The following is a 141,029-nucleotide window of genomic DNA, read 5'->3' as shown; positions in this document are numbered from 1 at the left end:
AATAGGGATGCCATCTCCTTTCATTGGAGTTCCCCCAGAATCGAGATCTAGTCAGGTTCTTCAGCTTCAACCCCGGCCATTGACGGTAATTTTCACAAGTTTGTCTTGTTCTGCTGCCCCTGCGGCAAACAGATGTCTCAGTAAGGCACTGTCTCTGCTAACTATCCCCTTCTCTTTGTTTTCCTTCTCCTGCCGTTCCTTTTCTCTTGGCTTCAGCATATGTACTACTCAGAAACATGTGTCATAGCTTTAGGTCAGAGTCCTACTAAAACAGGATTTTGACAGCAGCCTAAGTAGGTGGTGAGTGATTAGCTGATGCCAGATGTTCACACTGTTCCCCGCATGAAATGAGTTTGCAGGTCTTGGTCTGGACAGAAAAAATCCACAGTATGTAGCTGCAGCTACATTGGGAGTGTCAGGGGAGAGAGAGGTGCTTTACTCTCCTGGTGCTGCTTGCTAGAATGGAAGAGGTTATCTATTTTTTCAGTGCTTAGCAGAGGGAGTGTAAACTGGTTGGAGCTCCGAAACAATGCTTCAGTATGAATGTTAGGTAATAAGAACAAGGTTGGCAGGGAGTGCTGGGAAGGAAGCATTCCCTACTGCTGTCTTTTCTCTCGGTTCAGTGAATAAACAAACCTCAAGTCCCCGCAGTTGTCAGTCCGGCACTTTTTACCAGAACTGGCATCTTAAGCAATACAGATGATGTTGGGTCAATAAAGTCTCTGCTAAGAATAGCTGTACAAACATCACTGTGGGCTTTCTATAACATTTACCTATGAGCTTCTCACATCCTATCTACAGAGGTTACTCAAACAGGCGCATTGTTTAGTACAACCACTTTTTTGTCTAGCCATGAATACAAAACTTGAATTCGAGTCGGACTTTGGATGCCTCAGAAAAATGTATCAGATGAACTCTGACTGTGAAACCTTTCTGGCTGTTTCTGAGGTTGGAGAAAACCATGATGCAGTTTGATCGGGTTTTGTTTTCCACTCTGAACTTTTACTGTATGCACAGGTATCTCAGTTTAGTTTCTAGCACAGAGATGTTACTGCTGGCAAACTGAATGGTACTGAGATTTGGAAAGCCACCTATGACAGAAAATAAAAAATCAGATTTCAATAGTTTTCAACCACAGGCTAATGGTTTCACAGAGAAGTTTCTGGGTTGTTCAAGTTTGGGTGCTGGTCTCTTCTGTCAGGTGGCTGGTGGTGGGACAAGAGGAAATGGCCTCAGGTTATGTCAGGGGAGGTTTAGATTGGATATTGGGAAAAATTTCTTTACTGAAAGGGTTGTCAGGCATTGGAACAGGCTGTCCAGGGAAGTGGTTGAGTCACCATCCCTGGAGGTATTCAAAAAGCGCGTAGACAAGGCACTTCAGAACATGGTTTAGTGGGCATGGTTGACAGTTGGACTCGATGCTCTTAAAGGTCTTTTCCAACCTAAACGATTCTATGATTCTGTGATTCTGTAAGTTTGGGACTGCTTGGCACAAAGGGTTCTTTCATCACGCCCATGAAGTGGATCAGGAGGAGGAGTCTCCAGTTCATAACGTCTCTTGAGTCAAAACTAGCCCAGAAGGTCACCCAAAGGAAAGGTCAGAGATTTAGGCAGGCCTATCGCTTACCTCCTTGCGAGGGTTTTCAGGGAGGGTGGAAGTTACACCAACATGGGCCAGAGCATGGGGGAGATGCAGGTATTACTACTTCTTGGGTCCATCCATGCTCGCCAGGTAAAATGAGTTCTAATTTTCAGGTTATTCAGCTTTATACCTTTAAATGTTGGACAAATAAATGCATGCTTCCTTGAACTTCTCACCATGCACCCAAGAGCTCTGCTCGAGCAACCACCACATCCTTCCCTCTCATTGCAAATGGGACTGGACAGTGCCATGCTCACTTCTTCATGGTGAACTTGCAGACACTTTCACATTTAATTCTTCCTTCAAAGGAAAGGACTTGGAAAGGAGAGAGAGCCCGGGGTTGCTAGCCCTCACAATGACTGTCAGACTGGTCTGCATTTAGTCTGGTGAGAAAGCAAACTGAAAATGTTTGGCAGGGCATCCATGGTCACAGGAAAATCCAAGACTGAAGCAAAGCAGCTTTTTTGTGAGATGCGTGAGTGGTCTGCATCTTATTTTCCATTGGAAAAAATACCTGAGTGATGGAGCCTTGTCCAAGTCCATTTAAAACCCAGAGATCAGCTGCTAACTGAGGTCTGCTGGGGACACCCTGGCTCAGCCACTTAATCTCTAGAAAAGAGCTGGAATGATGCATAATACCCAGCAGGCATAAATTCAGGATTTGATCACAGATATGAAGGACAAGACTAACACCCATATATTTTCTTAGGCTTGAGCAATCACAGCTTCTGAGAATGAAAACTTAGAAACTCTGGGAGCTTCGAAACACCTGAACTGGAGAATGCACAGTGACCTCTTTGGATCTGCACAAGCTTGACCTGAGTCAAGGCTGGCACAGCAGCTTGCCATCGTAATTCACTACCTTCTCAGCCTGTTCCTTCCTGTTCCCATTTGAGAAAGGCTGGTTGATCTCAATCCACCTACCTCAGATGGCTCAACATAGCTGGAAAGTTCCACCACACAACCTGCTAACCCAAACAAAACTGCCTGACATACTGAGATTACTTGTGAGACTGCTTTTGGCGACTAAATGGCAAACCCCTTCCTGCCCAACAGAAAGATGGTACCTTACCTTCCCCAGGGAAGGGTTCTTTCTTTTATAAACACTGAATGGCTCTTGATGATCCTTCAAAGATTTGCCTAGCAGGAGAGAAAATAAAAGGCCATGAAGGGATGCGTTAGAAATGGAGAAAACCTTACTAAAGATACCATGAGAGGGTTCAAAGAGGGGCACTAGTGCAGCTCCTGTCATTGTGTATTCAAGAATAGGAACTGGATTATTGTCACGTTAGACCAAATTTTCTCCTTGAAACTGTCTTGACTGGAGGTTTTCTATCCCCATCCCAGGCTGAGCTGTTGTAGGGAGTGCTGAAGTTCGTCTCTACGATATCATGCCTAGAAGAGCTGGGCATAGGCTCCATGGATGTAAAAGATTTACGCTCTTGCCAGCAAATATCTGGTAAGGGGGGTTAGTCATGAAGCCTAAAGCAGCTAATGTCTCTCTTCAAGGAGCTTTTCTTCATTGATTATAGAGAAACCAGCTTTCTTATCCTACCTGTAGCGTCCATGCTGTCATGATTTTAGTGATTCAAGCACTCATCCTCCACCGGAGTGATGCCTTCCCCCTTGCTGCACAGACAGAAAATCATTATCTGAGCAGACCCACTTTGTCACATCTCGTCAAGACTGGAAATGGCAACCCAGCTATGAAAGAGTTTATTGCTTGTGCCCAGCAGTGCTACTTTCATTCCTGGTGTGTGCCCAACAGCGCAGGTGAACAGGGGAGGCTGGAGCAGAGAGGCTCAGTGAAAATACTGCAGTATCTCTATGACGGCATTTTCCTCTGAAAAGAGTTAATTCCCTACCGTGGCATTCCTGATGCGTTTATCTATTTCCTACAAATATTGAAAGAAAACACATAGAGAGAACCTTGTCTAGAGAAAATGTCATGCATCTACTTGTGCAGGGCACATTCTCACAGCTATTCCAAAAACCTTGGAGGAGGGTGAGTGATGTGGGTACCATGCTTGCCTGGGAAGAAAAACAATAGCACTCCCACATTCCCACAGTGCAAGTATTTGAAAGTCATTAATCGGCACAGTTAGAGACTGTCCGTGTTTAGAGTGTCCACGCTGATGTGTTTGCAGGACCCATTTGGCAAGCATTTCAAAACAGGGGGGAAAAAAAAGGATTTAATTTTTTGGCATTTCACAAATCCAAAGGGAAACTAAATCCTGCCAATAAATGGATCTTAGAAATTAGCTCGGGCTTCTCTAAGTCCGTTCAGCTTTCTAAACTTATTACGCCAGGGGGTTAGGAAAATGCCTATGAATTTCCCCATTTTGGAGATAACTTAAAAGAGGTGGATTTGGCAGAAAGGGCTCAATACAGTCATCCTGAAAGTGAAGTCCAGTGAAGCTGTGTCTGCTAGGAGCCCCCACATTGCGGGTCCCTCTAAAAGCGTGCCCTCTCCTTGCACCCCCAGCTTTGGCCCTCCACACTGAACAAGGGCAGCAGCACCTCCACGGCATCGCCGTCAGAGCAAGCCCCGGCCCTGCCTCTCCAGCGAGCGAGAAATGAAACCCCACGGCTCCGAGGAGCTGCCGTGCCAGGGACTCGCACCTGGGGAGCAAAGCCCCTGCTCGGAAACTCCCTCCACCCACTCTCCCCTCTTCAAGTTACCTTTTCACAGGTTTTTTTCCTTTGCCCTGGCACCAATGCTGGCGATTGATCACATCCCGTGTCTCACATCTTGGCCCTTTGTTTAATTTTAACTTTTTCAGTAGGCCTAAAAGCAGTCAAAATTTGCCCCGTACTATAGAGGAAAATGTTTATAAGCGCTAGAAATGGAACATTATATGACTATGAGTACTGGCTTAGCATGAATGCGTAACTATAACAGGCATCTTACATCACCCTTGCTTTAGTTAAGCTAAGTGGAATTTAGGTGATGGACAAATACTGGAGGTGAGAGACAGAGATGAGTCAGGACTTTCCGTGAGGAAAAGGTCAGAAGAGCCAGCTTGCTGGCAAGTACCAACACACATACTCTTCACCTTATTTAGAACACGGCAAGATGGTGTGAAGATACTTAATCTGCTCATCTGGAGTCCGATATTTTGTATTATTGATTAACAGCTTAAAAAAGTGGTCTCGCATTGAGGCTGAGTTCCTCTGACCGCCGTCCCTGCAGAGGTTCTCATCTGCAGCAGCTGAGCCCTTCCTAAAACCTAATCTGAGTTTGACTGAGGTAAGACTTTCTTCCTTAGCAAGAGTTACCTTTTACGTCTCTGAATTAATCCTTACTCTTGATTATTTCTACATTTCTTTCTTATTTTCATCATACAGCCCCATAGTCTCCATTTGCATCGATTCCCAACGTGAACTTGCTGCGTCACATCCGCAGCGCATCGCCCTTCGCTCCTCAGCGCGCTGTGTGACCGGACCGTTAGCTAATCTTCTACTCACCTGTTTCCATGAAAGCCAGTTCTCTTTGAGGTGGCTTACTCGAGCTTTTGTGGCTTTCCAGCTAACGTCTGGGGGTTAACACATCTCTCCTCTTGAATGCCAGCTTCCTTGAGGCAGGAGACAGTCTTTACACGCCGGAGTCTGAGATGAGCACGCAGCTGCGTGTTTCTATTCATAAAGACATGGCTGTCTGTCAAACACAGATAATTGGATATTTATCCATACATTTGCATGATGAATCAGAGGAACTGTCTACCAAAGCAGAGACCCTGCATTTCAGGGGCTAGCTTGGATCCCTTCTTCTGTTAAAATGTCAGCCTCCAGTAGCTTCCCAGAGGGTGACTGTACCCACAGCAGTTATGGCTGCAGATTCGAGTGAAAAGTTAATTATGAAAAACAAAGAGAACGGAGGAAAGAACTCTGTGCTCTGTCCTTTTGGCATTAGGCAATTACTGCCCATCCCGTTTCAGAGGTTTATGCTTTTTTTCATTTAGCAGTGCCTGGCTGATTTCTCCTCGCGTGGAACTTGAGAGCATCGTACACCACAAGTATTTACCTTTTAGCTCAGGAGTCCTCTTTTAAACCTGGTGCTTTGCGACTGCCTCTGGTAGATATGTTTAATAAATATTTAAATTCTGGAAGAACTTTAAACTCTGTGCACTTTATTTTTTTAAATCATGTTGCTGTCAGAATGCCCCTCCCATGAAGTGCTGGTGGCAAAGTGCCTTATCTCCTCTGAAAGCTTTTTTGACTCCCAGCTGTACTCTCTCTTGTTTTTTAGCCAGGCTTTCAAAATGACATACACAAACAACCAGCTGCTAGATATTTATGTGGAACATTAGCCTTGCAATTAAAGGGAGAGAAAAAGAAGCTCTACTTTGGGGTCCTTCAGAGTTTCATTACTGCCTGTTCTGCTCCATTACTGCATTTCTTTGAAAAGTGAACTGCATTAGGGGGCCCAGCTGCAAGCAGGTCCCATTGATCACCAGCTGCCTAAGGAATTATCCATGCTAAGCCAAACGACTAAAGTCATGCTGAAGGTTATGAGTGACTCCCCGGTCCTACCCAGAGCTTCTTCCTTCTGGTCAAATGAGCATGGTGAAAAAAATATCCCAGGCTGCGGGTGGAGCCCATCTACAGACACAGAACCTACACCGTCGTCGTTGTCACGCTAGCGGGTTGCTTCCCATGTCCTAGGCAGGGAAAGGCTGCAGTGTTGGTGCCTCCTGCTTGGCTCGGACTGATCCATATTCCCAGTCCTGCCCTTTCAGCCTGTATCTTTTCTGGACAGGATTTAGCCTGCTAAATTTCAGCTCATGCTGTTGGAAGTACTTTTTAAGCATTTATCTCTCAATCCTAACCAAGTTCTTGTGGGCCCGCAAGCAGAGACGGAAGGAAGGAACTTGGAGGACCGATGACTAGCAATGAAGTGCAGAGCACAGAGAATCCTGTAATCCTGAACCATATGCCAAGCAACTAGGGAAGGCTTTAAAAAAAAAAAAAATAAAGACTTGCAAGGATTAGGATATTTTTCAACAAATTTGTGGTAACCATGTTTGTTGTGATGCTGTGGCCGAGGGATCAAGAGTGAACACATCTCCAGGCAGTGGTGTATATTCTGATTTCAGAGAAAGCTACTGGGAGAAGGAGTGCCACTGCCTTGCTCAATACACTGTCTCCAGTTGGTGAGCAACCGCAGCCAGGGAGGAAAGGGATCACCAAGTCAGCAGAAGAGCCCGGCCTGCTGTTGTGCATCTGGCAGGCAGAACAGATTCTCCCATCTCCCACCCAAAGGATGCTTGAAAGGCTCATTAAGCCTTGCGGCTGGCGGGAGTTCATGGCACCCAGCAAGAGTCAGAAATGCAAATGACTCATTTCCCTAGGACAAGAAACTTGAGGGTCCATCACCGTTCACTGTGGTCAGCGGCGAAGAGGAGCCAACACAGAGCTGAGCGTGGGGAAGGAAATGTTTCCCTTCCAGCCTCCCAAGCATTTCACCACCAAAAACTCACAGGGCTCCCATGATAATTTTATTATTTCCATTTCACATATGGGGAGAATGAAGGACACTGTGGCACACAGAGTGAAAAATCAGTTTCCTGGTTTCTATTTCTAGCTCTGTGTCTAGCTATTTGTCCGATCTCCAAACCAGGTACTTACCCTGACCAACAGCACTTCATTTTATCTCTCTGCAAAATAGGAGTGAAAAAGAGCTGCCCTGTAGGGGGACTGTGAATATTCCCTTCGCTGCTTTTAAAGCAGTTCTTGATCAGTTTTGAACAATGATGTGTATATGAAGGTAATTTAATTGTTATTAATTTATACTTTGTAAAGAGAGAGCTCACACGGCAAGTAAATGCAGTCAGGAACCCCCACACCCGCGCTCGAAATCTCACACCCTTCGGTGGGCTGCTCTCTGCCTAGACAGAGAGGCAGCTGGCGTTTGGACTTCAAGAGTTTTGCCATCTGACAGGATTTAATTAAAATCTGCTTCTACACATCAGGGTGGCTTTCCCCACCCCTCCGGCATCAGCCCCGGCCACAGTGCTGGTGGGAGAACTCGCTGTGCATGGCCGTGCTGGGGCCAGGTCTTTGGCTTCCCTTTCTCCCTTGGTCCGGGGCCAAGACGTCTCCCAAAACGCTTGACAACCTCTGAGGAGGTTCCTCGCTTGCAGCAAGGCTGGCAGCGCTAGTCGGGCTTCCCTCTGAGCTGTGGACGGACAAACAGTGTTGACAGCACGGCGTCAGAAACTGCTGCCTCACGAAAACGGAGATATCTCGCGGGAATACTTTGTGTCAGTTTTAAGAAAAATGTTGGCCGAAAGGGTTTCAGAAGGACCTTTCTGATTTCATTTTGGTTTGATTTTTGTGAACTACTTTGCTCTCTTTTCAAAGTTTTCAGCTATTAATTGATTTTAATTGTGTGCACATATAACAACACATATGGAAGTTTACTAAGAATGACGTGTTACGTTTTTATCTATACTATGGTATGTCTTTACATTATGGAAACAAAGTATTTTAAAATTTTAAAACGTTACTGTCAATTAAAGGTATTTCTGTGGTTAGACAATGGAACAGCTGGTGTTTGCCTTTCCACAATAAATTTTGAAAATACATTTTGCTCCAACTCAGAAGTCCGGATCTCCAGCTATAGAAGCTTCCTCTGTTCCAGGCAGGTCTGTGTTCAACCCTTTGTCATCAACAGCTGGGGCTTTCAAAAGTGATCTGTGATTATGAGGGTGTGACAAACACAGATCAGGCATCCAAATTCCCACAGGTTTTACTTCTACGTACCTGAGCTACCTTCTTGGCTACAAAACCTTTAGTAACGCTTTGTGATGCTTCCACATCCCTGGCCCACTAGTCATTTAGCTGGAGCATGAAGAGTGCACACTCTCCAGATTTGACTTCGGTGAAAAGCTGAAGGAGTTTTTAGCAAGTGAGTTTCGGGACACAAATTGTTCTGTTTGGATTCCCTTCACTTTCTTTCAGAGTCATTATCTCCAATTTGTTTGTGGAAGGCAAAGCTTCTAATTATACACTGCAACGAGTGCATTTTTTATAAATAGCACCAATTGTTCTGCTGGGATGTTCTCATCTGAATCAGCTCCTATTCAGCTTCGCAGTCTCTATCGTCACTGTGCAAGGAGAATATCTTTTACTAACGAAACCCAAGTGGATCGCATGTGACACAAAGGCTGAGGCACTAGAATAGGATTTGGGAAATCTGGATTCTGCTGCCGGCCAACAATGGTTTCACCTGCTGTGTTGCCCTGAAGTCACTTTGCTTCCCTGTAATTTGGGCCCTTTGTCACTCTCGAGTCCCTGGCACAAAACCTTCTGGATTAGGGTTGTTGCTACCGTGGCCGGTCTCACTGCACATGGAAGCGTTGCTGTAATACAAAAAAATAACAATTTCAGAGCACTCTTTGGTGCGCTCCCCAGCTCTGTCGTCCCCCAGCAGGTGTTCACATCAGGGTCGGTAAGCATTGGCCCTGAAGGATTTGAGTTGTGGGGTGCTTTGCTTCTCCCCCCGCAGGAGGGAACGGTCTGTGTGACCCCTTGCCAATTCTGACTGAAGGGAGAGGGATGCTGCTGAGCTGGCAGGAAGCCTTGACGGTGTGCGGGAGAGGTGGCGACTTTCAAATGGAGGGGTAGAAGGATGTGAGAAAGAGGGTCTAACCACGACTAATCTGGGAGATAATTCGAGACAAGACGACAGAGGTATTCATATTTGTATTTTTGTATTAACATCTTCCCTGCCTACAACCTTCTTCTGATTTAACTAGCTGCATCCTCAGCTGTCAGCTTTCTGCAGAAAAGCCTCACGGCTCCATGCAGGGAAGAGGGGCTCTGGAAACCCACCCGGCTACACACAGGTTGTTACCAGAGGGCAGATCCATGGATCGCCCGTCTCACCCCCGCAGGTCCCCGGGGCGACTCTGGAGAGCCCCAGCTCTGCTTGAAAGCCAAACCGTCCCTGATGCAGCCCAGCGTCGGAGGCTGTGTTTGTGTGGCAGTGAATATGTCAGAGAGATGAAATCTCAAGCGCGCTTGGGGCGAGTGATTCACGGGCTGCTCATTTATGAATACAGCTCAGCCAGGAGCGTGTGTTTAATTGCTCAATGTACTGTAACACCCGTCGCTTCCTACATTATCCACTTGCTCCAGCACTAGAGCTGCCACCTTCTCAAAACAGTCATTTCATGAAGTGAATTGCCTTTCTGTGATTATCTTTTAATGCAATTAATATTTTCTCAGCAAATCACAGATCACTCTGCCTCCTCAATATCTAAAGAAATTAATGAGCCCCAGCTGGCAGCCATGGCTGAATGAGTCACTCTGCTGGAGAAAAAGATATCACCGTCGCAAATTCTCCCCTTGTGCTGTCATTTGCCAGTTGATATTTTGGACTGAGGGTACTTGTCTGGCATTCCCGTGATGGAGCTGGACCAGCCCTCCGAACCTTCCAGGTCAGGAGGCTGCGTGTTCAGAGGACTTGGTCCCTTCTCCCGGCCATCACCTCTGCCCCAGCCGTGGCTGGCAAGAAAACAATGCTGCAGGCTCACTCCTGGCCAAGAAATAGGCGGGGAAGGCGCCTGCTATAAAATCAGAGCCCACTTGACTTCTCTAATAGGGTTTATGAAGTTCAGAGAGCTAATTCATGCTCTGTACTTTACGAAATGAAAGCACTTTTATGGCCGCCTTCAAAGAAAACAAACTGGGACATCCCTGGGGCAAATTCTGGGTCATTTTTGAAACCTGTATAAGTCAGCCCTGTATGCCTTTCAGCATGTATGTGACAGGCATGTTTCAGTACATTCCGCCATCCCATTCGTCTTACAGCCTGCCACAGTTGGCTTTGCTGTCCGACGTCTAAAAGGTTTTTTTGAACTGTCTGCGATGACGCCTTGGTATCTTCCCTATCTGACAGAGATAATGTGGAAACTTTTACAGTGTACAAACAGTTGAAGTGCCTTCCTGCACTGAGCATTTAAAGAAAAAAAAAAAAACAACTGAATTTCTTTTGTTGCCATTCACCCATCTGATTCTACATGAAGTTGCTTTGAGTCCCCTTTCATCTCTATTGTCTGAAGACATGGCTTTGTCATCAGCATGGTTTTGGGTCTTTCTGTTCACTTACTGTCTTTCCAAACAGCAAGCAATGTGATTTGTAGGGGGGCATCTGAAGGAGATGAAGGCTCCTGGCTTAGCTCAGGAAAGCAGTTGTGTACGCATCTCAAGAGAGCTGGAAACCTTTGTATATCTGCAAGAAGCAGACAAGCAAAGTGTTTAAGCCAGCATCAGCAGCAAAGAGGACAGACAGCCCCGTATGTTACGGTTGCTGATGAGTGGGATAAACAGAAGCATCAGAATCCCTGGAGGTAGGGGTCAGAATTGGGAATTTGAAACGACACCAAACGGGGCCGTGGCAGGGAGGAGGCAGCAGGGGCAGGACAGGAGAGGAGACCAAGTGTGGCTGGAGAGTTTGGAGAGAGCATCACGCAGGCATTAATAAAGCCTGAGAAGGAAATCCAGCCAGAAGAGGCACGGGTTGCTTGCATGGCAATTTAGCTGGCAAGCAGAGGAAAATCCAGAACTAGAAAAAATTAACAATGGAAAAAACAAAAATCCAAGTGCTGATGGTTCAAATTCCCTTCCTGACTCAGTTTTGTATAATTTTTCTCCTAAAACTGTAGTGCCACCTCTCCAAAGTAAAAATGGAAGAAATGCAAATAAAAAGGAGGTGGCAGTGAGTAAGGGGCCCTCAAAATCTACTGAATCACACTGTTTGTGTGTTGAAGCTTTGGTTTCAGTCACGAGAACACTCCAGGTCTGCCAAATTGTTGTGTGGCTTTTAGTCTGAAGCTGTTAGCTATCATTTTAGGCAGTAGGCAAAGAAATCCCTCTGGGTGGTTTGTAGATCGTGTTCGTAGATGGGATTAGTGGTGAGTCCAGCTATATTACGGTTTCTCCCACTCAGGAAGCTATCCTACAGACCGTCTCCCTGCCCCGTACAAAGCGGAGCTCGGGAGGCCTCGTGATGCTGTTCCCTGGGTGCCTTTATTGCTGCCTATTGAACCAAAGACGTGTAAGAAAGGAGCAGACCGTGCATTAGCCTCCTCCTTTCCCCAGCATTGAACAAGATCCAGCGGAACAATACAGACTATACTTTCCACGTGGCCCTTCCAGTTAATGTTTCTTTGGGGAGGGGAGAAAATCAGCCCACCATTATTATTTATTAACATCTATTGCATGCTAGATCTGAATTTCTGACCTACATTGTGCCTGAGCAAAGAGCTCCTTAAAGGAGACTTTTGCCTAGAGTAAGGACTTCAAGTTTAAGTCTATTCATTATTAATTGCTCTATTTATTTATTCAAAAGCCCCGGTGAAATGGGAATATTAGCTGTTTTCCTTCCTCATGAACTCATTCTCTTGCCTGGTCTCATCTGGCTTTGCACATGTTCTTCCCCAAAGAAACAAGTCAAAAATTGTGTGTGTTTGTGGAAGGAGAGGGTCAGATTTTTTGCCAGGCAGGTCAGGGTACATTCATTTATTCTTCTCACACGCTGCTTTGTAGAACAACAAGCTGACAGATAGAATGAAATATTAGCTTCATTTCCTGCAGATCTGAATTTAAAAAAAAAGCCATGGATGGAAGAGACCGAATTTAGAGCAACAAACACCAAAGCTATAGAGACTCTGCCAGTCAAAGAAAATCTTTCACTGTCGTGATTTATTAATTTGGAAGATGCTGTAGAAGATCCTTTTCCATCAAGACTGTTCACCTATAAGCCCATTTGGTTGTTCAAGGTTTGGAGGATGTATCTGTGCCGATCAGTGACACTCTTAGGTCTTCCCAGCATGTTGTGCTTCCATTGTGTTTTCAGTTTCCTGATAACCCAAAAGAACAGAAGTCCATAACCTTCCCTTTCGTGCTTTCCTTCACATCATCTGCACCAGACTGGTGTGTCCTACAGCCAAGCCAAGGAGGCAAGGGTAGCAGGGGAAAATGACCCTGCTCTGTGCTGCGGAAAACAGCCATAGCGAAAGAGCCTCCCAGCTCTGGTGGGACTGGGAGCAAACACCGGGCGGACATCTCTGTGAGTCCAACGCTCCTGCAGAAAGAGCCCCCACTGTGCTGCCTGCAAGCTGGAGAGAAGAAACGGCTGCTTCTGAGCCAAGGCTTCGGGGACTACTCTGAACGCACATCACAAAATAAAACCCAAAGACCCCGTAAAACCCAAAGACCCCATAAAACCCAAAGACCCCATAAAAACAAAAGCCTCTGGGTGCTTTCAGGGAAGAGGGGCAAAACCACGTACTTGATAGAGCTGTATTCAGACCTGCCAGGCACTCAGGTGTGAGTGTTCAGATGGAACATATTGACGTTTGCTATTTTAGACCCTTGACATCCACAGACATTTCCTGGGACACAAGAACACTGTATTCTTGTACTGCTTAGCATCACCTACAAATCCAGGAAGAGTAAAGAAGCCTTCTTGTGTCTCTGCTTGAGTGGAACTTAATTTCTTTTCGAGGCAGACAACCCAGTTGCATGCTGCTGGCCTTCTGACACTTGTGAGGTTGCAGGCATCAATGTCAATAATCCTCATCTCTCTCCCACAAATGGCTCCTGAAACTTCATCCAGCATTTCAGCCCAGCATCACATATGCTTCTTTATTTTGTGTTCAGGAGTGTACAGCTGAGGGTATAGACTTTTATTTGAGTGCACTATATTTCCCCTCCTGTGAAGGTCTAGATATTGCTGCTGCATAATCGCTGCCCCAGGGGGTCTCCCAAGCAGCTCCTGGGACAAAGTTATTTTCTTCCTCACAGGGGTTCCCATACTGAGGAAATAAACATGAGGTTTCTGTCCAGAGTCCTTTGCTTTTCTTTTTGGGTGTGTTCTGGCAGCTCAGATGAGAGGAGATAAGAAAGTGGTCCTCTCCTCACCGTGCTGCTGACAGCCTGAACTTCTCTCTTTCCTCTCCCTGCCAGGTCCTGCAATGTTCATTGACCCCAAACCCCACCAACTGCTCCATCAATAAGCTGTTTTGCTGCCTGTGGCTCAGTGTGTCACCATGTTGTTAGGAAAAAAAGGCAGCCACACATCCCTTCAGCAGGCTGCTTGTTTCAGTGTTTTAATTGCGCGCAGCCTAATCCCTGATTAGGTTAAAGGATTATATCCATCACCCAGCGAGAGTGCGGATAAAGATATAATGGCAGGTAATGGCAGTGTAAAGAGGTGCGGACAGGGCAATAGATAGGAACTCTATTCTCTGAAAGCAAAGCAGGGGAATAATCTTTCGGGGCTAGATCACAGGTCCAAACATTTGCCTTTTTTGGAGGTAGTTAAGGCAAATGATGTGGTGGGAGCAGGTCCGGCAGGAATTGCAGCAAAATGCCTCCAGGAGAAGCAGGTTTTGGAGGGCTGGCAGCCTGCACGCTACCCACCTGGGCAGGACCAGAAGCACTGTGTGTGGCCTTCTCCACGGTGGGAAACAAGAAGGAGCAGCAATCTCCTCTTCTTGCGGGGTTTCCAGTCTTGTTTTGCAGATGTGTCAGTTTGAGCCAATTTAGGGAGATCCGGAGAGGTCTCAGAAGCAGATCCTGGCTTGTTTGGTGTCTAGGCATGGGGCTGGTTCCCTTCCTAAGCTCCAGGCTTCCTGCCCCAAGCCAGCAAGGCTGCCGTGCCTGGGTGTCAGCTCCTGAAAGCTTGCTGAGATACAGCGGGGGACTGTGGAAAGACCAGCTACCAGCCAGCCAACACCCCAGCGGCTGGAGCATCACCTTCACAGAGTCTTCTCGGGAAGGATTCAGAGCACCTCACAAACCTTCACCCATCCCATTGGCCCCACCGCTCTGCAGTGCTGGAGGTAAAAATAACCAGTGCTGACACAGACTGGAAACAGAAATGCAAAGAGAGAAAGAGGCTTGGTAAAGGTCAAAGTAGTGACAAGTAGCAGCAAACTCCACACCGCTTCCTTATGGTCTTCAAGGAAGACCCGCGCGGCAAGCTCCCTGCCTCTCTGCTGAAGCTCCTTTTCCTCCCACCCACCTCCTCCTCACCCCTGCACACTCACACCTTCTCTCACTTCTGCAAACTCAGGTTATCTCTTGGTCAGTGCGATCTCTCCCTCCACCCAGAAATCCCAGTTGGACCCAGAATGCCATTACCAGCACGAGGGTACAGGCACTCCCCCAGCCACAGAGCACGCAAGCTGTAATAAACTGCAAACAGATAAATACAAGAGGTATCATCCATCAGAGCAGACAAGCGCCTAATGTCTGCTGCAGGTCTGTGCTTCTATGCTTTTACCCAAACGCAGATGGTTAAAACATGTGAAAGTTGGATATGGCACTTCTTCCAATTCAGACCTATTCTCATTTCTGAGAATAACAGCACTCTGCATAAGTGTTTGGCTGAACGATTTCCAGCCCATCATTTCTTTTCAGATTGTTTTGCTTCCATACATCACTGTTCGTGACTGCGGATGTGTAACTGGTCAGTAGGCGTTTTTTCCTCTCGCTGATTGTATGCTTGAAATGTTTAAACTGGAGAATAATGACTAGCAGAAGGTGAATATTGGATCTCATGCCTCTGGTATCAACTTCCAGGCAAGTAATAACTCATGCTAGATATAGCAGATCTCCAAGAGTTTCTCTATATTTTCATCACATTATGTTCAAAGATAGAATTCTCGGGCTTTGGGGGTTTTGGTGGGGTTTTTTAGGGTTTTTTTCTGAAGAGTCCGCGTTTGACTCAGTGGGTTTCGGGTAGAAAGCAGGGGTTTGGAGTTTTCCTCACCACCACTACTGCACGGACGTGTTTGCACCTTCTGCAAACTAAGTCTAGGAAATTTCCAGCTGAAAGTAAATTTCTTTCACGGGGCTTTGAAGAGAAATTTATGAGCTGCTCTCTGTGTGCGTGCGTGTGTGCGTGTGTGTGAACAGGCAGGGAAGAAGCCAGTGAGCCGTAGGAGCCGTGGCCCATGTATACATGCAGTGGTCCATGTGCAGTATAGGAAATTTCTGTGTAGGAAAGCAGACGTGATGGGGGCAGGGGAGCTGAGTTTGCTACACCTCAAATGTCATTTTTCAGCAGTCAGGGGTTTTCAGGACTCGGTGTAGGCTACAGGGAGGTGGGAACCAGGGAGAGGGGTGGTCTGCCCCCGGGGAACATCAGCAGCCCATGGGGATCTGGACCCTGCTGGGGGGAGCAGGGGGGAGGAAGGCCCCTGGAGCAGAATGGGGTTTCGTCCTGTATGGCATTAGCTCCCAGCTCTGCTTCAGCAGCTTTGCCTCTAAGGAGAGGCCGCAGAATTTCCCATAGCAACATTTTTTTAACAACAGGCAAAAAGAGCATCGGCTACCCCTGAAGACACCAAAAGAAGGCCAAGCTGCAGGAAGAGTCTTCACGCTTCACCCACCTCGCCTGTAACTTACTTCTGTTCTCACAACGACCCGTGGCCCAGCTCTGTTCTCTTGTCCCAGTTCCCAGCTCACCCCCTTACACCGCAGCCTGTCAGTGCCGCTGTGGGGGGGAGCGAGCCTGGCTCCCCCGAGGGAGGAGAGCCTCTCGCAGCGATCTTCTGCAGCCCCAGCGGGCCAGGAGGAGCGGTCCTGCAGCACAAGCATTGCTGCACGCCCCTCCTCTAGGGATGGGGATGCGGAGGAACCGTTCACCGTCCCACCTCAAAGCACCGGGCGGTGGGACACCTCCTTTCGCACCTCCTCCACCTCCTACGTCTCTTGGGCATCCTCCATTTCTTCCACTGTGGATGCTCACCCTTCTTTCAAAGGGAAACAAGGGCCGAGCTCAGTGCTGAGATGTCCAGCGCTACCCTTCCAGCCAAGGGCTTGAACTCAAGGGTTTGCTCACCCTCTTTTGGGGGATGCCACCGCTGGCTGGCTTTGCTGAGTTACAGCCCCGTGGCCCTTTAGGGACCGGGAAAGAAGACACCAGGCTATCGATGCCCACGGGGCAAAACCCCTGTTCCCTCTAGCCTGTTTCCTACAGCTGTTCCTGCAGGCAACAGTGGCAGGATGCTGGGTTAAGGGCCAGAATAGCGTGTTAGGTCTGGCCGGCACCGGGAGGAAAATTAGCAGGGTGATTATAACTGCTCGGAGTGAAACGGAGCAGAATATAAATCTCTTTTTGTTCTTCCCTTCTCCTCACATATGTACTTTGCATTTTTACTAAAGAGTCACTTATTTTTTAATTGTCTTCTATTTGTTTACTAAGCCTAAAACCCTACAGAAAAAAAAAAATGTGTCATCCAGACAAGACTGCCAAGTGCTGCTGGCTGTATTTATAGCCCCCCCACCCTTCGGTGAGATGTTGCTTTGGAACAGTGCTGGCTCTGAAGAAGCTGTTACCTTGCCCAACAGCTATAAAGGCAAGCTTTATTTCGTCTCTGCCCAGAGGTGCTGGCACTTGCAGAGGGAGGACAACTGGCATCCCTGAAGAAGGGTGCTTGCCCCAACCCCCTTCTGTCACCCACACACCCATGCCGCCTTCTTTTTCCCCAGGGAGACATTGTGCAGACACTGAAGGTGCTGGAGCGGCTGCAAGAGCACACGGAAGAGAGCGAGGCTCGAGCAGACAGTTGTTAGATACAAAGACGCATCTTGCGGTGGCTATTAAGTGCTGCTAGATGAATATATAATGACAAACTTGTCAGAGCTTGATTTATTTTGGTTATCTGCCTGATGCTAAAAACATATACATCTGTTTCTGAAATCACCGCATGGTAAAATGCCGCTGCCCCCACCCGTGATCTTAGGGGAAAACTGATTGACTTCAAAAAGGAAACTCGAGGCAGGGCAGAGACCGCGTCTCGCAAATTCTCTCCCCTCTGAGCTGCAGCGGGAGGCGAGGGGTGCAAGGGCACTGGCGAGCAGTCCCTAAGTGTACCCAAGGCTGATGAGATTGTGAGCGTGGGTTGGAGGATATGTTCTTTCCGAAGTCCTAGCCTGTCCGGGGGCCTCCTCTGCATTCAGGTCCTGATGGTAGGGCAGTCAGGGGCTGCCTGGGACCCCTGAGGTTTGGAGGACTAACATCCATTATGTTTTATGTGTTGGCTGGGATTGGAAAAACTTCCGTCTATCTTCCCCAGAGGAAACCTACTGCATCAGCATACAATCTCCCTTTGTCAGGGAGTGAAAATGAAACAGCCCTAGTAGGTCCCTTCTGGGCCATTTCCCTGAGAAAAGCCGGGGGGAGATTATCTCTTCCAGCTCATTTTTTCTGATGCTTTTTCAGTCTTACTCGAAATTTGGCTTCCCACCTTATCCCTGTGATACTGTCTCACAACCACACATCCAGCATCCATATGTTCCTAAACCTTCCCTGTACTTCCCTGCTTTAGTGCTGTCGTTTCCAGATGGAGGTTCCTCTTCAAGTCAGCTAGCTGCTCCCCCTCCTCCCCTGCTGTCCCGTAGGCTGATGGATGCCGTACCGGTGCTCAGCCGTAGCTTACCCAAGTGTTGTAAGTTGGCCTCTCTTCATCTCACCTCCTATATCCATCCCTGAAATGCTTTGCAGCTGCTCTCTAGGCTGAGTCTAGGTTGCCAGCATCCTTCTGGTGCCACATGTCTTGGTATTGAGGCAGCAGCCCTCATTCTCCCTTCCCTCCCATCAGCGTGGCCTCTGTCCAGAGGGTTTAATGTGGGCAAGTCCGAGGAGGAGGCTCTGAACAGACACCTCTCAGCCCTTCCCACGCTGGGACCGAGGCAACGGGACTGCTGTTGGCTGCTGGATCGATGTGACACGTAACTGATAAACCCAGTGATTGAAGAGTTTATGAGCAAAGGGCGTTAGCCGGGAAAGAAATCCTTTGTGGACCAGAGGTTGCCTGTGTGTGATCTGTTCAATACCATGAGATCCTGCAGATATGTAACTCCTCTGCCACCGTCTTAACACTCACAACACACACAGGTAGTTGCTGCTTTGGGCAGAAGGAGCCCAGAGCCTCCCTGCAGCTTGAGGAAGGTGTGCGTTGCTCCCCATGAAGCACTGCCTCTTAATTACCTCTGTTAAAATGACTTAAATGAACCCTGCGGCTTGTAGAGTCTAGAGGCTCCTAAGGATGCTGCGATGCAGACATGATCAGGGAAATATTAAGACAGCAGCAAGGAAAAATGGCACATTCCTGCTGGAAGGGAGAGAAAAAACCAAAGAAACGGAGCTCTTGGAGGCATCTGAGATGCAGAGGAGAGGCCACCGGCACACACACACACGCACCCCCGGGGACAGGGTCCGTCGCCCATCCGAGGGCACAGCATCTTCGCTCCTGTCCACCCTGCAGGGACAAGGCGGGAGGTGCTGACACCCGGCCGCACCTCTCCGCCGCTGGCACCGACACCGCACTTTGCTCTCAGATGCTACCCCGCGCAGAGCCGGCCACGTCTCGCCGGCGCAGCGGAGGGAGGTGGAATTGGTGTTTTGACGAGTTGCCCCCAAGCGCGGCCAGGAGCGCTGCCGGCAGCCATCCTCCTGCAGCACCCCCTCGCTGCCCGCTGCCCAACCAGGGAGTTTTATTTTTTGGATGAATCAAGGCCTGAAAGCTTCAAAGCAACCTGGGAACGCGGTCGTGTCTCATGCAGCGGTTTTAATGGTAGCTGTGTGGGTGAATCCCCTGGACCACTTTGAATATCACAAGAAAGATCTGGAACAGCGAATCATCAAAGGGCTTGTTATATTTCCCGCAAGAATTAATTGTCGGCCGAGAATTCCAGATCAAGAAACCACATTTTGCTTCCACTTCTCCTGTCAGCCACGTGCGAGATCTAACTCATGCTCCGCTCTGAATCTCTGTCGGGTATTGTTAGCCAGCCTCTGTGATGTGCTCCAGCTGCAGAGGATGAAATAGCGCTGGTGTGTCTCTTACTTTCCCTTCGGGACGCCGAGGCTTTGTTCTGGCAGCCTCCCCCCCGCTGATGAGCGGTCCCGCTGAAGTCAGTCCGACCGCCTGACCGTGGCAGCGGTGCTCTTGCAGCTCAGCCCAGCTCAGCAAATGACTCTGAGTTTCTTCAGGCTGAAAACTGCTCAGGACGGGGGTAAAATGCATTGCTGTTACTGCTGTGGGTATTTTTATGAGTTGCTCCCTGCTAGAGCCCCATCCTCCTCTATTAGTCTCCAGGCCACCGGCAGCAATAAATGCCTCCCCTTTCTTCCACCTTCTGCAAGAGTTTCGCTCAGTAGGAGCAGGGCAAAACTGCTTCTAAATCCCTTTACTGTTCATGAAAGTGGATCACATCAAAGATAACCTTCCCCTCCGTTCCCGAGAAGGAAACGGTCCCTCCCTGCAGACTGGCTCCACCTTACGGTTCTTTAAATCCTCAAAGAAAGGACCATTTTTTCAGTGCTTTCCACACAGTGTTTCGTGCTTTTCCAGCACTCCTGATCTGTGGACCCTAAATATCTTCAGTTGCCAGGGCAGAGAGCTGCACAGAGAATTTAGGCGCTGCCTTGATTTAGTTTTCCTTTGCTTCTTTTCAAGGGTCCCACAGGAGCAGACCATGGACTTCCACGTGCCTGCAGACTACAGGCAGGAAGCTAAACCATCCTTGAGTATAACAAATGCTAGTTTGGGTCCTATATTAGGAAGCTCCTTCACACAGCATATCCATGCCTCTGTTTCTCAAAGAACAGGGAACTGTAAAGGCCAAAATTTATTTCCATTTTAATCTCGTCGTAATTCCAGTAGGTGACTGCGGAGCAGAAAAAGAATGGCTCTCTTTCCATTATAGAAAGCTGAATAATTCAGACACCTTCTTTAGGCCTCCTCCTCTCTTCCCAAGATAATAATCGTCCCACATTTTAGTGCTGCAACACAACCAGCCACTCAGGACTTCATCGTATTCACTAGGCTTCGTAGTGACAGGAGGAGAAAGCACAGATCCTTTTGCCATTGGAGCGAAAGAGAATTTTACATAATTGCTGGAACGTGAGGCTTGCGATGTAGTTGCGCATTTCTGGCTCCCTTGGAGTATGGGCAGTGGTGGGTACACGCTTGTACGGATATGTGCTCACACGTGCCACATTAGGGAGGATGTTTATGCAGCCCAAGACTGGGGACTCAGCTGAAATGGGAAAAAAATCTTGCTGCAGATTTCCTCTGTGATTTTGGCCACATCACTTTGTCTGTGACTCATTCCTCCACCTGCAAAGAGAGCAGTAAAAGCGCTGCCTGCCCGCAGCTGGCGACTACAAGAGGCAGCGTATGCAATGAGAGTCAAGGACTCGACCATCCCCGTGACGCCAAGTGTTAAAGAGTTACTCCTCACCTTGCGTCACTTGTCCCCAAACCTCCAAGCAGCATCGCTTCCCTCCTCCGGGATGCTCCGGCGGTGCCGAGGGACTGGCCGAGCCCTGCCCGCAGCCCGTACGGCGTGGATGGGGCTAGGTGGGCTCTGCCGCGGCTGCCCTTGCTCCCGCGTCAGGCTTTAAACCTGCACTAGAGCCCTTTCCCAATAATTTAAAAACAGGTGATGCCTCCAAGATAAAGTAATTGTGATGAATGAATTATGAGGAAGGGAAAAGTGTCGGTTCGAGAAAAGAGCACAGCTTCCCTAGATATTACAAAAGTTAACATAGCTTTACAGCAACTAAAAAATATTTGTTCCCTTAAGAAAATCCTGACTGAGGGGAGCTCTACAGACAGACAATTTCAGTAATATGTATATGGGGAGTCCGCGAGTACCTGTGCAAATGCATAAAAACCAGAAGACGAGGCTCTAAAGGGAGCTGGAAAAGGCAGTCAAAAATCTGTGACTCAACACTATCGAGACAGATAATGTAGATAAAAATGTTCTGAGAATGAAAGAAATCCTAAAATTGTTATCAATCTTTTATGAGATTAAGTTAATGATATATCTAATATTCCTACAGAAAAAAAAACCAGGAGTAGCTAACAAATATTAATCTTCTGCATTCTGAAATAAACTAGGTGGCATATTAGTATCCCTTGAGATTAATGCATTATTCTTTTCTATTCTACATTAACAATAAAAGTTATTGAATATCCTTTTCTAGAGATAAATATTTCTAAATCAGGACATCTAGATAATGCTCAAAAGGTTTCTAAAAGTTCTCTGAAGATCTCTCTGGATAGTTAATGTCAATTTTTAACAAAATTTGGGAAAACGGGGAATTGCCTGCAAACTGTAAGGGAGCAGTTGTTCCATTAGCACTTTTAAAGTATAAATGGGACAGCAAGGGCAGAGGGAGAGGAAGAGGGAGAGGGAGGGGGAGAAGGACACTGTCCCCAAGCCCATCCCCTAAGCCACTAGCCCAGTGCTGGGGAGAGGGATATGAGGAGGAGGCAGAGGCGCACAGGGCTGGGCTGTTATTGCACAGCGGAGGGTACAGAAGAGAGATTACAGATACCATGATGTTGTCTTTGTGTCTGAAGCCATCTGGAGGAGGGAGGATCGTAAATGCACTTTTGTCCTGGAAGAGTGCCCATCGCTAAACTGGCTAAATTATACCGAATCACTGGGGCTGATATTTCCTGCGTTGCAAACTAACTGATAGACCTCAAAGCGTTTTCACCAACCAGGAATGGTCAACGTGAAATCCACTATCTCAAGAGGTTTTGTAGAGGTGCATTCCTGACCTGCTGCTCTCCCTTACTCCAGCAGCAATCCAGAAGGGAACCTAAATTTCGTGCCCGCAAACTTCTCAGCTCCCACTGCCTGGAGGCTGGCAAATAATGAAGTTGTCTGCATATTTACAGAGGTAAGTTTTGGTTACACTGACAGAGAAAAGACTGCACTCTGGAAAACAATATTTCTGATCAGCACAGTGGGAGCATGAACACAGACAGTGCAACAACGATGGGCTGCCAGAGCGCTGGTACCACCAGACGGAAAGTGTGGTCCTTGATACACAACCAGGTGCCCTTGCTGGGTAATTCTGCATGTGTTTGTGCAAGATACTGGCCAGACCCACAATACTGGGAAAGGTGGGCAGCTGAAAAGCTGGCAATTTTTCTGCCGGAGCGGTCTTCAAAAAAGCTCTCCTTGTTTCAAGAGGTTCCTGAGGTGAATCTGAAGAAGGCGGATCTTTTTAGGCATTGTATGGTCTGAGCCAGTGGGAGAAGCACTCTGTGTCCTGGGAAGGACATGGACACGGTGACAAGTTGGGATTTTGGTTCTCTATTACCAAGCAAAGTCCAAGCAGCCCACATCAATGTGCAGAGTCGGTGCTGGCTGGAGAGCAGCCCATCCATGCACAAGAACCTCTGGGGACTGGCAGAAATTTGGTGTCACATCTTTTTTTAGTATTAAGACTTCCTCTGGTTTTTGAGACTGGCCACTTCTCAAGCCCAGGCGGGGGTCTTTACCCTTCCATGTGACCCTTTTCTTCTCCCAGCCACCCTTCTCACGGGTATCTGACCTTGCACATTCCCCCATAAACCAGAATGTCTGGACCTGGGCCCACTGGTTAAACCAGAGATAAATACAGGTAAGTAGGTTACCCTTGGTTTCACTCCCTAGCCTGAAACTCCAAACAGGTGAGATTAACCCTTGCCTGCCTCTACCCCACTGTTTGCGTTGAATCCATAGTGACCATCCCCTCTCCTTGCTCAATGTTTCGTAGGTAGCATATGGCTACTACAGATTCTGCCACGGAAGAGGCAGAGGTTGTCCGCTGAGACGTGGGAAAGAAGATGGTACTTTCCTCATTTTTCCATGATGCCGTGAGTACCTTTTGCTAATGGAGGAAGACCCGGACACTTGAAAAGGCTGCATGTAGAGGTATGCTAATGCACTTGCACAGAAAAGAGAAAACCTCAAGTTTCCTAAGCACTGGGAAGGGTGCAAGGAAATCATGTGTGTCTGTGTCTGTGTCTGTGTCTGTGTCTGTGTCTGTGCGGCACTGCCTGAGAAGATGCGTTGCTCTCTTTCATGTACGTGAACACTTCCTATTTCTTTTGATACTTGCTCTTGTCAAGCTCCAAATATAGTTTTTTTCCTTTGAATGCAGTTTCCCTGCTCCCTCCTGGGTATGAGGGCTGACTTATCTACCCATTACATCAGCTTCTCCAGGCGGAGAGATAAACAGGCCTAGGGAAAAAGCTTTCTCAGCTTTTGATGGAAAGATTAAATGCAAGCAGTTACTGAACCTAAGGCAGCGCCGGTGCCCAACACGTGAATCTCAGTAAACAATACAAATCCCTCCATTTCAGAGGCTCCAGTAGAGTGAGAAATGTGTCCCACTTAACTGTGGCAATCGGTCTGACCCCTGGGGAGCCGAAGCTCAGTCAGTCGCAATGCTCCTTATTCTCTTGCCATAAGTATTGCTTGCGCGGTCTCTCCTCTCTCAGCAGTTGCTCAGAAAGTTGCCCTTTCTGGGACCACAGAGGAGCAGCCAGTTGGTCCAAGTTATCTCACAGTGTGGCTGTGATGGGAGACAGTAGTATAAAGCCAGAGAGGATCAAGGCATTGCAAAGAGCGGGTTCAGCTTCTCCATCCAGTGACAGGTGAAGCCAAGTTCAAATAGGGTAAATGAAAAAGCATCAGAACAGGAACTCTCCCCCCATCCTAGAAAAGGGCTGGTGAGATTTACGCTGGGAACTGTTAAGTGATAGCACCAGCCACAGCCGCAGACCTGCCAGCTCTGCCGTTGGCTGAATCCTTCTGCTTTCCCCTGCACAGACTCTTACATGGTACTGTGGATCAGAATTTGGGTGATTACACCATGTCTTGGATACCACAGCTGACAGCAGAAATGCAGAAGTTTAGCAGCCTGGCTCTGGTTTATCCTGCAGGTCCTGGGTGAGCCCTCACTCAGCAATGCCAACTCCATACCAACAAACTCATTACAGCGGCTGAGGCTGTACCTTCCTCTGCCACCCAACCCAGTGCTTCTAACCGCATGGTAGAGAGATGCTTGGCCCTTTTGCAGTTCCCCCATCACCCCTGCAACGTCATCCAGATTTGAGGGATACACGCTATACTCTGTTGACAGTGCACGTGAAGGCAACCAGCAAGCAGGTAACACATGCCTGTGTCCTTGGATTTGGTGATGGTGTTTTCCAGCACAAGTGCGTCACTGGGGAGCTGGAAGGACCTGAAGAAAGGAAAACCTGAAACAAACCTCCCTTGAAATGTTGCTCGGAGTGGGAACGTCCAAGGCTTTCACAGTATTCACTGACACGGCTTTGAGAGGGATTGCCGCTGCTTTGAGGCTACGGAGGTTGGCTTGCTGCTCAGAAAGTGAGAGGAAAGATATCATCCTTCAGTACCAGCATCTGTGAAATTGTGCTTTAAGATACACACTTACAAAATGGGATGCGTTATGCCACCGCAAGTACCCAGGAAGCCTGTAAATGCATAAACAGTAATGGAATTGGAGTACTTTATTTTCACATCTACTCCAAATCTGCCAGTCTTTGACCCAAACTGGTGTAAACGATAGCATGGGGGTAGCGTCAGAGAGCAGCCTGCCAACGTCTCTTGATCATTCGTTTGATTCAGTCCTTCTAGGTGGCTCAGAAACGCACAGAAACGTGCACTCTCTGGACTTCAAGAAATAGCTTTGCCAAGAACCCAGCAAGCCACGATGAAGTGGCTTCAGGCTTCAGCTGAAGATCTCCTATGCCCCTTGCTGGAGAAACAGTGCAATAACAGAGCTCTGGACAACAAACTTTGTGAAAACAGTAAAGCCAAGTACTTGATGGCTCGATATCCCCACGGATAAAGGCGTTGCCCAAAGCTCATTTCCAGCAGTAAAAACTAACAAAGAAAACCGTACAACTTAAAATGTAAAATAGGACAGGCCTGCCATATTTGGGCACTATATGTCTGCTAAAGTACAGTGCATATTCTCCTGTTTTTAAAACCAGAAGGAGCACTATGGTATGATATGATATGATATGATATGATATGATATGATATGATGTGATGTGATATACCACTAACCTGTGGTACGAAGGAAATCATATCAGATGCTCGTAGGGAAGATGGCATAGAAATGACTGTGTTATAGTATAAAGATGCTGAAATTAGCTTCAAAATAACAAGCTGGTGTCCTGATAGCCATTTAGCTGACAGGTATCTTATCAGCCCATGCTGGGCTCTGCATTGCCACAGGCTGTTCCTATTGCTCGAGTTAGCAAGCTCCAGGCCAGCTCAGGAGTCTCCGCTTGGCACCGTGTGTAATTCTGTGACTGCAGCACGTAGATATCCAAACCTTCTGAGCAGCTCTTGCACAGAGCCGACTAATGTCAGAAGAAGGGTAGAGAACTTAGAAAAGTGATTTTGATTTGCTGCCGTTTACATGGAAAAAAGTAAATGGTACATCAACACGAGCCAGCTTCCCACGTAGGCAGCTGCAGCTCTGCGACCACCATCCAGAAGGCAGCTGCGGCTTGATGTTGGCTGAAGGATCAGCGGTGCTGGGTGGAAAGGGGCTTTGCAGGGTTCAGCATTCCCATGCGATGGGATACTTGTATTTCCACACCCTGCCCTCTCCTCTCAGTGTTTTTTCCCCCCTCTCCTCCACTCCACGTTGATCTCTCACCAGTACGGGCTGTCCCAGTCCCAAAATCCCTTCCTGACAATTCCCTCTTGCTTTGGCTTGGTTTCCATCCTCAGGTGGGCGTCTTGCTTGGAAATGAGCTTGAGCAGGAAAAATAGGGAAAACCCCATATTTAGAGACACAACTTTGTTCACGAATCAATTTCCACCTGCTGATTCACCAAAGGTAAGGAGAAACAACTCCATCCTCTGCGGGAGGAATACTACACTTGCTGTCCTTCAGGTTAAGGAGGAGCTCCAGGGAAAGCCTTGCAAGGTCCCACTCTAAAGCTACTATTCTGCCTGTATAGTCTTCAGGAAGCCTGAAGAAAGCCCAGTTTTGTTTAAAATATCTTTTTTTTTTTTTTTTAAATTATTTGGCAAACATGAGGGTTGCTGTTTGTCATTTAATGTGTTTCTAATGGAGCATAAAGTGAGTGGACTCATCTTTTAACGTTCCATTTCCTCCTTTATGCTTTGTCTATTGGTAGTGATGGCAACTGAGTGGCCCAGAGAGAACTGGTAATGAAATTTCTATAGCAGCCCAAAACAAAATTGGTTTTAATCTAGGTCCTGCATAAACAAATAGCTAATTTTCTGACATCCTTTGTTTTAATTCTTGATTTTCCAAAGTAAAAAGCAGCAGCCGCCACACATTTCTGACAACTGCAAGGCCAAAAAAAAGATTTTTACTCTCAAAAGAGATTTCTGCATTCTATGAGAAATTAACAAATTTTCTAGTTTTATCAAATAATAAAAAACTTAAATAATGAAATAATAAATAATAAAAACTTGCCTCTGGAATAAGCATGTCAAGTAAGAAATTGTAAAGGAGAAAACATGTTTTAAAACGGCACTGAAAACCAGCTAGATACAAAGGAAATAACCCCAAAGGAGATGCTTAGAAACTGCCAGAGATGCCTCCTGCATAAATTGTTTTAAATCAGCACGCGTTGATCATGAGAGAGGGACACTTCCAGGATGGGGTGTCCACAACTCCTTTGGGCAACCTGTTCCAGTGTCTCATCACCCTCATAGTAAAGAATTTTTTTCCCTATATCTAATCTAAAGATTAGACGGGAGAGGCGTCTGGAGACAGGGAGAGCAACCGGCACCGGTGGTCCGGCCCTGCCGACGACATGGGCTTTGCTAGGAAGGATCCAGCCCGCATCCCCGTCCGGCGGAGCGGGAAAGAGCAAGAGGCTGGGATGGAGCATCCTCGCGGGCGGCCCGTTGGCAACGCCTCCACGTGAAAAAGTCGCGGTGAGTGAAGCCAACAGGTATATCAGGATCTTCCCAGGAGCCCTGGCTCCGTGGTGGGGATGGAGTTGGATTTCTGGTCCAAGTGGGCAGTCTTCAGTTCAGTGACATTGGGGAGCCGACACAGCATGGAACGCAGGTCCACGAGAGGAGCGCTCAAAACCTTTGGCACCGGCCAGTTTGAAAAAGTGATTCGAAGCCAATGGAGGCTTATACCTGCAAGGATTTGTGGGTCAGCTTGGGCATTTTCTCAATTCTTCTTTAAAGTATGAAAGACCGACACAAACAGGGGAAGTTGCCTAAATGCCCATACTGGGGAAACAATGAAAGGGAATATACAGAATGTACTATCATATTCACAAAGTAAATTGGGGAAAAAAAAAAACCCTCCAACTTATTTTTTCCTCCTACTGGAAGGGCTAGTTATAAAAACATGAGACAAATGATTTTCAGACGAATCTGGATGAAACTGATAGTGGAAATTTAAAATAAAATAAAAACATTCTTAGTAGGAAAATCCACTGAATCTACCCCATACTTTTAAGGCATTTCTTTGCCCACATGTTCTTACAACTGATCAAACCATGAAAATCCATTTGGGTGAAATTTTTTAAAGTGTTGAAGCTGTTCTAATTTTGAAATGGTAAAAAAAAAAAAAAATTCCAAAGCTTTTACTGATTTCATCTTCAGTTTGTATCTATTTTTATTGAAATAGTTATTAAAACCACTTTTGACACTTTCTATTAGCCAAACAGGCTCTTCTTTGATAAGCAAGGCATTAACAATGTTACTAGCTAAAGGAAAATAGCATTCAGCCTTTGGGGGAAACTAAAGCTTTCACTGGGCAAAACCATATTTTAGCCCCACCTAAAAACGAAGCTCATGTAGTAAGAAAGAGAAGGTAAAGAAAATGAGAAAAGAACCTTTTCTGATTTTTCTAAAAAGGTACTTTTTGAAACACCTTATCCATGCAAGTCTTACCCATGGAAACATTGTTTTCAGCTCAGTGGGACTTTTTTGATGGAGTTCTTCACTTTGAACACTTTTAGTGTTTGTGCTTCCGATAAAGTAGTTTCTTTTGCTTTAAAAATACCCTGCATCATAGTCATTGTTATTACTTGTTTTATTTGTTATGATTACTGGTATTCATGGGAGACGTAGAGACTGTAAGATGACCCAGGTGCTGCACAAACGCAGAACACAAAAAGGTGGTTCTTGACTTACACACACTGCCATTAGGCAGGAGCGCTGGCAGCCTGCGGAGTTCAGAAAAAAAAGCCAGCCACTGAGCAGCCAGAATTAGCTTTAAAATCATGACATTTAAAGTAATAATAAAAAGGTGGGTGCCTTTTATTTACTTCTAGCTTAGGAATCTTTAAATATTTCGTACATAAGCTCAAGCTTTCTGCAACCTCTTAGCCAGAGGACAAGAAAGCACTATTTTTAAAATGAAAGCTGAGAAACCCATGTACTCAGAAGCTTTAAGGAAAATACCAAGTGTCATGAGAGTTGGCAACACTGTAGTTCCCTACCACTGTTTTTCTTCAGATCCTGTTTTTAATGCAAAATTAAAGGCTGTTTTCCCCTTACGTTCTTCAATACTACAGTTAAGTGCAATGTGTTGCCCTTTAAGTGAATGCTCTTTTTACAAAGCAATTTGATTGTCTTCAATTATGCTATTATCAACAGCCGAGATTAGTAAAAAACTCAAAGGCTTGTAATTATATCCAATATTCTTCTCATTACAGACAATAAGGACTGGACAGTCATTCTGCTTTTTGTTTATTATTAGCTTCCAGTCACAATCATTTTCAGACACTGATGCATTAGAACAACATGAAATGGTTTGGACTGCAAAAAAACCAGGTGAAATATTACTTGCTACAAAAGTCTTTTTTTTCTCTAAGACTTCAACACCACGCGGAAGTAATTATTTGAAGTAGATGAATTTGGTTACTTTAAGTAAAACTTTAATTCAGAGCTAATTTTCATCTACACGTCTCTAACTTGGAAGAGAGAATCCTGAGATTTATAGATCATATTCTCATGATGTAGTGCCCGTAACATAATACGCTGGTGCAGCAGAGAATGGCAGCGGCTCCGCCTGTGAAAATCTGCTGGAACTGTTTGCTTTGCTGCTCTCTGCTCCGGTTGTGCAGTTGAATTAACTTATTTTAATAAAACAGCCTGTTAAGGATAACATCAGCTAGTAGATAACTGTAGCACAGACTGTCTGTAACATACTGTGTAAGCATTTCTGGAAGTGCAGCACTCCTGCCCCCCACCCCCCCAGTAAAATGAAATATTAATAAATGATGTGTGCAGGAGGCATTGCGTCTGGCTGTCTTGAAGTCAAACTGTAAAAGCTGCCTGACAAGGGCCATCCTCCCGCGATGAAGCAACGGCAAAGGCGGTCCCCCGGCTTTCCCAAAAGCAGAAGGGAGTAGCTGCAACTCCCTGGTAAGAAGAGTGGGTAGCGGGTTCAGCAAAGGTTGGTGAGAAACAAAACTACAACATGTGCTGCAAGACTTGAGCTGGGGTGACGACAGCCTCTCCCAAATTGTGTTCCCCTGCTCAGGAGCTCAGCCTCAAAGGTACTGCAGTAGATAAACAACTGGTAACGGACTGATAAATATCCCCAGGAGAGGATCTGCAGCCGAGGCACAGCAGCATCTGGAGCTCCCCGTCATCATCCACAGACGATGCCGTGGACCCTGGGAGGGAGCTGAAAGCGTTCCCAGCTCTCTTCTCAGCAATGTGCTGGTCCCATGGGACACAGGACCAGAGGGTACCGGGGTCCTACCGCTTGGGGTGCAGCTGGAGGGAAGCAAACGTCGGCGCAGCGGGCTGTCGAACGGCACCCAGCACCGAGCTGGACCCGCGGTCGCGCACGGGGACCGAGCCCGGGCAGTCGGCGGCCGAGCGGGTCAGGCAGGGTCCCGCTATGCCAGCTGCATGGAAGGACCCGCCTTTGGGGTGCTCACTCAAATTTGGCGTATCCTGAACAGGCGAAACCCATGTAGCTGTGTATAAGAGAAGAATCCTTTTCTCTCCAGTTTAGAAGCCAATGCAAGGATTTTGTACCCCTGGGGTAGGAATTAATTGTGTATTATCAGCATTACAGAAACCCGGTAACTTGGTACTGATGACATTTTAATCAATCCAGAATAGCATGGTTTATATTAATAACGCACCCATTAACTAGATTAAGAACTGGCTCCTTTCAGATCTCAAATCTAAATTGTTGGTGGAGAATCCCCAGCAAACAAAAACGGTGATGTGGCAGGACTTTCTAAGAAGGAGTATTTACGTCTAACCTATTCAGTATTTTAATCAGTGGCCAGAAAGTTAAATATAAAACTACTACTGATAAAATTCACAGGTGACACCAAGATTAGCAAACTAGGGAAGAGGAGGTGTTACGCTATCCGATCTGAGAGTGTTTGATGTCAGGAGCATGGGCCTGTTCCCAGAAAGGGGTTTTGCGGGCAGTGCCATGCACGGCGGTGCAGGCACAGGGCATTCCCACGGAGTGACAGAACATCCCCTGGGTAACGGCAGCTTTGGAAAGGGTAAAAGGACAAACAGTTCACGGGGAACTTGCAGTGTCATGACATGACGAAATACTAGGGTGATCCTGAAATCATAGCTGTAAAGAAGAAATTTGTATATATGTGTGTGTTTCTGCTTAGGTGGACCCTAGATTGCCAGGGGCAGTTCAGGCAACCCTATTTTAAAAGAGGTGTTGAAAAACTGAGCAGGATTCACAGGAAAGCCAGGAAAACGATATAAGGACTGGCGAAAATGTCTTTTGTTGAGAGGTTTAAAGAGATCAATTTGTTAACTTATCCAGAAAGAAATATTTTGAGTCGACTAGACTACAGCGTAGCTAGTATCTTCCCAAGAAGAAAATATCAAGAATGTATCGAAGTATAAAGAAAAGCAGAAAAAGAACCAGTGGCTAGAAGGCGGATGCAGCCAAATTCATACAGAGAATCCAAGTCCATGTTCATAATGAGGAGGGTAAGGACAAAGGGAAAGATAAACTCTTCATCTCTTGATTTCTTCAGATGAGAATTCAGCGTCTTTCTTAAAGACAGCTTTATAGTTACACACAAGTTATTTGGCTCCAGACAGGGTAGCTGCTTGTGATATACAGAAGTGCACATTCCTATGGACTGCCAAAACATGTGACGGATGCCTAGAAACAAACCACCAAGTTTTGAAGTGCTTGTGAGCAGAGACATTCCTTGCTTTCCAGTCTTTCGGCCAGCTACAGAGAGGCCATTTCATATGGAAAAGCAGTTCTGATTATTCATTAAAAACACACCAGCGCAAATTCTCAAACCCCAGTGTTTGAAAAAGGCACTATTTGTATGCGCCTCGTCTGGTCCAAAAGATTTCAGGACTGGTCTTGGGCAGGTGATCTAATCTCTGGGTTTCTGGCTACGGTTTGAGTGCTCATTCCCGCTGCTGTCCCCGCAGCCCGAGATACGGGCACCGATCTGGGTAAAAGGCAATCCACATGCATGCACCAATGCTACAATAATTAAGCAGCTTGGATCTTTTTTTGGTGGGTTATTTTTAACCCAGTTAAAAGCTCTCTGCTCCAGTTCATGGCCTGCAAACAGCCTTGTCGGCACAGACGGTGCTGGGCAGCCGTGGCAGCACCGACCCGCCGCAGAGCAGGGAACCCTAAAGCCAGCACTGCCTCGGAGGCACGGATGCTGAGGCTGATCCAGTGGTTCATTTTTGCCACGGGAGAGGTCTGGCTTTCCTCCTCTCCCCTGACAGCACGGTCCCACCAACTCCTTTTGCTGGTGTTGGCAATTGCCTGGCTAAATCTCTGCAGGGTTAGCCAGCTAGCTCAGAGAGGGCAGCGGTACCAGCCTAAGGGACCGTACCTGCTGGACCTACCTGCTGCATCACGGCACCTATAGCATCAGACCATGCCCTCAAATTCCCGTATAGCTCTACAGCGTTCCCAGGGAGGGCTCCCTGGCTCCGTACGCTGATCCAAACCCCAGGCAGGATCTTTCCACCCTCCCCGCTGTCCCCAACAGTGCCTTTTCCTCCTCTCTTTTTAGCACCAGAGCTGCTGTGGCCAGGGGCTGAGCAGCCTCGGGTTAGCTCTCGAGACAGGCTCAGCAGATGGTGGCACGACTGCCACAGCCTGGAGAAGAGAGAAAAAGGTTGCACCCAGAAGTTTCTTGCTTTCCAGTGGAACTCAGCAATGTTTATCTGCCTCCCTGGGGGATGGTTCATCAGGCTTAATACAGTGACATCCATAAAATTCATGCAGAGCACTGCACTGCTAAAGCATTCATATTCTTCCACCGATAACAGTGAAAGACTCATGCAGCACAGTGAGGAAAAAGACACAGCGCTGCTGGGTAAAGGTCATTGCCGCTTCTATTGTACAGCAGAAATAAACACAAGCTGCAGATCTGCGCAGTTACACGCTCTTCAAAGAGCTCTTCCCCCGCGCCTCTTTCGGGGCCTGTCCCACCCTGCTACAGTCATTTGTAACTATGGGTTTCTGGCCGAGTTTCCTCCTCGGTCATGTAATTTCCTTTTTCTTTTCTTCTGTGGGACATTTTCAGATTTTCAAAGGGAAGAATCTGTATTCCAATCCACCATCCAACAACCCATCAGTGTGGAAGAGAAATGTCCCTAATTTTGGTGTGGCTTCTTCCCAGTGTTTTTAATGCTAAAAGCTGGTTAACAGACTTAACAGCCAGCTAACTTCCCACTAATTGAGAGCATCAGCACGATGGTCCTGCAGATTTGAATCTTCTCTGTGTGCAGGAAAGGTGTTGCCTGGGTAATGGCAGTAGGATTTTCCTTTCAGCTTGCAACCAAGCGACCTTTCCTGGAGGAAGAAGCAGTCTGGCCCCAAGCAACTCGTTCCTCGAAGCCTGGGAAGCAGACGCCAGCCTCTTGGTATTGATGTGGTTACGTAGGATGCCGACAATCTTAAACGAGAGAATATTCAGTAACGTGACGTCTGCTGTGCACATTGGCTCGCAGAAGAACCTGGCGGCTTTTCTACCTTTCCTTGGGCACCCTGTCTTAAACAGCCAGGCATCCCCAGGGGAGGCAGCCCCCCACCACACCACCTCCAGCACAGGTCCTGACTTCCCCCCCTCTTTGCAGCGTTGCGCCCGAGCCACAGGGCATTTTTAGGGAATGACATGCTCATTGCGCAAAATACATCCAGCCGCTTCTGCTGCGGGGGTCGGACTTTGCAGCTGACGGAGGTACCTGCCGATTCCCAGCATCTTGAGCTCTGAAGACCATTTCAGCGTCGTTGTTGACAAGCTGGATTCTGTTCTATCCACTTTAGCACGCATTATTTTTTATACCGCTGGCTAAAAGCTCAGCGTCAGTAGAAGAACCCTTTTGCCTTTCCAGGAGAATATTCAGCGTTTCATGCAGGAACAGATTTGACAATCTAATACTGGAAAGTCGACACTTAATTACCTCATTCCTAACTGATGTTGCCGTTTGTAAAGTTTTTTCTGAAAGCCCAGCAGACAGAGGGGAATTGCTGTGGGTGATGGAGTGGGAGTTGAACGCAAGAAAAAAGTGCTGAAGCACTCATTAAAAAAAAATTAATCCGATGTCTTCTTAATAAGTGAAGAGTCGCTTTGCTGAGGAAGGAGGAGCCCTTCCAAGCCCAAAGGTAAGATTTTAGGAGAGAGAGTATACGTTTGCACTGTGTTCCTTCTGTAATTAGTTTCTAGAGAGAAAAGACACAAAATCTTCTTCACAGGGATTTTATTGCCTGATGTGGTGGGTTGACCCTGTCTGGACACCAGGTGCCCACCAAAGCCGCTCTACCACTCTGCCTCCTCAGCTGGACAGGGCAGAGAAAATATAACAAAAGGCTCGTGGGTCAAGATAAGGACAGGGAGAGATCACTCACCAATTACCATCACGGTCAAAACAGACGTGACTTGGGAAATTAGTTTAATTTATTACCAATCAAATCAGAGTAGGATAATGAGAAATAAAAACCAAATCTTAAAACTCCTTCCCTCCACCCCTCCCTTCTTCCTGGGCTTAACTTTACTCCCAATTTTTTCTAGCTCCTCCCCCCAGCAGCACAGGGGGATGGGGAATGGGGGTTGGGGTCAGTTCATCACACGTTGTCTCTGCCGCTCCTTCCTCCTCAGGGGGAGGAGGACTCCTCACTCTTCCCCTGCTCCAGCATGGGGTCCCTCCCATGGGAGACAGTTCTCCACGAACTTCTCCAACGTGGGTCCTTCCCGTGGGCTGCAGTTCTTCACGAACTGCTCCAGCGTGGGTCCCTTCCACGGGCTGCAGTCCTTCAGGCACAGACTGCTCCAGCATGGGACCCCTGTGGGGTCACAAGTCCTGCCAGAAAACCTGCCCCAGCGTGGGCTTCCCACGGGGTCACAGCCTCCTTCGGGCATCCCCCTGCTCCGGCGTGGGGTCCTCCCCGGGCTGCAGGTGGAGATCTGCTCCACCGTGGACCTCCCTGGGCTGCAGGGGGACAGCCTGCCTCACCGTGGTCTTCCCCACGGGCTGCAGGGGAATCTCTGCTCCGGCGCCTGGAGCATCTCCTCCCCTCCTTCTGCACTGACCTGGGGGTCTGCAGGGCTGTTTCTCTCACCTATTCTCACTCCTCTCTTCTGCCTGCTCTTGCACAGTTGTTTTTTCCCCCTTCTTAAATACATTGTCCCAGAGGCGCTACCACCATCGCTGATGGGCTCAGCCTTGGCCAGCAGGAGGTCCCTCTTACAGCTGGGTGGCATTGGCTCTATCAGACACAGGGGAAGCTTCTGGCAGCTTCTCACAGAAACCACCCCTTTAGCCCCCCCCGCTACCAAAACCTTGCCACGCAAACCCAATACACCTGAGTAATAAATGTATAGAGACAATGGGCACCCATTAAGACAAGGCAACTCCCTCCCAATAAATTAGCATGCCCATGTTTGCAAGGAAACATAATAGCTGTTATTTATATTGTACTTACATATTTAATTTTCATTATAAATAAAAGCTTTATGCCTCCCTTTGAGCCTGCCCTTACAGCCTTAGACTACAACAGCTACAACAAAACTATTACTCCAAATTAGCATGGCATTCAGTGTGCATTTGTATTACTTCCATGATTTTTATTGTTTTTTTAATTATTATTTTTTCTCCCAGTTCATTCATCAATCATATTTACAAGCCCATTGTCGTATTTGCTGCCAGTTTAGCGTTCTCACACATTTCAGCACACAGAGAGAAACTGCAAACTAGGGCAGCTCTATTAGGATCTCTAATATTTCTAAGGAGTCTGAAGGTGCTGACAGCTTATGGTATGTCTTTCCCAGGCAAGTGCAAGTGCCTCAAAGTCCATCTATCTGTGATTACTGGAACGGGTAAAATTACACAGCACGCTTACCCTCGGAGTAGGAATCCTCTCCCCAGAGGTTAGAAATGGGGAACAACAAGCATACCACAGCTGGAGATCTGACGAATGATACTCGTTTGAACTTCCGAATAATCATCTGTGCCACACTGGCTGCCTTTGCAAAGTGAGCTTGTTTTGAACCTGAGTTGATTACCTTCCTTGTTGTCTTGCCAGGCAAATTATCTTTTGCCAACTTAAGTGATACACCAAGACCTGATCCTGAAGTCCTGCCGCCCCCCCAAACTCTCGGCGACGGCAGCGGAAGCGGCTCAAGGATGGCAGAAGTGGGCCTCTATCTTGCTTGGGCTACGTCCTTTTTTACTTTGTGCAGTCACCGATTTTTCTCGGCTCCACACCATCCTTTTATAGTAGGCACCTCAGGGTGGAGGACGTTAGGAAAGAATTTTATTTCTTGGGACTGCAGAAAAGGGTATTTCTCAGGGCTGCAGAAAAAGGGAAGCAGTTCCAAGTATCCAAGCATGCACATTGTCACCACAGCCCTGTTCGCATACAAGCCCATTGTCGACCAAAGGAACTGGAAAATTATGGCTATTTATCCATCCCTCTCTTTACCCCCTGCTGCGCCTCTTTTGGCAAAGCAGCTAAACAGTTTGCATTGTTTCAAATTTAATGCTTGCAGATGGTTTTATTTAGAATTTGTTTTATTGGTGAGACAGGCTTCCTCTGTTTATTAAATTGTGCCTACTTTTGTCATCCGTCATGTTGCCCGTAATTTCTGCACAGCGCTGGAGGGTAGGGTTTGTTGTTGTTGCTGTTGGGTGGGTTGTTTGGTTTTGCTTTTTTTTTTTTGGGGGGGGGGGGGGGCTGTTGTAATCTGAAATACGATCGAGCTCCGAGCTCTAGGGAAACCCCGCGTCTTCACATTCCCTTTTTTTTTTTTTTTTTTTCCGCTCGCAGAAGGGGCATGAGGCTCCGAACGGGCGATAAGAGGCGCGCACCGGCGGGCAGAGGGGGGCCCCCCCCCCGGGGCCGCTCAGACTCGTCCCCCGGCCGCTGAAGGAGCCCCGGGGGGGCACGGCCCCGGGCCGGGGGGGGGGGGTGTGTGTGTGGACGTCTCACCCCGCTGTCCCCGTTCCCCCCCCCCCAAAGAGGCGGGCGGCCCCGAGGGGCGCGGGCGGTGCGGTCCCCGCTCCACCGAGGCGGCTGCCCGGGCGGCGGCGGCGGCAGGTGGTGGCCGCGGCATTGACCGGGGGGGGGGGGGGTGAGAGCCCGGTGGCTCCGCCGGGCCGGACCGGGCCCCCTCGGCCGGCGGCTCCCCCCGCGGGCCGCCCGTTTTTTTGTCCTTAAGAGCCCCCCCACCCCCCCCCCCCCACCCCGAGCCCCTGGCCGGCCGCGGGCGCAGATCGCCGGCGGCTCCGCGCAGAACTCGCAGGCTCCGGAGCAGGAGGTGGGAACCCGGGGGTGGTTTGGGTTTGCTCGGCTTTTTCTGTTGCGTTTTGGGTTGTTGTGGTTTTTTTTTTTTTTTTTTTTTTTTTTTTTTTTTTTTTCCCCTCCCTGCTTTGTGCAGCTTTGGGGGTTTGTTTTTCTATTATTATTTTTTATTTCCCCCCCCCCCCCCCTTCCTCTCTTTCCACCTCGGGTATTTGGAGGGAAGGCGGGAGCACCGCAGCCCCGGGAGAGCCCTAGCGGGCCGGGCCGGGCCGGGCCGGGCGGGCCGGCGGCGCCTCCCCCCCCCGGTTCGGGGGGTCCCCGGGCTCGGCCCCCGAACGCCCCTCTCTTCCGTTCTCCATGTCATTTCCTGTGCTAATAAGATGGTGGTCACGGCCGGGAGGGAGGGAGCCGCCGCCGCCTCCGCCGAGCCCGGCCCGGCCCCGGGACCCGTCCTCGCCTGGGACTAGCCAGCGGGGCTCGGCGGGGAGGGAGGGCGCAGCCAGCCGGGCTCTTCCCCCCCCCCTCCCTCCCTTCCCTTCCCTCCCTTCCCCTCCCCTCCCTCCCCGGGCTGAGCGGGGCCCCCCGACGCCGAGGCGGGCCCCTCCGCGCCCGCAGCGCCGAGGTGAGTCAGCCCCGCTGGTAGCCAAGGTGGCCACGAAAATGGCTGCGGACCGCGGTGGGGAGAGAGGGAGGGGGGGGGAAAGGGGAGGGCGAGGTGGGGGGGGGGGGACGGCGGGACCCGGCCCTGCCAGAGAGCGTGGAGGGAGGTCCGGGTGAGGGGTGCCCCGCTGAGGGGCGGCGGGCGGGGCGGCGGTGACGACCCGCGGGCACAGGTAGGGGCCCCCCCCTCCCTTTACCCTCCCGCTTTCCCCTACGGGGCGGGCGAAGCGCTGGGCCCGGCCCGTCCTCCTCCTCCTCCTCCTCCTCCTCCTCCTCCTCAGCCGCCGCGCCCGTTCCGCGGCTGCGCCCGCCCTCCCCCTCATCTTCCCCCCCCCCCCTCCTCCTCCTCCTTCTTCTTCCTCCTCCTCTTCTTCCTCCCTCCCTCCACCGCGGCCGTTAGCGGGGCCGGCGAGTGACGCGGCCGGCGGCCAATGGGCGGCGGGCGCGCGCCGCCTCGGAGCGCGCGGGCGGGGCGGCGCGGGGCGCTCCCCGGGGATGGCGGCGGTGGCGGTGGTGGGTCGCGGTGTTGCGAACCGGGGGCTTAAGGTTCGGCGGGACCGGGCGATCTCGTTGGCGGGGTTCCCGGCGCTCCCGGGCTTCGCCGCGCCCCGCTCCGCCGCTTTTAGCGGCGGAGCGGGGCGCGGCGAAGCCCGGGAGCGCCGGGAACCCCGCGGTAGCTGCACCCTGCTTGCGGTCCCGGTGCCTGCAACGTCTCCCGGGGCCGTTTCGTGCAACGGAGGAATTGCCCTTGCAGCGCTTAGCCGGGATACTTTGTTGACTCGCGTGGAAAAACTTCACCAAATGCGTATTTCGGGGCCTTTCCCCCCCCCCCCCCCCCCTTCTTTTTTAACTTACTGAATCTTTCTGGCTTCTTTGCAAATGCTCCAGAAGAGCATGGTTGTTTTTTTTTTTTTTCTATAAACCCAATTCCTATATCCCTTAGCGTATTCCAAAGGGAAAACGCCTCCAGTGTCCCTTTCTGCATCCCTGAGAGAAAAAAAAAAAAAAAAACCAAAAAAGCTGGCCTGTGGGCAAAACTGCTGGCTCGGTGCTGCTTCCTCTTTTTCCAGTGATTAATGCTGCTCATTAATGGGAGGAGAACCGGCAGAACCAGCTTAAAAAAAAAAAAAAAAAACAAACAAAATACCGACTTGACCGTAAGAAAGGGTTGTTTTCCAGCACTGCAGGTGCGCGCCGCGTTTTGTTAAGCGGCGAAGGAGCCCCGGCTCCAAATATCCAGCAGCCCCTGGATCCGGTCCTGCCGGCGAGGTTTGATTCCCTGTGAGACGGGTGGAGCGCGAGCACGCTGCCTGGGTTGGGCTTCGTGTCCCCTAAATTTCCGCTTGTGCAATCACCGAGATTATAAGCGATGAAAGTGGAAAGGGAAATGACTCTTCCAACTTTCTAATAACCCCGCATATAACCCGTGTATAAACCCCGCAACAGGCGCGCATCGCTGATGAGGACGGCGCGTTTTTTTGTTTTCACGTGCAAGCTGCAGTCGGAAACAAAAGCGTTCAGATGATGCCGCGGTCCGCTTCTTGCGAGGGGTGCTTCCACCGAAGGTGCTCCTGCTCTAAAAAGAACAGTTTAGCGCGAGGCTGAGCGACGCAGGGCTCTCGAATCACGTGCGGTCCCCAAAGAGTTCCGAGCGTCGGGGTTGTTGGCGTGGCCGGCGGAAGGACTGCGGTAGCGAAGGAAAGGCGGGTTAGCTGGCGCTGCTCACCGGGGAAGATTTGAGGTAGCCACGGGAGATGCTGAAGGTTGCCCTGACTCTTGGCTAGATGCTGAGGTGACCGGTCCCGCTGCCGTGTGGAGGAGCAGGACCTGGAGAAGCTGCGGTTCCCTCCCGCCCGGGAGTCGCGTCAAAAGCTGCTGCTCCTTCTGGCTGCCCGCGGGGCGTGCGGGAGGTCCCGCGGCTCCCAGCTCAGCGACGGCTTTGGCGCGGAGCTTGCTGGTTTCAGGAGAGCGGCCTGTTGCTCCTCTAGCATCTTTGCGGACCGTGCGTGAAGCACGGTGCTTTCTGGGCCAGTTTATGCGGGGCTCTCTCACTGTGAGCCTTACTGGTCCCTGGTAGCGATTACTTGGGCTTTTTTGACAATTTAAGGGGGAGGATTATTGTGAGGGTAACACCTGGTTTTAAATAATAAGGACAAAAGCAAGGACTTGTCTGAAACCTTATTTTCGATGTACTGAAGCGAGGTCGGTCTTACTGGGATGGGGTGGGGGCAGATTGTTTGCTCGTATTCCTAACTGGAAAGCGAGGGACCTGCTCGAAATGGGTAGGAGCAGGGTAGGATTGTGTCCATGAACACTGCAAGAGGAGCCTGAAGCGGGAGGGCTGCTCCGCTGCAGCAGGCTGGCTTTGCAGTCGGGGGGCCACAAGCATTGCGGTGAGTGGAAGTTGCCGCCCTGAGTCAGGAATCGGAGAAAAGTATGTATATTGAGAAAAATGACAAGCCCAGGCAAGAGAGGTCTTTGGTCTTCTTATAAAGAGTACCACGTACACTTTATCCTTCTGTTTGTTTTTTTTTTAATGTTCTTTTTTGCTTTCATAACTTCTGTCTCATGCTGGTTAATTCCCAAGCGAAGCTGTGGTTTTTTGATCCCCCCCCCCCGCATGTCCATTTATGCAAGAGAAGTATGTGCTTTTACCTATCTCTTTATTCTTGAAGTTGCTGTTAGCAGGGCCTCTCTCTTGCTGGTTTGACTATAAGCGCTACTAACCATTTCCAGAGCTCTTAAAATACTGCCTAATATTCATGACTTTTCGGAGTAGCGTATTTAAGATTGTTATTGCCAATCCGGGGCTGTTGGCATGTGTGTGAAAATTTGCACGGAGAAACTAAACATAGTCCCAAAGACAAAATGTTTTTGGTTTTTTTTGATTGACACTCAAGTAATAATACTGTAGATTAACTGGGGGACCTCCAGAAGGAAGAAATAAGCTGCTAAAACTTGATCTGAAGGTACAAGGCCGGGTAGCTGTAAGAAGTAATGACTCTTGTTCCCAGTGGCGTGCGTGCAGGTGGGAACTTTTGATGCCTACTTTGCATTGGGAACATGTGTGTCCGGGACGTATGAACAACCGTTTCTCCTAAGAAAGCCAAAACAAGCAAACATCGCTTTTATTCCTCAGTTTGGATTGCAGCTTTCTGGCATTTTAAGAAATCTGGAGTCAGTCGGACGTGTATCCGGGTGTGCGTGACATGTCTTCTCGCATCAGCGTTGAGTTCTCTGATCCAGGCTCTCACCTGAGCGCAGGCCCTTCGGACCCCAGGGCTGAGAGCCGCTTCAGGCACAGGCGTAGCCGGTGAGGGGGGGTCTACACGTGCAACATCTACAGGCACGGAGCAAGAGGCAGAATTCCTCCCGGCCTGCCGCGGGATGCTAGCTTTGCTGCTCCACGTCTTGCCCCTCGTTGTCGTGTTTGTGGCGTATCGCAAGCGGTTCTGTACAGCGCTCCTGCCTGAAGCTCGGTTGTAGAGGGTGAAGTTTCTTGGACCGGAGCTCCTGTGCAGCTGCAGAGAGCTTTAGTGCCTCCTCTTGCACTGACCTCTCTGCAGTAGTGGACTAAAGAAGGCTTAAATTTCACAGGCTCTTCTGTTCTCCCTGTGACCTCTTCTCTGCTACTGAAGGTGTTTTTAAGTAAAGCCTCTAGAGCAGTGGTCCTTTTAAAGCTGCGGAGTGAAATGTTGCTTTTTAGGAATCCCTGCTAGCTCAGCTTGGCCATGCAAGTGGATTCCAGTAGCAAGTCCAGCCTCCCAGAGAAAAAGCAGAGAGGACAAGGTGAGAGGCAGGAAGGTTCATGTCGCCCTGCCTGGCATCTTCAGAAAGAATGTGAGGGAGAAGTGGTTCGGAAAGGGAAGAAGTTTGCAGGTAAAAGAGGCCAAACAAAGAGCGATGGAAAATACAGAGCAGTCCTGTGGCTTCTTTGGAAGGTGGGAGCAGCCAGGGTGGATGGAGAAGAAACCTGGTGAGGAGAGCAACACAAGCATCCCATGTTAGAGAAGTTTTTCTTTAAAATGCCCACCGTGTGATAGGCACTACACTGCTAATAGAAAAGACCGGGAGGATTGAGAGCAAGGAGGGAAAAAAGCAGAGGTGAAGGGGGTCGATTTTGACTTGGCATCTAGAATCGTGTTTACAGTGTGGGGTTTTAGTGGTCTAGTCACTGTCCTCACCACGTAGGCTTCGGACTTCGGCTAGAGTCAGTGAAGGTGGTACTAGCACTGGCGATTTTCCTCCTTCTGTCCCAAACTCTGCACATAATTGCAAGAACCTACATTTCTGCTGAGAGACAGTCAAGCGATTAAAAATACTGACACTTTAAGCTTTGCTATTGTGCTTCCTGATCATTGGTCCATTTGTGTGAGCAGGATAGCTCGTATCCTCGAGAGCTGTTGTTCAAAGGCCTCCTCTCTCTGCAAGGCAGGGAGGCAGCGCCCTGGCGTTTCAGACTCGAAACGGTTTCTCTGCAGTCAGAAGGTAAAAACATTATACATATAATTTAAGGTTTAAGCTGCAGAAACTGGCAGCCTCCAGAGAGAGATCAGTAATGCGTACTGCAGAAGACCGTTTCAGCGCAGTCCCTCGGTCACGGACAGCCATCAATAAGGGGCCCATCAGAAGGGTATCATAAGCAAAGTCGTCCAATTTGAGCACGCTCTGATAAATGGCTTCATTTCTCTGCCCCCTTTTTTCTCTCCTCCTTAGGCTTTGGCTTTTCAGCAAGGCTAGTGTAACTTCGACAGCAGCGACTTGTCCCGGAGGAGGGACTGCTGTTCCAAAATAAGTGTCGGCGTCAAGCCCTGCCGGGTCCGGCACTCCTGGCGGCTCAACCACGCTGCCTGTGCCACCGTCGGCTGGGGGCTTGGCTTTTGACCGTGGGTACTGGGGGTGATGTATGAGGACAGAGTGGTGAAAGTGCATGGGAGGTGATGGGAGGGGATTATCTCATGCAGCAGCTCTAGAATTGCTTTAATTAGCTACCCCTACGAGCCAGTGGTGCTCCTGCCTTGCACCGTGGCGAGCCGATGCACTGAGCGTCCTTTGCCGGTCCCCAAGCCAGGTCATCCCCGCGTACTGGGGAGCGTGGGCTCCAGGCTCCTGAGTGCAGCCCCCGTGGCCCCCCGTGAACACTTTGAGAGTGTTGAAGGCCAGTAATTGGAGCTGAAGTTGGTCAGGGACATCAGCTGTTTCTAGGCTGATAACCACCATGAAATATTGTCCAGTACATTCCTTTTTGGTACAATGAAGCTTTATTTTGAAAATGTATCATATAAACTGTATCATAATATGCTGAGTGGAGTTAAATGTGGTCCTTCAACTGCGGACTCAAACAGGCGAGCAGACTAAGTGTACATAGCATCTTCCTAGAAAGACGTTGTAAGTTCGGTTGGGATTACCTTTCCACTCCTAGCATGTTCCTCTTTACACCTTTCATCTGGATAAACCTTGACTTCTCATGTCTGTTTATATTGCGGGGCTTTGCTGTTGTAGGTTTCTTTTTTACATTTCTTTTGTTCTGGGGCTGCTGGAGTACTTCATGTGGGCTGCTGCTTTCTTTAAGTTGTAGACCTCTTGCTTGGAAAGGCTAATGTGAATGGTAAATAGGCCACAGTTTGCAGAGTCCAGTCCTTTTATCCCTTCAGAGTAAATTAATGAAAACACTTGGAAACTGACTGAAGGAAAAATCAATACTGATCACACATGAACATACTTTTGTGAATGATAAAATACGTTCTAGAGTTGTCATGTGTACACACCTAAGCATGCAGATGATCTTTTTTGAGCTCAAATGAGATCAATTAGCTTTTGAAGAATAGAAGCTTTTTAATTACTGAATTTCTCTTCCCTTGGTGATTGGGAAGAGAACTTTCTTATGTATGGTATGTGCGTAAGTTGCTTTGTTCCTTGAGAGTTTTCTCCTAAATCGTGTAGTGAAGGACCGCTGGATGGGTGCAGCGGTACCTGACCCTCAGTGCAGGATGCCACCAGCTAACGCCGTGTTGCTGTTGCAAAGGCAGTACCTCCAGAAAGCAGATCCACTTACTGAGTCTCCCAGACGTGTTGAGAGCTAGCACCAAGTAAATCAGATGCTAACATATCCTCTTTAGGTCTGATGGACTTGTGGTTGGTTGGGTTCTTTTTAACTAGGTCTCATTCTGTAGTCAGGTGGTGAAATGTTGCTTTTGAATTCTCTTGGGGTAGTGGGTGAACTTTTGTAGTCCCTCAGTCACTTGCATACGTGAAGTCACTGTGATGTGCTCCCTCTTCTTTTTGGACTGGAACTGAACGAATTCTTGGGCTCTTTCCATGCTTCTGCTAATCAGTGTTTTAAAACTGTCCGTAGTGTAGAGGACCAGGTATTTCTGTGCAACCCAATACCTTCATGGAGAAGACACACTTGAGGAGTGGGGTTTGAAGGAATGGCCCAGAAGTGCTTGGCCCCTGCTGGAAATTTTTTTTGTAGTTAGCTGCCTTAGGATATACAGGGTCTGAACACCTCTCTCCCTGTATGGAAGGGAATGTGCAGATCAAATGGTGGTGGTGGTGAATTCAGCACACGGATATCTGATTTCTTGGCAGATCCGACACTGGGAGTACCTGGACTTCTGCCTGCCCCAAGGAAGAGGGGGTCGGTGTGACCCATGCTCAGCCAGCACTCATCCAAGTCGTGTAACGTGAGCCCCTAACCTGTAGACAGATTTACCAGCCCTGAATAATGTCTGTTGTACTGTGAGATCTTATCTCCCTAATGGCCTGCAAGAGGGTACAAATGAGGAGAAATAAATATGGCTCTTGCTTTTGCTTCCACTGCATTTTGTGGAACAGTTGATTTGTTCTCGTTCTGCCTGGTGTGTTCCTTAGTGCTTTTAAAGGACTGAGCTAGTTTGTTAGAATTTGAGGAACAAATGAAAATATGATTTGCTCCTACCTTCTCGTTTTCCCACCAAATATTCTTTCCTTTTTTGCTGAACAAGTAAAGCTGTGTCCTGAAGCCCAAGTAGAGTGAAACCACTCTAACAAACATAGAGGAACTGTCATGTAACATCCTTCAACAGAAATGAACAGGCGCCAACTGGACAAATGGTACCAAAGCAGGATTTTATCTTTGTTTTGCATCTGTACCCACAGGTCCCAATTGAATGGGGATCCCCCTGCCGCTGAGACTGCCTGCCTAGAGCTATTGGTCCTGCAGAGGCTTTACAATTTGATGTTTGATTCCTGAAGCTTTTGAGTTGGGTGATGGGAAGGGGCATCAATAACCAGGTGCCTGCTGGAAGTCTAGAGGTTTCTTGGAGGGGTGGGGGTTTCTCATCTGCCTTTGGGATAAAGAGCTTTGGGGTTGTGATTTGTAAGTCATGCTGTCTGCTCAAGAAACTTTCTGTCATGTGGCTGTATCAAGGGTGAAATTGTCTTTTGTGGTTCGTGCTTTTTATGTGGCGGAATTTAAGGGCAGTCTTATAGAAAACCACCAGTGTGTATAAAGGCAGACCAGCACACAGTTGCCACTGTTGAGCGCGTTGTTGGCTTTGTGCAGGAAAAGGGTGCTCTGGTGAAACGCGCTGAGCTTTCTGACTTGGTGGGGCACTTTGAATTTTGTGCGTAGCTTGGCCGTGGCTTACAGATGTGTGCGCAAGCCTGTCGGTCCTGTCAGTCTGTCCTATCCTGTCCTCTAACACCACTAAACATTCAGCAGTGGAAGAGAAAGACAAGAGTACTGCAGGTAATCTTTTTTTTAAAAAAAAGAAAAAAGCTGTAACTTCTAGAAAAGTGTTGAGTGAAATGCCGTCTCGTTAAAAGATGGATGTGCTCTCCAGAGGGGCTAATTTAGACACTAAGGAAATATATGTGGAGCTGATTGCTGGCCGGGTGCCAGTCACTGAAGGGCACCGGAGGCTGAAATGCCAGGCAGCGCTGGTAGTGCTGGCACTTCAGCCCATGACGGTTGGGTTGCATGAATTATCTCTTTGCCTTCCGGCTAATTTTATCCTGTTGATTTTTCATGAATCATTTCCCATCTCTGTGGGTTAGAAATTAAAGTGGAAGTTTGCTAGCCAGAATAGCCACATCTGCTATTTAGAAAGCAGTGTCTGGGGTTTGCTTCCTGCCCACCCCCACGCCTTCCCTTCCCCTTTCCCTTTTTACCTCTGTCAGTGTTCAAATATGTGAATCACTGGTGTTGCTCACCCACGGAAATTTTTAGGCTGGCCAGCCTGCACAAGCGCAGGGGTCCTCGGGATGCGCGTGAGCTCGTGGTGGGCGGCCGGGCGATGCTGGTGGCGGGCAGCAGGCGGGTGCTGAGTGCTATGTGGCAGGGTCCCAGGCGCGCGGTGAGGCTGGCAGGACCCGACTGGGGCATCTTGAATTTCCTACGTGTGCCTTATAAAACATTAAAGGCGCTCCAGTGTGTTTTCCCTCTCCCAGCACAGCAGAGCAGGAGCGCTGCAGTGGCCCAGCCTGCTGCGTGCCTACCAAGTGCTTCCTCACTCCAGCCTTTTTGTCTGTCCACAGATGAGAGTAGGGCATTTGGGCAGTAAATTCACATCTCTGCTTTCTATAAAAGCACCTGCATGATGAAAAACTTGAACTTTTGCAGACCCAAACCTAACTTCCCTTTGTTGAGCTGTGTGTGCTTGATTGCCGTCAAGGCTGCCATCTGGGCCAGCAGCAAGGAAAGGATAAGTTGATTATCTAAAAGTAGAGCCCCGTAAGTAGGAATCCAGGGACCCGCATGGGTCTTGCGGGTAAGCGAAGTTTTGCTGGCAGCTGTGCTTAGGAAAAAGCATGTTCCCGTAAAACAAAGGGAGCACTGGATAAATGAGAGGATGTCTCTAGCTTGCTGATGTTCATTTTTAATCAGTCTTGGTGGATTGCAGTAAATTTGGGAGACTGGAAGAGTGATTGTGTTGGGACGGTTCTGAAAATCACCGAGTGGATGGTCCAGGAAATGATAGGTTGTGTAGCGTGACACCAATCCTGGGTAAATATAAAGTAATTCATGCTTGAAATTTGATGTTACGGAAGGTGTCTTGCACTTCTCATACAGGTCTGATTTTGGTTTTTGAGAAGCTTACCATTGGCTTAAAGAAACATCCGTGGATGTGATATACTTAGGTACATAAGGCAGTTAACTCAGTGATGAGAACCCCATTAATATCTAATGCCAAAGAAGATCCATAAAGTACAAGTGGCTTAGGAAGTGAAGGTAGTGATTGATAGAGAGTCAGCATCCAATAAATAAACTGAAGTGGCAGTATAAACAGTAAGGAGGATGAAGGATACTCTAAGCTAAAGGACAGTATTAGCACACTAATAAATCAACTGTTTGTGGATTAACTTTAAGATGAATGTAGAAAATGGTTTTTCAGCGTCAAAAGATCAAGGCTCTGGCATTGCCTCCTTAGATCAGAGGAGCAAATAATCCAGCTATTTTAAGCTAGAGCTTGATCATTTTACAGAAGAGTCTCTGCAACATGATCTGTGGAGACTGCGTTTGCAAAGTAGACTCGATGACCCTTCCCTTCAAATGAGGGTAAGGGAGAAGCCAATTCTGCCTGACACTTGCTCAATGATGCAGAAGAAAGCATGACTCACCACTGGCAAAATGTGTAGAGGAAACAAGTTTCGTGAATTGTAGTTATTGATAGGGGCAGGACGGAGTAATGCAGTTTGTTTGGTAAATGGAGCCATTGAAACAAAACAATTTTTATGCAGACAAATGGAGAGTTATGAATCTGGAAAGGCATGTCCTGAACGTGATCTGCAAATGGGGGCTGTGTCCCGAGCAGTCCCATGTGAGAACGTGGGGATGGAATGGGCAGGCGGCTCTGGGGAGCTTTCTGTGCCAGGTCCTAGCTGGAAAAGACGACCATGATTTTGGACACACAGATGGGGAGGTAATGAATCAGGGTGAGGAGGTAGTCTTATGTCTGTAACCCTTATATTTACTACAGACTCAGTCTTATATCAGCGTAGCTTTCTGGTGCCAGCATCTTGAAGTAATGTAGAGAAAATTGGAAAAGTTACATAGAAGAATGACGAAAATTGTTGGAAAGCTGAGAAGATCCTGCACGGGTACATATCCAGGGCTCTGCTAGGTATGTGTTTTTATTCAGTGCTTATCACTATTGCTATCCAAACCCCTTTTAGTAGTACCTTAAGGAACAAGGCTTACATCTGCCACTTGGTTGTACTCTTATTCTGTCCTGGGGGAGAAAAATGTTGGTGGAATAGCATCTTGTTTCAGTACTGGGGTTTTGTGTCTGTTTGTTTTAACTTTATAAATGTAGGTATATATTTATGTTGAGGAAGCCAAAGGCAAAGAAGTGCAACTGGCAGTCCTGACCAAAGATGGTGAGGTTTGTTACAGCCATTAACCTGGGAAGCAATTCTTTCCATTTGCTCAAAGCAGCGTCCCAACATGCCAGGTATTTCAGCCTTCCCCACTGGGTTGCAGGGCCCTTTGAAAGAAGTGCTGACTGGTGCTCAGAACTAGAGGGATTCACATATAACTTGTCTGTGATGAGGATTAACAATTGAAATGAACTTCTGATGAAGCGTTGGCTTCTCTTCTTCTTGCTAGACTTGGATTCTGTCCTGTTCGTAGGCTAAAGGTAAGAAGAGCATGTGATGTACAGGGGATTGGTCAGGTTGACCTAATTCTCTTTTCTGCCCTTAAACTGTGAATCTGTGACATCAATGCAGGGAGCCAAATACAGCAAAAATGAGAAGTTTCCAGTTTAAAGGAATTATTTTTAATATATTTTAAAAATGCAAGTCACTTATTTATTCTTTCAGCTGCAATAAGTAGCTGCCTTGGCTCTGTGGCATGCCGCGCTGTTTCAGAGGCTTTTAGGCTGCATGGGAGCTTTACATTGTCAGCATCCCGCTGTGGTGAGTCCTTACTCAACACTTAATGTAGAGAATTTGTGCCAGATAAAACCTGGTTTGCAGAGGATTGTGCTGATGCATGCCACTAGCTTACTACCCTGAGATCAACAAAGGGAAAATGCTCCCAACTGACCATAATACAGAATTTTGTGTCAAATCCTGTAAAGGCAGCAGCATTTTCTATCTTCACTAGAAGTCACCATAAGACAAACTCAAGACTAGTTCAGGGATTATTTCAGAAGTTCTTTTCTGTCTTCCCCCTCTGAAACGCGTCTGTCATGATGTAGATCATGGCAGGTTTTGATGATGCAGTTTGCCAGTGGACCACGTAAGAGTGACAGTGTGAACGCATCTCGCATCCACTTGAAATGGCAGGAGGAGTTCCAGGCTGGCAAACGGGAATGTCCCTGTACCCAGCCTGTCTGCAGTCGGGATGACACTGGGAAACTTGGTCTCGTGGCACCCCGATGCTGTTTGTCATGTCAGTTGCTGGTCTTGAGCAAGTCATTGAAACCACTGGGAACTCTCAGCCCTCCCTGCTGTAAAATGGGTTTAAGTCTTGTGGTTTTGAAGCTTGCTCTCCAAGCTTCTTCGGAAAGCTGCAGCAAAACTGGGGGTGCTTTCCAGGTGCCTTTCTAGTAGACCTGACCTTCTTCGGTATTTTCAGAATTCAGAACTCAAACTGTTTCATACTTCTCTTCTGGTGAATTCATGGCTTCCGACTGCAGTGGAGTAATTGGCAATGATTTAAACAAGTCCTAGTCACAGCCCGTGCTGCTCAAATCCTACATCATCCATGCCCTGTAATTTTCACTAATTAAGTTCGAATTTGTGACTGCCCCAGCTTGTCTCCAGCTGTGCAGGCTGCCTTCAGCCCTGCTCTGCAGCTGTCAGGGAAGAGCCCCGGCTTCACGTCAAGCTGGGAGCCAGGTCATCGGCTCTTGCCCTGCCACCAGCCTTCACCGTGCCGGGATGCCGCTCTGCTGCGCTGCCGGGTGGAAGACAGCTTCGCCCACAGGAGCGTTGTACTTTGGGGTAGGGGAAACGTTAAGCCAGCGCTGTGGCAACTCTCAAGGCGAAAGCGATTTTCCCGGCGGAGCGTGGGTTTAGCGTCTGTCTGTGGACAGTGGTCCTCCTCTGAGCAAACTGGTCCTCCCTCTTATTTTGCGGGGTCTCTTGGTGTTTGCATTGGCTGCGAGCGTGAGCTGCGTAGCCAGCTGGTACTTCATAAAGTGACCCGAAATGGTTGGCATGGCCAAGGACCTTGGTAAGTGAATTCACCTCGGGGAAGACGGTCAGCCTGGGTCTTCCATGGCTGTTTGCGGGGGAGCTCGGAGCCTTGAATGCTGTGCTTTATTTCCCCCTTCTCGGCTCGTCAGTAGCTGACTGTTCTGGATTACTATTTCTGGTAATAATATGCAACTGTAGAAAAAGCATATGAATTCAAGTCCATCTTTCACCATGGGCCTGCACTTTAAAACGTGGTACGAGCTACGCAAGATCTTTCTTAAAAGAAGAGGGGTTGACCTCCAGAAGGCCAGCGGGGAGAAACTGAGTGAAGGAGCTGTGTGCTGAGGAGGGGATGGATTCCTACATGCCTGTTTCACATGCAAGAATGTCCCAATCTGGGAAACGTGCCAGTAAAATGTAAAATTAAAGCTCTGTTTTGGAGGCTGATCCACGCAGATAAGAGTCTGTGGCTGTTAACTAATAACTACAAGAGGGGCAGTGATAAAGGCGGCATACTTGAGGATAGGAATTCACAGGTTTGTTCATGCTTAACCCCATTTGGACGTTTTTTCCCGCATTAGAGATTAACAGCTCAGATGTTCTTGTGTTTTGTACTTCCCTGATGGCGAGCAGTATGGTAAAGCCACCGGGCATCTTAAGATGTGTCATGCGGAAACGTGACAGGTCCTTGCCTACTTTGTAAAGAAAACGGCAGAGGTTATGTGGCACTGCCGGTGAACCTGGGGATGCCTCTTCGGGTTCGTAGCAGTCACACTGGTGTCCTGGGCCTGCCGAGGGGCATTGTGCCTTGTACTGTACCACGACTGCCTTTGCTGTCCAAAGGACTTGATGTTGTGTGCAAACAGCACCTGGATCTTCACAGCATCTCTCTCACCTAGGGATTGTCCTCTCTGACGTGCTGCTAGGACTTTGCAGTAGGCTGTGTGCACGCTGACGTTGGCAGGACTGACTGTCCTGATGGGCACAGCGACATGCACGTGGGAGGCTGAGTACCCCCCGGGATACCTTAAGCAGTAACCAAGGACCCTGCTCTGCGTACGCTTACATGGTGCTTCTGCACATCATCTGAAATTTTCAGAGGATCTTCATATTTAGGTGTTGGAACAAACACAACTATAAAAATTGCCAGAACCCCCCCCCCCCAAACCAATGAAGTGGAGGGAGTAAAAAGTGCAGAATGTGAACTAGACTCATGGTTGTGGAAAACTAAAAGGCGGGGAGAAAGGGCAAGAAAGAGAAACTAATGGGCAGTGAAATTAGGAAAAATTAAAAGCAGCTTTAAATACATCAGAAGCTGAGAGTCCTAAAAGCACAGTCATCTACTGATGCCTGGAACTGGAGAAATGTCAAATGTTTCTTTCCTGTAGCTGGCAGAAAATCTAGATGACAGTACCAGTTACAGCAGCAGCATAATGCTTTCTGTTGTAGCAGTAGCTTGGGAAATTACCAAACAACAACTACTACAGCAGTACATTTTTAAGTTTGCTATGTGTTAGTCACAAACAAGTAAGCTAATACTAAGTCTTATCTGGGCAAACTAGAGTACTAGGCTACCTGCAGTCTGATGTTGGCTTCCAGTAAAATAATGTAATAGCTTGTAGGGATTGGATTGGTCATGATTTAAGGGGCTGTTAATTGTAATAATAAGCCTGTACAGATTTTTTAAAAATAGGTCTTTTCTAACATGATGTGATTTTCTGATGTTGCTGTAATTTTGCTTGATAAAGGTAAAAGCATTGGTGTGTCTTGCATGTTTAATGCACTGAAGTTGTGCCACATGCCATCGGAATAAGCAGCTAGAATGATTCCGTGTGCCACATGCTGTTGGAGCAGGCCCAGAGAGGGCCACAAAAATGATCGGAGGGATGGAACACCTCTCCTGTGAGGACAGGCTGAGAGAGTTGGGGTTGTTCAGCCTGGAGGAGAGAAGGGTCCAGGGAGACCTTATTGCAGCATTTAATACTCCAAGGGGGCTTGTAAAGAAAGATGGGGACAGACTTTTTAGTAGGCTCTGTTGTCATAGGACAAGGGGTAATGGTTTTAAACTAAAAGAGGGTAGATTCAGACTAGAGAAGAGGAAATTTTTTACAATGAGGGTGGTGAAACACTGGCATAGGTTGCCCAGGGAGGTGGTAGATGCCCCATCCCTGGAAACATTCAAGGTCAGGCTGGACGGGGCTCTGAGCAACCTGGTCTAGTTGAAGATGTCCCTGCTCACTGCAGGGGGGTTGGACTAGATCACCTTTAAAGGTTCCTTCTGACCCAAACTATTCTATGAATAAACGAAAACCTGACTAAATGAAAGGTCACAGTGTGACAGCAAAAGGAGAGCCACTGCTGATAGTGTATTTCTAGTAGTGTCAGCTGGGAATTTTTTTTTTTGACTTGATGCTAATCAAGAGGTGGGTGTTGGTCTCTGCTCCCAAGTAACAAGCGATAGAACGAGAGGAAACAGCCTCAGTTTGTGCCAGGGGAGGTTTAGATTGGATGTTAGGAAAAATTTCTTCACTGAAAGAGTTATTAAGCGTTGGAACAGGCTGCCCAGGGAAGTGGTTGAGTCACCATCACTAGAGGTACTTAAAAGATGTGTAGATGTATGGCACTTAGGGACACGGTTTAGTGGTGGACTTGGCAGTGTTAGATTTACGTTTGGACTTGATGCTCTTAAAGGTCTTTTCCAGCCTAAACGATTCTATGATTCTAAGTTTGTCGGTGTCCTGGAAGAAAACACAAAGTTAATTTGGATTATGTTTGTGGGCAACACAAAGCGCAGGCAAGTTGCAAGTAATGAAAAGAGGCAAGTTAGCGGTGGAGTTGTGCTCACACGTATGCTGGGTGAACCAACAAGTTGTGTGAATGTCTTAAAAGCAGCCACCTAGTCGCAGAGCAGGTAGGAGGGCTGGCGGAGGGTGCGCGGTGGCCTGGGAGCTGTTGTAGGAGCTAGGGCTCTTACGGCGGTTCACCGAACACAAAACCCCAGCTGGGCACGGTGGCGAGAAAAGTGAACGCGGTACTTGGACGCAAACATGGAAATCCTGAGCAGGGGCAGGGAGCGTGTTATCTTGGTGCAAGGCGCTGCTCCCGTCAGCGCAGGAGAGCTGCGGCCGGTGCTGCGCAGGAATGTTGCTGATAAGTTGGAGGGAGTTCAGGGAGGACCATGAGAGGGGAGGGCTGCAAAATGTGCCGTACAGTGAAACGAGGAGCTCTGGGTGTAAAAATAAACACTCGATTTCTTCTTTCTTTTTTTTTTTTTTTTTTTTTTTTTGTTCCCCTGCTGGAGGTATGCTATAGTTTAACCAGGAGTTCACGGAAGGAAGCGCAGTGGCCTGCCTTGTGCAGGTCAGGCTGCGCCGTCGCAGGGTCTCTCTCGCTCCATAATGGAGGAGTCCTCACAAGGGAAGAGTGGGAAAGGAAGAACCGTTGTATCTTCGGAGACTGATGTCTGCATCTCTTCCTACTGAAGCCTTGGGTGTTGTGGGTGTTTTAACTCCAGGTGCCCTGTCCACCAGGCTTCCGAAATGTGTGGGTTTTCTGACCGAGAGCATCTGCCCCGCAGCCAGCATCTGCCTCCTGTGCCAGTGCAGGCCACGCAGCTAACCACCTCTGGGGCAGCTCCCGTCCCTTCTTGGTTTTTAACATTTTCCCCCTCCCCCAGCTGCTGCTTTTTCCCTCCTGAGCTGCTTTACTGCAGACTTTTCAGGAAAGACTTTTCCTTCTCCTCTGGGAAGGGCAGGTAGCCCCTGCTTGCAGGTGGTGCGTGGGGACAGGACTGGAGAGCTTCTCTCTCGCTCCGGAGAGCACAGACCAGGGGCTCAGCCTGCCAAAATAATGAACCCCTCCTTGCCCTTAATACCGCTTCCCTTCTGACTGGCTGTGGTAATTCTGAAAGAAAATGTGTCTTGTGTTGGGCGTCTTGTAAAGGCTTAAAAGTGCATGTGTTTGTGTGTATCTAGTTGTACTTAATGCTGAGGCTTTCCTTTCAGAGCACTATATGAATATTAACTAGTGACTCCTTGATACAGGCTCGATAAAGGTCTTTCAGGCTGCACATTGGCATGTGAGAAGTTGGGCTGGAAAAATTAATCGTTTGTCCCCTGGCACAAAGAAGAGCCACAGGGGCTGGGAATAGCATTCTGGCTTGCTGTAAACAGGGCACAAACATAGACCAGATTTCCACAGTGCTCAGTCCCGTACAAGCATGTGTGGAATAAGAAAATTCCTGTCTTCAGAACACGAATTTCGGGATGCCCAGAGCCGAATCGTGACGGGGACGGGCTCTTCCACCAGCTCCCCTGACAGAAGGGGTCTGATCAGCTGCTGAGGCCCCTCTGTTGGGCACCACGAGCACGCAGCATAACGGAGCGTGCCGTCGGGCAGCAGGCGTGGAAAGGGGGATCACAGGGGACTTTGGGGGGAGCAGCTGTGAAGTCTGTCTGATCTGGTATGGTGCCTGAGAGCGGCCAGTTTGTGTGCCTTGGAGGAAGTCTTAAGACGAATGCGATAGAGACAAGCGGTGCTCTGCTTTATTCCTTGTCTTGAGCTGGGATGCTCTGAAGCTTCGTGGCCCTTCCAAAAATCTTAATTAAACCCATTCCGAATTATCATCACTTGCCATATCAATATTTTCTCTTCAAGGGCATCCCGTGATGGGTGGAGGAGGGAATTGTTATTGTTCTGGAGCTTGCTGTCCTTAGACATCATTAATTGTTCCTGGCTCTTGCATTGAGCTGAGGGAGAAGCATTTTCACCACAGCGGCTTGCGTGCCAGAAGGGTGGTGGTAGCTCGGCTCCGGTCATCGCAAGGGACAGGAGGATCGAGGGCACGACTTGTGCAATTTGGTGGAGTCTGGCAGAGCGCTGTAGGCACTTAACCTGTTTGTCAGAGGTGTCCGGAGCACACAGAAAGCTCCGTCTGCAGGGGCGTAGTACACCACGCTCCGTTCCCAGATGGCAACTGGCATACGTTATATTTGTAGACAGATCCTGGTTCACGCCACGACTTGCATTCCTCTTTCTTGTCATCCTGTCCCCAAAGACCTGGTCTGAGGTGTAGCGGCGCTCCGTGTTTCCGTAACACATCCCACCCACCAGTCTTAAATTACATGCGCGACGTTTTTAATGGGCTCTGTGGAGCATACTTCAGATTCCCCGTGCCTCAGGTCGCTCCGTGGCGTCTCACGCTCTTCACCTGACCCGCGACTGAACTGCTCTGTCCTCCCCAGCGCGGGAAGGGCTTTCCACCTACCTGCGCACGTAGGTGCCCCGGCATGTGATGGCAGCTCTTGATGCCAGGAGGGAGCCTGCTCTGCTGGCTGCGTCCTGGCCTGGGGGAGGAAGGCTGTGGTTCCTGGGGGAGGAAGGCTGTGATTTCTTGGCCACTCATTTTTCTCCTCCCTTCCTTTGTTGTTTTTCAGAACATGAGTGAAAACTTGAAGGACTGTTTGATCCAGACCCAGGCTTCCTTAGGGGAGATGGTGACGATAAAAACAGAGGCCTGCTCTCCGCGCCGGGACCAGGAGTATGGACAGCCTTGGTACGCGGCTGAGCTTCGGTCCGATGTACCGTAACCCCCTTCTCTCTGCCTCCCTCCCAGCTTAAAGTTGGTTTTGCGAGATATACCTGAACTTCTCAAAGTTATTAAAACCCTCCCTTGTGAGGTCTGCCTTGAGCTGTATGACGGGGGTGGTCACCTACTCATGTGCTAGGCACACGTCTGTTATGTACGCTAGTTCGCATCGAGCTTTGCGGTGCTGGCACGCGTTGAGGGTGATGCCTTGCCTTTGAGCCGCACGTTTCCCAGGCTGTAGCACCTCTCTGCTGGTGGGAGTCCTCTCTGCCACTCTCCTGCCCAGTGTGGGACGTGCCACATGTGTGCCATGCATGGAGGTGCTCTAGCTGACCTGCTGTAGGCTTTAGCCTTAAGCCATCTCAGGTACCAGCTTTTGGCAGGTTGGATGGCAAGTTAAATCATTTCTCTGCTGCTGGTGTGGGGACTAAGAGAGTTGGTCAGGCCCTGTTGCCTCTGCTCCTCTCTGTGTGCAGTCCCAACATCTTGGTTGTTTAACATCATCTTTCTGTTGTTCCCTCCCCAGCTCTGGAAGGCCTGACCCACAGTCCATGGAGGTGGAGCCCAAGAAACTGAAAGGGAAACGGGATTTGATCATGACCAAGAGTTTTCAGCAAGTGGATTTCTGGTGTAAGTGTCTTGTGACTGAGGGAAAAGCAACACCGCCGCTTATATAGGCTTCAGTCTTTCCTAGTCGGCACCTTGCCGGTTTGGGGCAGGAAGCAGGGAAGAAAAAAGCTGGGGACAAATTTGCATGATCTGAAAAGACCGGCACATTTGATGAGGAAGCTGTTGCACAAAAGCAGCTTGTCCATCATGGGGCTGTGCAGTGGTAGGGAGGTAGGTGGAAGGTGTGCTGGAAACATGAAAATGTGCATGTGGGAAAAGCCCAAGAGTCTGCAGAACCCAAAGGCTTGAATTCAGAAACGGTGAAGGGAGCATTGTGTCGATGACAACTCTTTCCCCCCTCCCCGTATTCTGGGAAAGAAAACTGGTGCTGGTTACGTTGGCAAACCTACAAAATATCAAATTGTAGGCCTGAGTCCTTGTCTGGTCACAGGGCAAGTGCCTTGGGATGCTGCCTTTCTCCCGAGCACAGAATAAAGGCTGTATGATGAGGGTATTTTTTTTCCAGGGATGTTTGTTTTAGTTCCCCTCGTGTGCATGGGGAATCAAACCTTTTGGCTTGAGGACGTTGCCGCTGACCAGGGATGTGCGAGGAGCCCGCACCCTCTGTCTCTGCAGGTGGAGATGGGGCTTTCCCTGCGCACGTGGCCAGTCCGCGTAGGGCACCAGGGCTCACGCAAGCGCAGGCGTTGGTCGGGCAGGCATGGCTGGGGGCAGAGCCCTTGTGGAGAGACGTGGTGAAATGAGTTGAGCAGCCGCTGAAGCACCTGCGTGTGTGGAGGTCGGACTTTGGGGAGGGGACTCAGCTGGTCCGGGGGGAGGATGGGGAGCTGGGGCACGCTGGCCTGAGCACTGTGCGTCCTATGAGCTATGTGAGCCTGTACAGGCATCGCATCTGCCCAAACTAACCCCTGCTCCCCTTGCACCCGCAGTTTGCGAGTCCTGCCAGGAGTACTTCGTGGATGAGTGCCCGAACCATGGCCCCCCAGTGTTCGTGTCTGACACCCCAGTGCCCGTTGGCATCCCTGATCGGGCAGCGCTGACCATCCCGCCTGGAATGGAGGTGGTGAAAGAGCCCAATGGGGAGAATGACGTGCGCTGTATGAACGAGGTGATCCCCAAAGGTCACATCTTCGGGCCGTACGAGGGGCAGATCTCTAGCCAGGACAAGTCCGCAGGATTCTTCTCGTGGCTGGTGAGTGACGAGTCTTCCCAACGAAGTGATGCCCCAGCCATGCAGCTCAGAGCTGGGGGACTCGCGGGTCTGTGGAGCCAGACCTTAGCCATCTTTCCCCTTCTCTGAAGATCTTCCACTGACCCACGTGGGCAGTAGGCGAACATCAACCTGCCATAATTATTAGAAGCTTAAGGGTATTGATACGTGAAAGGAGACCAGGTGCCATGGCACCCGAGTTCAGTTCACAGCTTTAGGAAGCAGAGCTTGCTTCTCCTCTTCCCCTTGCTATGTTCTTCCATCCCCACTCAACCTCTAGGGCTCCTCCAGTACCTTTCTCTGCTCTCGTCATCATTTTGAGGATAGAGGAAGGATTGTATCTAGATATTGCAAAGCTCTCTCACAGGCCTGCAGTACTCTTCCCAGCCCGCTTGAGCAGAACAGGTGGCTCAAGAGGCCAGGAAAGAGGAGATCCAGTCCGTCAGGAACTGATCTACATGCAGACTCCAGCACCAAACCCCGTATTTTTTTCCCCTAGTACTACAGGCCTTGGTTAGCCTATGAGAGAGAGATATCACTAGATTGATGGATATTATTATGAGAAATGAGATGTGGGACTTAAGTTACAGGTGCGAAAAAAGTGAGAGCTGCTGATATGAAATGCTGCTCACTTTTTTCTGTTTGTAGAATAAATGTGTGTCTCAGCCCTGTCCTGAAAGGGAAGATAATGTTCTGTATCTCAGGACTATTAACGGTTTTGTATTCTGCATCCATAGTTCTGTATTAGGGATATTTGTACATAGGAAAATGCCTCTTAGTTCAGAGAAGCCTCCGCACACATGTCCAGCGCAGCAGCCTGTAGTACTAGGAGAGCTGAGATTCATGGCCTAGAGTTTCATGTCCTGACTTGAGGGTGGAACTGAAGCAGTGATTTGAAAGTCGTAGACCTTTCCCTGTCTGGACCAGCTAGTTGACATGCTGCATCTGTTCTCTTGTTCTGCAGATTGTTGATAAGAACAACCGCTACAAATCCATCGATGGGACAGATGAAACCAAAGCAAACTGGATGAGGTGAGTCCAGTTCTCTTCTGCCTTCCCTTTTGGGGTTCTGTCTTCCAGAGAGAGGCCATCAAACACCCCTTGTTGTTTTGTGTGACAGAAAAACAAACCAAAGTGCCACAACCCCTTCTGTAAAGGGTGTGCTTGTGTTCTTTCAGTTTATTGTGATGAATCCTTTGGAGTCAGATTCAATGAAAGGGACTAAAACAAGGATGTGTGTATGGAGGATGGCTATTTCCTGGAATGAGGACAAAAGATAAAGATGATCCTATTTATCCAGTCTTACAAATGCTGACAGGTCTTACTCCATATTTTTTTTATTTTTTTTATTTTTTTTTTTTAACTTTATGTTCAAATATTTGCAAAATGCTTTGCATTATCCCCAGGGTAACATTTGATTCTGTTTGGGGGTTTTTTTTGTCCTTTCCCATTTGACAGACATTGGAAGAGGTGCTTTTTTTGTTTTGTTTCTGGGCTTCACTTGCAACAATTGTCTGTGGTGGCTGTCATCGTAGTGTCAGCTTTACTGTGTTAGGAGAAACATGGAGTGAGTTGCTGCAGCTCGGAACGCAGAAATCATGCGTGTGCTTGCGCTCCCTCTGCCGGCCCCGGGACTCAGCAGAGCAGAACCCAAATACCAGTCAGTACTGAACCAGGAGTGGGGCTGGCTCTGGTTTGTTAACTGCAGCAGTAAGGGAACACGTTTAACCATACTGCAGTGCTTCAGGTATTGGTGTGTATCTGCCAAATGTATGTCACTCTTGCAGCCTCCTGAGGCGGAGGCAAAGCACTGAAGTGCCTCCTGCTTATGGAGAGTCACCAGAATGGGGCATTGCTGCATACTGGTGCCTGTCCCACATTCAGACCAATCCTGCTTTCAGGGGTGAATTTTGGAAGCGGTTGTTGTCAAGAAGGCATTTCAGACAAGGGTAAAGCAGTGTGGGAATTAACTGGTTTGTTGGCCTGGATGTCTAGGATTTTCAGTTGTCACTCATTAAGGGAAGAGAGAGCATGAAGTACAGGTAGATGGAAGACTGACCTAGCTGGTCAAATCTGGTTGCACCACTTTTGCTCCATTTGAGTCTTCACGTGGATAGCAGCTGTTCTGACACTTAACGTTCATAAAATTCAGCAAAGGATCTCATTTTTCTGTAAGAATTCCAAACATTACAGTTGTTCACTGCTGGATGAGAGAAAATGCTAGACCTGGGCTGAGACTGGAGTTGTCGCTCCAAAAAGCAGCAGTGGTACGGTGGACAGATAGGTAGGGGGACATATATCTTGAAGTAAAGAATGCAAAGTTCAAAAATCAGAGTGAGATTTTTCTGCTGGATCTTTATTTGATCTGGATGACAGTGAAGCTGGGGGAAAACACAGTCTTGGAAAGCAAAAATCCTATGATGAACTCTTCTTCCTTCTGCCACAAACATAAGCTTGATGTCTGGGTTTAAATAGGCACTGCTCATGGTCCCAGCACCAAAGAACAGAATGTTCTTGTCTAAACTTGTATTTGCCATGGTTAAGTCTCAAGACGAGTGTGGTCTGGACCATTCTCTACAGCCTTGAAAGGCAAGGAGGTCATGGTTTTGTAGAAAGGGGATGTTCGCAACTCTTCTGGGGAAGGGTGTATCAAAGGACCTGTGCAGGCTATACCAGTCTTGCTGATCTTTCTGGTTTTACTCTTGAAAATTGCTTCCAATAGCCATATTCTGTAGAGTCTGACTGACAGTTCAAGTGGAGATAGTGGTCCTCAAAAAGCCTTGGTTTTGTTTGTTAGCAGTTTTCAAACAGAAGGTGCACTCGCTATCTGGTGCTAGGACATTACCTGTCATGGAGATTACCCACAGAAATTGTACTTCCAGGACGCTGTAGACAGCGCTCTTTTTGTTTTTCAGATGGTGCTCTTTGCCATCACTCACAGATGGAGTGCTTTGCAAAGCAGATCTACTCACCCTCTGGGTAGGTGGGTATGGCATGGGGAGGGCAGCTTGGGCTGACTCCTCTCTCTTCTTGTAGATCTGGCTATTGTTTTTGTTGTTGACTACCACATCTGAGTCCATTTTCATGTTCCCACTGAGGACAATGTGTACACTGCAGCACTTGCTGGTTTAATTTCAAGTGACTGTTTACCCAGGGCAGTGGATGACAGGGAGGAAGGAGTACGAAGCGTAGCAGATGGCATGGCAATGGTAACATCCTCTTGCCCTTTCCCTCTTCAGTCAGTCAGTCGAGACAAACTCCCGATGCTGGGAGCATGTTTTCCTAAGCTGGCCGCTGGCACAAGAATAATGCACCCTTCATCTCTGTCCAGAGTAAAGCGCTGTTGTTTCCAATACTTTATGAAACTCCACAGCTTTGACCTGCAGGGATGTGTGCAAACCTCTTCCTCTGTTTTTATTCTTTTGGGGGCTCAGGGTGACTGATTACCACGGATCACAGCAAACCTCAAGCGAAATTGGTGCTTTCTTACAAACCATAAACTGCTGCTGATGGGAGTTCTTGGGGCTTCTGAAGAATTGTGCAGAACCAGCGATTGTTCTGGCTACTTCTGAGGAAATTCTGTTACTCAATTGTTGGGGACCTCTAAAAAAAAAAAATGGATCTGACCAAAAATGAAAGGAATTCAGAAAGTCCAGGAAACATCCCTCTGTGTATGTATCATTTGGCCCAGGCTGAGATGCAGGGTAAGAAGTACCAGCAAACTGGTGGTGCCTAACTGAATTGTTGAAGTGCCCCATGTGTGGGGTTTCCAGGCTAGTTTGGGCATTTATAGTCTGTATCCCTTCTTACATGTGAGTACCTGAGTTCTCGGGCTTTTGGCACAGTTCAAATTCATCCTTTCCCTCAACCCATGTGAAAAGGCTGGTGCAAGACTTCCTCACTTCTTTTTCCTTTGCCTTCCTCTCTGCCCCCTTTCCTCTCCAAACATAGTAACAAAGAGGTCATGAGGAGCAAGACTGTTCTGTAAGTCTTCCTGTATCTCCTTATAATGGAGATGTCTGCGATTAGATCTTCATACAATAATAGAGCTTGGAAGGGAGCTCTGGTCAAGTGTTCCAATGGCCTGCTCAAAGCACATCAGCAGATCTTTTAAGTACTGAGCTACTGCTTTGATTTTACAGGACCTTTTAAAAATAAAAATTTTGAAAAAGTCAGGGTTACTGTGTACGCCCATGTGTTCAGGGGGAGTAAAAGCCACCAGCCTATGCACAAGTCATTTTGTTGAACTTCATAAACCGGTCTTTGTTACCTTGCAGCAAGTGGAGCAAATGTTCTTATCCATTACAGACTGAAATTTATGCAGAGCAAAGGGATCCTGAAGTACTGCAGGACTGTGATCCCTGTAAAAAAAATACTTTAGAGCCCTGGGAAAGTTACATGCTTGTTTCTTAGAGGCCAAGAAAAGTGGAGTTGTTTGATATCTTTGTGGGGTGATCATTAAGTGCCCGCTGTTCACATAGTTTACAATGTCACGTGTTTTTAAAGAAATAGCTGTACTGTCTTGCACTTTCAGATTGACCTGGGCTGAGGTGTGAATTCACAGCCTCACAGCTCAGGCTCCTCTGGAGCTTGATAAAACCCACACAGCGTCCCCAGAGAGGTACTTCCAAATATCAGTGACTGCTCTTAGGGACATCCTGCATGCTAGTGGAAATGCATGAGGGGAAAAAGATCTCTCTGACAGTAATACTGTCTGCATTTTTATACGGAATAGGTTAATGTGCCTGCTGGGAACCTAACTTTAATTGAATTCGTGATTAAAACTGGCCAGAACTCATTACTCTTTGCATGGTGAGTTTGCTATTGGAATACTTAAGTTATCTTAAGTAGTTTTGACCCAAGTCATGCTAGAGCAAATGAGTGGAAACCCTGAAATCTGAACATCCAGGTCTACCACAGATTGTCCTAAGTGCACTTGGTGGGATACTTTGTCTGGGAAGAGCAAAAAGGGCTCTAATTCCTCATCAGTGCAGCTTTGCTAGTGATGGCAGCCATGGGTTCAACAGAGAAGAGAGGGTGCAGGTTTCCTGACCCTGCCAGCGGCTCCAAGCAGCTCGGGAGGGACTTCTGTTCTGCAAGCTCACCCCTACCCGGGGGCACTTTGCAGAATACTGTTACTCCTTTTCACCAGAGCAACTTGTCAGTGGAGGTTTGTTTCTGCCACATGGAGGCACTGATTGTGCAGTCTTGGGTACCTGCGGAGAATATACATGAAACCCAGTTTTGCTGAACGTGATAAAAATCAAAACATAAATGTTCCCTTGCTCAGTGTTCCACATAGCCTTTTCTCTCCTTCCAGTGTTCAGCTGGGAGAACTCCTTTTTCCTTTTAAGTTTGGTTGGTTGTTTTTTTTTCCTTGAGGTCAGTTAGCAAGTGCTTTGCCGGCTCTCCATCATTTTGTTACCATCTTCCCTAAATGCTCCTTCAGTCCCTCCATAAATGAAGTTCCATCAAGACAGTATCTCAAGGATGCATTTACGTTTGTCCCAGCAAAATGCATCTGTGCACTTAGTTCCCAGCTCTCCCTGTATGTGGCCTGGATTTGAGCAGCATTTCCTACTGGTTTTCAAGCTTTAACCAAGGTTAACAGCTTCTGACACTTACCCCGATGGAGGGCAGCAGTGTCAGTGAGATTCATTAAACAGCAGTGTAACAGCACTCAGGAGAAACTAGAACGACATCTGACAAGGGTCACTCTGCCTTTCTGTAGGTTTTTCTTAGCCTGCGGCCCACAAGCACCTTTCACACGAGTGCATCCCAAACCACCTCTCTTCTGCTGGGCCATGTCAGCACTGAAAGCCACGCATCTCTGAGGAGGTGCCAGCAGGGCTATCACAAACGTGGGGCAAGTGGGGAAAAATGCTGAGGCCTTTGCTTATATGAGCTTTTCAGAAAGTATTTTGGGGTGGCTAAAGTCTGCCTGCGAGAGATAGGGCATTCAGGTGAGATTTTAGGATTAAATGTAATTTTTTGAAAGAGGAGGGTCTGAGCTATTCCAGCCAGAGTTTATTCCCACAACATTGCAAAGATACTAACAATAAGTCCTAAATTAAATCTAGTATCTAGCAGATAGCATCTTTGGTTTCATTTAATTTAGGACCATAAGTAGAAAGAAAACTAATGCGTAGGGAAGCCAATAGGTTTTCACTCCCATGGTGTCACTTCAGAGTTACAGCTGTTAGGTGTCCTAACCATTAAGATGTGTTATTTCTTCTATGTTCCATCTTAATATCCTTTTAAAACGTTAATTTTCTAGGCTCGTAGTGACAGCTTTTTGGGACAATTTATATTAACACTGAAGTCTTTTGCCTCAGATGAGTGTTACGTTCTCCACCATAACTCCATGCTGATGTAGATTTCTATCTGAGAACTTCCTTTTAAAATATTAAGAACTATATGACATAAGCACCAAAAAGGTTGACCTCTTTCAAAAAAGTTCCTGACATCCCTGCTTTTAATTGTTTGAAGATGTGTAAAAGCAGTCTTTTGTAACGTGTAGCACTAGAATAACCATTTTGGCATTTTACTTCACTCTGCTATAATTCAAATCAAGGCACACACTAAGTTTTCCCAGCAGTTCTGCTCCTCCATGGCCTCTGATCTCTTCTGTGCTGTTCCGCATGCTTCTACACAGGCATCCATTGCCCAGGCTGCGGATTATTCCCCTGTCCGCAGTCCCACCTTGTTTATGTGTGAGACTGCATGTTCCCACAGCCTGTTTTCTCCTTCCCTGTTGAATAGATCTGCCACCTTCTTTCCCCCCCAAGTAAAAAGCTATAGTTAGGACTAATGTTTTGTTTATTTTTAAAGTTTCCTTCGACTGTGGCTGGAAAAATTAACACACATCCCCTTTGGACAAAACTGCTCGTTCTCAGGATGGCTGCCTCTTCTTCTCAATGGGCTGAGGCTACGAGTTGTTCGTTTGAAGCGCCAGAAACTGGGTGCAGGCTCCTGTCAGTGGCAGTGACAGCAAAGCCTAGCCAGGAAAAACAAGTGGGTGGCCTCATTCCTTTTGAGAACAATGGGAAACGGCAACCATTTCTGGGTGAAACAAGAGCTTGCTGTGAAGCAGACGAATGCTGGATTTGCAGTACCCCTGGTGCTGAAGAAAAGACTTTTACTTAGAAGAAGCGAGGTGCAGAAATTGCCCATGAATCTAGTTGAAATGTCCCTCCCCTGAAAATAATCCAATTTGATGTAGCCTCTGCATGACATCCTGCAAGTTTTAACAGAAAGGGTGGTGTAAAAGTTTCCGTTGCATGTTGTGCCAGGCAGAACAATAAGATATGTTTCAGGCCTCTAAATTTCCTCAAGAACCCATTTTCGAGCAATGTCACCTTAGAAGCTAATTCATCAATGTGATAGTGAGTTCTCACGCTTTTTTCTGTGCACAAACTGCGGCAAGCGATGTGAGGCTGTACTGACATTCTCATACCTAAGTCAGGGCATCAGACGAAGTGTAAAATTTCATTTTAACTGTAAAGCTGAGAAGGCTCCTTCACACTAGTGTTGCTTGGTGTTTTTTTTTCTTAAGCTTGAAAATTGCCTCTTAGAAACAAAACGGCTGCCTTTTCCTGGTGCGATTGAGGAAAACTGAGAGGTTGTTGCGGGTGGGGGGAGCTGGATCCCACCGAACTCCTCTGCCCCAGTGCTGCACTGGCCAAGTGGTTGGATGCAGGGGGATGCTTTGCGCTGATTTCCTTTTACCCAATTGTGCTTTGTGGGATGTTCAACCCAAGGAACATGGCTGAACGAAAGAGGAAGCCCAAGTTTTCCAAGGAAGAACTGGACATTCTGGTCACTGAGGTGACCCGAAATGAAGCCATGCTGTTTGGGAGGGAGACAATGCGTCTATCCCATGCTGACAGGGACAAGATCTGGGAAGGCATAGCCAGGCAGATCACATCAGTCAGCCAGGTCCCCAGGTCTGTAAAAGACATTAAACACAGATGGGACGACATGAAGAGAAGGACCAAGGACAAACTGGCATTCATGCAGAGGTCCCTCTCCAGCCCCAGCAGCACGGGGCGGCCCTCGGCCATCGTCCTGACCGCCCACGAGAGAGCCATCGAGTCGACGCTGCATTCGTCACGCCAGATGCACGGCTTCCGGAGAGCGGATCTGGACGTGGTTGACAGCCCATCAACAAGCTGTAAGTATCATTGCCTTAACACCTCTTTGTCTTATGCTTGCATATCTCAGTTTGACACCAGAAGAGCGTTGTGTGTTTTGTGAGATGCTGGGTTGCCTGTCAAGCTAGGTCCTACTGCCGTGTTTGGTTTCAAGACAGCCTGCTCTGGTGGTCGTGGGGTGTTGAGATGGCTTGAGGGAAAGCTGTTTCCAAGTTAAGATCATCTTCTATATCTGTTTATCTAGTCCTTTTCCATACTGTCTTCTAAGGGTAGACATTGTTCAGATTTGACTTTCTTAATGGGTTGTAAGTCTGAACTAATCCTACAAGTGAGGGAACATCTGTAGTTGAAGTGCAACTACCTCCAGTCTGTGAAAAAGTGTTTGTAAAGGATTAGGAGTTCTTTGTCTTGCATGCACCCCAATAAAACAGCAATGCTGTAAAGCTGAGAGTCATGTGCAAGTCACTAATAGATCACTGCATGGTAACCATCTTCCAAGAGGGCTGTTGCGGGGGGCTCAGTGATCACTGGTGTTCATGCTCTGAGGCCAGGCCGCTAACGATTTCTCATTAGTGGTCTGAAGGCTCAGCACAAGTGCTGTGGAAAAGGTAGATGATAACGACTCCCTTCTTCACTGTTTTTTAAGAATCTACTGGCCCTGCTTTCTAAGTTAATCTTCTTGCACCACAGTTCTCAGACACCTTCCAGTGCTGAACCACAAGCTGCTTTTTGCAGGTTCTTTGCCCAGTTGGATGCATACAGTTTTCTTGTGTGGCGGTGCAGCTTCTTGGTCTGTGAGCTTTTAGGGATACAAAGGAGAGAAAGAGGGGATAACTTTTTGGGAAGTGAGTCGACCAACACTTCATGGGTGGCACTGTCCTGCTGCGTTAGGTTTTATCTCATACCTGAAGTAATGTTGTTAGTGGGAAAGCAAGGACAAAAATCTTCAAGAACTGACAAAGTGGGACTTGGTCATTCTTTGCATCTATCTTGGAAGCCAGTTACGCTATTTCAGAGGTAAAATGAATACGGCTTGTGCAAGGAGATAGTGGGCAGTTGCAACAAGTATCATCTCTTCTTACTCTTGATGTGCCTCTACCCATGAACTGGCACATCACTAGATATTCATCAGACTAATGAGAACTTTCCCATGGTGTTTTGCTTTGGTTCTGGTTTTGCATCGAGTATACTTGCCCAATTAACGTAGGGTCCTGTTGCTGCTATGCCTGACTGCCTGTTTATCTTAGTGATGCCAAACCACATAGTGGCTTTGCAGTACAGACTTTGCGAGCAGCAAATACTACGTCTATGCTTTTCTCAGTGCAGAGGGTGTAAGAAATGACAAGGGAACAGGGTTTTGGCGTGAGGAACCGAATGTGTCAGGGTGTTCTGAGACCGAACCAAAGGCCAGGAATCTTTGTCCCTCCAAAATATTGGAGTTTTCTAGCTACTTATGGTTTTGGGGAAGGGGAGTCATTGCTACTGTCTGAAATGGATTTATATTCTAGCAATGAACAATGCTGTGTACAGGAGACCATGGCAGCTTGGATTCCTCCTCGGTTGACTGGGTTCGCCTGCTCTTCAGGCCTCTTAAGGCTAAGCTTGTCACCCAGATGCTAACATTGCAGCACGTGCATGTTGAGTTATGCATCAGGAGCTACAGGCTTGTCTCAACTGGCAGACTGGGGGGAGGGGAAACCCCTTTTTCCATGTGCTTCGAGATACCTTGAAACAGAAGTCAGAGTTGTGAGGGATTTCACGTTAATAATTCATGCTTCCTCTTCTGTTTAAGCTGACGAAGACGAAGAGATGCCAGGCACTTCTCGGGAACACCGCTTCTCATTGCTGCAGAGGGCCAGTGCAGGAGTCAACCAGCTCTCCGGGCCCTCCTTCCTCCGCACTTCTTCATCATCAGAGCACTCGGAAGCTACCAGCCAAAGGCAGGAACTGCACCGTCCGTCCCCGCGCACCACCTCGTCCTGCAGACCCCCGCACCCCCGCACCCGGAGTCCACCCCTCTCCAGCTTCGATCGCCAGCTTCTCCATTCCCACATGCAGCAAACAGACCTGTTCAGGCAGTTCTGCCAGGAGCTGGTGGCTATTCACAGAGACATGGCAGACAGCATGCATGTCATCGGCCAGAGGATGGCTGACCTCACCAGCCAGGTTGGCCAGATGTGCCAGACCTTATCGGAAATCCGTGATGGGGTCCAGGCTTTCCATAGGATACAGGATCCTAGTGTCATGCAGGGGTCTCTTCTGCAAGCAGCTTGCTCAAAACAGCCCCCTGAGCCCAGTGCAGAGTCTAACCAAAACCCCCCAAAACAGACTCCTTCTGCACGGACTACCAGGTCACGAAAGAGAAAACACCATTTTTAGTCTGCTTCATATAACGTAAAGAAAGATGCCCCTTCCTGAGCTGCTGCACGCTCACATGGCCTCTCCATGTGTATCAGTACTCTGTGGGGAAGGTCAACAGCCGCCCCAACCCATCCATCCCCCTGCTAGCGAACAGAGCAGTATGAATTATGGCAGCTGAATAGTAGGGCTGGCCCTCTGCAATGGCAAAGAGGAATCTCAAATCTTATAGAGCTTGGGATGTAGGACATCTTTCTGTTCATAGAGATTAGGAGTTTTCACTGGCTTCCCCATGCTTTGAACGCTCTATAAGCTAAGAGATGCAATAGGATTCATTATCTTGATCTCTTCTCGTGCCTGTGAAATGTCATTTACTGAGACAGTGTACTACAGAGCTCCCTTTGCAGTCAACCCACAAATTTACTCTACTACTGCCTTCCCACCATCTTCCTGCAAACTAGCATATGCACTGTGCAGAAATACATCCTTATGGCTCTAAAGACTTATTGCTCATTATTTTTGTCTTGCATTCAGCAATAATGGGCAATCCAGGGCTTACTGTGACTTACGCACAGGTTTGGGGAGAGGGGTGTAAAAGCAGAGCTTGTGCAGGGAAGGGAAGAAGGCACGACACTGAGGACAAGAGGACAGGTCTGAGCACTCTGTGGTTTTAGACTGCTGAGAAGGGCTGCTATGGCACGTGCCTGGATCCTGCAGTCCCACATGCACTTACATCAAAGAGTTTAATCTTTGTCTGCTCCAGTCTGAAACCCCTACCTAGCCACCCTTCACGATTGCAGTTAAAATACAATTATTTCATAATATGACAACATTTAAAGAAAATTGTATCGTATTAATTTCTTGCATGTTACAATCTTCAGTTTTGAACCACCTTACCCTCTTCAAAATGTGAGAGACTGCACAGAAACAAGGAAAGATATAGGGCCTGCCTCTGACCTCAGGAACAGTTTGGTTTTGTATCACTGTAAGTCTGTCAACTTCAGTACAGTTTCTTTGCACTTACTCAGTGTTATTTAGGGTGGGATCTGTACTGTGTTCTCCTACTGTGAAGAGTTTACAATCTAAATTCACAGCTATATAGGTTAAAATCTTAGACATGTTGGTTTTGTACTGCTTTCTTTCCCCTTACAGATGCAAGAAAGGACTGTTACAACATTTGAATTGCTTAGTGCTGCATGAGATTCCCCATGTACAACCCCGATTCTGAAACTAGGCTTTAATAATGTCACCTCAGGTGGTGATAACATATGTGGCAGCTTTTTTACAAGAAGATGTCTGTCTTCTCCTTGATTTGCACATCTGCACCTACCATGCTTCCCTCATCTCTGGAGTAATCTGGACTGTTACCATGATACGCTTCAGCAGGGAAAAGGGCCAAGGTGTTACCCACACACAGTTAGCACGCCGCTGCTCTCCAGGCTGTCCTATTGTACGTGGAGGTGGGTTGCAGGAAACTATTCAAGTTAATATGGATGCGCATTGTCTTGCCACGTCTGGGCTACAGACTTGGCCAAAAAGTTATATAAACTTCAGCAGGAATTGAACATAGGCAGTGCAGTATAGGAGAAGGATGGCTTGTTTTATGTGATCTTGAAGGATCTTCTTTAATCTGTCTGGCCTGTCCTTTGAAAGTATAGTGCACTAGCTTCTCTTCTGGAAAGTTCACTGTATGTCTGCTGTGTCAGGCATTCCTGACATGCTTTTCCTTTTTACTTTTTCATTGTTCTGTAATTCTAATTCAAGTAATTTATTTTTAGTGGTGCAGTAAAGGGCCCTTGGTCCAGGAAGTAGAGGTCTGGCAAGGAGAAAAACCTCCTTTCTGAGGAATGACCCACGCTGGTTTCATGCAGAGGACATTCCTCGTAGTGCTGGTGCCAGACCAGGGCAGTACTCGCTCACTTTCCTCTGAGGATGTCGTTTTACTTCTGTTGTAACATTTGTATTCTGCGAAAGTCACAGTCTCTCTTCACTTGAAGGGAAGATTGGGAAATCTGGTAGTAGAAGACCTAATTTATGAATCACAGAGAACTGAAAAAATGGTGATATGTTTTAAAGGCTTTCTGAGTCAATATAGTGCTGCTGCTATGTATTAGAGGTAGTATTTTATATTTTTATAATATTTGGTCCCTGCTGATGTTCCCTTAATGGATTTACTGTTAGGATTAGCTCCTCTGATGTTGTCCAGGGGGATCCCTTCCGGGAACCCTCAGGTCTGCAGAGGAGGAGACTCCCGCAGGTGCTGGGCACTGGAGGGAGTTGACATCGTCGCTGTCACCAGTTTGCCCACACAGACACGTTTAGAGAGAGAATCCTGGTGCAGGATGCACAGCCTTCAATAGAAGCCCCCAGAGGCTGGGCTCTGGTCAGGAGAAAGGACCTCGTACTATAAACTGCCTGATGTCTCCCCCAGTTTCCTCTGTGGACTATTACAGATTGGCCCAGATCTGGGGACGTATCTCCTGCCCTGTGTAGACCCCTCGATGGAGTGGCTTTTCTGTACTGGCTCGCAAAGGATACTCCCTCCTGCACCCATCATGTTAACTGGCTGTTGAAGTAAGTGCCTGTGTCAAAGCAAACTGCTGTGCTCAACCCCAGTATCTCCATATCTTGTACATGCTGAAAAAAATTCTCCTTCAAAGTATTTTTATGAAGAATGCAATAAATATATAACCCTTTTAACACAGCTGCTGTGGAGTCATTTGTTTCTCTCGTATAATTTTTGCCTGAACTGGTAACAAGTCGCTGGGTCTCCTGGCGGCACTCGGCGTGGGAGAGCCGAGGCAGGGTTTGCAGGTACGGTACCCCGTGGCGGCGGCTCTCTGGCCGGGCAGGATCTCCTGCCCTGGCTCTGTGCTCGACGTTGATTTGGGAAAGGCCGGCGGCCTTTTCCCAGAGGTGCTCTGCCCTGGCAGGCTGTCAGCGGAGCACCCCCGGGGGGACAGCCGGAGGGTGGGCAGGGGGGAGGCACGGGGCGCATCCTGGGGATTGGGGGGGCAGAAGCCTGAGCCTCCCTCCAGCTGCGGGGCTCTCCTTCCTCCTCGCCGTCTCTCCTGGCTGCTCCGTTCCCCTCCTGGGGAGGAACGGTCCCAGCTGTCAAAAAATACCTTGACGATGTTTTTCTGGGTGTGCTCACTGGGCTGTGCCAAAACGTGGCAATTTGGTGTCCTGAGTGGGCTGTGGCTTCGGAGAAAAAAAAAAAAAAAAAAAAGGGAGATGAGGATGGTTTTTTGCTGCTAGCTAGAAAGGCTATGGGAAAGGCGGCCCTGTGGAGCAAGGAGCTGCGCCTCTGACAGCCACGGGGTTGATCCAAGCCCCGAGAGCTGCAAATGGGTCGTAAATGGTCTCCACTGGTGCAGTGGCTGGTCCCGATTAGCCTGGGCAGACTCTGTGGTGGTTCTTGAGTCCTGGCTGGTCCCAGGGACCGAGCGGGACGTGAAATGACCTACATGCAGCTGGTGGCAATGCCCGTCTGCAGGAACAGGAGCAGCGCTGGGCGGCTGGGTCTGCCCCAGCGGTGGTCCCAGCCCCGTTCTTCCACCGGGGATCGCGGTCCCTTGGGAAACCCGCTGTTCAAGTGGGGCCGTGCCCCTCTGCGCGCAGTTACTTGTGTCAGCGTAGCCGTGCCTGTCCTAGGCATCTAAACCAGGGCAGCCTTTTCGCCTCAATTCAGCTTGAACGTTCGGCAGCAAGGAGGGGGACTGGCTGCTTTCCAGCCTTCACGGGGAGGGTCGCTCAGGACGCGAGCGCTTCAGCCTGGGGAAGATAATGTCAGCGAAGGCAGACGGGTACAGTCTTTTCCTCTCCTCAGCAGGCAGTTTGTGCTGCCGTTTTGTGGAGCGACGTCCTCTGTCCTCGGGAAATTTCCTGCCCCTAACCCGCGGTGTGCAGCAGCGGCGTGAGGTGTCTTAGACTGAGAGGTGGAATTCGGGTTTTATGCAATCCTTCGTAACCTGTGTCATTCGTGCCCCTGGGGTCGCTTTTGCTGGGGCTGGGCGGCGCTGGTTCAAAAGCGGTTCATTAATGTGGATGATCTCATCCCCGTTTCTGTTACCTCGGGGAAGTATCACAGATGTAAAGCTTCCTCTCGGAGCGTAAACCGGTTACTGACTGCCAGCCGCTGTGAAGAAACGCGTTTGTGACTGGATTATTCCACAACCGTCTGTTAAGGGCTTTCCTCATAGCTCCCGGTGAAATCGGCAGCGCCGGTCGCTGCAGGACGCAGGAGGGGAGCGTGCTGCAGGGCTGCAGCAGCGCTGCAGCTCGCAGCCTTCAGCCTGCGCTCTCCTCCCGGCTCCCCGCCGTGCCGGGAGCAGCTGGAGCCGCAGGACGCGGGCGGCGGAGCTGAAGAACGCTCTCGGGCAGAAACTGGAAGGGCTTTAGAGGCAGGAGGAAAGCAAAAGGGAAAAGCATGCTTATGCTTGATGAAATACTTTGTAATAAAAGTGAGCCCTGGTAAGGAATAGTTAACCAGGCTCTCCCCTTCCCATGCAAAGTTGTGGTTTAGAGAATTTTCGAAATCTTGCTGTCAAATGCAGTTTGCTGGGAATGCACCGGACCGTCCTGCCGCTGCCCTGTGAATTCCTCGGTGCCGCTGGCTGTGGGGATGTGGGTCCTCTATGTTGTATTAAGGAGCCGTGAGCAACTTCGGGGTGATAAATCTTTGCAGGTAACCAGGCTCCTTCGCAGGGGCAACCTGATCTTGTCATTGCTCTCGCCGATGTTTGGGCAGCGGGATGCAGAGCAGCTGCAGAGTGTCTCCTTAGCCGGCGCTGGGAAGCATCCTGGCATTTTGCTGGGACTGGGGAGAGTGTCCTCTAGGATCTCCTGTGCTGCAGGGCATCAGAATGACCACAGCACATCGCTGTATCTCAAGGGTTGTGTATCTCGTGGCTGGCTGAATGCCTGGTAACACCTTTTGTGGAGCGATCGCTAACACCCAAAAGTGACGGCCTGGCAGCGCTAGCTGCGTGCCGATGCAGGACCTCCTTCCCACCGCGCTGGTCCGGGCATCCGTCCTTTCTCGAATACACAAACTGGTGGTTTAATAGTTCCTTTGTTTTGTGATCAAAAGTAACATAAGGGTTAACAAAAGCCAATGTTCGGCTAATTTTGGCAGTGTCAGAGCCTGCCGTTTAAATAATTACTGAAGATTGCATAGCATCCTGGGTAGCACACACTAGGAAAAATACAGCTGATTGCAGGCACGTGCACAGTTGCTTAACGTTAAAACCAGAATTGCCGGAGCCTTGGGCAGTCTGAGACACTGCCGACTTGTTTTCTGTGTTTTGTGGGAAGTTTCACCAAGTTTCTGACCTTATGTGTGTGGGTCGGTGTGATCACGTGCAGGTGGGCTTGTGTCTTTACCTGTGCATGCGCGTGGCCGGAGAAGGGGAGAGCATTCAAGGAAAAATTGACAGATTTCTTTAGCTGAAGAAATACCCGTGAGCTATAAGGGAGTGTTTGGGCAAGGACTAGTAGCAGCAGATGTCAGAGGAGCCATTTGCCGCTCGCCTTCATTAAACTTACTGCAGCAGGGAGTACTGAATAGTAAAGGCACATGGCATAAGAGAAGAAAAAGCTTTTGTTTAGCTGTGAACCGTTGAGATCTGCTCTTAGGTCTGTATGTATGGTGACAGGGCCTCCTGCTGGTCCTGGGTGGGTGTTACGAGCTTGTATTGGCGGCAGCTGGAACCGGTGTTACCAAGCCTTTTTCATGTCCTCTAGCAAGAACGTGAGGAGTGTGAGAGCAAATAACATGATCCTAGCTGTAGATCTCTGTCTTACCAAGTTGCACAGAGGGCCAGTTGCTTGAAGTGGAAATAAATAAATTTCTGCTGAGATGAAATTTAGCTGGTTTAAATCAGGAAAATAAATCCCTGTCAGCACTGCCAGGAGAGCCCCATAGTGTGGTGCTGGACTTTCCTGAGACTTGCAGGGATGTTTGTGTTTTTATGTCACACCCCACTGCATGCCCAAATGCAAAACCTTCCAGTACTGGCACGTCCTTGGTTTCCTTTTGGACAACCAGCGAATACCCCCGTGCACACGTTTCTGTCCGGAGTACCTCAATTCTGCTTGTCCGAAAGGAGAGAAGCAAGGAAATCTGGTATCTGCTAAAAAGGAAGATGGTGTTTGGGGCAAAGAGACAGGCAGAGGGACCCTGCCTTATTCCAGATGTTCCTGAGAGCAAGGGAGGAGGCCCTGGGATGTGAAGTGATGGTGGGGAGTCCAGAAGTCCTTGTTTCCATCGCTAGGGAAAGGTATTTACGCCCGCGAGAGTCCATGTCACCTCTACTGGCAGATACTTCTTCAGGTTGGATGTACGTTGGTGTCGTCCCTTCCCCAGCAGAAACGGACCCACTGGCGTAGTGTTCCCTGGGTGCCCACGCTCGTCGTCCCGTGTCTCTGGCAGTTTGTGCACCATTACTTACGACTCCATGCTTTCCAGTCTGGCTGTGTTGCTGGCTCTCTCTGAAGGTCATTCTGGCTTCACTGTGGTTGTCATTCTTGTGCAGGGGTGGGCACAGGAGAGGAGTTTGTGCTTCACGCCTGCCTTGTCGCCTCGCCCTCAGGTACGTGATCATCTCCCGGGAGGAGAGGGAGCAGAACCTGATGGCCTTCCAGCACAGCGAGAGGATTTATTTCCGCGCCTGCCGTGACATTCGCCCTGGGGAGAAGCTGCGGGTCTGGTACAGTGAGGATTACATGAAGCGGTTGCACAGCATGTCCCAGGAGACCATCAACAGGAATCTCACGAGCGGTGAGTCCCCTCCCTTCCCACCCTGTCCCCCGATCCCCTCGGGCTGCCACGCTCGCTGGACCGAGTGCGGTGGGTGAAGTAGGTGATGCACAGGCTGTGCAAGGAGTAGAGCTGTATTTCTAGAAGCAGAGCGCCTCTGGGTGAGAGCGCCGCGTGGCGTGGATGGATGGGTGTACAAGAAGAATAACGCAACCGCTGTCGTGGAGACCACGAAAGAAGGATTTGTGCTGTGTCGTGTCGTGTGTCGTGTCGTGTGTCGTGTGTGTGCTGCAAGGGCCTGATGCAAAGCCCCGGGTGACAGAGCTCCTCTGTCGCGAGACTTTCTGGCCTGAAGATCGCCAAGCTGGTGGTCCCACAGACAGGCATTAGGTTTTTCTTCTGAACATGCTGCTTTCTCTGGGTCCTGTGAGCAGCCTGTCTGAGCGAGCTTTCGCTGGTTCTGTGTGCATATGAAAGAGAGATTTCCTCGGTGTGTTTGTATGTCCATTTTCCTCGCTTAATTTATCTCCTCTTTCTTCAGAAAGATAATTTGGGATCAGCGCGACATCAGCTAGAGACTCCTTAGTCTCACAACCTTAGCGTGCATGTACAACATACAGGAGGCTGTGTACTTGTCAGACTGGTTCTTCCCTGGATAAAAATTGTTATCTTAAGAGTAGCCATGCTGGAACAAACCCAGCGGTCCTTTAGGTCAGTGTAATGTCAGCAATACAGGAAGCTCTAGAGGAAGGCAAAAATTCTTAATGCATCTCTTCATCTATACAATGCTGAGACCTGAAGTTAATTAAGGGCATTTCTTTCCAGGCCTAGCCACAGAATGGCAGGGCCTCAGAGGGGCAGCCACACTAAATATAACTTTCTAATTAAGGTTCTTGTGTATATTATTACACAGCTGCTGTTGCTGCCTTGACTTGGTAAAAGGTGTCTCCTCTTTAATCATGGGGTGGACAAGATGTCCTGAAAAAGCTGGTTATCCTCCATCACCTTGGAGTTATTACGCACTTGCAGTGTTACGTCTTGATGGCTGTACTTGGGCAATTCCCATTTCTGAATTAACATTGTTATGAATGTGCTTTTTTATGTTAATGAACATCACTGAGTGATTAGGTACAGGCTGCAGTGATTTTGCTGCATCCCATGCACACGTTAGTTGTCCAGACGGCTTAGTACTTTCTGAAAGTATTGCAAGAGAAGGACTGTGCCCTCGGAGCAGCTGCTCTGGAGGGGCACCAAGGCTACGAGCGGTTGCCCTGCCATACAGACATGCCTTTAGTCATGGTTTGTCATGGTGCCGTGGCTTGTGGGAGCTGAAATGGTAACTCTCAGCCTGCTTTGTGCTCCGAGTGTGGTGAAGATCTGCCCCCCGGGCTCCTCAGGACCCGCCGTAGCCTACCACACACTCAGGTAGAAACCCATGTGGCTGCGGAGACCATCCTAGAAACCCCACGACGTCTCGGCGAGCTCATCCTGCGGCAAGCTGGGCTCAGCCTGCGTTCGCAAAAGAAGCACAGAGACGTTGTTAGAACGGAGCATCGCTTGAGCCGTTGCTAGACTTGCGAGAGACATCGCAGCCTCAGCTGGGAGGGCGCTGGGAGGTGGTCAGGGAGCAGCACCAAAATCCGTTGAGTCACTTTCTATTTAGAAGATTTCAAATCCCCTGCAGATGAGCCTGCCGAGTGAAGAGGCACGCTTTATTAACTCACAGAAAAATAACGTGGTTCCCGGGTATTGTTTCTGTTGGTAGTTTCTGACCCGCCTTGTCAGTGGAGTCGAGACCAATAATATGAGGCATTGTCTTGTGATTTCTATAGCTTTTCCATAGGGCTGAACCACTCGGTTGGTTGGGGGAAAAAAATCACTGAGAAAGAAGAAGAATCCATTCACTAAATCCCTACCTCTGCCAGTAGCCGTTTTAGTCTGTAACGGGGGAAATACTAGGGCAGAGACTCAAAGCTTTGCCCGTAGAAATTCTCGTCAATGTGTTGAAAATGAGATCTGTTGTTACGGATTCACTCAAGAAGTGGCTGGGTTTGTCAGCCAGCATCCAAACCCAGTGCAAAATCCCTGCCATTCGGGCCAGCCCTTTTTACGGTGCCTTACTCTAACTGTTTCGAGTCTTGCATCTTTTCTGCATTCTTAGCATTGCTCTCCTTAGAGAGGGAATGGTAGCTTTTGCTCCGTAACTCTTACGAAAGCATGAATACACTTTAAAAGCAAACAAAACCAAAAATCAGCATAAAGCAGCGTCTTGTTTGGGAAGCCATCAATGCTTGAAGTTATTTACAAGATAGAAGAATGATGGAAATTGAGCCAATCCTATCGTCTTTTGAATTTCCAGGTAAGGAAATCTGGCTATTCCCTTTATTTTAAGCAATTAATGATTTGTATGAGGTTGCTTTTATTATTTTTTTTTTCTTTTAATCACTGAATGGCCACGCTCTTAGACTCCACCGGGACAAGCTAGATGTCCCATCCTTGGAGGGCATTCACCCGTTGTAGTTCAGTTGACAATGAGTACCTTGGGGTTTAAGAGTGCAAGTTATTTTTACTCCTTTACCTTTGCATTTCTGGAGCAGCCTCCAAACTGAACGAGAGCAAAGGGGCTTGCAAACTTTGTGCGGTGGCGTGCACAGACGCTGAGGTTGTCATGAAATGGTCCAAATCTCTCGCTGCACTGCTGTACACTTGATACCTTTTACCAAGTCAAAACAGACACAGGTCTTCCAGCCAGCCGAAACGGCGCTTGGGCTCTGGGTGTTAGGTTCCACCGCGATCAGTCATTCACCTCGTAGTCTCCTTCTAGCTCAGGTTGGTTATACCTTTAGGTTAAACAAGCTGCCTGTAGTTTCTCTTCTCTTTAAAGTGTGTGGGTCCTACTCTGCTGTGGCTACCCAGGACTGTCTCTGTTTTTGCAGACGTGCCCATTAGCAGGGCTCCTCCTCTCGCGAGCCTCGGTTTCCACTGAGTTGTGTCAGTTCCCTGGCTTGTAACGCAACGTGCAGACCTGCAGGGGTTCAGCCTACCTTTTTGTTCTTTTTTCGTTTGAGTTTTAGATTGAGGGATGTTGCTCGGTTCCCGGTGATAATCCCCACCCCTCGTTTTCCTTTCCAGGAGACAAAAAGTTGCAGAGGGAAAAGTCAGAAAAGAATGTGGAAAATCAAGAGGACGCGAGGGGGCCGCTCCAGCTTGCGACCTTAAAGCAAGGGAAGAGCCCCTACAAGCGCAGTTGTGACGAGGGGGAATCCCACCCCCAAACAAAGAAAAAAAAGATTGACCTCATCTTCAAAGATGTCCTGGAGGCTTCCCTGGAGTCTGCGAAATTTGAAGAAAACCAGTTAGCAATGAGTACACCGGTTTCCCTCAGAAAAGTGTCTAAATACCAGGCTGAAGACATCTTCGAGAGGTGTGGCAGTGCCGTGCAGCACGGCTCCCTGAACCTCGGCAGAAACCGGAGCGAGGGGGAATGGAAGGTCCCCCACGGTTCCTCTTTCAGCTCAGCCAAAGAGGTGGGCATCCTTGAAGATGAGGAAGAAGAGCCCCTGTCACTCACAGCAGACAGCCCGACCGAGCTGTCGCTGGCCTCTGCCCAAGGCAACTCCCACGAAATCCCCACCACCTCCTTCTGCCCCAACTGCATCCGACTGAAGAAGAAGATCCGGGAGCTGCAGGCCGAGTTAGACATGCTGAGATCTGGGAAGTTACCCGAGCCACCTGTGCTACCGCCCCAGGTACCTGAGCTCCAAGAGTTCTCGGACCCCACAGGTAAGCCTTGCCGAGTAACAGCATTCTCCAAACCCTGCCTAAGGAGAGTAGTGAGATGCCTGTGTGCTGTGTACCCATCTAAAGCATTTTGCTCTGAGTATTCAGGTGAACGCGTGGTTCCTTGGAAGGTTCGTTGTCAGGTTTTGTGACCGGGCGGGCCAGGAGCTGACACAGCTGTGGGCACAGTGGAAAACACTGTCTGGGAAAGACTCTGTATGACAACTTGCTCTATTTGTTGCCGTTGTAATCGATAATGCACTGCCAATAAAAAAGACATTCCATTGCAGACAGTTTGTTTGCTGTATTTTTGATGCATTCTCTTTCAGCGGAAGTCCCTCCGCAGTGCCTCACGTGCTACCGAGAAAGTCTGAATGACTCTGTGGTAACACTGAAATGTGCGCTCTTTGTGTATGAAATGATGTCCCGCTGTGTCCCTTGTTGGAAAGCCCTCTCTGTTTCCTCCACTGCCTTAACACAACCATGTATCCCTTTCTGAAGATACGTTTCATTTCCTCCCAGGAATGTGCTGTTGAGCAGCCAGGAGCCTTCATCAAAGGGAATATTTGGGTCACACCATGTATTGTGCAAGTGGCCAGGATGTAGTGTCCTTTCTTGCTGTCCACTGTGGCATGTTGGAGACAAAGTTCATATGCAGAAACGTTGATTTTGTTTGTTTGTTTGTTTCTCTTCAAAGCCGTGATTCAAATTCTACCCGTAGTGCGTTGCGGACAGGAGAGGGCAGGTTGTGGCCAGCTCGTCAGGCAATGCTCTACTGTCGCCAGTAGGATGCTTCTCTAGCTCAGCAACTTTGCAAATACCATATTTTTTTCCCTTTCTTTTTCTTACAGCTTCAGAAAGCATCATCTCTGTTCCCACCATCATGGAGGACGATGACCAAGAGGTGGATTCTGCTGATGAATCGGTTTCCAATGACATGATTGCTGCTACAGACGAGCCTTCCAAGATGTCTTCTGCGACGGGCCGGAGGATACGGCGGTTCAAGCAAGAGTGGCTTAAAAAGTTTTGGTTTCTGCGGTACTCCCCGACATTGAATGAAATGTGGTGCCACGTCTGTAGGCAGTACACAGTGCAATCCTCTCGGACTTCAGCCTTCATCATTGGCTCAAAGCAGTTCAAGATACACACGATAAAGCTTCACAGCCAGAGCAACCTCCACAAGAAGTGCCTGCAGCTTTACAAGCTCAGGATGCACCCAGAGAAGACAGAGGAAATGTGCCGAAATATGACCCTGCTCTTCAATACGGCGTACCACTTGGCCCTGGAGGGCAGGCCCTACTACGACTTTCGGCCTCTGGCAGAACTACTGAGAAAGTGTGAACTCAAGGTGGTGGATCAATACATGAACGAGGGAGACTGCCAAATCTTAATCCACCATATCGCCCGGGCTCTTCGAGAGGACCTGGTTGAACGCATCCGACAGTCCCCCTTCCTCAGCATCATTCTGGACGGGCAGAGCGACGACTTGCTTGCAGACACGGTTGCGGTTTACGTGCAGTACACGAGCAGCGACGGGCCTCCGGCGACCGAATTCCTCTCTCTTCAGGAACTCGGCTTTTCTACAACAGACAGTTACCTCCAAGCGTTAGACAGGGCTTTTTCCAGCCTGGGAATACGACTGCAGGATGAGAAGCCAACTATTGGCTTGGGAGTCGATGGTGCTAACGTTACCGCCAGCCTGAGAGCCAACTTGTTCATGACAATCAGAAAAACCTTGCCCTGGCTTCTCTGCCTGCCCTTTATGGTGCACAGGCCCCACTTGGAAATTTTGGATGCCATCAGTGGGAAGGAACTGCCATGCCTGGAGGAGCTAGAAAACAATTTGAAGCAACTGCTCAGTTTCTATCGTTACTCTCCCCGCCTCATGTGCGAGTTGAGGGTCACTGCTGCCACTCTGTGCGAGGAGACCGAGTTCTTGGGGGACATTCGAGCGGTGAAGTGGATCATTGGGGAGCAGAATGTGCTCAATGCTCTAATCAAGGACTACCTTGAGGTTGTGGCCCATCTCAAAGACGTCAGCGGCCAGACCCAAAGGGCGGACGCTTCTGCCATTGCCTTGGCCCTCCTGCAGTTCCTGATGGACTACCAGTCGATTAAACTCATCTACTTCCTGCTGGATGTGATTGCTGTGCTTTCACGCCTTGCCTACGTCTTCCAAGGGGAGTACCTTCTTGTGTCGCAAGTGGACGATAAAATAGAGGAGGCCATCCAGGAGATCAGCCGGCTAGCAGACTCACCTGGGGAGTACTTGCAGGAGTTTGAGGAAAACTTCCGTGAAAGCTTTAACGGCATCGCTGTGAAAAACCTACGGGTGGCTGAAGCCAAATTCCAGTCGATCAGAGAAAAGATCTGCCAGAAGACCCAGGTGATCCTAGCCCAAAGGTTCGATTCCCGTAGCCGGACATTTGTGAAGGCCTGTCAGGTATTTGACCTTGCAGCTTGGCCCAGAAGCACTGATGAGCTCATGAGCTATGGGAAGGAGGATATGGTACAAATATTTGAACACCTGGAGACGGTCCCATCGTTTTCCAGAGAGGTTTGCAGAGAGGGGTTGGACACCCGAGGGAGTCTGCTGATGGAGTGGCGAGAACTCAAGGTGGATTATTATACCAAAAACGGTTTTAAAGACTTGCTCAGTCACATTTGTAAATACAAACAGAGATTCCCCCTCTTAAATAAAATAGTTCAGATCCTCAAAGTCCTTCCCACCTCATCGGCCTGCTGTGAGAAGGGGCGCAACGCCCTGCAGAGAGTGCGCAAAAACAACCGCTCTCGGCTCACGCTGGAGCAGCTCAGTGATCTTTTGACGATTGCCGTTAACGGGCCGCCCATTGCCAACTTCGATTGCAAAAGGGCGCTAGATAGCTGGTTCGAGGAGAAGTCGGGCAATAGTTACGCACTGTCAGCCGAAATGCTGAGCAGGATGTCGTCTCTTGATCAGAAGCCGATGTTGCAGAGCATGGACCATGGCTCTGAGTTTTACCCCGATATTTAGGAAGGAATGCCTCAGATCAGAAAGCTGTTGAATAATTTTTTTAATCTATACTCTAAACTTTGGTATATTATATAAAATATATATATATATTATATATATTAAGGAAAAACCCACACTGAAAATTTAAAATTTAAGACGATGTGCGTCTGATAGAAGCTAAGCAGAATTTTAAAGATTGAGACAATGTTTAGACATTTACTGGTGTCTCCAACCATGGCAGCTGCAGTGTAGGTGGCAACATTTCATTCTTTAGAAGCATGTGCTGGGGCCATACTCTACATATTCAAACCTAATGATCTATAAGCTAGACGACGGGTCTTTGTCAGCCTCATCCTCCCGGTGGTTTCCTTTGTATGTGTGTTGTCGGTTTGTTGGGTTGGTTTTTGTGTTGTTTTGTTTTGGGGTTTGATTGGTTGTTTTTTTCCCACTCGGTTTTAATCTCTGCCTCTCTTTCCGTTGTTCAGTCCAGTTATTGAGCCATTTGAGCCTTTTGTTGACGACCGTCAGATTTCTGATTTCCGACAGAGCATCCCGTGCGTTTCTGTTGCCCCCGTCTCTCCAGCTCCCCCCAGTTCTCTTCACTCGAGTGGGAGGTTTCTTCACTCACAGAGATGACTGGCAGGAGGGAAAGGCTGGGGGCGTGATTTTGGGTTTTTCTTCTGATTTAGAAACAAATGCCTCCACTAAACTGTGATGCCCCTTTCTCAGTTCTCCCTACTTTTGGGCTGTAGAGTAATACTTGGCTTTCAGCTCCTTTTATGATAACCGTAGTACCAGTCTATCATGCGTATATTATAACATGATGTCATGTGCAGACTATAAAATAGCAAAATAGAGAAGGCAGGGGGAAATTTTTTGCATTTATATTTTTATATTGTAGGAGATAAAAATATATATATATACAACTATTCATTCAAAACCAGGGCTGCTGTGGAAGCTAGACAGCCAATGAGTCAAGAGCCATCTCTGGGTGGAGATTCAAAGGCTTAAAAAATTATATTCTAATTTACATTATTTATACTATGTCTTTATAATCCTAGATTGTTGTGGGTTTTTTGTTTTGTTTTGTTTTGTTTTGTTTGGTATGACTGAAAGAAAAACCTGCTGCGGTTTGGTGGCAGGAGCTATCAATGCAAGATTATCTTGGATTATATTCATGTGATGACGTTGTACAAAGGTTCACGTATTCTCTTGTGACCAAGGTAACATGTTCCACAGCACAGCAGACTGATGACAGCAGGAAGGAGGGATGCTCTGCTTCTTCCCGCAAAATATTTCTTCCTTTCTTGAAGGGATGCGGAGTCCAGCTGAAATGTGAATGGGGGACTGGCACCTTCCATCACAAAGAGATTGTTCTGTGGGCTTGGGGTTCTTCTTTGTTTTATTCTTTTAAAGTAAATGAGCTCCAGGCATTCACACAATATCACTTCAGGTTAGAAAAGCAAAAAAAAAAAAAACAAAAAAAACACCAAACAAAGAAAAAAAAAAAAACCACAAACAAAAAAGGTGCAAAAACTCCACAGATGCTAGTGCCTTGCCCCGCTGATGTGGCATGGACAGCACCAACCTGACCAGACCATCGTGGGAGTGAGAACCTGTCGTCCAGAAGGTGTCCGAGCCGACACGTTCTCACTTCCCAGAGGGACGAGCTTTGTGCCAAGCTGTGTTGTTTGGAAACATGATGGTGGTATCAGCAACACTGAACCTTTCCTTTCTCCTGTTACCCCCCTGCCCTTGGTCTTGGTGCTAAGATATCTCTAGAACCGTTGCTGCTAGTTGATAGCTTTTCATTTATATAAAAATATATATATATATATATAATATTATTTTATTTTTTAAACTTTTTTGTTTGTTTTCAATGGAGATGTAGCATGTTTGGAACCGATCTCTCTCGGAGTCACTTTCACTGCCAGGGTTCACGCACTGTCTTCCCCACCAAAACACGCACTTCTACCTAGGTCTCGCTCACCTCCTGCTAACCCCTTTGCCCTCGGCAGAACTACACAGCCAGCGCCGGGCAGAGGCGTGCAGCCAAGCTGCTACCTACCGGCTCCGCTTTCAGACCCCACGGGAACAGCTAGACCGGTGTCGGTCAGAGTTTTTGGAAGTGTTTTTCCCCTCTGTCCCGATGGGACCGAGGAGGGACCGAGCCCACCCGCGGCACGAGCGGCGGCCGATCCCCGCGTCCCGACGCTCCCCCCTTTGCCGGAAAACGGGGCTCCTCGGCCAGGCGGTCCGAGGGGATTAGAGCGGACCCCGCGAATGTCGCGGCAAGGGCTGGGCGGGTGGGGTACCCTCCGTAGCACTTAACTCCCTGCGTCCCCTCTGCCTTACCTCGGATGATGCGCGCAGCCCCCGGGCTGGATGGGGCAGGACCGGGGCGGGGGGCACCTGCGCCGGGACCACCCTCCTGCCCGCCGAACTGCGGGCGCCGGGCGCTTCTCCCCGCGATCCTCACGGAAACGTCGCGAGCTAGGTCAGGGCGTCGCGCCGTCGCAGCGCGGGGTGGGGGGCATCGATATGCAACACCTAGAGAGAAAAAAAAAAAAAAAAAAAACCAAACAAAAAAAAAGGCTTCGTTCGCATCGTTTTTTTCCTGTCTTTCCCAGTAAATGATGTGATCGAATTGACCCATTCGTCTAGAGGAGTAAAAATTAAACTGGAAACCCTCCGCCAGCTGTGCAGACTTGGGCGGTTGTTTGTCCGACCGTAAAATAGGGATCTCTCCACGCCGAGGTGCTTGTAGCCCTCCAGGCTGGTGAATCAGCTCCGCTCGTGGTGCTGCCGAAAAGCTCACGGAGCTGCTCCCTGCCGGGGAGACGGCGGGCTCCCTCCTTGGTGAAAATTTGAGGAGATGTAAAAAGAAAAAAGACAAAAAAGGTAGAAAAATAGCTGCTCCGTTAGTCTCTGACTTGGAGATGGGCAGGGTGAACGTAGGTGTTGGAGACAAGAAGTGAATTGATGCACCGGGGGGGAATGGGCAGGTGGGGGAGAGTCTTCCTTGTCGAGATCGCACGTGGCAGCAGAAGCAAAAGTAACAAAGATAACTTGATGCAAGCTGCTGTGGCTGTCGGAGAGGCTGTAAAGACAAGTTTCCCTCCTCCCCTTTTTTTTTTCATCTCCTCTTTCCTTTGCTCAACTCCATAGCTCTTTGAGGGGGGGGGGGTTGGAAATCACCTGCCTTTCTGTTTGCAGCAGTGAAAGCTCCTCGGCACGGGGCTCTGTCACAGAGACCCGTCTAAGTGCCTGGCCTCCATGGAGGGAAGGGAAACTTGCGGACAGTCTCCGGACACCTTTGCAGACAGGATCGCTCCCCCGGGGCTTGTGCTGAGCCACCCGAGAGGCCTGTTTACAACTCCTGCTCTGAGCCTCTTTACTTTTGCCACTGGGGAGAAAATGGTGCCTTGCCTTGTCGGCAAGGTAAGAGCTGCCAGACGCTCGTTCAGAAGCGATTCCTCTAATTCGTCGCTCCTTTCCTTCGGTTCGTTTGCAAATCCCGCTCTCATCAGTGACGTCTTTCACCGGCTGCTCTTATTCCTAACGGCAGAGCGAAACGTGCGGCGAGCGGCGGTTTTTTTCTCCAGGCGGCCAGCCGGCAAAGGGACGGCGCTTATTTCTTTTGCGGATAACTTTGCGCGCGCGCCTGCGAGCGGTGTCGGTAGGAAGCGTGATTCCCTGCCGCGGGATGTCGTGGGTACCCACGATGGGAAAGGTCGGACACCCCTTGCTTTGGCGATGGAGGGGGGAAACGAGCGCTCGGTGAAGCAGCCGGCCCGGCCCAGCTCCCCCAACACCAACAATTCCCCCCCCCCCCCCCCCCCCGCTTCGCCCCCACGTCAGAAAAGACAAACAGAGGTGCTTTGCAAGCTTTCCCTCTAGGTTCACCCACCTATCTCAGATCTCTAGCTGTTACTCCCATGGATGGTCTGTGGATGGAGACGTGACTGCCGGCACGAAGCAAGCTAGGGAGGAGGGAGAAATACCAATGCAAAGTGCCCCCGGCTTCCCAGTGCCCCGCCTGGGAGCGAACGCGTGTCCGTGCCCTGTTTGCAAACCCCAGGGCCCGGCCGGGGGGGGGGGGGGTCAGCGGCAGGCATGGGGAGGGCTTGGCATGGCGCGGAGGGAGCCCTCCTTGGCTCCGAGATGGCCGCGCGTCGGGTTTAATCGATGCCTTTCCTCCTGCGCTGAGCGAGCGAGAGGAGGTTGTTTTGAACGTGTTGCTCGCGGCGTCTTGAACCGCTTCGGCCGCAAAGAGAGAACGGTTTAGTTTTTTTTCTCAAATGAGCTCTTTATTCTCTCCTACCCCCCCGCCCCGCGTCTTAGCTGTGGCATCTGACTGTGAATAATGCACACTTCTCCAGACCCTCGGGTTTGTATTTCTGGCCCGTGGGCTTTTTGGTTGCCAATTTCCCCTCCCCACTTTTTGCTCAGGCTCCGTGCCTCTTTTACCCTGCTATGAAGCAGAAATCCGTGAAGCACACGCAGACGTGTCCTTCTGCCGGGCTCGCCGGTGGCCGCAGGGGTCCGGGCCCTCCAGCCACGAGACTGAACTCGGCAGGGATAATCCTCGCAAGAGACCAAAGCTCTTCCCATACCAGCAAAAGCACGCGGGAGCCACGGGGAGGGGGGTTTGTGAGGGGACGAGGCGGGCAGGGTCCCGGTGTGTCGTCTGCCTTGGGTCTGGAGCTGACCTTGGCGATGTCCCCCGTGCTGGTCGCGCTTTTGCTGATACGGCTCCTCAGACGCGATTCAGGCTCGGTCCGTCTCTTTCTCGCAGCACAAACTCAACAGGGTGGCCCGCGGGGTCTTCGGGGTCCCCTTTCTTTCTTAATCTCGTGAGGGTTGCTGTTTTTTTGACCAGTGGGCAAGACAACCGAGACAGCCGGCTTGCAAATAAGCAGCAACAGCCTCTGCTTTTGCAGATTCCCCTCTCAGCCCTGTCGAAAGAGGTCTTAAAAGCAGAGAAATGGTACGTTGCTCCCCCAGCCATTGTATTCAATGCAGTAATGCCTATGCAATTCCTGTCTCCCTTGGAGACACGTATGATGTGTGTGCATGTAAGCTAGTGTATGTATACAGTACATATGCATATGGTCTATATATTGTATATACGCACATCCCAGTACATATACACACAGTACAAAAGATTAAAATCACATGCTTATATATCTATAAATAAAATCCTATATATTTATATATTTCTATGTTTTCGATAGATATAAAGATATAATATAGAGATAGACTCAACCACCCTTGTGTAAGGCTGGCCCTGTGTTCTGGCACAAGGCACGTAACACTGAAGACTTTGGACTTTGGGATAGTTTTAGCCATACACTGAGGCCTACATTTACGTGTATAGCACTCTACGGAGAGGGGCTTTGCTGTGGTTAGGGCAAGGGGTTTTCCTTGCTGGCATGTTAACCAAGTGCTAAATAAGGTTTGTGTAATAGGGGAATGTCTTGGTGGGGGAAAGCGCTCGAGCGTCCTTGTCTTCTCCCGAGTAAGCCTCTGGCTGAGGTCCTGTGTGTTCACACTTGGACAGATCCATATCCCGCCCTCATACGCACTTTTCTCTCTCTGCACGGACGCGGTCGGCAGCTGCAGGTACCGGTGCCCCGAAAACGCGGTTTTCCGCTGTTCCGCCCGGCGTTCCCCGGCGGAGACCCCGCACCGGCAGGGCCCTCGTGCGGCGCCCAGCCAAGAGCGCGGGTTCGCTCGCGGGCATCGGTCAGCGACGCAGCCGCGGCGCTGGGATAAAGGCGGCGGGAGAGCAAAAGGCATTTCTGAGCGGAGGGAGGGTTGCCGCCGCGCGGTCGGTCAGAGGTGGCAGGGGTGGCGCGCGGAGCTGGGGCAGCGCCAACGGGGAAGGGACGGCGAATTCGGAGCGATAAGGATCGGGAGCGTGCAAGTGTGTCCCCCCCCCGTCGGGGAGGCATGTGCAGCTCTCTTGGGTCAGGCTGGGAGCCGCTCCGCTCCCTCGGGGTCTCGCAGCCGCTCCTCGGCCAGCGAGCAGCCTGCCTGGCCGGGGGCCCCGGGTGGTTTTTTTTTTTTTTTTCCGAAGGAAAGGGAACGTGGAAGACGCGGTCGGTGCCGCGTGGGTGCCTTTGGGCCCCGACGCGCGGCACGCTGACCTTGCCAGACCGAAGCGTGCAACCCTCTCGCCCTGCCCGTGCGAAGAGACGCCTGTTTGTGCACGACGGGCGTTCCCGCGCTGGGACGGGGAGGGTTGGATCCGGGCAATGGATCAGCCTTCCCCGAGGGTCTGCCGATGCCCGCGGGATGGACGGCTTGCCTCATCCCTCCACGCCTCCCTTCGCCGAGCCGCCCGTAGGACGCCGAACCCGCCGCCGGGCGAAGCCCTCGGCTGGCACCTGGACCCAAGGGGTGTCCCCTGGCCGGGCGGGCGGCGGGTCACGGTGCTGCTTCCCCACGAGGGTCGGAGGGGGAGGCGTGGAGGTTCGGCTCTGCAGCTCCACGGCCGGCCCGGCGACCGCCGCGCTCCTCGCCGCTCGTTCTAATCGTCGGCTCGGGTCGGGAGGAGGAGGGCGAATTGTAATTCCGACGGCCGAATGACTCGTTACACTGGTATTGCATGAGCAGACGCTGTGCAAGCTCACCCCCCCCCCCCCCCAAACCTCCTCCCCGAGCCCCGTCGCACGCCTCGGTGCCCTCTCCCAGCCCTCTCTCCTCCACACAACTGGTAATCCACCTCAGCCGCAAACCCGCCCGCCGGCAGCTCCCCGCTCCGCCGCAGCCCCCTCGGCCGCGATGGCGGGGAGCTCCCCGGCACCTCGTTCCTCACGAACCTCAAGAGACGGTTCCCTCGCCCCCGGCCCTCCTCCTTCGGATGCCACTGACGCTCGCGTAGGCTCAGCCCGTGGGCTCGCCGCCCGTGACGGCGGTGCTGCCGCCCGGCGAGGGGCTCCCATGCACTGCACCTCACGTCGAATAAGCTCGCTGGGCTACGTGGGGGAACCGCGTCTCATATGCTGTAATGTCCCGAACGCTATAGGAGGGGCTACGGAGTTTTCTGCCAGTCATGGCGTCCTCATAGACTCACCCGACTGTTGGCAAAAATGCGTTTCTACTTCCAGAAAAACGAGGTTTTTTTGTCTCAAACCTCTCCATATCCGCATCCAAGCACAGCCCTGCTGAACTGTTTCAAGCAATTTCTCACCCACCCACCCGTCACACACACACACACACACACACACACGCGCGAAATGAGAGAAAAATATCTAGACGTCTATTACTACATATGTATTAATATGTTAATATCACTCTTTTGGAGAACATTAAAATGTTATTACTTTACAGACTATGCTTTATAGTACCTGTGTGAAAGGACCTAGGACACTGGATACGAATAGAGCTATGTTGATATATCATAGTATGTACACGAGAACCTTCCTTTTGTCATATTATCCTTGTAATGTAAAATGATTGTTAATAAAAAAACATTTAAATTTATCAAGTACGGTTGCTAATTCTTTACATCGTTCTTGGAGGTTAACGTCATTTTCCCGGGGCAAGGGCATCTAAGCCGATGGACTCCCTCTTCCCCAGCCCACCACCGTAAGGAGCGGGTCCGGTGCTAATTTATCCCGACGGATCATTTGCAGCCCCCTGAGGTGCTGGTAGCTCTCCCTCCTGGCTGACTCGCTCCCTCACGCGCTGGGCGTAACTGCAGACCCTCGACGTCCTCACCTTGGTGAGCAGGTCCGGCGCGTCCTGCGATGGATCTCCATCGTTTCACCGCGGGCTGGGTTATACGGCACCGGCACGGGTATATCGGCACGTGCCGCGGTCGGGTAGGGATGCGGAGTGGGTGCCCTCGCAGCCTCCGCGCTCTCTTTCTGGTTGGGCAGGGCGACAGCATCGTTGGCTTTGCTGCGGTGGGCTGTGCTTGTAACGCACATTGACAAAACCTTGCGTGCGTGCCTGGTTTAGTTTCAAGGATGGAGAGTCTTTTCCTGAGCTCTACGTGCTCCAAAGCCAGGGGAAGCTCGACTTTTTCTACCCTGAAAAGAAAAAGCTGGTTTAACTTTAGATGATTCTTCTTCGACATGAAAGTTTTGGCTGAGGCTGGGTCCAATGTGGATTAACTAAAGGTGCGACTTTTAAAACGGTTCGATGAAATAAGAGTAATTTTGTACGTGGAGGTTCTTAACATCTGCTAAATCAGCGTGGGCGAGAGAGCCAGCCTCTGAAACAAGTACAAGCGGCCGTGGATTAGCACTGGGCTGTGAGTTGTGTTTTCTGACCAAAGAGCCGTCAAAATTGCCTCCTTGGGCTCAGCCTGGCTGCTGCTGGAGACGGATAGACCCCACAGCGAAGCTGCAGCAGGGACTGTGGGCTGTCCTTCCTTCCCTGCAGGTCGGGTTTGCGCAGTAGTACAAGCAGGGAGGACGCTGCAAAGGTTGAAGCCAACCCTGCTACAGGGTGCCAGCCGCAGCTAGAGAGAAATACAGGTAGGAAAAATCCCCTTCCAGCTCAAACAGTTGCTTGCTCAGCTGCGAGCGTGTCTGTGTGTCGGTGGGGGGAACCAGAAAACGCAGGAGGAAGCTGTGCGGCCGACTGTATGGATCCTGTATGTGGCACTGCGTACTGCGAGTGTTGATACCGATAGCTTCCGTACGTAGAGGTGAAAGCTCTCATAAACAGGACTGGCTCTTTATTTTAACCGGGTCTGGAGGGATCTCGGTTTTCTACCTGATCCTGGGTATGGATCCCTGGGAATGGATGCCAGCAGGTAAGCCAGTGTTAGATGAAGTGGGCGAGCAGTTTAGCCCTCTAGCAAACGTTTAACGCAAAGGATGCATATGGTATCAAAAGTTTTTTTGCTCCTCCTTTGAAGCTCCACTGTCGTATGGATGCTAATTCTAGTCTAGGACTTTAACCTGATGCCCAGCTGTGGCTGTTCTGGTTGCAAGGTGCCAGTGCTACACAGCTTGCTGGCCCTCCCGAAGGAAGGGAAATTTGGGTGGGAATTCTGGCCTCGAGGAAGGTTTGGGCTTAGAGGGCTCTGGGCCCGGGGAAAGCATGTGTGCAGACGCGTCAGTCCCCACGGGTGATGGGCTGTGCAGAAATTTTGGGTTCAGAGTGAATGCCCCACAATTTTAACCAGGGACAGTAGTCACAGGGGCTGGAAGCGAGAGGCAATTTCTAGACTCAGAAGTGAAAACAGCCCAAAATAGTGATCCAATAGAAAAGGTTGCTTTTAGTGACTTCCTCGAAGTCATCAAGCAGTCCAAGTATTACAAACAATTTGCCATTTTCTGGCAGCTTTCACTGTAGTGATTTAAAATCGCTTATTTTTGAGCAGTAAGCAAGCCCAGCAAAATCCTAGTGGTTGTTAGGGCTTGGCTCCAACTTCACGGGCTCTGGGTTTGCTGGGCACCCGGCAGCCAGTGGTGGAAACCTCATCTCTGGGGTTTTGCCTTTGCTAGTCAATTAGCAGCACACAAAGCAGGGCAATGCTTCACTTTCAGCACCTCAAGCGTGTGCAAAGAGTGAGAGCAGCGTGTGAAATGCATTGCTGATTTGCAATTAATTTCCTAGAAGTGGTTTTGTGCTGTGGACACTTGACTGCCGCCGTTGGCAGTGATCAGCCTCTTTGCTGATAACTTCAAACCGCAGACTTAAAAGCAGGATCCCTTCAAGCAAAGTGCACGGCCTGAGTCGGTGTCGAGAAGGGAAGCTTGCACAAATTTATCTGATCAAGGGCTAGAGGTGCCCGTCATTTTTAGGACCGCTGATCCTCACGTCAATATGAGTGAAAAGGAAATTGAAAAATTCCTCCGTGTTGGTTGTCATAGCATTAAAGCCTGGCACGCTCTTCCCCGGCTCTGCTGGTGTCCTGGACGTGCTCCGCGGAGACGCCTGTTGTTAGCAGCTGGCACTTAAAACCTGATTTAGCAAAAAAAACCCAACGTGTTGTTTCTTCCTGGAAACAGGAGGACCGCGGTGGGCTTGCGGGCATAACCAAAGCGGGTTTGCAGTGCTTGCCGGGGGCTGCCTTCCCTATCTGCTTCTCCTGAGACGGGAGGGAAAACGTGGGCAGCCGAGCACATCAGTGGTTTTAAGCGGGTGCCCCCCCCCCCGGGGTGTTTAAATCAGAGGGTCGGGACGGTGCCGGGTCGGGCTCCGCGGTGGCACGGAGCAGCGGGCACAGGGAACCAGAGGCTGCTTCTCACGGAGCTGTTGCCACACGAGCGGAGCCACAGCTCGTTTATAGGGGCTCTAAAAATATCTGAAGGCTAATCAAAGGCTCCCGCGGAACAGCATATGCGCTAACCAGACTTTTCGGCTCTCTGAAGTCCCCCGTTTGAAGTTGTTTTGATCCAAGGGGAAAAAACAAGTGTGCTGTCTGCGCTGCCGTCAGCCGCCTCGTTTCTGGGGAGGCTGGTGGTCCCTCCGGAGGCACGGGGCGGGTGGGAGAGCAGTTCGGAGGTGCCGGGGCCGGGACAGGGAGCCACGCGCGGCGTGGGGATGGAGTTTGCGGAGCCACGTTCGGGGCTGCCGTCACACCTCGTGGCGCTCGGGAGAGCTGTCCTGGAAAAACCGGGTAGTTTCAGGTCTGAGCTGTCTTCTCAGGGGCGTTTTGGAGCCCGTTCCTCGCCGGGTTTACCCCACGTTCAGCGGTCACTAAGAGTTCAGGGAAGCGGAGGAACCGGCTGGAAGCCTCCAGGGCTAGCACTGGAAATGGCTGCGACACAGCTGCTGGATTAGGTGCCACTCTCTCGTGGCAGACAGAGGATTACGGGCCAGTCCCGTTTTAATTTTTAAATACCGTGGGGGAAAAAAAGCTTCTAATAAATCTGAAGTGACAATGAACAGCAGGGTTAAGAGAAGAATGGTTCCGTGGTGGCTATTGCTGCTTTTCGATACACTGGGCTGGGAATTACTGAGTAACCCCCCACTAATCCCACAGGCGGGAAGGATTGTCCCTGGCAAACGTACCACCCGTGTTCAACTCCCTATGTGGCAAAAATACAGCTTCTTTCCCTCCACCTCTACAGCAAATGCTTCAGTAGCATCAGCCTCGCCGCACGGCTGGCAGGCTGGTGGCAACCCCCTTTGCAAAGCCAGGAGCAACCTGCGGCCCCGGCAGATTCGCTTTGTTGTTTCTCCTTGCGCTTTAACGCTGACTGTGACGGGTGAGAGAGTGCCCCCAAACTGTCAATGAGGCAAACACTTCCCATTCCTGCCCCCAAAATCTTGTTTTCTCTTACTTTCATGTGCAGTTTTTGATCTCTATGTCTTGTTAGGAACCAGCTAATTCCAGTGATAGTATTAGGTCAGCTAAGTAGGTATTCCTCCTTACAGATGCACGGTTTACAGGCTGTCATCAGCACTACCTTGAAAGTACTGAGATCAGCAAAAAGACTGACTCCGAATTCACTTCTTAGTTTTGTTTCAGAGATGGAGCCAGTATCTGGGAGGTATCTGAGTCCCAGATCCTATTCCCTAACCTCCTCGCAGCTGCAGGAAAGCCTTTACAGCTTTGTTTAGCTGCCGCCTTGCTGAAAAAGCCAATAGATTTCCTATGCTTGGCCAGGATAGGACTCCATTGCCGACTGCTCCCCTTCTGATCGTACACCCAACCCTTGATGACACCCCTCAGAGGACCTTCTCTTGACTCACCCCCGTATTTCGTACCCCTGACATGAGCTGCAAGCAGAGGGGACTTACCCTAGAGTAAACAATGCAGACACACTGTTGATACGGTTTGAAATTATTTACTTGTGGTGATTTACATGTTGTGCTGTAACATTAGACACAATGGCGGAGCCTCATGCTCTGTTTTTGTGCTTTGGACTGTGCGAACAATATAAAGTCTTGACAACCAATACCTGGCTCTGTACAATAAACACACTGGGACACTAAAGGACCAAGTAAGCAGAAAAGCCTTCTCATGCTGGAAGGCCACGAAGCACTATTTCACTTTGCTATTATCCTTGAGCAATTTGATTATTACCAACAGGAGAAACAATATAAAGTGTCAAGTATTAGTATTTACTCATCATGCTTATCTTTCAGCAAATGAACCAAATACATTTTGAGACTTAGTTAAATTCTGAAACACTTAAAAAATGCTGCCAAAGCTCTGCGCTTCAATTCAATCAAACTGACCTTCAAAAGAGTGCAAGAGGCGTGGTCCAAGCCACCTTAGCTCCCAGCTCTTACTAAACATCATCATGCTCAACTCATCTTAGACATCAGGAACATCTGGGCAAACCTTGGGCTGTATTTCTAGAGCCCAAATTGCAACCTCCTCCATTTCTGGAAAAAAAAAAAACCTGGGTGTCTTTGGACACTACTGCCAGATAATACTGATGACAGATGCTAGCAAAATGCAAAGTACTTTTTTTGTTCAAGGTGTTGAAAGCACAGTAATGCCTGGGAGAATAGTTGAGCCTGAAAATTTTCCCATCCCTGTTAAAGGGAATTTTCAGTTAATTTCTGATGTATTACCTTGTGCTGGTTTTGGCTGGGGTTAAACCATGACATACCTCTTTGCAAAGCAAACACGGTTCCTCTCACCATGCAAGGGTATTTGGGACAAGAAATGAGGGGAAAACTGCACTGAAAAGTGTTACCCTTACAGAAGACCAGCTGCAACCCCTGCCCCTTACAACTGGGGAAGGGGGCTGAGGGTAGCAATGAGTCCAAAACATTCCAGAAGTGTTTTAGTGACTATGGATGATCTGTGCTTTTTAATCTCTTCTGCTGTAGCACACATTGCCGAAAATCAAACTAGATCATTTCTCTGGGAAGATCTAGCTCTGAGGGGAGGTCAAGGCAAAGCAACATATGGCTACAGTCTATGTTTTAACCAGGTAACTCCTTAATATAGTCAGGAGTTATTTCCTCTGGCCTTTCAGTCCCCTCCTCTGAACAGAGGCCACAGCAGGAGACCACCTCTCCCAGGCGATGCTGGATGCAATATGGGAGCTGCATTTCTCATTCTCTTTTACAGTAGTCATGTTGTTTGGTTTCTGTCACTGGAGAAGGGGCTGTGAATGCTTGTTCTTAAACTCGCAACTCTCTGGCCCTTTGTGAAAAGGATTATTCATTCTGACCAGGTAGACACCCCACACACACACTTTTTTTTTTTTTTCCTTCCTCCCTACAGTCTCTTTGCTTCCAGCTTCTTCATGTTAATGGGTTATAGTAGGAAAAATAATCAGTGCAACCACTGAATAGCCATTGGGGAATCTAATGGCTATTTTTGATCACGCATGTAGCTTAAGAACATTAATTGCCATAATTGTTTTTTTCCTTCTTTTCTTATGATGCAGTTTATAAGCAGCACCCTTTAATTTACGACATGTTTGTGGTGCTTGCTGATGCTCCTGTATTTACAGCTCCAGGAGCTGAAAATCTGTCTGGCGCTGTTCTCTGGCCATATTGCACTTAAGTGATACTTTCGCAGCTCACGTTGCTGAAGCCGCTTGGTACGATGGCACTGAGCACTCCCAAGTACTTTATATTCGCCACGTCGTCATCTACCACAACAACTCCCCACAGTTTGTCTGCTTGGGCCAGTCGAGCACCTCCGGCCCTTGGGGTGCTGGGGCTCAGGGGCATAAAAGCATTGCTAAACAGGCAATACAGGAGGTTCAGAGGGATAAGGGCAGGCGTTGGAATGCGATGACAAACAGCTCCTATTAACAAAAGTTCAAAAGGGCCCGGGCTGAGCATCCCAGCCCCTCCAGTACCACACGTACGCAGCATTCCTCTTGGTCAGGACAGCCAGCACCCATAACTGCGCTTGCTTTCAGCCCCAGCGCAGCAAATGGCTGCCTCGTTAAATAAACACCTGGCGGTCTTTGTTCAGGCTACGCTGAATGGGAGAAACATTCTTTCCAGGCTAAAATGCCAGACAACAAACATGATCCAGCCGGGAATGATGCATGCATTTTCACTCTTCCTCTCTTCCTCATTTAAATCCCATTGCAGCAAACGAGGGAACAACACCCTTCGTTAACACTGATGGCACCACTTTGCTCATAAGACAGATTTGTGGTTAAGTAGTGTGTATACACGTATTTTTCTGTTGTAAAAGAGGACCTTATTTTGTCGCAGCAAAATCAGATTGTGAGGGGCTATTCCTTTAGATGCTATAGTATTGCTGTCTAATTACAGGGTGTGCCAAAACCACCAGGGGCAGAGGCAGAGGCAGATAATGCTGTTTACGCTCAGTCACCAAGATGTTAGAAAAGGCTCATCTGCAGGAGGCAGAACTAGAGAAGTCTCTTGGCAGCAAGGCAAATATTTGGCCCTTCAGGCTTTCCCGTGCCAGCCAAATAGCATCATACCATGAAGTTATCCTTCTTATCGTTATCCTAAAATGAAGGAAGACTCACAGTGCTGCCAGGAACCTATATGTAGAGTAGGCCAACATTACAATGAATTTTGCACTTAAATGGAAATAGTGGTTCCAAATCTATAGGTATATCTACAGGCAAATCATGAACACAGCAACCATTAAGAATTCACTGTCAACTAAACCCCTGTGCCTAGTTTATTCACAGTATCCTAAAGCTTTTTGTTAATAAACAAAAGTCCATAGAGCAAAACAAGAAGTCAATTTTCTTTTTGTTTAAATCCCCTCTAGCCAGTGGAGCAATATCAGAGATTAAAACGTTGGGTATAAGATTCATTGGCATACTTAGCTTTTCTGTTTGTTTGTTTGGTCAAAGCTGTTTTTATCACTTTCTTCAAAATGATCCTGTAACTCCGGGCTACATCACCTATAAAGGGAATAGCAGTGTAAAGATAACAGAGTCGTCTGCGTGCATCAACCTTGTCAGTCTCTTCACAGAATCACAGCATCGCGGGGTAAACTAGAGGAGGTTGTTCAGCGCTGTATTCCATCAGATTTTGAGTGCCTCCAAGGATGGGGATGGGGACTCCCAACAACCTCCCTTGGCAACTTGTTCCAGAGTTTGACCATCCTCACAGTAAAAAAGGGTTTTTTTCTTTGTTTTTTCATGTGTTCAAATGGAATTTCCTGTACTGCGATTTGTGCCCCTGCCTCTTGTCCTGTCACTGGACACCACTGAAAAGAGTCTGACTCCATCTTCTTTTCTCCTCTCCCAGATCAGGTATTTATACATATTGATAAGTTTCCCCCCAGCCCTTCTCTTGACCAGACAGAAGAGTCCCAGCTCTCTCAGCCTCTCCTCCTACAGAAGATGCTCCAGTCCCTTAATCATCTTCATGGCCATTTGCTGCACTCTCTCCAGTAAGTCCGTATCTTTCTTGTACTGGGGAGCCCAAAACTAGACAGAAGGCTCCAGATGTGCCCTCACCACTGCTGAGTAGAGAGGAAGGATCAGCCCCCTTGACCTGCTGGCAATGCTTTTCCTACTGCAGCCCAAGACACTGTTGGCCGCATTTGCTGCAAGAGCACATCGCTGGCTCGCGTTCAACTTGGTGTCCACCAGGACACCCAGGTCCTTTTCTGGAAAGCCACTTCCCAGATGGTCAGTCCCCAGCCCCGCACTGGTGCATGGGCTTGTTCTTCCACAGGTTTAAGACTTTGCACTTCTCCTTGTTGAACTTCTTCAGGAGGTTCTTGTCAGCCCATTTCTCCAGCATCTCCACATCCCTCTGAATGGTAGCACAATGGCCTGGTGTATCACCCACTACTCCCAGTTTTGCATCATCTGCGAACTTGCTGAGGGCATTGTCCAGGTCATTTATGAAGATGTTAAACAGTGTCAGTCCCACTACCAACCCCAGCCACCACTAGTGACTGGCTTCCAGCTGAACTTCATTCCCCTGTTCATAACCCTCTGTGCCTGGCGCTTCAGCCAGTTTTCAGACACTGGTTCTAGTGGTTTCCCTTTGCGAACAGGATGGCAGCCTTCACTTGATAATCTGCTAGACTTGTTTGACTAAGCCATCAAAATGGGATGGGTACTAGATTAAGCCTAGCTTAATATTCTGAATTAAACAGAAGATCAAGCTGACCCTGCAAATATGAAGCGCTCTGAATTTTTCAGTGCTACAAACTATATGGTTCTGTTTTCAGATTTTTGGATGCCTTGTCCCCATGGAAGTCCCTTAAAGCTGTGTCTACTACTTGAAATAAAGTTGTAGGACAAGCAGCGTGCTTATGGGGTCGTAACATCATCACTGCCAATACCAGACTTTCAGTCCATCTAGACACAAAAAAAGGACAGTAAACACTAACATTTAAGCCACGTCAAATCTTGAAAGTGCACGCAAATAACCAAGCCCTGGAGAGTCTGTCTGGTCAGTGAATTCCTTCTGTCTGGAAGTGATGAAATACATGGCAGTTCTTAAGGGTTGTCTTCGAGTAGTGCTGGTAGGAGGATTTGAGTGCGATAGTTAACTGTCAAACCAAAACCATCGATCAACTGCTAAGGTATGAAATGTTCCCACTTTTTTTGCCTAGTCTTAGATGTTGCCTGGAATATAATTAGAGTATTTGAAACTTTCTAGCTCAGAAATACCCAAACAGAAAAGGTGGCAGTAAGCAGAAAGATTTGGTGCAAGTTTTTGGAGGTAACACCAACAATAACTTTTTGTCCATGCTTAGGGTCTTCCTGGGTGACACTGTAGAAAGATAGAAGATATAGGTATTCTGCTAAAGGATCCTGAAACATTCATATTTTCAGCAGTTGTCATGAATCCTAAATACAAGGTAACAAACACTCCAGGAAACAAAAGTAAAGGAAGGTATTTGACTTCTTGTTTGGCAGTGTTTGCTTCAAAGGCTACACAGGATGATACTGTTGACTGTCTCACTCTCTCTTCTTCCTCTGTTCTCTCCCTTAGTTCTGTATCTTTTTCTAGGTATCCATCTACTGCACCTTGGCTTCACTTTCTCTTTCATACTGATACTTTGGGTCTGCTGTGAAAGTTAGTTTTGTGATCTTCATTTTTCACAGTCTTGTAGAGTATTATGAAAAACAGTGACTGGTAAAACATCTGCCGCATGTTTGTGATTATGGAGCCAGCACTCTTCAAGGGACTTGGGCGACAGTGCCAGAAGCCGAGGAGTGGTTTACATGTCCATGATACCTTTGCTCCCCTCTGCTCCTCTACAGAAACAGGGACCTCACAGAGATGACAGTGGGCAGGGTAATAAAATGAATTCAAATCATCCAGGCAGCCAAACCCCTTGTTTGAGAACCACTTGATTTGGTGAGAGATTGTCCTTTAAATACATTTTCCAGACAGTTTCCTGGGCTAAGATGAGGCAGGAAAATCAGAGAAGGTGGTGTAAGAAATAATGCTGTGCGGAGCAACTTTGTGGAGAGGAAGGTGGAAGGTGAAATGCAGCTTATTCCCCCAGGCTCGGAGGCCTGGTGGAAATCTGGCTGGCAGTAATCGTAATGAACCTACATGTGGAGCTGGTGCCACATGGCTATCTGTCTCCTGGGGTTCCTCAGCATTTCTTCCCAGTGGCTCCTCTCTGTGCCGGTGACATGTAAGCCCAGGCTGCACTTGCCCAGCACATGGCTTTGCCCAGCACCATCCTGGCTCAGCATTTCCAGCTCCACGCTGGAGGCACGCAGGAGCTCATGAGGCACCTCAAACATGATCATCTCATTCCACACAGGGTTGATCTTGTGTTTTGCGCGTTTGGTCTGCTTCTTCTTCAGCTTCAAGGACTGATGCCTCAGTGTCACCTTGACAGAAACATCTGTATAGGAAGTGAAGAGAGACACCATATTGATGAGCATGCAACAACATGAATGCAAGATAATTTTAACTGGTGACATCAGAGTGAGAGAGAGAACATAAGAAACGTTGACCTTGGTTTTCACTTTTTAGAAGTCTCCAGATCTCCTTGACTTCCTAAGCCCAACATCTATTTTTTTCTGCCAAACACCACCCTTCCTGCTTTCTTTCTAGATTTGCATAATAGCAGAAACAACAGTCTCTGCTTGCTTGCTATTCTACTCACCATTGCCAAGTAGATCTTTCAGCTGCTTGGAATGGAGATTTTTAGCCTTAATAATCACCACCAGCAGGCGGTTAGCTGCTGGCAAGTAGCTGATAGAGAGCAGAACCTCCCCATGGCCTGTAGACGGCTCCTGGAAATGGAGACACAGGAAGGGTTAATTTTTTATACAATCTTGGCCATAACATTAGGAAAACTATACAGTACAAGTTGATGGGTGGAAGGTCGTGGACTGACCAAGTTGTCTCCCTGTCTTTGTACAGGAGATCTTTCCAGTTATACTGGATGAGAATAAACCTGGCAAAGATGTCTGAGAGTGCTCTTCCACTCATGAGACCCCGATCACATGCTTTCTTTTGTTGCTGGAAAGTAACTGCTTCCTAACATCTACTTTTAGGGGAATATTTAGTCAGAAGACAAGGATTTGGGGCTGAACTACATGCAAGCAGTCAGATACTCCTTTTTTGAGAGATTAACTAGCTGCCCTTTATTTATGTCCCCTACTTCCATTACTGCTTTTCATAATTCACTCTTCATTTCAGCCGCTCTTTTTGTCAGGAGGCTCTGACCAGACGTGGACCCCGGTCCACACTGCCGAGCAGGAGTGTAGGGCTCCCTGGGAAAGCGTAGGCGATACCGGGGTCTGTGCCACACTGCCAGACCCTGGAGCTGGAGTTGGACCTTCTCTGACACGCTTACTTGGCATGGGAAAAAAAACCCAGCCAACCTGAAATCCTCCATGAGCTCAGCACCGTACTTTTCCTTCCCGGCCTGTGAGCCGCTCTCCACTTTTTTTTTTTTATTTTATTTTTTTTTTTTTTATTTCTTTCTTTCCATTAGTGATTGGCCTCTTAGCCTCCTGTCCTTGCTCCCCCCTGGGAGAGCAGAGCCGTTCCGTCCTGGAAGGAGAGAAAGCCCACGCCGGTGTGCGCAGGGCTGCCAGCCTGTGGCGAGGGGCAAAAGGGGAGCAGTTATTCTCTCGGTGAGTAGGAGCTTGTGACAGAAATCTGGTTTAGAGTGAGGTTAATGACCCAGAAGAGTCCCAGAAAGCCAATGTCAACTCAATAGACTCCCTTTGGACTCTTTAGCATGATCTACACGCTTTAGGACAGACAGCCCTTCTCCAGGCCATTTCTGTGCTCTGCACTCTCGCTTCTAAGTGAGCCATAAATATTTCAAATTAAGTTTTCACCCGGTTACTTGCAACAGGCAAGGACAGGCCCCTGTATGCTCGGCGTGAGCTGATTGACTCTCCAGAAAACAAGGCTGTCATCGCTGTCTGGTTTGAATGACTTATTTGTCGTGCACAAATCAGGTGGGAGGCCATTAGCAAGGAAGCCTGAAATTCAATCCCAAATCAGCCCAAGTAAATCTTTTTTTCATGCACTCAGGTAGCAACAAAGTGCTCATATGCATTTCACTTACATAAATCCTGGCCTAAATCTAAGTGGATCTTAAAAAAACCCCACATACAAACAAACAGAGGCAGATTCAAATGGGTATATATCCACTACAAAAGAATAGGTCTTTGTACATGGAGGGACAAATAAAAATACCACCTCAAAATACAAAACCACTGTTTAGGCAAGCCATAAGCTGCTTTTGTTTATTTATCCCCTCTACATCTCACCAGGTGCCACTCTATAGCTCTGGGCTAGGATTTGGTTCCTGTAGCTCCGGGCACAGATAGATACAGTGGAGATTGGGGGGGTGGCGGGTGGCAGGGCTCGGTAAACGTGCACGCACGCACGCACGCACAAACACGCACCTTGTCCACACGTCACGTCTTGTGCTTATGGCTTTCTAGCTCCTAATATTTTGATCAAGTTTTTGACCAGCCCGTATCCACATGAAACCAAAAACCTACAATGGTTGGTCTCTGCTGGAGTTTTGTGTGAAGAGACCAACCCAGATGTTCTTTTCCTTCGCCCTCCTTCTGGGTTTTGGGTTTTTTTTTTTCTTTTTCCTATTAAATCCATAACCTGCACATATAGCCTTGCAAATTCACACAACCACCAGAGCTTCAGCTTCCTTTCTGTGCAATAAGGATAAAAAGCATCAGGGGGTCATCAATGAATTACGTGTGCAGGGCACCGTGAAATCACAAAAGGGAAGGTGCTATGCCAGTAACCACTATCATCGCTGTCATTAGCAAAGCACTGGGAGGGAAGGAAGACAAGATAAGGATATCAGTCTGCAGTATCTACACTTTGCATTGCTCACAGCAGTCCGTGAATTCCTGAATACTAATTACATTACCTGGTTCGCTGTAAGCTCCCCTTTGAGCTCCTTCCCTTGTGTGGGGGAGAATTACTGGGAAGGTAGGAATGAAATTTCTGCAGCTCATGGCTTTTCAAGGAAATGTCAGACCTTAAACAGAGCCCAGTAACTTTGTTCCTGGATGGATGCTGTCAAAAATAGCTCCTCTTTTTTTGATCAGCTCTTCCTCGCTCCCTCCCGCTTTGGTTCTCGATGAATGATTCAGGATCTGTATATAAGCTATCTGTGCAATGGTTGGCTCTCTCAGGTCCCGGATGACGCAAATTCAGCTTTCACTGCACATCCTCAGCTCAAACTGGGGCACTGTTCAGCAGTACTGTTAGTGTTAACCTTGTGCTGTCAGCCTGGAGAAGAAATGAATGCTGCCCTGTTTCTACGTATAGTTGTGAAGCTGGACCAAGGCAGAGTCCCCAGTGTGTCAGGAGTCCATCAGGTGTACTTCAGTGACGACTGACCATTACTGTGAACAGGCTCTTCCTTGGATATTGCTTACAAAGCAGATACTACAGTAGATTAAGGGGGTAGGGGGGCTCCATCTATCTCAGTTTAGGAATTTAAATCATAATACTGGAATAATTTCTTTTGGACATCTCTTTTCACAGCAGCAGACTGGGGAACTCATTTCAATTTACGTCTATTAGGCAAATATTTAGCCTTGTGCTTGAACATTATTAAACTGATTCAGACCACCCATTTGTTTCTGCTGCCTCTCGCTCTGCCAGAGTTTTTTCTAGAGTGGCCAGCTCTATTAGCATTCAAGTGGCAATCACATAAATTAGCATTATTGGAAATCAGAAATGCTAACCCTGTACGTGGAGTCTGTGGCCAACTCAGTGGAGATCCCTAACCCCTGATGGTGACAGGCAATAATTTATTTCAGCATGCTCAGAGGCAATGCTGGTGTTGTTTTGCGTTGCTAACCCCATACCGTACCAGAGTACAATAGGTACCTGTTTGTAGTGATGTACTAGTAGCAACAATAAGAGCACCCTGCTGCCATGTTGTTAAGTGTATTGCTGCTGCTAGAAGAATAATCAAGTTCATGGTACTGAAAAGGCTCCTGAGAAAATGTGCAAGAAGGTAGCACGCATGAAGCATCCCCTGTACCTAGTACTTCAAGTACTGTAGGAATCCTTCCCTCCATTTCCCCTCTCTGCGCAGCTGGGAAGGTGTGGATAAGGAAGGAAAGGGAGCTTTTGGCATGTAAGAAAACCAACACAATGCAATGAGTGATGACGGACAAAGCAGAATGAAGAGCACTGCTGGCCTGATCCCAGTAAGGATAAGTGGCCTTCAGTCAAACTTTTCATTCCCAACAATGTATTTCACTCCTAGCTTAAGGCAACCTGGGCTGCCACCGTACACCCTACCCGCACCCAGCTCTGCGGAGTCCCTCCGTCCTGCTCTGTAGGCACTCTCCGGTATTTCAGCTTTTGCCACCGTGGTCCTGCATCGCTAATTTGCAGAAACTCATGTCACTTTTTCTAGACATAGGCTTTGAATTACAGATATCAGTGCCAGATTGTCATGTAATTGAGGGAGGAGGAGAGGGAGTTTTGACGCAACTGAGAGGAGCTGTAGGTGGAAGGCCTGGGTTGATGGGCCTTTGATTGCTTTCTGAAATGGTTAGCTACAGACCAACACAGAGCAGTGCTGAGTGACCTCTGCAGTCAACACATCACCCCGCTAAACCTGGCTCCAAACAAATAAAGCCACCCACCGACATGCAGCCATCTTGGAAGAGGGCATCTTTTGTCCCAGCAATTAATCATTAGGGTTTGTGGACTACTGACACGGACTGAGTCCATACCTTCTCTGGGGTCTTTAGCCTTTCCCACTGGGCCATCCCAAAGGACTCCTCTGTGTTAGCAAGGCTCAGTTTGAGTTCCCCCACAATGCTGTGTCTGGAGAACTTGTCACAGTTTCTCAGGGTGAGAGTCAGTGTCCCCTCTGGCATCTCCTCCTCTGTTAATGGGAATCGCAGGACCTGCTCCCAGAGGGTGTGAAGCACCTTCTTCTTCAGCTCTGTCTGGGCCTCAGCAACACCGGACTTGCTCACCAGTGTTCCCAGTATGTAGCAATGGCAGCCAGCGTCTTGGTCCCCACTCATTCTGCCATGCATAGCTGGAAAAGAAAGACCGATTGTAATAACCTCCCACAAAAGACAGTCCTGAAATATCTGTGGCTAAATTGCTTATTTCTTGAGAGCCATAAAATAAAACAGCTGCGTAGACATTGACCCTTGTTCCTGCTTGCACGGGGCAGACTAAGCTGTGAGCCCATGCTGCGGTGTTTTCCTCATGCTGCACAACGTCCTTGTCCTTCTGCCACTGCAGAAGGATTCTGTTAGTGTTTGGGAGAGCAACAGCTGAGTTCAAGGAAACGTGCTCTGTTGAAAGATGCAGAGCAGCGATGGGGTGGGACAGAGCATGGCACAGGGATGGGCAGCTCTCATTTATTTTGGCACACAAAGACAGCTTCTTAAAAAGGCTTTAAAAGCAGAAGGGTCAGTCACAGACATCGGAGGTGGGAGAGACCTCCCTCTTGGCACACATCCACCCCTGCAAGCCAGTGTGGGATACCTCTAAGGGTTATTACATTCTGCTTGTCCAACCTCTGGTAAATGACTCCTTCAGAAGGCATCCCACAACCCAAAAGATCTGTGTCAAGAGACGTTCATCCCTAATTTTATATCCTTTTTATGTTGGAAAGCCTAGAGCGAGAATGGCATTTCACACTCCTCCTCAGCTGCATCAACTCAACAGAACTGTGCTGCCCTCTCCGCAGCGAGAGGAGCGTGCCTTCCCCCGAGGGCTCGTGAAACAACACGGCTTTTTGGGCAAAACCGAAGTCATTGCTGCAGCCAGCCTGAGGAGGACAGCCGCTCCTGAGCTGCCAGGTCCCACGGTTCACGGGGGTCTCCTGGCTTCTCGGGGGAGCAGAGCTGGGGAGCAGGGCCGGATCCTGCCTGGATCCTGGACCCAGGCGTGCAGGAGAGCTGGCAGGCACGGGTGTCCGCCCCGGAGGCGAGCTGCGGCGCACGGCAGTGGCTGCCATTTAGCACCCTTTCAATTCTCTCTTCAGAGGGTAGGATTTGATTAGGTTTCCACAGAGATCTGCACCGTGCATGAATTATTCAGTTGGCTTATTTTACTTTCCCAGAGGAACAGATGATGCTCCAGCCCTGAGCGGAGAAGCTGTTACAGTTGTCAGTTCCTGCTTCAGAGAGTGATACAGAACCTGGCCAGGCGCAGCCAGAGGGACCTTTCTCAGTGGCCTACGAGATAAGTGTGGTATCTCCAGCTCAGCCTTTGACTTGACTTGAGGAAGACGCAGAAGGGAGTGGGTCAAGTTGAAGAATGAAAGTTTTAGAGAGGAAGGAGATGATAGCAACCCCCTTCCCCCTGCCCCCAAAGGAAAAAATGAAAAGAAGAGGTTGCTTTGTACCATGTTTGGGACTGGAGGAGCCCATCCTGGTTCCTGACTTCTGCTTTTGAGCCGTGCAAACAATTGTTCCCAAGCCATGCCCTGCACGCTCACTTCAAGCAGTGACATTGCCAGGTATTTCTATTCTGCAAGCCCAGAACCAGTGAAACATCCCATGGTCCTGGGGACACGTGTTGATTTTAAGGTAGGAGGGGAACCCTCTATAAATTCAACAGGTGTCTTGTACCCTCCAGATGGAGAATGACCGGTGGAAAATCTCTGCCCCTTACCTTCCAGAAGGGCCACACGCAGCTCAGCTTTTTCTTGGTCATACACAAGGGAGTAGCGCAGCTCAGGAGCCTGGTTACAGCTGGCTGCCCGCTCGGGGTTCAAGTGCTCCGTGACACACACGTCCTTTACTACACCTGCAACTGAAATAACCCCTTTAGCAAGCAGGTCTTCACCTTCAAGGAGAACAAATCCACCCTGCCGTGACTCAACTTTTCTGAATGTCTTACTATTCCTGCACCTTCTATGTAGGAATATAATTTATGTTTCTTCTTCCTCCATCATCATATCTCCTTTTTGCTCTGTTTTCTCACACTTGCAGCTCTTCCTACAGCACTTGGACAAGCCTTCTGCTCCCCACCACCTTGTGCTCTAAGATGGCTCACACACTTGCTCTTTTACCTTGTGCCTAGGCCAAGGGGTCTAAACTACACTCACCACTTGTTATGTTGTTTTAAATTGTTTTTAACTCACATTGGTGAATTAAATCTGGTGTTCTTTGGAATAAGAACATGAGTCTGCTTTTGAGCTGCCGTGCAACCCTGCATTAGTTCAGACCTCCCTAAATTTTTTTTAATTTTAACAATACGGTCTTTGTCATGCAGAAGACATGTATTTCCACAGGGCTTGACCAGGTTGAAGATAATGAGCTTGGGAAGCTGTGAGGCAGTTTCTCCACATGTGATTTGGAAGTTGAATACATATTTCCTACTGAAATAAAGCAAGTTGCAAGACTAAAAGGGAAGCCACAGCTTTTTGTCATCAGAAGGTCAGTTTTTTTGCCAACTTTTGTCAACTGCAAGGTCAGTTCTGATTCACACAGAAAACAGTAGTGGGACCAGTCCTCCTAAAAATCTTAGCCACAGTCCAGACCAGTTCAATGTGGCACCGAAAGGAGAACGCAACGATTCTTGCTTTATTTCAGCAGCACTTGAGCTATGAAATCAGGCACAGCAGGAAGCAAACTTGCTTGTGCCATTAGCAGTGCAGAGAGGCTCTTACATCAACACACTTATATAAAGCTTTAGCCTACATGCAGCCATCATCCTTCAGCCTCTCCACCCTATAATCTTCTCCCTGACACCTAAGGATGTGGCTCAGACAGTCTCGTCCTCCAATGCAGCTGCTTCCCATGGTACTTTCTTTTCCATACTCACAAGTCTCAGGGTGGAGGGGAGAATGCAGCAATTGTCCTCCCAGAAGGACAAAAATGTAATCTCAAGTGATTTTAAAAAACTAAAAAGAGTTTTCTTTTAAAAAAATCATGACAGATAGCATTGTGTCTCTGGCAAATCTTCAGGAAGGTTTTATTAATGTGGTAACCATAAGAGTCAATTATCCTGTTAAAAGACAGCTGGGAAGGTAAAAATCAGTGTGGAAGCAACCCAGACATGCTGCCAGATGTACATAATTAACATTGCGTTTTTCTCTCCGGCTCCAGGAATCTTATGTTCCAGGCTTTGGCATGTTACCCTTTGGGCTGGCTGGAAAACAAGAATTCTGTTTGGCAAAAATGTCTGAGGTGTCAGCCTTTGGTTTCACCGCACATTACAGCGAGCCAGGACCATCTCACCAAACTGGTGGAAAAAAAGCAGCAGAGAAAATAAAGTAGAAGCTTGAACCCCTGCTGCTGATGTCCCTGACAAGGACAGTGGCTGGACAGCTAGCACTTTTCCTGCAAGAGATACCCTGCCTAGTTTTGGCCAGATATTTCACCCATACTCTGGCAACTGCTCTCAGTAAAACTACACTAAATACATGCTTTTCTACAAAATGTCTGCTTCCAGTGAGCCACATTCTTCAACACAAAAGTTGTTTAGATAAAAAAAATTTACAACCAGACACAACTACAACTTTGTTATCTGAATGTCCTGATGAGCTCCATAACTACTTTCTATTAAACACATTCACTGAAGACAGAACTCACAGTGCTCATGATAAGAGAGTGAAAAGCACCCCATGTCTTCATTTTCACATTTATTTAACTACAGTCACATTATGCTAAGAGGTATTACAGATCTACACCTAGAAAAGCAATTGTTAGTTGGAAGACCAAATGCTCCTACCGTTTTGAGGGAGAACAAACAGCTCTTCGTTGACTTGTATCTTCATCCTGTTCTCATCCAAACCAGTATGTTTTCCAGTAGCTGGTTCTTCGGTTGTCTTCAGGGAGTACTGTGTGTAGTTAACAATTTCAGGTGAAGTTACGACTGGTTTGGGGCCATAAATGTTGGGAAACTTCAGGAGTGCTCGAGGCTGTACTGGCTCTGCAGTTTTCTTAACGTTGAACTGAAAATTAAAACCTTGTTGATTACTTCGCACTAGTTAGACTAATTCTTATGATTCTCTCAATGTTAAATAAGCTGAGACAAGGGGAGAAATGATGGTGCCTCTGGTCATTCTTACTGTCATTGTTTCTTGGGTTGTAGAAACCACTGCCTGTATGTCCAGAGATTTTCTTGCCAAAAGATACCCTTCTACTTGGTGTATGTCTTTTCGGATTTACTCCTCTACAGATGTTTGGTTGCAATGAGAAAAAGATATGTTCTTATTGTTTGATTATTCCTCTGTTCCTGTACCAGTTAATCCTTCTTTCATAAATCTGTATTTTCTCTTAGCACAGAAATCAACCATGAAGTTCATTTTGCTATAATTGAGGTATGATATTTTTTACCCTGATGTTTGAAGTCAAATCCAAGGTTAAGAGGCTATAGCCACCCACAGATTTCAGTACATTTCACGTGGGTGTGTAGTAAGCATTAGAAAGGCAAAGGCACGGATCATACGGTCACTTGGAGCCAGTACGACCATGCTGTAATAGGGCAAAGGAGAACTGGTTGAACAAATGATCCTTACAATGGCATACCAAGAGTAGTTGATCCAGTGGTCACCTCAGCCTCTTGGACTATCTCTTGACTTTGTGGACCAGAGCTCCACCTGACTCTCAGACACACATTTCCCCTTCTTTATTATACCAGGATTGAAATTTGGATTTATGTCTGAGTTTGTTCTTAACATTTCAATTCCCTGCTGAATCATGAACATGCAATTGAGCAGAAGAACCTGAAAGATGGTGTAATGCTCAGGCAGCCCAAGCAAAGGTTGTCACAAAGGCATTACTGTTCTCCCAAAACAATGAAAAACATTTTAGTGGAATAAAACGGTCCTCTTTTCCTTATGTGCCCCCAAAAATCCTGTCTGCTCACGACTGAAATCATTCCTGATTCATTTATATTTGGATTCATCAACGGGAAAGAACAAAAGCTGACTAGCAAATGACCCTGACCCTTGCAACAGATTTTATTAATGTTTCTAAAACAGGAAAGACAAAAAGCAGAAGTAAAACTGCCATTTTGGTTGATTATTGTGCAGTGGGATTCTCTCCAACCCCGCTGCCTGCCAACCTATTCTGTGTTAAGTTTAGATCGAGGGTGAGCCAGAAAATGTTCGTAATTGTAATTAAAGTTTTTCATTAGTCTCATTGTTTCCTGTTAATAATGAATGTAGATGATGCCCTGAAGCACTTGTCTGTGTTGGGACTTTGTGGTCCCAGTTCACATGTCCTGAGGGAGCACACCTATTCCTCAAGAAACAGAGCTGAAGAAAGAGAGCAGTCTTGGGCTTTAGCTCTTTAGTCATACTCTGCTTATGGAGATCACAGCACTATGGTTACATGCACTTGGCAGTGGTAGAGAACTAATTAGGTCAGCGACTGTGTCTTCTCAAGGCAGCCAGTGCATCAGTGTTTAGGAAGTCCACTATGGAAAACAGCATTTTGTCTTGTCTAATTTTAGGGGCTCTGAAAGAGAAGTGGGTTGAGAAAGAAAGACGTCACTGTGTGCAGTCCCCACCTAGCATCCAGCTGAGTTTGGATATTATGTAAGTCATTCGGTGCGGGTCTGTAGGTGAGATCCCTCCTTTAGAGACGTGAGCCTCATCAGTCCTAAAATACATAGGAAATTCAAAGCTACTCATCCAAACCTTAAATGCAGTTGTCCGTTCTTCTAAAATTAAAGCAGACCAACCAAGCAAAATATGTTAGGAATCACTAGACAACAGCTTAAAAAAAAAAAAACAGGTCGCTTTTGTTCTGCAAAGGCATTACTCCTAACACGCATACAGTGGTCGGTCTCTGCTGCTCTTTCTCTCCTGAAGCTGCTGTATAAGGCTGCTGTCCTACCGGTCACTGCCATCCCACCAGAGCGGTATGCCTGCACCGCTGTGTGCTGCTAGCACGTGAAGCGCTTTGGGATCCTTCGGGATGAAAAACACCGTACAAATGTGAGGTATTGTTAGCACAATCTTTTCTTCCACTTGCTAAAAGCCAGACATTTAGTCAGGAAATCCATCAGCACACAGCACCTAAGAGCTCCACTGGGTCTAAATATTCTCTTGTCTGTCTGCTCTGCAGAATTTGAGATGAGAGACATATGCAAGCACAGTGGGACTAGCCCACCCCCTCTTCCAACTGCATCTGCCTCTGTTTATTATTTTTGCTGCCAGCTCTGTTCCCAAGCGCTGTCTGCTAATCTAGGGACGTAGCAGTGCCCTATGGAAGTTCCCTTTGGAAATCAGCAGCGGTATCTTAAATAAAGAGATGAGCAAAAGAGTTCAGGTAGTTCTGCGTAAAATGTGTGAAAGCAAAGAAACCAAAAGTAGCAAGGAGGCTGCAACTGACCCTTCTGGGTCCCTGCCCGGTGCCACTCAGTGCACCAGATTGTTGCCATTGCCGGATGTGTTCAGGAGTCTTCCTTCTGCACGCTTTGATGAGACTTTGCAAATTTTAATTGTTCTGTAGATGTATCTTTGTGTTCGAACTCTTCCTCCTCACGTATGCAGGGCATGTCCATGGGGAGCCTCTGTCTATAGCAAATACAAGCATCACTGTCATGGGAGACACGCCAAGCGAATAAAATGCAGTCTTGCTTCATCTTTCTTTTGTCGTCTCTGTTTATCAGAATCAGTGGCCCTGACAGGCTTCAATAATTAAGTATGTCAAGCACTGACTAGGACATACAGTGTACTAATGTAGTCAGAAAAAAGTCCCGACAGGACAATTTATAAACATAGACACAGATGATAAAAGCTCAGAACTCAATTTGAGATTCATTCCTTCAAGGTATGTAGACTGATTCTGAATCAGTGACGGCATAGGAGAATGCATGTTCCTGGCAAGAAAACTATTTTAATTGGAAAGAATTGTTAAACATACGGAATATGCAAACTAAGAACATTTTGCACTTTCTGTGACAGAATGTTCATTCGGCTGCTATAATTTGGCCAGATTTCTTTAAAAAAAACCCACAACCCAGTAACATTAGAAATAATACTTCTAATTAGAAAGTCTACAATGCTAAAGGAATACAATCACTCAGGTAATAGTGATACACTGGGTGCAGGTTGAATAATTTGATCCCTTGTTGGGCAAATACCAGATTAAGTTATAGCAATAAACTTGATGAATGTAGAAATATTGTGAGGACCATAACCTAATAGCTGCTGGGTACTGAAGGCTTAACTGGACTTTACGGTGACTTGGTGCTTATTTCAGTCCTGCGAGCAGGATGACACCCCAGAGGACAAGCTCCAGGACAGATTAACACTTTCCCAAGATGTTTCCCGAAAGGCTGTATAAAAGAAAAATGTCCAGTCCAAGGATGGAGTTAAAGTAAAGATTTGAGAGGTTTCTGAGCTAGAAGATTACAACAATAAAAAGTCTCTTGTAGAAAGAGACTGATGGTAAAGTTATCTGTGGGTAGTGTTGTTCCAGACAACAGCTATAAAAAATGCTATGCAAAGTGATGTGACTGTCGAAGTTACACATTTCTCATTCATTTTAAGAGTAAACTTGCAAAATCTCAGCATTATTGTACATCCTTATACACAGGAGTTCGCAAATCCCTTGTATGGGTTAGAAAAGACAAGAAAGGAGCCTGGAAAGGACATGACAAAACTATCAAACAGAATAGCAGGTGAAATTCATCCTAGGAAAATGCAAACAGGTACCAGGAGATATTCATCGTGCTCATGGATGAATGCTTAGAATTAGCAGCAATATCTTGAGAAGTCCAAAGCTCAGTGCAGATGTTCATCCACGGTCAGTGGAGCCATCCTCCCACCCCTCAGCAACGAGAAGCTCTGGTAATGTGATTCTGTGTATCTGCACCGGATCTTACAATACAATTAGTAGATTTGGTCATCTTTCCTCAGAACAAACTGCAACAGGAGCGTGAGGGTGCCGGGGCTCTTTTCTACTAAGAGCCGAAGAGTGGTAGCCAGAAAGAGACTGAATATGTAATTACAAACATTAGAGAGAAGTTTAATTAGGACTCCTGCTACACTCTTTAAGAATGCAAAAATAATAGGCAGCTCAGATAATTAAAAGGCAAACAAAGACTGTTATACAATGGATCACTGGCCTTTGGAATTGGCTGCTATGGCATAGCATTGGGTTGAAGGGCTAGATGGAAGTGAAAAGAACGTAGGCACACACAAACATCAAAAGCAACAGCCAACAGGTAATACTTTCAGAGACTGACCAGTGCTATAGCTCATGCTAAAGACCATAGTCAACCAAGGAAATCAGTCAAACATTTCCCTTTGAAGGAGAGCTTCCCATTAATAAGTATATTAGAAGGGTCCTATAGTAGCCCTTGCTTTCTCTCGCACTGAGCTCAGGAGTACATCAGGGTTTTCGGATTCTAACAAGAAAGAAAGACCACACAGGGATGCCTGACATTATCCATACTCCACATTGCTCTTATAGTAAGTGAAAAAGCAATTCACAGTGCGATGAGATTGTCCAGTCATCACACCCCAGATTCTCACTTGCATTTTATTATAATTTCAACGCCTTGTTTTAACTTCACACATAATTAATACCCTCAGTTAGAGGGGCAGAGGGAGGAGGAGGGATGGTTTTCACAAGAAACCAGCTGTTGACCGGGAACTATCCCGCAGGAACCGTAAGATATTGTGAATAGAGTTAGAGAAATAGCTGCTATAGGAGATCCCAGCAGGAGTCGTCTCCTCTCTACAGTGCTGCATGCCACCTGGTAAAGTCCAGTCTTCTCTCCTCAGGAAATGATTTCCCTTGTGATCTAGCTTGACAGCTAAGCAGCATTTCCAGTCCTCGTCCCCTATTTTTGCCATTAGCAGCTTTCTCTTTGGCAATGTGGCAGCTGTCTCCTGCTCCGGTAATTCTGTGGGTCACCCAGCCCATCTCTCTTTTTCCCTCACTCCTCCTCCCGTTAACATGTTGTTACATCCTGAACACAGTAAGCAGATAAATAGACAGCATAAATCACATGCTGAGTAGCCTAACAGAGAAGTTGCATTCCCACCCTCTGCATTTAAAGAAAAAATCCCGGAGTAAATTAGAGACTGTGTCTTACTTGCTGGACTGGTTGAAGCACACTGGGCTTAGCATTTTCCGTGTCCTCCTCTTGGTCCTTTTCTGAGAGTCCTTTCCCAGGTTGCTTGCATTTGCAGAAGCAGGTGAGACCGCAGAGGGCAAGGATGCTAGTTGCAGTCCCTAAGGTAGCCCCCAGGGCTATAACTGGGGCAGATAAAACCATTGTCCTGCGCTGTACAGGCACAAAAAGCACAGAAAGCCTGTGACTCCTTCTCCTCCCTGGGAGAGCAGCTCTCACACATCCACTCCGATTTCTAGCCTGGCTTCATTCTCCTTGGAAGTCTGAAAACAATTCTCTTGTGCAGCAAAGAAAAGGGACCAATCTAGAGACAGAGATAAATCATCCCACCTTTGCTAGGCAACAAGGCTACCTTTCTATCCTGATGATGGAGTTTCTGCTCCAGGTCAGGTAGAGGAAATAGTGATTGTGGTGCCTGCAATCTCCATATAGCTGCGAACAGGCAGTTTTCATTGAAGCCTGTTCTCCAGCTCCACTGGGAAAAGTCTGATGTGTGATAGAGAGGAAAGACGTCAGCAGAAGGGGCTGGGCCTTGCTAGCTAACTCACAGAAAGTGCATCCAAATGTTTGATCAGCTCTCTAGCAATATTTCTGAGGGCTAGCTTGCTCATTTGCTCAAGAGGTTGAATTTTTCTGTCTTAAGGCAAAGGTAGTGATTGCCAAAAGGTGCTGGCCTGAGAAGCCCTGTTATGATAGCATTGCACGATAGCACTATAAAAAAAAGTAAAGCCTGCGTGTCAGCCAGGCAGAACTTTCTCATTCTTCAGAGGCTGGGGAGCAAACACATGCAAGAATTAAACACTGTCCCACACCTCACCCGCTTCCCCTCGAAGCCCAGGGTCTGAACCTTTTGGAGCAGCTTTCTGTAGAGTCAATGCAGAGCAGCACTTCTATTTAAAAAGACAGCAGAAAATCCTATCAAACAAACCACACTGGTGCATATGTTGCTTCCGCTGGAGAGGATGAGAGAGCAAACAACATATGCTAGGTATTAGTCATACTGCTTACTACACCGGTGTCAGGTGGTGGGCTGGGGAGCGCAGTAGAAGAACCTACATGAATAGACCTGAAGGGCTACACGTCCGTCTCAGTTTTCTCTTGGGGTGATGGAGTGATTAACTTTCTCTGACTCATTTATTTTCGCCTTATTCCTCAGCCTGCCCAACTTGCCGAAGAGGAGAATAAATGCTGTCTTTCGATGTGTTTCTTGTGACATGTACAACCGTTTTCTGGGTACTTCACAAGGAGTACCTAGTGACCAGAAGATGATTACAATTCTGGGTCATTATGTGTCTGGGCCAGAGTGGAAGGAGTAAGCAAAAAGCAAAATATTCCTTATAAGGCTCTGGAAAAAATACGCAGTTCTACTGGGAGTTTCTTTGTCTTTCTCTTTTGGAATACAGTTGATGCCTGTGGGTCAGGAAAAAAATGAACTATGTGCACAGAAATATTTAGAAAATCAGTTTTTTTGATCTTTCTGCAGCCCAGGTTTTGCCATGGATTTTTCTTGACTTTTTTTTTGATGTTTCACATCTCACTCATGACGACTCACTCAGCCTTTGTTCCATTATAGATGACATGTTCACCTCCCTGGCACAAAGCTTCCCTCACACATCCGACTCTCACTTTAATTGTTAAAGATTCCTCTTTAACACTGCAGCATCTTTATGGATGCAGTGCACGTTCCATCATCCCACCTTCTCCTCACCCTACCAGGCTCGTCAGACACACATCTCGCCCTCCACTTCCAACCCTCCTGACCCCCCGTCAAGAAGATAATCACGATATACTCCTTAAGCTGAGACAATCCTCCAATACACTGCTGAGCCCATGGACACCAGCCTTTCAGCTCAGCCCACGGAAGAAAAACCTTGAGCTTTGTCTTCTGTCTATACAAGAACATAAAAGTGGCCACACCAGGCTGGACCACTGGCACATCTCTCGCTGTGCTCAGTAGTGGGAGGAACATCCCATAGAGGGAATTGAGAAATCTGACTAACTGCTCCCTTTGCTTCTTGCTCTTCGTGGCTCAGGAGCTTCCAAAACCTTGAGCAGCATCCTTGTGCTTACCTCTGCTGATCTGAACTTGCTCTGCCACAGTTAGACTGTTGCAACCATTTGCTGACTTACCTAACAACTACTCCATTCAGCCCGTAGTTGAACAGGTAACATCATAATCACAGGGCCACGAGGTCTAATCTTGAATTTGAAGAATGCACCATATTGTTACAGACTTCCACCACCACTCAAGAAAAGTAGAAGAGAGGAGAGTCTGAAAGAGGACAAAAAGGATGGAAACGCTGTTTAGATGCCTTTGGTTTCCTCCACAGGATGGGTTCTTCCTCAAGGTGCTAATGAAATTTAACATAGCCAGGTCAGAGGCCTCTGAGATTTGGAGACCATATGAAAAGGAAGAAGGTGCTGTTAAGGGTAGAATACATTGATGGAGATTTGGAGTGGAGAAGGCATTCAATCCATCCATGAGATGCAATCTTCACGTGGTTTCTACAAGCTGTTCCGAGAATTATATAAATGCTGCTTACAACAGGCTGTGGAAGAAAGACCACATCAAAATCTCTCTGCAAGACAATAATTTAATAGTATACCTCTCCAAGATGTTTTCCAGCTGTTCATATATGAAGATTAAGTTTTCCTTGCCAGAAATTGTATATGCTGTGAAATCTAAGATGTACAGAATCATCATCAGATATCGTATTTTAAGAATAATAGCCAGGCAGCAGCTTTTTGCTGCTATTGCTAGGAAAACAAAACAGCTCTTGCTAAACATTAAATATTAGCAGTACGTGAGCTTCTACAAGCGACAGGCCAAAGACTGTGGAATTTTCTGTGTGCACCGATGCATGTAACTGGTACAGATACATAATTTAACTGTAGCTTTGGCACAGGATCTATCACTGCATCTATCAATCATGGTTGCTTATTTTTAACACATCCTGTTCTAAAAAAAATTGGACCATAAATGTATTTCAAAGTCAGCTTTATACTTGCTTGTTTTAACACCCAATAATAAAATTACTTCTTTTTCTCTAAAGCAATAGTAAGCTAAAATGGAGCCAGGCTAATGACCTTTCTCACTGGCCATTCACATTGATACTGTCCAGGATCACATAGCTTTTTTATCTGTCACATCTGCCATTGGAAAGAGACTTGCCAAGGCAGAAAGGTGAAAGCCTGTTTTTGCAAGCTAAACTTTATGGGCAGGTTCAGGCCTGACAACATATTTTACAGCCACTCTATCCACATATTTTCTCCAGATTCTGACACAAGACCATGTGTAAGAATGACAAAAGCATATACCTTGTTTTCAGCTCCTGATACTTCAGACGTGGATATTCTGTGATGACAAAATACAAGGCACTGGACAACCTTTGGTGCTTACAGTTTCTTTGTTCCTGCTGTGAGCTTTTCCACTGATATTTTGGGCCTTTCTGTCCATTGGCTGTATGAAAGAGGCTTTCTCTGAATGAAGAATTGGTAGTACAGATCACATGGAGAATTACAAGAGCTTTTATATTGCCTGGCTGTAATTCATGCCTTACCAGAAAAAAAGCCCTTTAATGCAATTGCCAACCACTCGAATAAGCAGGTCAGGGATTTGCAAGTTTTATTCTGGCATTAGAAGACACAAATTGAAGTTCCCAAACACCTCACTGTCAGAAGGAAAAGCCAACGTACATCTGAATGAAAGATGGTTGCAGACTACTTTCCCTGACTCAGCCCACTCTGTCAGGGGCTGGTATTTGTGAAAGATACTCTTATTCTCACTGTGGCATTTCACCAGGCAGAAGTGTGAGTTAACAGACAGAAACGGGAAAGAGATTTTTTTTTTGCAGGGAAATCCTTGGAACAGTCAAACTTCGCCCGAAGGTGTAAGCTCATGTTTTCACTTGTATTGGCTTGTTATGAGATTCTGAGATCCTGTGCTACAGAAATGGGACAGTTTGAACGGGATGATGGTCTAAAATAGCTTCGTAGATCATAGCAATGTGTTTACACCACCCAACTTTGGGCACTGAAATAGCCAGTTAATGACAGAAGACCACATATGGCTGTCATGCGTTTCTTTAACAAGAAAATGAAGCATGGTGAAACCAAAAGTGAAGGTAAAAGGCTTGTGCTTACAATGACTACATCTACCTCCTTATGCTTTTGTATGCTGTTGCCTCAGGTTGTAAATGATTTAAGAAAGGGATTTTGTCTTCCTGCAAGTGGCGAAGTATTCCTCCACCAGATGGTGAAGTATTTACAGACCGCTGAAATAATCTTTTGCAGTGCTATTAAGACAAAGAGGTTGTCTCTACATATTCATATGCAAAAAAAAAAAAGAGGAAGATTTGTGAGAGGAATGTAGGCTTGGCCCCTCCATCACTGTCACTGAAACAGACCTGTAGATATAAATCAAGTAAATGAAGTAATTAAGAGAAGAACAAAGAATCATTTTCTAAAAGGGAGATATACAATGATCAACGTCGAGAAAATGAGCTTCAAGCTGTGGTGTTTCAGCTGGTGTTAATGGATATAGAGATCCTGAAACCTCTAGACTTACAGGAATACCTGCCAGCTGCTTGTGTAGCCTTTTGCCACCCTGCTACCTCAGGATGTTGATAAGGATTTAGCACGCAAAAGGGTACAGCTGGTTGTAGGGTTCATGGTAAATGATTCTGTTCTAGGACGCTATACTGTCCTGAGACCAAGATTTATGGGATTCAGGAGTTCTATGGAAAAAATCTGGCTGTGTACCTGTTTCAGGAGACTGCCATGCACCCCTATCACCTGCAACCTCTGTAAACCTGGCTGTGGTGCAGCTCTTGCATCCCTTGCGGCAACATTGGATGAATACTCCCGGCAGCTGGGAGGCTCAACACGAGGAAGCAGGGAGAAGGAGACGAGAAGCAAAAGTGGTCAGGAAGAATAGCACGATCCACAGGACGGTAAGAGGAAAAACATCGGGCAGGAATAGGAAGGGTTTGTAACGCATTGGTGTGACAACTGTAGAACGACGCTGCACCCTGCTCTGCTGGGCAGAGCACCAACTTGCTGGGCTAATTAGAGGGAGATGAGGAAGGAGCTGGATGGATGAATAAAGGGCTGGAAGGCAGTGGATCCGAGTGTGGCTTGAGGTCAGGCTGTTTACCGATGAAAAAGCTAAGGGGTGGCTCGGTCAAAATCCTTAAGTATCCAACTGGGGAATAAATCTGTTGACCAAACGACGCATTACCAGGAGCTAATGGCCAGAAGTTGATGCCAGACAAACTCAGAGTAGAAACATGTTGCAGATTTCCAGCAATGGGCGTAATTTCGACAGGAGCAATTTCCGAGGGATTGTAGAGGGTTCTTCATCATGGGTAGTTTTGAAATTAAGGCTAGTATTGTGCAGCTTGCTTTTATGGGATCTATTTTCATTCAGTTACAAGTTAAACTGATGTTTAACCACCAATGACACCACCAATGTGGTGTCCTCTGTTGTTTCATGTTTACAGAGGGCCTGCTTGGGATGTTAAAAGAGTATTAATGTGTGAGGCAGTTTTTCAAAAATCACAATTCCTCTGAGCGCACCAAAGGGCCATCTGCAAAGAGAAAGGCAGCTGTGCTTTAAAAAGTCACATCACACCACAAAGCCCAGCAGAAAAAAAATATCTGTGCTGCACGAGGTGAACTACTTTAGTGTGAGGTCTTACCACTTCAGTAATGGAGATTCAGAAAGAAAATGTCAGTTCCAGCTCAGGACAGTCCTGGGTGAAAGAAAGAAAAATAAAACATTGCAATGCAACTGAAAGGAAAGTGGTGTTCAGTAAACTGGCAAGCGCAAGGTTAAGTACGTTCCCAATTAGCAGGTGAAGTTAAGCAATTAAGCAAATGTTTTCCTAAATGGGGGAGGGTATCTTGCTGAGAGCAGATGAACAACCCAGATATTCTGCTTTTCCATCCTAACTTGCTATTGAAAACCCCGGAAAACAGGGCGCATTTTGTGCCTGACTATCTCCATTTCATCTGAGAATTGGCTCTTGCTGGCTGGAGAAGCAGAGCTTATTTTTGCACAGGTGGTTCCACTGCAAGTGTATGTTTATTTTTTTTCTACTAGAATTTTTTTTCGTAATCACAGGACAGTTGAGAAGCCTCAAAACTTTCTGAAGTGTCAGACACCAAATTATACATCGTGTATTTGCAATAAAATGCTGCCTCCTAGAGGTGACAATAGTTTTCTTACAGTTTCTTCTAAGTTGTTTATACATGCTAAAGTTTCGATTTTTTGCAACGCCAATGCTGTAAAGGATATTTTGCAGAGAAAAGCATTGGGATCTCATACTTTTAGCTAAAATTATATCTCTAGCTATGTTAAGGCTGCAAAGCCAGGAAATTCAAGAATTATGGTTGCCTATAAAGCCTTAGTTCTGTCCACTTCCATCTCAGCCTTGTCTTTAAATCTTTAAGTACAGGATGACATACCATTTTATTTCCAAATGAACTCTGAATAGTTTGCTGATAAGACGCACTCTTCTGGGAAATGAATCAGGGTTATATACTGAAAGCAGCTGGTTTTTATGTGTGTCCCCCTCCAGTGAAGGAGTAGATAAAGAAAAATAAGATTCCAGATTGTTGGCTGATCTTACGGCTCAAGCAGCTGGAAATATACACAATAATTACATGCTTCTTTCTCATTTTCTGTACACCTAACCTGGTACCTTGTGGTCTGATTTACACAAGAGCTGAGCGCTCGCATCTACAGCAAAATTCCATGGGAGCCATGCTGGCTTATGTACGGCACTGTGTGGTATTAAGCATTCTGAAAAAAATAACCTACAACAGGTCTTTAGGAGGTAGCACTGTGGGAGAAAGCCCAAGGAGGCAAGCAGTCCGTCTGGATTTGCAGCAGGGCTTGGAGGCTGTGTCTTCCACCTGGCTGCGTTCCTCATCCCACTGCCTCTCAGACCACAGATATACTACTGTCACTGCAGAAGAAACTTTCAGAGAAAGAAAGGGAAGACTCATAAAAAAGGCTGTCATGTTTTTCACTGCAGTGCAAGAAGCAAGCTAGCAACACGATGGCCAAAGCAGCATCTGCTTTTGTGTGAGTTAATTCTGTTCTGGGAGCAGATTGCCTTTCCCTTAAATGTTATGTGCAGTTCTCACCTCTCTGGTCCAAAAAAAGGATGTCACCAAACTGAAAAAACTTCAAAGATGGATCAGAAAGGATGATCGAAGGTGTGGAACAGCTTCTGCGTAAGGAACGAATGAGCAAGCTACAGCTCCTCAGCCTGGAAAAGAGATACTGCAAGGGGAGAAGAAAGAGGTCTCTCAAATCCTGAGTGTACTGGGGAAACTGGCTAGGGATTAACTTCCCGATTCCAGTACAAGAACTACAGGGAGGATTCAAGCAGGATCCAAGTTCAAAACAAACAAAGGGGAGGTATCATATATGTTTTCCCTGTTCTTATGTGCTTTTCTAGGCAGCCACTTTTGGCCCCTGTCAGAGAGAGGACACAGGGTCAGAGAGGCCTGTGGTCTAATCCTGGGTGGCTATTCTAGCAGACATCACATGCTGTACAAATTTTCTTCCCTACATCTTTTAGGTAAAACCCTGAGAATCAGCTTCTTTTTTGGAAATGTTATTTTGAGTCACTGACTCATGTAAAGTAGCAGTTTGGCAGCTGCTGTTGGCCTCTTATGCTTTCTTTCCATGTTTCCTTTGAGCCTCGGTCAGAGTTTTTGTGTATTCCCTCCCTCTGTCCAAGAGGCACAGGTAGGAAATCACAGCGAACAGACTGCGAGTCGATCTGCTTCGTCTAGTCGCTCACTGTGCTTATTGGGGTCTTTTGCTAGGTAGCCCCATCAGCAGAAGCTGCAAGTACCTCAGCAGTGGTAGTTCTTAGTGCCAAATGGTGAATCACTTTTTGCAGTGATTTTTGTACTGTTATTAATATCAAGAACACCACAGGAAGAGTTTTCCCTTAGACAACATCACTTGATCCTGTTCCTTGACATAGAGACAGAGAAAAAAGCAGAGGAAGTCATTACAGATAAAAGAGACTCACAGTTTCTAGTTCTGGAGTTGAGAAATTAGGTTTCTGATCATGTTCATCTCTAGCGATTGCTTGTGACCCACAAGATTTTGTCTGGTTTTGGAACATTTTCTATAACACTGGTATGATACAAATTTCAGACAGCACTCCAATAAAAAGAGTTGCCGCATATGATCGTGTACCCAGACATTCCAGTCAAGAGACAAAGAGACCTTACAAACACCCTCTACAAAATCAGCCTTTTCAGAAAACAGCCTCCAGCTATCAGGGTAGATGCCTTCCATTGAGTTTATTGACAATGAGTTAAGTGCAAAGAGTGGCATGGGTCCTTGCTTACCATACCCTTACTGCTCCGCTTCGGTGACCCGCCTGACCTCCATGCCTTCTTTTGAAATAGTTGAGACTGGGAATTGGTTTTGCTGTCTGCAAAAATATATGCTATTTTTAGCTTTTCAGATTGAGATCATAGTGAGATCTGACCTCATCCTGGTCAAGTTTGACAGGTAGCTGCTACTCAGAATGAATGTTGACCAGTGTGAAATAGAGCAATAGGTCTTTGACAGTTCACACTCCAGCCAGCACCGTTATTGACAGCTTTGCAGTCAGGCCGAATCTAACCGATCTTGAGATAGCCACCACCTTCAGGATTTAGGCACTTTTGTGGTGGAACACGCAGGGGCATTGCCTGTGACTGCACCAGAGGGCTGTACTTGCTTTGTACACAGCTTTTGTTCTCCAAAGTAGTCATGGCAGAACCTTCCTCTAACGTGAGACTGAAAAAGTTACATCCACATGCTCCTTTCAGTAGCTCTAGGGAATTGTTTCCTTATTTTTCACAATTGCCCAAATTATACTTCAGAGAGGACTGACTTGAAGCCCTGTGTCCTCAGCTGTTCCATAGTCCCACTCAAAACTCCTGAGCAAATTGTCTTCCAGCTGCAAAACTGCAAAGTGGGTCAGAGGCTCTTCCGTGGGTAAAGTAGGAGGAAATCTGACACGGTTATGGTGAAGAGCAAAACCCTTATTGCAAATTCCCTTACTTGACTCAGTTGTTTCCACTCTGGTTTCCACAGTCTCTACTCCACTGCTGTGCTTACACTGGCCAGCTCACTCTATCCTTTTTTCCTGGACACATTTGTGACTTTTGAAACTCAGTTATATCCTCCCTCTACTTTCATAAACCTTTCCCTCCTCTTTCTCCTCTTGCTTTTCTATATCTGTTCATTTTGTAGGTCTTCTTCTCTTGCCCTCAGCATATGAGAATCCATTATCTATTGAGAGAATAGATAATTCTTCTTCCTCTATACCTTATCTCCACCTGATCTTTTCCTGAGCCATTTCCACTGTCATATTTCATAAATAGTTTACATAGCCCATACCAACATCTGACTGATCTGCCTTCTTACAATGTGAAATCTCAAGTTGACATTGATGTCTTCTCCCAAGAGACTTCGTATGACCTTAAGTCTAACACAGTCATATTAAAACTCATGATTTTCCCATCCAAGTTGCCTTCACCATCCAACATCTTCTGTCACACCACTAGTTACATATCAAAAGCCCTCAACACTCAAGCCTATATATCTTGGATGTCCCCAGCATGACATATACATATCATATCAGCAGCAATTTGGATCTTCTTGGTCAGTGCCAGGCTCTCGCTGCCCGTACAGCCTAACTCCTCTGAAGTATCAATTCCACTGAAGATGTTTTGTGGCATTATCACACAAAAATATGTGATGAAGATTAAATCACCCCAAAGCTATGACTTAGGAGAGAAAGGCTTTTTGTTCCAACAAAGTTTAAATTTTGCATTTCACCTAAATTGTGGCAAAATACATGAATCTTATGTCAAAATTTCTGTTCAAAGTTGAGACACGCTTGGTACCAGACAGTAGGAGGGAAAGGTCAGCTCCCGTCTCTAGGACAGGAACAGTTGCGTAATCTTCAACGGTTGCATGGCAAGGTGTGTAGGAGAGATGGCTGCCTACAACTTCTTTTCCCAGTTTGGCTAGCTCTGCACAGATCAGGACACAGAAATGACACACTATGATTAGATTCAGAGGAGGCTACTTTGTTTAAAACAACAATGTAGATAATGCTGTACTCTGCAGCACTACCCAAGTAGTCTACTAGGTGAGAAGGAGCTCAGATGGACTCTCTTCACCCAGAGCTGCAAAATTTGTAGCTTAATCTTCTAACCCAGACCTCTGGCATGTCACAAGAAAGGAGAAAAACCTTTTGCCTCCGTTGCCACAAAACAAGATCACTTCCAAACATGGCGATGATCTTTGGCAAAATCGGAAATTCAGCTACTAGAGCGATCATAAGGCTAAAGACAGGGTGCAGAGCCCAGACCTCAGTTAGGAGCAGGCCTCCTTCCTTCCCCATGCCCTGCAACATAACGAAAGATGAGGGACAAGGAAGGCAGATGAGAAGAAGCTACTGCCACGCTGAAGGTAAAGAGGTGGCAGTGTCCCATTTTCTCCCCAGCTTTTCTGTCGCTCCCCTCCAGACCTGGCCAGGAGAACACATTCAGGCACGAGTGGAGGGCTACAAACCCAGACAGTTATTCAGTATAAGGATCAGCTTGGTGTTCCCCCTGCTTCCTCACTTTTACTTCACAGAAGGACACACAACCAACATATGGGCTCCAAATGGACTCAGACCTTCGTTCCCAGCTGCGGTCCCACCAAGAAGAAGAGCTGCGAGTCCTTGGCAGCTTCAATGGCGTAGGGCAGGAGAAGCCCTGGAGAGAGGTGAGGGAGCCCCTTGACCACCTGCAGGAACCTGGGCTGGGACAGGAGAGTTGCCTGGGGGAATGACCCATTCTGATGGGAAATGCACTCAAAGTGTGACAGTGCCTGTCTATCACTCTGAAGAAACACCACTGCTTCCCTTTTCCTCAGCTTGGTTTGTTACCTCTAGCAAGTGGCTGATAGCAAAGATGTATGTGTAAGCAGCAGAGTGTGAGGAATTTAAGTGAAAATACTGCTTAATGAAAGGCTACTCTAAATCACCCCAGGATAGCAGTCAAACCATCTGCTACAGTAACCATACTCTGGCATGTGGAAGAGATATCATTGTCTCATAACAGCTCATAATTTGGGCCAACTGCCTTCACTGACAGCAAAGAGCTTCAGCCTGGGAGTGCTTTAATCACGTACACCCGTCAGCAGAGATGCATGTGGTCCTGCTCCTGGGAGGACTGGTAGGTCAAGACTGCTGCCCAGTTAGTTGCATGATTAGGCACAAAATGACAAAGTTTTCCTGGTTAATTGGGTAAAAAGGTTGACGTGATCATTTGATACATACCATTTTTTTTTTTCTATTTGCATTTTAGGTTTTTTTTAGTTATGTCATCACATAAACCAGCACCTTTGTGCTTGTTTCTTCATCAAACCTCAAGATACCAGAATTGCAGCAGTCCGAGGGTAGAGCCATAATTCATCTAATGGCAGGCCACAGAGACTGCCTCTATGGCCCTCATAAATTCTTGGAGAGACGAACTCTGCATTCTCTTCTCCCTTTTATGATGGTCCAAAATGAGTAACACATGGGCCTCTCTCTCTTCTAGATCAGAAAAGATTATCAGAATAAAGAAAGTGCTAAATACTCCACCCTTCTCTCCTTTGCAGAAACTAACCACTTTGAATATTCCACATCACCCACTTCTTCAATTTCCTACAAAAAAAAAAATTTATTTAAAGGAGGAGTACAAATATCCTCAGAGACCCTGTTTCTGACATTCCTTATCAGAGATAGAAGGCAGATACATATGTAAAAGGTGGGAGCAGACATCTAAGTAGAAGCTTTCTCAGAGTGCCTTGACCTTGATTTGTTGCTGAACACATTGTGTCTTTTGCAGATCCACAACAGAATCATCCCTGTAAGAAACCAGAGCTGCAGTTCAAATCTTCCAGTACAAATAAATGGTTTTCCTGCATACAAGCCTGTGAAATGAGAGCCAAAGCTGAGTCCACTGAGGAGAACTGAAATTACAGCAAAGATGAACCTGCAGCCAAAAGCCTAGACTTGAAAGCCCCCAGATTAAAGTTTGGCCATGCACACATCTATCAGCTAATTACAGAAATCTAAAATAAATGAAATATGAAACCATAGCTAGGCTTTTCTGTCCAGCAGAAGATCTCAAGGCAGCCTCTATATTTAAACTGCAAGTTCTCTAAGGAGAGGGACGTGCTCATCGAGCAACAGAAAGAACACTGGTAAGTGCTTGAAAAATGGTAATCGTAGAACATGTGGCAATGTCCCTTTAATGTGTTCAATAACTAATGGCAGAGTCACAGCAGATGAGTGGAAAAGAGAGGCCCCCTTGGAAGCTTTTTCTTTAATGTAATCACAGCTGTAAGCCAAGGTTAATGGAGCCACAGCTCCCCTGGGAAGCATCACAGATAGATTGGTCGTGGTTCGGGTAGCAGCCATCCTCTGTTCCCTGTTAGGTCCTTTCTTCCCCGAGGGAATGGTGAAGGTATCGGACCGGCACCCGTCTCCTCCGGGATCCTTGCAGGCCCTGGGGTGGAAAACCCTGCAGTTCTTGCGTGACCTGGAGCAAATCAGTAATGGGAGGGGGAGAGGGGTGCACACGCGTGTGTACACATTCAGGTCCTCCTGCTGTGAAACGGGGAAAAAAATCTTATTTCCTTTCCAGATGGGAGTGCTGGAAGGGTAAATCCATAATGATTTATGGCGCATTTGTATGTGCTGATAGCAGAAGCCCTAGCACGGCACAAAGAAAGAGGCGATTTTCTGCTCCTTGAGGAACGGGAAGCCCTCAGAAACTGAAAGAGGATGAAGGGGGGGGTTTCTGTGACAGATGACATGGTTAAATCTTGAGTTGTAGTCGTAGATTTTAAAATATGAATTATTTCCTTGTAAAAGCTAAACCGCGGCAATGAGAGGCGGACGGCGGCGGTTAGCCCAGGCTGAGGCTGCGCTGCGCAAACCAGCCCAGGGACTCTCAGCCGGCACGGGGCAGGGAAGCCTTCGGCCTCCCACCCTTCTTCTCCTTCCCGCTGCAGCTCTGCCAGCGCTTTTCCAGCCCTCTTCCAGCCTCCCTCGCAGCAAACCTGCTAGTCCAGTCGCTCGCCCTGCTGTCCCCAGCTCTGCTGCTCTGTCCGACCTGACGGGGTGGCAGGTCCTGCTGGTCCACAGTCCGGACCCCCTGGCCCTCGGGCCAGACCGTGCCCCTCAGTCCGGCTGTCTGAGACCCGACGGGTTTTTGCTAACGTGCTCACAACAGACAACAAGCAAACCAAACTTGCGGGCTGTCCTGCCGTGCCCAGGAACCCGCGCCGCATCCCTTATGGTGGTCAAAGCTGTCAAAGATCAATGGTTTCTTCGTTGGGGGCAAATGTTCTCTTTGGCAAAAGACTTCAGGAGCAACAAGCAGATTCTTTGTTATTTGGTCGTTTAAAGTTTATTATCAGGCAATCTTTCCAATGTCAATATTTAGTCACTACTGTGTGCCCGGATAGCAACTCTCTTAAAACAAGACAGGGGCTGCAACGGCTACGCTTTAACTTTTCCTAAAGTACTTCTCTGTGGATCCAGATAAAGTCAGAAGTAGCAGGGGAAGGTGTCCAAACTCACCTGCCCAGGAGGCATGACAGGAGCTACAAATTATCCTCCCAGAAGAGGAAGCAAAGCCGTACGCTAACCTGGTAAATGGGTGTAACTCACGGCGAGGCTCACATTGTGCAGGGAATTGGCATTCAGGAAAACACAGTAAGTCTGAAAACATCTTCTCGAGACTCCCATTTAAAAATTCAAAAGTCCTGCAGAGAGGACAGCTGGGAAGCTAGTAAATGAATAACAGGCAAAGGTGTTGAGCTAGGCGGTACAGACAGCCCTTCTGATGAGGTAAAAAGGAAAAAAAAAAAAAAAGTCGGTGAAGTGCGGCTAGCTGATGGTGGTGATAGTGTATGGGAGCGTATTTGTTCCAGGGCGAGAGACAATGACTAGGATTACCAACAGACTCTTTATCAGGCAGATCTGTGTCCCGTAAAGGCAGAGATGCGGTGCTTTTCATTTACAGCACACGCAGCCAGCTCCCATGCACTCATCCGAAAAGCAGACAGGAGATGGTGTTTCGACTCCCTTAGTTAAATCCCCAAAGAAGCGTTCACAAAGGTCACTTCCATGGCACAGTTACTGTGACCAAAAGCTACCCGTTAGTAAGAGGAGACCCTTTCTCACTGCAGGTGAAACCGAGCAGGGGAGCTGGCTGGCATTGCACAATCTGTCACAAGGAGAGGCAGAGAGGAGACATCCCCAGTGCTACGCGTGTGCGGCTGGGGCAGCACCACGGTGGGATGGCGTGTGTCCCTTCCGAGGGCAGAGGGACCACAGATAACCTCGGGCACCGCTCCAACGGCTCGCACCTTACCCCATCGCACGGATTCCTCTGCCATCAGCCTGACGTTGTTCTGCAGGCTGGAAACATCATGTAAAACCTTTGATCCGTCCCTTCTTCACCTAAGGGCAGCAGACAAATCAGATGGCTTCTCCTGATAAAAGAAAGGAATTTGTTGTTTTTTTCAAGGCAATCAGAAGTTCATTACTAGAGCTGTCCAAATTAAAGTCCCAGTTTCATCACCTCCATTCCCCTCCCTCAGCCCAAATAATCATGGATCATACGTCATTACAAATGCTAGTTTAATTGCTAAATTATGTTTTGCTAAATTTGGCCTTGAAATCTGATTTTGAAATTAAAATCAACTTTGTTTCAACATGTATTTTAGAAGTTACAATGTTTTGTTTTGACTTTTCCAATTTTTTCTTTACTAGGTTTTGGTTTGGGGTTTTTTTTTTGCTAACTGCATATTTTTCTTCTGTAAAGAACAGTCCATCACAAAAAAAAATCTTTTTCTTCATTGTCCCTCTTCTTCTGATGACGGACTGAACATCCAAGTTTCTAGGTTTGGCTCTTTGAATAGCAAATTGACCAATCAATAGCAAGCCAATATTCATCATTTAGGTGTGAGTTGTGTCACAGAAACACTGCCAGGGCTAGGACTACAGCTGGAGCTAGTCATTAGTATCATGGAGGATGTGTAAGTGCTCTGCTAAGGAATCTGCAGACCATGCGGATTCATTGCTACAGATGGTGTTAGCAAGGACATGGGAATCCCTCAGGAGCCCCTCAGAAATCAGAAGCACAGCAGAAAGTGGAGTAGGAATCATGTTGAGCAACTCCAGGTCTTGTCTGGGAGGTAGGATCCAAAGAAGAAGTGTGGAGAGAGACATGAAAGACAAGTAAATCTATTGATTCAACAAGTATGCTCTCAGGTGTGGGAAAAGAGCTTCTAACTGCACTTTGCCTTATCTAGAGTTGTCTTTTATGACACATGTCAGTCTTCTATACAGGGATTTGAAGTCTATGCTGGTTACCTATGAAACCCTCAGAAGCTGCCAGTGCTTCAATAATAGTCTCAACTAGCAAAGTGCAGTACTAGCTGACAGGAATTCAACTGAAATTATCCTCTCCTATCACTGCATTACCAAAAAGGTATGGGCAATTGGAAGGAATTAAAATGTGATTGTAGAATCAAGATGAATTGAGTTATAAGAAAGACTGAAGGGCTGAAAGTCCTTTAAGCCAGCATAGAAAAAGCTTGTGTGAGGACTGATTTATATCTGAAAAGTATCTGATGATAAAGATACGACAGAAAAGGAAGTGAACTCTGTGTGATAGAGTGTTACGACACCTGGAATTAGTGAGAGGGAGACAAAAAGCACTGAGCTGGAAGCAGTGCATGGGAGCAGACTTCGTGGCCAGAGGACTGGGGTTCAGGATGAATGAGCCCAGCACTGAGCTGAAACAAGAATTCCTCTTCCAAATAAAAGTGAGCCAAAATACCAAAATGCCCTACAGAGCAGACATTCCTGAGAAATGATATTGAGCAGTTCTGTCTAAAATAATATATTCCTGGTTCAGACTTGTCATTAACCCCAGAGTATAAATGTGATCGTGTGGTGTTTATTTATGTGACGCCAATCCACAGCAATTTCAGTTACGCGTTGTGGGCCATACCATTCCTTCAATGGTTGGTTTTGGTAAAGCCAGATGATTTTAAACCTCTAAGATTTGTTAATATCTTACCATGAATTGGGTATGGTAGCTACTGCATAACTTTCATAAGCTGTTCAACATAAATGTGTCTATTTTCTTACTTCCTCGAGTTATTTTTTCCTGCATTTTACTACACAGCAATTAGTAGGTTGTAGTTCCAGAGGTTAGTAGTTAGCCATAATAGACACTTTATTTCTTTTTTGTAACTAGGTCTTGATGTTTCACATTATATTTTGGGAGCTGCTTACAATGAAATACTCCAAAGAGAATAATTGTACAACACATATGACTAAATAACACACGACTGAGCATAATCTGAAAGATATCTACAGAAGTGTTGCAACTTTTATACATCTGCTGTTTTGATTTTGGCTATGTATACTTCAGAGTGAACTCCCATATGCAACAGAAGAGAAAATACATTTTCTCAGTAGTATGTCTGTAAAGTCTTTTCTTGGTTATGCGTACAGGTCTCTGCAAATCAGCATATGTCCTCAGGCATAACTCCAAGTTTTGTAGCGGTCTTTCAGGAGCAGTGCTCTTTTTGCTGACAGACTTCTCGCAGACTGTGACACTGTCCAAGTAATTCTTGACATTTTGTTGTTGGTTTTGGACACCTGCCGATCATTGTTCACAGCTGCAAAATCTGTGTGGTCCCTACTGTCCACCAGAAACTGGGATATACAGACAGAAGAACTCGAGTCTGACAAAATTTCCCACATGCTTTTCTTCTGTACGTGCAAAGACAGCTTCTCTTTGCTAAGTCCTAGCTTGGTTCCTAAATGTTCAAGACAATTTCTGTGGCACTTTTGCAGCTACAGGTACCACCTTTACTGCACCTGGTAAAACCGTGTCCTATATTTGCAATATCTCAAAAAATTAAGTATTTTTTGATTAGTGAAAACAGGACTGCTGACAATTCCTCCCCCGTGAATACCACACTTAGGAAAACAACCAAATATTGAATCTATTTGGCAGGCACAAACCAAAGCTGATAGGATCTTCAGGACAGGCAGCAGGCATGTCAGCACTCCCCCTCGCTCTGCTCTGTTGTGCTTACTTTGCCAGCTGTAGCATTTACAGCCACATTCTTGATCGTAACAGCAATCTCCCCCATCATCACTAGCGTTAGCATATGGAAAAGGTGGCATGCAGCAATCTGATGAACTGCTTAATATTTCAGCATATTAACATGTCCAGCATAGAATGTGCAGCATCCTTTTTGCCAGCCCAGTTGCCTCACTCTTTCCTGAGCACAAGCAGTTAACCAGTCACTCAGGAGGCTGTAGTATTTTCCCAATAACATGCTACAAAGGTGCTAAGGTTACCAACCTTCCTAACCTGCTTTTTAACTTTGTTTTATTCCCTCTCTATCTCTGATGCCTCCTTTTGCTCCTGGACAAGTTTTCCCTGAGAACAGTCTGACCTTTCCTTTTTTCCCCCAAACTCTAACAGAAGCAGATTGTACGCAAGCCCCTTTCTGCAGCGCCTTTTTGGTATGGTTTTGGCATACCAAGGCATCTGGCATGACCGAGATTTGTTTTGCTCCTGTATTGAGTGAGAAACCTGGAAGACCATTCTAGGACTGCAGACCAGAGCTGCACAACTTTGCTTCCAAGGAAGATTTTCATCCCTGTGAAACACAAATATGAAGAAAGGCACTTAGCATTGCTTAGCGCAAATATTTATGCGCACAGAGGACACACAGACTGCCTGTGTCAGCAGGATTAGCATGCTGACAATGCCTGCTTGATCTTTGTTCTTTCATGGTCACAAGGACCCTGTGCTACCCTGCTTTTTACTATCTGGTGCCCAGGACATACCTTACTTCAGCCAGAGTACAGGGACGGAAAGGGAAAAGTAGTATTCCCCTATGCTGCCTCCCTGTGGGAGTAATGAAAGTTTCTTTCTGGACTTTGTCAGTCCAGACTTACCTAAAATAAGTCAGCAGTGTGTGACTGTGAACTTTTGTTCACTAAAATGAAGAGTAATCCCCACCAGTGCAATTCAGATTACATTTCCCTGTAACTCCCAGCCTTGACTGTGTATGATTTGGAGACAAACAGGCAGAAAGCCCTCTGCTGCTTCTTGATTCATTCACCAACATGGATAACTTGTAGAACATCTTATTCAATACAGAAAGAAGGAATAACAGTGTGAGTGTGTGTAAAACTTACTCTGAGGGTACCTGAGCACTGGTATGGTCTAGAGACAGAATCTATACATTCTATAATTCAGTGTCCTTCTCCACGCGTGGAAAGTGTACTCTGACACAAAACAAGCGTGTGTCAGAGACCAGACAATTCCCCAGCTACAGCACCTTCAGCAACTGGTTCAGCAAGCAGAGCTTTGCTGCGACAAGAGGCTGCGACAAGAGGTTGCTGCGACAAGAGGCTCAGTGGTTGCTGGTTTACCTCCTACAAGCATTTCTTGCTAGGTCTGCTCACTGCTTCCTACATCCACTTCTGGAGAAGTGCACTCCAGCGAGCAGCGGACCTGTTAATCATTCTCAAAAATGAGTATGTGCTGCTTCTGCTGCTGCTGTCTTTTTTCCCCCTCTCTGACTGCTGGTCACAAAGCTCACGAGGGCACCTACAGCTGTCAGACTGCCAGAATCTATGGAACACAGGAAATGTTTCTGATGCTGTAAAAGAAAGCAGTGGAGGAAATAAAAATTCTACTTAGAGAACTATAAGCTGAGAGGATGGAGGGTATCTTCTTAGTGAAGATACAGACGTGACCTCACTGAGCAGTGATGTGCTGTATGTTCCAAAGCAACACAATACTGTCATGGCTTTCTGTGCTTTCTGTGACATAAAGAAAAAAGTCACCTACCATCTGAAATCCCAACGATACAGTACTCTGGAAAGTTATCCAGGAACAAGGGGCTTCCTATGTGGTATCAGTGAAACGGAACACTTAAGGAACGATCCTCCAAGAAGCAGAAGTGGTGCACGGCAGCACAAGCGTGAGGCTGATCCAGCTCCAGAGAGCGGCATGAGTGACAGTATGAAGACGAGGGATGCTATAGATCACAGTGACAGCAATAGCACTGCACAGGGAGATGCCCAGAGGCTAAACTGGCTGTTGAGGCTGCAAAAGAAGTTTGCTCCCTGCTAGGATCCCCATTGGCTGGTGCAGGTTTTTTCAGCCCTGGCAGAGCAGGCTCTGCTGGTATATCTAGCGGCAGCACTCCTGAACGGGCAGAGATAAGGACACGCACTGCACTGGTGGTCTGTCAGGACCGGAGAATGGATCTGAAGATGTTCCTAGTCTTCACTCCATTTCTGCTTCACGCTATCCTGGGCTTCCCTATTCAGGTGAGAGCAGCTCCATGCAACCGTGTTCTGTCTTCTAATCGACCTGTTCTTCCCGGAGTGAAGCTGTGGAAACCCATTTTGATGAATTTCCTGCAAGAAAAATATTAGTAATATAATAATATATAAAGCCAATCTAATAATTTAGTTCCCCCCTTTGGCCTGATTTTGATGCTACTGTTGCTGCATTTATGAGCTATGGAAGAATAATGCTTTTTACTTATTGGTTTTGCAGGAGAACTATGGAAACAGCACAACAAGTAAGTAGGATTTATACTGTATTTTTAAAGACAACTGTTAATTCTTGACTGTGTATCGCACACTTTGGTGGTGTGTGAGTGACTTGGCTTTAGAGCATGAGAAAGCACTGACTCTCAGGCCTTTTGAATAAGGCCATGTTTCCTCATCTGTTATTGGGCTGAGAGCAGATGTGTTTTCACACAGATGTGCCTTACACATACTTTAGGGGTGTGGTTTGTTAGGTTAATTTAGATGTGCTTTCACAGGCTTGAAAATAAAATTTTAATAAGACATTTTGATACTCTTCCATTAAGTTGAGTGTTACTCATTTGCCTCCTTGCCTACCTTGGTGCAGCAGCAAGAGAAAGGGATGTCAGGCGTCAGAGAAAGCTTTGCTTTGTGCTGGGTTAGAAAACAAATAGTACAGGCTTAGCTGAACAGCTTTTGTCAACTCACAAAATAGAAGGAGGTAATTGCAGATCTCCAGAGAATGTCAATGGAAATAAATCCATAGGCAGACTTTTAACTACAGCAAGAAACTGCCAGGTCGGGGGTGATGTGTTGTGAGAGGAAGAGGCCTTGGAAAAATTTGCTTGACATAGTCAGAGCAACTAAGTGGCTAATGAAAACTGACTAATTCTTCTTTTGAGCTGTCATTTATGGCACGGCAGCAAAGGGTTGTTGTAAAATTACTGCTTGGTATATTTGGAGCTGGCCGAGGGACACGCTTGCTCAAGTTTAAAGGAGTCAGTTGCTGGGACTCAAAGTTGCAGAGTTACTGGAACAAATGCATACGATGAGTTTTAATTTACCATTGTTACTGCTTTTTGTGCCTTTTGAGACATCTTTCAGTATTTACAGTGCAGGGAAAATGTGAACTGTATCATTTTGAAAGCTGTATCACACCAGATGTTCATTTGATCAAGGACATGGCAGATACCTTCTGTGATGCCTCATTTGGGTTTTAAAAAGGGGTTGGAGGCTCTATGCGCCTAGGAATCTGGAGCCTAATTTCCACTGACTTTGACTAGTCAATTCATCTAGTGCCTCTTGGGTGCATGAATTCTGAATCCGGTCAACCCATCTGAAAAATGTGCTTCCCTGCAGAATTTTTTTAGATGCTATGGATCTGTCTGATGCAGCTGGTGGGAACTGACTGAACTTATCTGTAATAAACCACCATAATTACAGTGGACTTCCGTTGCCCTGTAACCAAAGTAACAGTCTGGAAAGACAGACTGAAGGCTTTTGGGGTCAATAAAAGCAATTCTGTTGCAGGTTCTAGGGAGATTCTGAATAAGAGGAAGTCCCCTCAGTACGTTTGGGCAATAACCGCTGTGAAAAGGGAAAGGTGCTGCAAGGTGTGACAGAGCTTGGCACATCTTCTATTGAAAAAGCATGGTCAAAAAGTAAGGAACATGGATAGGCTTAGAAATAAGAACTATTTGCATAAGTGTTCTCTGTGTCAGTGTTGGATAGGAAAAAAAAGTAATGGCTTTATATTTTGACAAGGAAGAGTGCAATTATTGGCAAGCTGGAAGAGATTGCCAGAAAGGCTTGCAGCATATCCATCACACTTAAGAACAGGTCAAACAAACTGTGGTCAGGAATAACACAGATAAAACTATTTCTGCCTTAGGGAAAACAGACAAACTGGATGACCTCTGGAGGTCCTTGCAATTTCTAAACTTTTATGGTATTATAACAAAAAAGTTTCTGCTCAGCAATTTCTATATCAGATCATATTTTCACTTCCATGTTTGTATCTAGAAACTGACATTTGGTAGAAATCAAAAGACGTCACACTAGAAAGACACCTTAGGACTCAGAATGGTTCCCAGCTGCTGTCAGGTATATACTGAAGCTGAGATTGTTTGTCCCATGATAAATTATAACCTTTGTCCCATTTTATAACTTTACTCTTTGACACTGTAAAACCAGAGAGGATTGTCAGGCTGGTTAGCCTGCACCTGTTGCAGTGAAATCTAGGGACAAAGAATCTTTTTTGTCCCTAGTTTCCTTTGCCATTTTCCACACTGACACTGATAAAATGCTTTGCTGATTCTTAGAAGGTAAATGACCAGGATTCTGTCCCTCAGCACTATCTACTAGGAATTTTCATAGCTGTTTGTCTAAACATCAATTTAATTTCTGTGCCTATGCATTGGTTAGTGCACGCTGTTCCCCTCCAAGCAAAGGGACCTGCCAAAGGCATTCCCGTGGCTGAGGAGGCCCATGCTATTGAACGCTGTGAAGTTGCATTCAGAATATAATTTGCCCTTTTTGCTTATCTTTTTCTTCCTTCCTTTTTGCAGCAACAGAACCTACTGAGGTAAGGACAGCCAAATCAGCTCTTTTGATCACTTTGGGGTTCAGCATTGTGGAGAGTGAGGTCAAGACTCATGTACTCCACCTGTAACTCCATCTGTGCAGGAAAGTCTTCCCAAATCAACAGTGTAACAGAGTGAGCAGTTTCCATGCTTATTCCATTTATTGCTCCACTATACCCACATATAGCTCACATCCCAGGAAGCTTTTGCCTTCTCTGGGGTCACAGAGAAAATTCAAACTCGCTTTTTATTTATACGAGGCAAGGGAAGTATGGCAATCTGTTTTGCTACAGACATGATCCCACAGCTGGGTACCAGCCCCACAGTTCCCTAGAAGCAGTATGTACCACGGCCTTTCACCGCTGTCTTGTGAGGTGATACTGGGAGGAATTAATTGGCGATTTCATCAACCTTGCACTCCTACTAGCAGGGACATAAATAAAGCTGGAAGATCTGAAACTTACTTCACACTTCAGATTGCATTTCCCGAGTCTCCTGTGCTGATTCCCTTTATGATAGCCATATTTGCCAAGATATAAAAGAAGAATATCTACCACACCATGGTACTTCTTTACACATGGCACAGTATGTAAAAGCTTGAGACTGCACTGGTGAAAGATACTTTCAGTGGTAGCCTGGACAGTTTTGATCCTTTGCATGCTATATTATTTAATATTTATGTTATAATATGAAGTGTGAGATAATAGTAATGCATCATTCTTGCAGGTTACTACACAAGAGGATATATACGGTATGTATTATTCCATCTAAATGTAAGTATTTGACAGGATATACTGATTCTTAGCTACCCAGTTACTCCAGAAAATAACACATGCTTAACCCAAATTAATATTAAGGAAGAAATTTTAAATGAATGCACGCACCATAATATTTCATGCAAAGCAGAGTCTCTCTTGGTTGTGGCCAATTGCTTGGCCTTGCTAAAAACCTCAGCTGTTACTTTTGCTAAAAATAGCTCTACTTAGATAATGTCATGACTTAAGTCACTTCCAAAGATTACAGAAAGCGCAGAGGCCATGTGCTTGTGCTTTTTATTGATGTCAAGACTTATTGCATAATGTTCAGGGTTGGGTGATTCTACTTGTAAGGCCGAGGAGTCTGTGATGCTGGGCTTAGCTGGGGACATCCCTCCGACACGTGGAATAAGAATGCAGTTCTGATTTCACTGGTTTCAAGGTTTTTTCAAAAGGCCAGCACGTCCAGCAGTAAGCAGCAGGACTGCTTTCCTTCCTTTTTTGCTCCCGGTGTCTTATGTTGGGGGTTTGAGTGTGAACTGGGCATGCAGAAGGAAAACTGTGCTGTCTGAATGCGCAGAGGGAGCCATGCAGCCAGCTGGCCACTTGAGTGGGACAATACAGACTTATAAGAGCCAAAGGTCCAGGCCTTAAAATGTGATGGGTATGGGGGGGAAAAAAAAAAAATAATGGAGAGAGGGAAAGATTGAAAGAGAATAGCTTTTGGGACTGGATTAATGCCAAAATAACCACAGCTGGGAAGTTCACATGATTGTGGCACTGAGCAAATATCTACATGACTGAACACCATGCCAGTCGCTAAATAGGCTCTGTGAGTTTTACATGCATTGCTGTAATCAGCACCCGACCTAAGTGAGCTCCTGGAAACTCACCAGGTTAAAAATCAGGATTTGTATTTTCCCTGGGAATGAGGAAGTGATACTCTTGTATTTCTGTGCAGAATCTCCATCGCCGACAGAGACTGACTCCGAGGACGAAGTTATTTTTAACAGAATTCTGAAAGTTAACAAAGGTAATGCCGCCAAAGACCTGCTTATAATGGGTCTCTCTTTGTTGCTTTTGGGGGTGATGTGGGCGGTACAATGTCTTACCACAATCCGTACAGATATTTTTCCCATCTTACACACCATCATGTAAGAGACACCCAGAGACCTGCCACTGGGACTACTGTGTGGTCTGCTGAAGCCCTACGGCATCTCAAAACTATAGTGTCAATACTGAAAATACCAGGTGTTGAGGCAACTGAACTATCCAGGCAGCTTCTTCAGGTTTAGCTCTTGACATCTTTGTCATTCTTTGGACATAAAAAGAGAACTTGGATATTTGGCTGCATTAGTATTTAACTGCCTTTTTCTTGCAAGCAATTCAATCATAAGGCTTTGTAGTACAGACTCCTAGACAAGCTACAGTCAGTTCCATGCTCCCTGCTCCAGAATTCTTGTTCTTTGATTCTTCCAAACATTCCCTATTCTATCAGCTTGTCTTTCTCACATTTTCCCCTTCAGCAGTCATGCAAGAAGCTTTACTACTGTCTGTAGAAGTGGACACTAAACATTCTTAATTTTCTCTAGACAACACACTTCTCTTTTTGGTTTGCTTGCCTTCTAGGTTTTCCTTAATTGGCACCTCCTGCCTTTGCCCAGCACCCTTCCTGGGCAGATATTTAATGCCATTCATTCAGTGTCACATGATGGATGATGAAATAGTATCAAAACACAGCATCCCTCTCACTATTGCAACTGCTTTCGGTCATTCCCTGTCGGGCCTCAACCCCATCCAACAGAGTTGGAGATTCCCACCTCTCGTCTTAGCTAGGGACACAGCAGCAAAGGCAGGGAAGCAGATAATGTCCATCTACCCAGTAGTCCGTTTCTCATGCTAGCCAGGAGCAGATGCTTAGGGAAAAATAGAAAAGGAGGATGAGTAGAGAGTGACACTTTTCCAAGTGTGCTTAGCAATCTATGGCTCAAATATTTCCACCCTTTCTCTCTCACCACAGACAGCTCTCAGTACTTGCAAGAAGGTGACATAGTTCCACAAAGGAGTCGCAGTGCCATCAGCTGTCGCCATTGCAATTGGCCCCAGTCCAGCGATGGGATTGTTCGTGTTCCCTATGTCTTGGATCCTACTTATGGTGAGTGTAAATTTCAGTAATGCTTTTTTTTTTTTTTTTTAAATGGATTTTATCCAACAAGGTTCAGGTAGAAATCTACTTATAGTGGCCACACAGTTGATTAAATCAATTCTAAGGATTTACTTGCGCTGTGCAAGCACAGATGAGTTGTAAATTACAAAGACCTGAACAGGAAGAAGAAAAGAGATCAAATTTCCTTGAGAAGTTTGCATCCATAATGTTTTGGGTCTGGTCTTTTGGAGACAAGAACGATCATTCTCTCTAATGGTATCTGCCAGAATACGTGCCTTTATAAGGTTCATACCTATTGCAGTGTGGTTTCGATGGCCTACTTTTTATTAGCAAAATAGCTTCCCATAGCTTTCTCCAAGTGTCCCATCAGAAGATACATCAACAATCACCACTATAATTTAAAACAAGTAGTTGAGCAAAAAAGCTCCCACCTGAATCCATTTTGACAAATATCTGGATAAAGAGGATCTTGTGCCAGGCTATTAATAACTTAAATGAAATTCATTACTGGGTGTCCTGGTTTCAGCTGGGATAGAGTTAATTGTCTTCCTAGTAGCTGGTACAGTGCTATGTTTTTGAGTTAGGTATGAGAAGAATGTTGATAACACACTGATGTTTTCAGTTGTTGCTAAGTAATGTTTAGTCTAAAGTCAAGGATTTTTCAGCTTCTGATGCCCAGCCAGCAAGAAGGCTGGAGGGACACAAGGAGTTGGGAGGGGACACAGCCAGGGCAGCTGACCCAAAGTGGCCAAAGGGTATTCCATACCATGTGATGTCATGCCCAGTATATAAACTGGGGGGAGTGGGGTCGGGGGGATCGCCACTCGGGGACTAACTGGGTGTCGATCAGCGGGTGGTGACAAATTGCATTGTGCATCATTTGTATAATCCAATCCTTTTATTATTACTGTTGCCATTTTATTAGTGTTACCATTATCATTATTAGTTTCTTCCCTTCTGTTCTATTAAACCGTTCTTATCTCAACCCATGAGTTTTACTTTTCCTGATTTTCTTCCCCATCCCATTGGGTGGGGGAGGAAGTGAGTGAGTGGCTGCGTGGTGCTTAGTTGCTGGCTGGGGTTAAACCACGACACTGAGCAAAACATAAGAAAGACCCTAGGCTCATGTTTCTGTCTCTCATTTACCCTGTTTTTGAGCACATGTGAGACTTTAATGGCACCTGCCATTGTTCTTGTGTGACCCTCAAAATTAACCCTTTCTTCTCCAGAGGAGAGCCACATAAAGGGGATTCATGATGCCATGGCAGAATTTGAAACACTGACTTGTATTAATTTTGTGAAGCGCAAGACAGAACGTGACTACCTCATCATTAAATCTGCCGATGGGTGAGTTAAATGATAAATTAACAAGTTATTTCTACATTGTTTTTCAATTCTTTACTACACTCATTCTGTGTCACCTTAGAGAGGAAAGGGGAACGGATTTAGAGAAGAAACTTTATGTTTTATCACAGTGCCAAGGTATCCTCCTTGGATACCTTACTAGTGCAAGGACTCAGCAGTTAGATCAGGGACTCACAGAAGACACAGAAGTGATGCAGATCATGGAAAAGTACCATTAAGGTGGAAAGAATGTCAAAGCTCATGTTTTCTGTGTGGTATAACGCATGCTTGAGCACAACATATAACAGATTACTGTAGTTCTTATTTGCACAGGCAAAACTAATTTCAACTTATGAAATAAACAGTTCTCCGAATCACACAAGTTGGCTGTCAAGGTCAGAATTAAAGCCTGTGACAGAATCGTTCAACACCCATTAGCTTGAAAGTGCTATTCATCTTAGCTCCAGCTCTGATATAGTGTTCAGTATTTTGGAAAAAAAAAGTTATTTAGTTATTTCTAGGGAAGTAAAGTCACTGGGTACAGAAAGTCAGAATGCAGGAACCTCCATGCTAATGACAGTCTTCCAGAAACCTTTAGCAATGATCATACTGTTTGCTGTTTTCTACGCCATGGTCAGTTTTGCCCTTCTGTAGACTCTGACTATCACAGCGGACAGGAATAAATCAGTCCTTCCACTCCCACAAGACGTGCATGAAGCAAGGTTCTCTATACTGTCCCTTTGCCTGCCTGACAATAAAAATCCCATAAGTCTTCTGTTGGTGTTCAATGCCTCTCTCAGCTGCTGGTCGAACTATGGGAAAGTAGGAGGTGGACAGACTGTCTCTGTGATGAAAGGAGGCTGCATGTGGAAAGGAATAATTCAACATGAACTGGACCATGCTCTGGGCTTTTTGCATGAACATTCTCGAAGTGACAGGGATAAACATGTAAAGATCATGTGGGAGTACATCAGCCCAGGTAAGCACCTTTGAACCCTCAATGTAGGAAGTGATGTAGATACACCCTACTGTTCCCAGCTCTTCCTTCTTCCCTGAAGGGAGTAGATAGGAAGCATACTCTAAGTACAGTATCATATGTTACAGCTGACAGACCAGACTTCAAGAAATTTGAAAACTCCAATAACCTTGGTCTTCCATATGACTATTCCTCAGTAATGCACTATGGCCCGTAAGTAGCAGCATGGCATTGCTTTTGTTGAAACTCAAATCTTACATTAGAATTAGTTTCTATAATACATCTCTCCTAACTACCAGTTTCCCCATTTCCTCTTCTGAGAAAAACACTGTGAGTCAGTTCAGACAAGCGAGTCTCTAAGATGAATTCATTATCCTTTAACTTTCCATTAAGGAGCCATTCACAGCTGAGCTTGGGAGCAAAGGAGGGCATCTTGAGATTGACTCTGCTTACTGCAGGACATCTTAATCAAACCTACTTGAACAGCACTGTTAGTCACAACAATAACTTGTGTACAATTCTTGTTCTCCCTCCAAAGCATGCCATTAAATCCTGAAAGAAGTGATTGTACTTAAAGAACATGATTTTTCATGTTTTTTTGCAGATACACATTCACTAATACCACTGGGAGAGCAACTATTGTACCAATTCCTGATGGATCAGTACATATTGGACAGAGGCAGGGACTGAGCAATCTGGATGTGGCCAAAATCAACAAACTTTACAATTGCAGTAAGTATCTCAAAGCCACCCTTTCAATCTTCTATTCAGATTCTTCACAAGGTTGTTTGGGCACACTGCAGAGGCAGCAGTTTCTCATCAAAGACTGTGAGGCTATTGTCCTAAATTCATGGTACCCATTAGGGTTGCTCTGGGAGAG

General features: G+C 47.4%; 4 protein-coding genes across 10 annotated transcripts in view; 3 read left to right on the top strand and 1 right to left on the bottom strand.

Moving 5' to 3' along the window:
* The first annotated feature begins 37,155 nt into the window (after positions 1-37,155).
* PRDM11 (PR/SET domain 11) lies at positions 37,156-84,060 on the top strand. Of its 6 annotated transcripts, none has more exons than XM_030039853.2 (8): positions 37,156-37,245; positions 55,454-55,572; positions 56,132-56,235; positions 57,165-57,427; positions 58,410-58,477; positions 74,550-74,737; positions 77,849-78,499; positions 79,348-84,060. In XM_030039853.2, exons 2-8 carry the CDS (start codon positions 55,457-55,459, stop codon positions 81,510-81,512), a joined length of 3,555 nt encoding a protein of 1,184 aa, XP_029895713.1. In that variant the 5' UTR covers positions 37,156-37,245; positions 55,454-55,456; the 3' UTR covers positions 81,513-84,060. The 6 variants fall into 6 exon arrangements, with proteins under 6 accessions (XP_029895713.1, XP_029895704.1, XP_040985152.1 ...); XM_030039844.2 differs by lacking the exon at positions 37,156-37,245 and adding an exon at positions 37,575-37,851; XM_041129218.1 differs by lacking the exon at positions 37,156-37,245 and adding an exon at positions 39,318-39,596.
* A 2-nt stretch (positions 84,061-84,062) lies between these two features.
* On the top strand, positions 84,063-88,982 carry LOC115352160. The gene is made up of 3 exons (XM_030039888.2): positions 84,063-87,157; positions 87,195-87,407; positions 87,440-88,982. Exons 1-3 carry the CDS (start codon positions 86,967-86,969, stop codon positions 88,083-88,085), a joined length of 1,050 nt encoding a protein of 349 aa, XP_029895748.1. The 5' UTR covers positions 84,063-86,966; the 3' UTR covers positions 88,086-88,982.
* A 7,645-nt stretch (positions 88,983-96,627) lies between these two features.
* On the bottom strand, positions 96,628-113,369 carry SYT13 (synaptotagmin 13). 2 transcript variants are annotated; one of them, XM_030007225.1, is made up of 6 exons: positions 112,848-113,369; positions 107,520-107,742; positions 105,456-105,596; positions 103,550-103,863; positions 99,463-99,592; positions 96,628-99,198 (listed from the first exon to the last, which is right to left on the bottom strand). In XM_030007225.1, the coding sequence occupies exons 1-6, from the start codon at positions 113,028-113,030 to the stop codon at positions 98,894-98,896; spliced, it is 1,296 nt and encodes a 431-aa protein (XP_029863085.1). In that variant the 5' UTR covers positions 113,031-113,369; the 3' UTR covers positions 96,628-98,893. The 2 variants fall into 2 exon arrangements, with proteins under 2 accessions (XP_029863085.1, XP_029863086.1); XM_030007226.1 differs by having other exon boundaries at positions 105,456-105,590.
* An 18,869-nt stretch (positions 113,370-132,238) lies between these two features.
* Positions 132,239-141,029, top strand: part of LOC115334283 (astacin-like metalloendopeptidase) — an 11,724-nt gene continuing 2,933 nt past the window's right edge. The window contains exons 1-10 of the mRNA XM_029998308.1: positions 132,239-132,340; positions 132,573-132,597; positions 134,893-134,909; positions 135,634-135,658; positions 136,624-136,695; positions 137,683-137,817; positions 139,059-139,176; positions 139,974-140,152; positions 140,278-140,362; positions 140,754-140,881. Coding sequence (XP_029854168.1) covers positions 132,272-132,340; positions 132,573-132,597; positions 134,893-134,909; positions 135,634-135,658; positions 136,624-136,695; positions 137,683-137,817; positions 139,059-139,176; positions 139,974-140,152; positions 140,278-140,362; positions 140,754-140,881 — 853 coding nt within the window. The 5' untranslated portion in view covers positions 132,239-132,271. The remainder of the gene's footprint in view (positions 132,341-132,572; positions 132,598-134,892; positions 134,910-135,633; positions 135,659-136,623; positions 136,696-137,682; positions 137,818-139,058; positions 139,177-139,973; positions 140,153-140,277; positions 140,363-140,753; positions 140,882-141,029) is intronic.

The sequence above is a fragment of the Aquila chrysaetos genome, chromosome 2 (genome assembly GCF_900496995.4).
Source record: "Aquila chrysaetos chrysaetos chromosome 2, bAquChr1.4, whole genome shotgun sequence".
NCBI lineage: Eukaryota > Metazoa > Chordata > Aves > Accipitriformes > Accipitridae > Aquila > Aquila chrysaetos.
Note: the sequence above shows the minus strand (reverse complement) of the source record. Positions and strands in the feature narration are given on the sequence as shown.

Bases quoted from the DNA above. Each gene is read 5' to 3' on its own strand.
- PRDM11 (XM_030039853.2), top strand. From the start codon at position 55,457: ATGAGTGAAAACTTGAAGGACTGTTTGATCCAGACCCAGGCTTCCTTA. The intron at 56,236-57,164 runs GTAAGTGTCTTG...TTGCACCCGCAG, and splicing joins TCAGCAAGTGGATTTCTGGT to TTTGCGAGTCCTGCCAGGAG. The intron at 74,738-77,848 runs GTGAGTCCCCTC...TTTCCTTTCCAG, and splicing joins CAACAGGAATCTCACGAGCG to GAGACAAAAAGTTGCAGAGG.
- LOC115352160 (XM_030039888.2), top strand. From the start codon at position 86,967: ATGTCTTGGTGGGGGAAAGCGCTCGAGCGTCCTTGTCTTCTCCCGAGT. The intron at 87,158-87,194 runs GGCGTTCCCCGG...CCGGCAGGGCCC, and splicing joins GGTTTTCCGCTGTTCCGCCC to TCGTGCGGCGCCCAGCCAAG. The intron at 87,408-87,439 runs CGGGAGCGTGCA...CCCCCCCCGTCG, and splicing joins GAATTCGGAGCGATAAGGAT to GGGAGGCATGTGCAGCTCTC.
- SYT13 (XM_030007225.1), bottom strand. From the start codon at position 113,030: ATGGTTTTATCTGCCCCAGTTATAGCCCTGGGGGCTACCTTAGGGACT. The intron at 103,864-105,455 runs GTAAGGGGCAGA...TTTCTTTTCCAG, and splicing joins GCGTGTGGCCCTTCTGGAAG to CTATGCATGGCAGAATGAGT. The intron at 99,593-103,549 runs GTATGGACTCAG...CTCCATTTCCAG, and splicing joins GGCTAAAGACCCCAGAGAAG to GAGCCGTCTACAGGCCATGG.